The 126663-nt window shown below is 38.2% G+C and overlaps 1 protein-coding gene across 1 annotated transcript; it reads left to right on the top strand.

The window, feature by feature from the left end:
* The first annotated feature begins 6018 nt into the window (after nucleotides 1-6018).
* AKR1D1 (aldo-keto reductase family 1 member D1) lies at nucleotides 6019-69795 on the top strand. Its single transcript, XM_036761757.1, has 9 exons — nucleotides 6019-6196; nucleotides 11424-11591; nucleotides 18808-18924; nucleotides 33714-33791; nucleotides 39226-39348; nucleotides 39740-39849; nucleotides 51196-51361; nucleotides 53028-53110; nucleotides 68359-69795. The coding sequence occupies exons 1-9, from the start codon at nucleotides 6110-6112 to the stop codon at nucleotides 68399-68401; spliced, it is 975 nt and encodes a 324-aa protein (XP_036617652.1). The 5' UTR covers nucleotides 6019-6109; the 3' UTR covers nucleotides 68402-69795.
* Nucleotides 69796-126663: the final 56868 nt, after the last annotated feature.

The raw sequence follows: 126663 nt of genomic DNA, 5'->3' as shown, positions 1-126663 counted from the left end.
GTCATGGTATTTCTGAGAATAGTTAAATCATTTTCAGCTGATCATTGCACAATATCGCTACGACTGTGTACACTGTTCTCCTGATTAGCAAAGCACTTTAAAAACACTATTTCATTTTATCCTCACAACCCTGGGAGGTGGGTGCTATTGCTATCCGCATTTTACAGATGAGGAAACTGAGGCAGATGGGGCAAAGTGTCTTGCTCAAGGTCACACAGCTACCATGTGCCTGAAACTGGATTTTAATTTATGTCTTCCTGACTCCAAGTCCAGCTTTCTATCTACTGCACTATCTAGCTGCCATTTAGATAGTGATGATAATGATGATGGTGGTGAGCCCTTATGTTTGAAAGAAGATCTAGATTCTAGTTCCACTTTTACTGCTAATTTGCTGTGTGTGAACTTGGGTCTCAGTAAGGCTTCTCTTTCCTATGTGATAATGCCATAAGCAGCCTTAATGAATTTAGGCTTGTCTAAATATGACACAAGTTTTCAATAACACTTCAGTGTCACTGGAATATTCAATAACATTCTTTCCAAGGTTTGAGGGAGTGTCTCACAATATACACAGCCAGCCAGTTGAATGTATCCCCTCAAATAGATCAAATTAGCTTCATTTTTATAGCAATTGATTTTCAAAGCATACATTACTTCATTTGCTCCTCAGAAAAAAGGGCTATGATGGAGGTACAATAATTATGTCTATTTTGTAGATGAGTGAACTGAGTCTCAAAGAGGTTAAGTGTTTTACCCTCCTGTGTGGGATGAGTGAAGACCTCTCATAAAAGGGAACAAATTAAATAAATAGAAATAAGTAGGATAGTGAGTCCCATTTCTCTACTTAGATATTTTCCTTTCTGTAAAGCCATTTCTCTACTTAGATGTTTTCCCCTCCACAAGCTTAGCTAGTGACCGTAAGGCACCCGAGGTTGAGAACAGGACACAGGATGCTCACATCCTGTGTATTTACCTAATGGCGAGAAGCCTGAAAGAAAGAAGGGTTGAGGTGAATAAGTCAGCAACCATAAAATCCTCTGAAAGTAAGGATAGGACACAGGATGCCCACCCCCTGTGCACTGACCCCAGGATAAGGGACCCTCAGCTCAGCAGAAAAATGAATGAAAAGCCGGAAAGCCAGGTGCAATGTAGACGTGCAAGACCAGTCAGGTATGAGTGATGGGAGACAAAGTGTAAGGGTGCTGGGGATATCTGTCACAGATGTAAGGGTGATGGGAAAGGCTAGTTTGCCACAGATGTGAAGATGAGGTAACCAACAACTGGCTTCTGCCTGTCACAGATAACCAAACTATTTGTTCATTGTTATTGTCATTAAGATAGATTTATCACTTCAGATTGATTGGAAAATGGGATAAGAATAGTGGGAAGGTTATGTCCGTCACCTGCTTGTCAAAAATAACCATACTGTTTGTTCCTTGCCATTGTCCCTGGGTAGATTTATTGTGTCCAGATTGTACCCTCAAAGCTTACGTCTGCAAGCTGAGAGGAAGGAGGTTGGGAGGGGGAATTGCGGTTAGGGACCTATATAAACACCCCAATTTTCTGTGTCCAGTGCGCTCTGACACTGAGAGGACCCCCAGTCCTTTCCATGTCCAGGTGGCCCTTTCCCGCGGGATCGTAATAAATTTTCCTTTCTACTTTCACCTTGAGATGCCTCTGTTTTTAATTCTTGGATTCGTAAAATCCATCCCACACACTCCTATATTTTGACTCCTCATGAATCAATTCAACTCTATATTGTCCTTATCTTCGATTCTCTTGTCCCTTTGTCCTGTCACCAACTATGCCTTACCAAACTCCAACCTTGTATCATTTCCACCATCGACCACATTCGTTCCTATTCACATGCTAGAGAAAATTTCTCCCAACAGGGCCCACCACAAATTTATGTTTACAAAATCTCAGTTGGCTTCACAAGGCAATCCTTTTATACAACCCTAACTGGTTCTCTATACCATTTACCACAGCAGCTATTCCAAACCTTTTTACCTTTTCTCAAGCCTTTCGTGACATTCCCTTTCCCCACTCTTTCAGCTGAGGACATTGACTCATAATTCACTCATAATTCATTTCACATCACCCAGATGCCTTCTGCCACTGTCTCCTCCTTCATCCCTGTCACATGAAGAGACGGATCTTCTCTTTGCTAAGGAATACCTCTCTCCAGGTACCCTTGATTCTATCTGATCTATCTTCTTCCACAGGTTGCCCCTAGGGGATCCCCATTGTCTTGCTAATCTTCATTCTCTCCCTATGTACTATAATGGCACCTTCTCTACTGCCTACAGGCACACACCTCTCTCTCCCCATTCTTAAAAAATTCTCACTTAATTTAACTCTCTGCACTAGCATATCGCCAATGCCATACCCACAGCCCCACAGCGAGGGCTATGAATACGCAGGCGAGTTCCCAGGTTTGAATCGCAAGATATAACAGACTCTCTTCATGGGAGACAAAACCAAAACATTTATTCCCACACCAGAAAGCCAAATCCACCATAGTAACAAAGAAGTCTATACACATTATCAATGCAGGGAGGACCCCATCCCCAAGCCTTCCCCTATCTTCCTACAAGCAGACTCCCTTAAGCAAAATCACTCCCTCTCTCACTCACTCTAGCTGCTCTGCCTCTCTCTCCCAGCTTTGACTCACTCTAACTTTCTGCTCTGCCCATTCAGCAAGCTCCTCCCACCACAGGCTCACATGACTCACACTCATGACCCAGGCAGGCCACATAGGCTTATTAATGCATGGAAAAGATCTTATATCCCATTCCATTAACAAGACAACTAGCTATCTCTCTTCTTTATGGATCCCTGAGAACCTACCATCTAGACTATCTACAATTGGTGCCTACATTTTCTCTGCCCTCCCTCTCTTCAAAATTCTCTGAAATCTGGCATCTGACCTCATCATTCAAACTGCTTTCTCCAAAGTTACTCATGATTTCTTAATTGTCAAATGTAATGGCCTTTCTGGGATAGCTAGGTGGCCCAGTGGATAGAGCATCAGGCCTGGAGTCAGAAAGACTTGAGTTTAGATCTGGTCTCAGATTCTTTCTAGCTGTGCAACCCTGGGCAAGTCCCTTAACTCTTAGTTTGTTTGCTTCAGTTTGCTCATCTGTAAAATGAGCTGGAAAAGGAAATGGCAAACCACTCCAGTATCTTTGCCAAGAAAACCTCAAACGGGGTCATGAAGTGTTGGACAGGACTGAACAACAGTAACAATGCCCTTTCTCAATTCTGATCTTCCTTGACTTCTCTGTAGTATTTGACAGCGTTAATCTCCTGCTTCTCCTGGATACTCTCTCCTCTCTAGGTTTTCATGACACTGCTCTATCCTGGTTCACTCCCCTAGGTTTCCTTTGCTGGACCTTCATCTAGGTCACATATATCAGCCATGATTGTCCCCTAAGGTTCAGTCCTGAACCTTCTTTTCTTCTCCCTCTATTCTGTCTCACTTGGTGATCTCATCAGCTCCCATGGTTTTAATAATCCTTAGGAACACGATTCTCAGATCCACATATCTAAACCTAACTTTTCTCCTATATTCCAGTTTTGTATTTCCAACTACCTCTTCAATCTTCAATTTAATGTCCTATCATATCTCAAAATCAACAAGTTCCAAAATTGAAATCATTATCTTTCCCCTAGAAGCTCTCCCCTTCTTCCCAACTTTACTGTCAGGTACCCCACCATCGTTCCCACCACTCAGGCTAGAAACCTCCATGTCCTCCTTCACTCCTCACTTGCCCTCATCCAACATAAACATTCTGTTGCCAAATCTTGGTTTGGATAGTGTATTTTTTTAACCTCCAAATATCTCTTGCATATGTCCTGTCTCTCCGTTCCTCCAGTTGCTGACCTGATACACCAAAGTCCTATTTTCTTCAAGGCTGGGCTTTTGCAATAGCTTTCCCATTGGTCTCCCTGCTTCCCTCCCTGTCTCCCCACTTCAAAACATCCTCCTATATTCACTTAGCTACCAATGTGATCTTCCTTCCATGCCATCTCCCTACTCACTAAACTGCAGTGGTTTCCTATGACTTCTAGGATCAAATATAAAATCCTCTATTGGACTTTTAAAGGCTTTCACAACCTGACCCCCTTCTTATTTTACAGTGTCCTTATACCTTACTCCTTCCATGTAACTCTCTAGTCTATGAACTCTGTCCTTCTTATTCTTCCTCACACACGACACTCATCTCCTGACTCAGTGCCTTTTTCCTGGTTGTCCCCCATTCCTGTAATACCCTCCTACCTCACCTTCACCTCTTGGCTTCCCTCCTTTCCCTCCAGACTCAGTTCCAATACCACTTTCTGCAGGAGACATCACCCCCCATCCCTGCCTTAAGGGACTAGATCCTTCCCTCTGAAATTGCTTTCCTGGTACACAGTGAATAATGTTTGTAAATAAACTCTTGCACTGTTGTTAGGCTTGGCAATTCCATCTCACTACTACCCTTAGCCTCTCAAATTGGAGGGTAGAACCATGAAACTCCAAACCTCTGTTTAAGGAGGAGGCTCAGCTTAGACATTGTTGGAAAATGTCCATAAATAAAATTTTTACACAGGAATGAGTGAAGGAAGAATTTAATGTGATTCTTGAGAAGTGAGCCCCCTAGGCTGGAATGCACCAGGGGGCCAGGATACAGAAGCAGAGCCAGCTTTTATAAGGTTAATTGTTCCTGGTCCATCCCAGCTCTTCTGGGTTACAATCTCTCATATATTGCCATTAAGTATTGTGCCTTGACATGATCTCCCTCCGGGTCATGACGCACGTACAGATAATGAGGCTCCAATTTTATGTGTGGGTGTGTCAGCTACCATGCATGAAGTTATTAAACATGCATGCTATAGATCTAGCTTACTCTTTACCCTACTTTTCAGTACAGTTCTACTTCTGAGAATTGTTTCTTCTTTTTTCAGCACTCCTTTATAATCACGTGACTCCCAGACATTTCTTTCTGTGGAGGACAACCTTTATATCTTTCTAACATCTCCAAATTTCTCACCTAGCTGCTGAACTTTGGGACTTCTCTGACTGACTTCTCCAGCATATCCCCAGGTTCCATTCTCACTGCCCCTGTTTTTCATTTCCTTTTGCATGATATAGAGTAGATTGTGAGTTCCTTGAGGGCAAAGACTTTCTCTCCCCGCCTCCCCCCCCCCAATTTGTATCCCCAGATTCGGCACAGTGCTTAGCACATAAGTGCTTAATAATACTGATTGACTATATTTATTGACTATTGGAATGTGAAATCCTTCAACGCCGGGAGCGTGTTTTGCCTTTCTTTTTATCCTGATGGCGCTGGCACAGAGTAAATACTTAATAAATGTTTCTTGTAGATGACTTCATTTTTTTTTAAAAGCAAGTGACTTAAAATGGAGATTCAGTTTCATACCCAATCCTCTTTTTGTGTTCTTTTATGCCTATGGAAATGTTTTTTGTTGTTTTTTTTTTTTGGAGGGGGGAAGGCAGGGCAATTGGGGTTAAGTGACTTGCCCAAGGTCACACAGCTAGTAATTGTGTCAAGTGTTTGAGGCCACATTGGAACTCAGGTCTTTCCGACTCCAGGGCCTGTGCTCTACATGCTGCTGCACCACCTAGCTGCCCCTGGAAATGCTTTTTTATGTATAAGTTCAGAATTTTAAAAACTGACTTAAAAATACACTAAATTTTAAGTAGCATTTCTTACCTGTTTTCTGTGGTCTATTTTGCTGACCACCACAACCTCCGTTCGTCAGCCCTTTTGGTGGGGGGTAAGAGGGGTTTTGTAGCCTGAGGAATAATAGGAAGGAAATATGACTGATCCAAGTTAACCATGGGGTTCTTTTATTGTGGCAGTCATTTTTTTAAGGATAAAATGTTTTACTAATTTTTTTTTTATATTTACCTTGGAAAAACTAGCAGGTTAAGTTTAAGGACAACAATAGTTTCTGTTTCCCTAGAAACTGATATTTAACTTTCCACCTCCCTCTAGTTGTCCCTCCCCACTAGTACTGCCCCTATTCCCAGATGATTTTTAGAACTGTCAGAGGTGCTGGCAACAACTTGGAAATCAGAGCCTTGACTCTCCCCTTCTGAACCATGAACCTGACTACGAATGATCACCGAATACCTTTGAATGATGGAAATAGCATTCCTATCATTGGGCTTGGTACCTATTCAGAGAAAGTAAGATGATTTCTCTTTTTCCCTTCTGTGTCATTATTATAGTAACTTTGTTTTGAAACATACTTATTTAAACTTTATTTTGAGTAGATTAGATGGAGTAATAGCTTACTCTGCATAAGCCTAATTTCAAAGGACTGTTATTCTTTTCTTTGGGTACTCAGGATTGAGTATTTACCCTAAAGAATTTCACTGATATTCCTTTAAATGCTAATGAATATTTTACATAAAGACTTGTTTCTTTCTATTGACCTCCTTTTGTTGAGAAATCCTCAGAGTGGAGAGATCCCCAAAACCCTTTCAGGAGGTTTCATTAGGTCAAAACTATTTTACAATAACACTGACATTATTTGTCTGTTAAGATGCTCCTTCCTTTTCCAACTACTTATCTGTGTGAAATCAGATTTCCTTCCTATATACTTCAACCAAAATAACTTATTGCAACAAATTGAATGCAAAAACAAATATGAGAATCCAAATGTCTTCTATTAAGCCAGACATTAAAGAGATTTGCCAAAATAATAATAACATAATAAAACCATGCTATTCCTACTAATTTTTTGTATTGGAAAATATAGGTATTTTTCATTTTAAAATGTTATTTATAAGAACATTTAATGGGTTTATCATTTTAAATGTATAAATAAATAAATATTTAGAGATTTATCAGTTTTACTTTCTGATATGATAAGCATTGACAGATATAACCCACTTAAACAAAAGCTCTTTAGTCTCTTCCATAATTTTTAAGAGGTCCTGAGGTCAAAATATTTGAGAAGCACTGTGGTAGGTCAATATAGAAATGTTCTTTGGATTTATGAGCCATGTCAAAGATTTAGAGCTGAAGGAAACTTAGATCATCTAGTCCAACCCCTTCATTTTACAAATGAGTAAACTAAGTCCCAGAGAGGTTAATTGACTTCTCAACCACACTTGGATAATAAGTGGAAGAGCTGAACTTTGAACTCAAGGTCTTTGATTCCAAATTCAGTGCTCTTCCCCCTGGAACACAAATTGAGGTCACTGTTCTCTTATGTGACTTATTTTTAAACTTAGAATGAGTAATATGTTGAAGGATAGTTATCTGCACAGGCTCCCACTTTTATTTGTTATTCATTGCTCTGGGATGTGGTTAGGACATACGTAGTAGGTCACTGTTGGTTTCTATGTGTTTGAATTTTAGAGAATAATGAATCTGAGGAGAGTATGTGTAACAGACTGTGCGTGCGTGCATGTGTGTGTGCACGCGCGCGCGCGTGTGTGTGTGTGTGTGTGTGTGTGTGTGTGTGTGTGTGTATGGGGGAGAGGAAGAGAGAGAGAACGAGAGAGAGAGAAATCATCTCTAGCTGGCTGTGTATATGAGAATGATTGAGTGTGTAACTACTTCTTTGTTGAGCTAGCTGCTTAGTGGACAGCCAAGCCAGCCTAGCTTATCAACAAGGAACCACAAAAGAGAGAAAAGTAACGTGTCAGGCAAGTCAGATTACTGTCATACTTCAACTACCACTTCTCCTCAGACCCCTACTGGAGGTAGCCTAGGACCATCAGCCCAAAAGCTCTGGGATGAAGTCATTCAATAAGCATTTATTGAACACTTGCTATGTGCACGGCATGTGCTAAATAATGAGGATACAAAGAAAAGTACAAACAGTCCTTGTTCTCAAGGAGCTTACAATATAGTGGAAGAGACAATATGCAAACAACTTTGTACGAACAGTCTATAGAGAAGACAAAGAGACAACAAAGAAATGATTAGAATAGACTTCCTGGAAAATTTCGCATCTGCTGGTACAATGTACTGTGTACAAAGTAACAGCAATATTGTAAGATGATCAGCTGTGAATAACTTAGCTATTCTTAGCAATGCAATGATCTAAGACAACTCTGAAGGACTTATGAAAAATGCTGTCCATTCCCCAAGAAAGAACTGATGGTGTCTGAATACAGTAGTTGGAAAGCCCATAATACCCTAACAAAATAGAAAAGTTAATAAAAGGGGTGTTTCAGGCTTAATAATATGTTTTGTTTGGGAATGTGTTGATCTTAAGATGATTGGGAATCATCTGTGTAGAAAGGATAGTTGAATCCATAGGAGTTGACATCACCATATTCCACAAATATCTCTTATATTGAATTTAACTTAGTTAGTATTGCCTCTCTTGGGGTTTAATTTTCTCTTAGCCACCCTAGTTCTTCCTAAGCAAGCAGTTGGTTGGAGCTCAGGGGAGAGCTGAGAACTGGATATATGGACTTGGGAGTCATTTGCATAGAAGGGTTGATTGTACCCATGGAACAATTTTCTTTATTACTGTAAGCCTAGAATTAAAAAATAATAAATCAAGCTCTGATTTGTAGCATTTGCCAATTTCTGAACTGTATTGAAAATTTAACAATTGGCTCTTTTAAGCCCTTTAAAGCTGGCTCCAGCACACCCCTAACTATAGCTAAAATATTCATACAAAGCAAACACAGGAGTCAATGATAATATTCATGAATCATAATGATAAGTAAAATGCATAATATTTGCTGTATTTTGGCTTTTTACTTTGTTTATATATTTCTGCTACATAAAACTATTTCTTCTATCTTTACTGGTACTAGTTTTAGCAGTTCCAGTATACTTTTTTTTTTCTTCAAACTGGTTATATATATATATATATATATATATATATATACATATATATATATGTGTGTGTGTGTGTGTGTGTGTGTGTGTGTATACATCCATTACAAGGGACATCATTTCATTTTTTTAAAATAAGATACAATAAATTTAGGCAATTTAAGTGGAATTGTTGAAAATTTCAAGCAATTATCTATAATCATTCTGATTGTTTCAGTTTTTAATGTAGCAATAAAATAGCTTCTTGTATTATATTTACCAAAATTAATAATATTGAGAAATATGGTGAATAGTATGCTTTCAATTTCCATGCAAAGATTATTTTTTTTATCCATTTCAAATTCAAATACAGCAACCAGCACAGCACCACAATTTATGTGTATCATGAGTCTATGTTAACTGATGATAACTGACAGATTCTACTCCTGTCAATTTTGAAGGGATAGTTCAAATTTGACCCTTTTTCTTCATACTGTATTAAACAATCAGACTTACTGATGGTTGGAATGAATTCACCATGGTTATCTCATTTTTGTTGACTTTTATTTCACCTTTGTTTCATTGAAAAAGATGAGCATATCTGCACAGGAGTTGTAGTTGAAAATAGCCAATGATTTTGGCTGTTGATTCACACATCTCTCTCTCTCTCTCTCTCTCTAGAGAGAGAGAGAGAGAGAGAGAGAGAGAGAGAGAGAGTTATGTGTCCCACCTTCAGTAGAAAGTTTGGAAAATTCTAGAGTGTGTTTTGCTACATGCACCAAGGAAAATGTGGATATTAGAGATCAAATAAGACTTAGAATCAACTTTCAGTATTGTTCAGCTCTAACATTTCAGCTTTTCTTCTCTTTTTTCTTTCTGCCTGCACTGTAATCCATTCTTTCATTTCCCAGCTTCCTGACATTGGTTTAATTTCTTTCCACTTCCTTAGAAGTTTTTTTCTTGATTGCTTCTAGATCACCTTTTATATACTGTCAAAAAGATCTTCATCTTAACAGTATGCTGAAGGGGGACAGATCAAGGGCATAAGAAAGTGATTGAGAGGATATTACCATCTTTCTTGGGTAGAAGCTGCTTGTCAATATCAAATAAATGCCTCGTTTGCAAAATCTGTGGCCATTAAGGTAGTCCACTGACTCTTTTCTGTCACCCACAGATACAGAGATTAGTATGCCTTGACCTGGGGATCCCTATCTTCATAGGAACCCAAGGTCAATTAGTTTCATAGGAACCCAAGACAATTGTCCCTTGTACTAGGACCCAAGACTCTAATCCAAAGAGAGATATACAACCTCATATGAAGGGCAAATTGAAGAAGGATCCTCAAACATTATCAAGTGAAACTCTGAGAGGCACAAAGTCCTGTACAATTATACTAGCAGTAAAATAGTGAGGCCCCTATTCTGTAATAATCATTCCCAGAAGACCAGGAAAGTGAGATGATCAGATGATCAGCATTGGATAACTCCTCAACACTAGAGGTTATAGCTCCAAGTCGACTACTTCTGACTGGCATGATAGTGGAGAAGTTTCCTGTTTTTAAGACTGACATCTTGAGACCATTGATTATTATTATCCATTATTAAATAATGTTAATACTAATAATTATTAAAATATTGGGCTTTTGCTTGCATGAACTGATGCTGAGTGAAGTGAGCAGAACCAGGGAAACACTGTACACAGTAACAGCAACAGCAACAGCAACATTGTGCAATGACCAACTTTGATAAATTTAGCTCTTCTCAGCCACGCAAGGATCTCAGACAATTCCAAAAGACTCGTGATGGAAAATGTTATCCACATCCAGATAAAGAACTATGGAGTCTGAATGCAGATCAAAGCATACTATTTTTCCTTTTTTTTTCTTTCTTGTGGTTTTCCGCTATGGTTCTAATTCTTCTTTATAACATAACTAATGTGGAAATATGTTTAATATGATTTTACATGTATGGCCTTTATCAGATTGCATGCCATCTTGGGGAGGGGGGAGGGGAAGGAAAGGAAGAAAATTTAAAACTCAAAATCATATAAAAGTGAATGTTGAAAACAATAAATAAACAAACAAATAAATAAAAGATTTCATATGACTTTTAAAAGTTTGTAAATCACTTTAGATGTTACTTCTTTTGATTCTTATAACTCCTCTGTGAAGTAGACAAGACAGGTATTATTATCCCGATACAGATGCGGAAACCAAAACTTGGAGAGATTCAGTGATCAGCCGGTAGTCTCACAGCTCCACCTGCCACCATTCATACTGTACTTTAATTTATTGGTGGACATGAACCCATTTGAACCCATTGCAGAATTAATTGATTATATTTCTTCCATGATTCTGTTTTTCTGGAGCCCTAAAACATCTTCTTGGCAGTGTGAACAGTCTACCACATTCTGCTGGTAGTTGTTATTAAATGAAGCTTCCTAAATGAGAGAGTATGGAGCAACTTTTGAAAACAATAATGGATGTAAATTGGCAGAAAAGAGCAGGGAGGAAATGGAGTTATCAATTAGCAATTTTGGCTGATATAAGGAAAGAAATGTTTTTTAGAAATAAATAACCAATCTAGAGTCAAGTCCAGTTCACCTTTCTTTTTTCTCTTTTTATCCCAGGACACTAGAGACCTATGCGGACAATCTGTGAAGATTGCCATTGATGTTGGGTACCGCCATTTTGATTGTGCCCTCATTTACCATAATGAACATGAAGTGGGAAATGCAATCAAAGAGAAAATTGCTGAAGGAAAAGTGAAACGAGAAGACATCTTCTACTGTAGCAAAGTGAGAACCTATTCTGTCACTCTTCCTTTGTTTTTGTTTTTTTCTGAACCAATGGTTCGTGGACAACTCTAATGAAGTGGACCCCAGACTTTCTCATGATCTGAGATGCTCCCTTTTTCTAGGACCTTGTTTTTATAAGATTTGATACACAAATACGCAAATAGGCATTGATTGATAGACTTTGCTCTTGAAGGCCAAAAATGACATATCAGCAGGGGGAGGTCACAGGTTGGGTGAAACAAGAGACATCTTCATTAAGTGATCATAAGATGGTCACCTGCTCATGTTGGATGAGAGAATGGTCTGAAGGTACAAAAATAAGGTGAGGGACTTTACAAAGCATCAAGGCTTCCCACCTATGCTGAGTTTTGGCATTGAATTTGTGCAAAACAGTGTGGAAATAGCTTTGTCAGAATTCTTGCGGTGGCACAAGTGAGCATCCAATTTTGGTAAACAAGTAGTGAACATTACATTAAAGTTTGAGGCACACTACAAGAACTTATCTATCCCCATATGATTCATGTAAAATATCAAACTGATTAATACTCATCAGAGTAGGGGTCCACTCTTCCTTTTATAATAATAGGACAGGGCAGGGCTAAGAAAATTTAGGAAATAGTTGCTATCAATAATTACATGTTATTGAAAACAATATGTGTAAGGTACTATGCTAAACCATTGCAAGAAATCTAGACCATTATTTAGGCTTTCACAGACCTTAAAGAAGGAATCCCAGGAGAGAGATTGGTGCCAGCTCCGTTGAGAGGGAAAAAAGAGTCATAATTTTCCCACATCACTTTTCTTTTATGTGGGAGTTTGGGCCTAAATGAGAGGGGATAGTTTATCCTTTCTCTTAATTTCCCCTTTCCTTACAAGGTATTGCCGGAATGGGGAACATCCATCCCTCTGAATATAAGGGAGACTTTAGGTCTTCCTTGGTGACTTTACTTTTAAAAAATGTAATTTGAAAGTCAAACTTATAAACTAGGTAAGTTGGAGACTAGAAGATGGGGCAGGAAATAGAAGGTGGGTGGATGGGAGAAATTATGCAGGGAAGAATGGGATATTTTTCACCTTGCCCAGAAGTATCATTAAGGTTTGCTTTTAAATAAAAACATTTTTAGTGACTTATTGATGCTTTTCCCCCCACATTATTGTTATTCCCCAATGACCCACCACATACACACACACACACACACACACACACACACACACACACACACTGTGGGGCCTCATAACAAAGAAGTAAAGTTAAGTAAACCAAATCAATGCTTTGGCTTTGTCTGACAATATAGAGCCCATTCTGCACCCAAAGCCCGCCACCTCTCTCATCAAAGGAAGGAAACATGCTGTACTGTCAGTCTTGTGAAGTAAAGATTAGCCATTGAATTGATCATTTCTGATGTAGTATGTCTATATCTCTCTGAAATGTATTAAAGTGGTAAGGGCTCTGTCTTTGGACTAACAAGACTGGGATTTGAATCCTGGTTTGATACTTACTCAGTATGCTATCCTGGCTAACTCATTTAGCTTTCCTGGGACTACAGTTTTCTCACCTGAAAAATGAACAGGTTAGACTGGATAACTTCTAAGTTCCAGTTCTTGATCCTATGAAATGAATAGGGTTTGGAATATTCCCCAATCTTGGAAGTTAGTGTTAAACCTTTACCTGTTGGTTCATTTCCCCCTACCTCTTGCTTCAAAGATCCAGTCTGCTATTCAGAAAACTCTCTGCCTTTACCTTGCATCAAACAGAACTGAAAAAGTTTTTGTTCCAGTATGTTTGTGAGATGTCAGTCTGTCATTTTCAGACTTGGCACTTTCTAGAATTGACTTAATGTTATAACTCTAAGTCCTACTCTCTTCTGCATAGTAAACTCATCTATTGCAGGTAAAGACAACTAATGCTTTATGATGAATCTAATTGTCACTATCTACTCCTGAATGTGGTTATGGAGCAAGAGGTTGAAGGGGAAGCCATTTTTGTAAGAACTAGGCATTTCCCCAAACTGAGGTGTGTACAAATGGTTAAGTAATTCTTTGTGCTACCGTAATTTTGTGAAGTATAGGCAAAAAAGACCACAGTGGTCTTTGATAAATGAACTGACTTGTAGGATCCTTGGAGTCTTCGACTCTTTCCTAGCATCTAGAGATGGCCTCAGATCCTGGCCTTCCCCATGCAGTCAATGATGCCCACTTTGACATTACACAAAGATTACAAGACACTTTAATCCTCTTAACAGAAATAAGAAAGACTGAAGTAATTATGGGTTTATGGGAAAATGTAATGAGTTCCATTTTGGACATGTTGAACTTGACCAGGCAGAGATGGTCAGGTAATAGATACAGGGGAATAATGAGGTTTTCTCATATAGATTTGGGAGTCATCTGCATGGAGATAGCTGAATACACGAAACTCATCAGATCAAGAGTAAGAGTGTAAAGAGGGAAGATAAGAGGGACCTAGAGCAGAGCGTTGGGGGCTGTCCACAGCAAAGGAGAAAGCAGGTAGAAGAGACCTGGGAGAAAACAGAATATTATGGGAGCCATGTGATAGTCAACAGTAAAAAAGCTACAGTAGAGAGGGGTCAATGAGAATAAGGACTAATACGAGACCATTGAATTTAGTAGTTAAAAGGTTACAGTAACCTTGGAAGGGGTAGCTTCAGTCAAATGGTCATGTCAGAAGTCAGGATATAAGGAATTGAGACATGAAAGCAATCAATGTAGATCAAGAGTTCTTAACCTGGCTTCCACAGAGGCCCATAAACTTGAATAGAAAAAAAATTACATATTTATTTTTACTAACCTCTAATTGCTTAGCACTTCTTTTCATTGTGAATTTTTAAAAAATATTCTGAGAAAGGGTCCATAGCCAATATTAGCTAGTATTTGTATAGCATCTACTATGTGGCAAACACTATGCTAAATACAAATATTACTTCATTTGATCCTCACAACAACCTTGGGAGTTAAGTGCTATTATTATCCCATTTTATGGGTGATTAAACTAAGACAAATAATGGTTAGATAATTTGCCCAAGGTAAAACAGCTAGTAAATGTCAGAGGCAGATTTAAAATCAAAGGTTTCACCAGATGGCCAATGAGGTCCATGAATCCCTGCTGTAGATTGGCATAAAGTTATGAGAGGGTCAAGCAAAGGGTTTTTGTTTGTTTTGTTTTTAATGTTTGCGCGTGATTGTAGAGAAGAGGTCACTGGATAAGAAGAGACTAAAGACGAGAGAGAATGATCAAGGGAGCAAGCTCTAGGAGGGGATATGAAGGGATGAGACCAAGGATATGATGAAGAAGATGATCTTGGTGTGATAGGTGAAAGATGAAATAACTGAGGAAACAACAGATTGAGCTTCCCAAGCATAACAATTTATTAAGCAATGCATGCCAATTGCCCAATAAATTGGGACCAGTCCCCTTTCTCAGCTTTGGCACTAGACCCTGAATATAGAGGGGGACAGATTTTATACATTAAAAACAATCAATCAAACAAGACCAATTAATTAAAAGGAAACAATTAATCAGGATACAACATTAGGTAACCTGATTTCTAATTGGAGGAAAGATTAGGAACTTCCTAAGTTGGGAGAGCAAAGATGTGCAATCGCCTGAAATCAGAAAAAGAGGTTTCCCATTCCTCCCAAGTGTCTGTAAAAAAAATCAAAGGAACATGGAAACAATAACTGATTGATCAATATGGGGTCAGTTTTCAGTTAAGACATATGGGATGCTTGAGATGTATAATTGTGAGAAAATCCCTTTCATCAGTCTTCAGACCTGACTCATTTCTAGTCAGCATAATGTAGGTCCTTAGTTAAGGGTCTCTAAGCAGCAGGTAGAGGTGGTCCAGCTTACTGACTGCGCAGGGCTAGGTTCAATCAATGCCATAAAGTTTTCTCACAAGATAGAAATTGGACCAGACCCATAATTGAATAGAAAGGGAACTGAACTAGCTCCAGAACTGAGTCATAAGAAAGAGTCAATGTGGCTCACTCAATTGCCACCACCACTTGGTGTTCTAATCCCCTCAATTCTCTCAGTTCCTTCATTGGCAGGAACTTATGCGATCTTCTCCTTAGAGACTAGAACAAAGGAAGAGAAAATGAAGGATAATGAAGCAAGGCTTCAAAGGACCAAATAGATAAGAGGGATGAGAAAAATAGGTGGCCTCTATTTTCTCAGTCAAGTAGGCTCAGTTTTCTGCTTGTATGGTAGGGAAAAAGTGGTTTAGGAGATTTGAGGGAAGAGGAGAGGTTTAGAACAGTGGTGTCAAACTCAAATAGAAACAGATTCCATAGAAAACCACAAATTAACATTATCTATGTTGTATTGTATTTTTATTTAGTTCATCAAACATTTCCCAATTACATTTTAATTTGCTTCAAGCCCACTGGCCTACGTGTCTCAAGTCTGACACTTGAGTGTCAGAGTCAATCAGGGAAAAGTAAAAGGATTTCTATGTAGTAGTCTGTGGCCATTCATAAGATTTAGTTAATATTTCCGCAGTGAAACCAGTTCAAGATGTGAACAAATCATCTCTCTTCTATTCTGTACTTGTGCATCTGACTTTTGGACTTAGAGTAGAAATAGAGTGTTTTACATTTATTTCCTGTTAAATTTTATCTTTGGTGTTAGAGCTGCAGCCTATCAAGATCATTCTGAATAGGAGTCCTCTCATCCACTATATTAGTTATCCTTCCTTGCTTTGTGATTTTTGCATAATGATAAACAAATCTTGCATCACTTACCAAAACATGGCCTTCAACTGGAATGCATGAAAACACCACCTGGGCTCCAAAGTCTTTCTATTTTCAGCTCCTGATAGCGAAATCACTAGATACATGTCAGGAATATGGCTTCTTCCGATTTATAGCTTTTGTTTCCAAAAGAATCCATAAATGTGAGCAGAGATCAATAAGTTTAATGCATTTTGACAGGTTCTCCAAAATATTTTTGATGCAGCTTCCATAAAGATAACCCACCTACCAATCCACAATTTTAGATCTACATGTGGCAGATAGCCACTTGTACCAGTTGTCTCTGATGATGACCTCCTCTTTCTAGATACTAGGTGACCCAGGAGATGAAGCACAGGACCTGGCATCAGGAAGACCTGAGTTCAAATCTGCTTTCACACACTTACTAGCTGTCATTCTTGGGCAACCCACTTAACCTCTGTCTACCTCAGTTCCATGGGGATAATAACACCACCTAGTTCCCAGGGTTGTTGGGAGGATCAAATGTGACAATATTTGTAAAGGGTTTAGCACAGTGCCTGGCACAGACTAAGCACTAAATAAATATTTGTTCCCTTCTCTTCTCCACATATCTTTGCCTCCAGACTTCTTAACATGATGGTATCTTCCTCTGTATTTTGCAATAAATCTCCAAGAGCATATCAATGTTTTGGTCTTCCTCATTTTTTCATCTACCATGGGATTTTTTTCTTCAGAAAATACAAATTCTCCTTCTATGGGGAAAAACTTTGAACATACATTTTAGCTCCAGTCATGCAGAACTTCTCACAGAAATTTTCCATGTCATTATCTTTACTTTCATAGCTTCGTAGTGGTTTGGATTCCTTTACATATCTTTGAGATCTTTTTATTCCTGATTTCTTTCCTAGATTATTTACTTTATCTTTGCAAGGGTTATTTATTTTCTCTAATAAATTAGCATTATGAGTACATGTCATAGGAGACTGTATGATATTCTATTAATATACTTACCATTTATGAAACCTTTATAAAGGCTAAAAATCTCTTACTTGGACTGACAAGTTGAATTTCCCAGAGCAAGGCTCCATCTCTCCCTCAGGGGCCTAGCAGGGGGAGGTCTCGAGGTGGGGGGTCTTTCTCTAATGCTATAACACCTCCATTCCATTGTGGTCTGACCAATGTCAGTCACTAGTGATTAGTGTCCAAATATCATTTAGCCAATTAACATCATTTAGATTTTACAAAGAAATGTTTACTGAAAAGATAAAATAAGTACAAACATTTCCCTCTAACATCCAGAGACACACTCTTCCATTTACCACTTTTATCCAGAGAAGAGGAGGCTTACATATAAAACAGTTTCTACATAGCATTTACCCCAGGGATTTCGCTTCCGAATGTAGCCAGTGGAAGAGTCATCATCATTCTTTTGGCTGCTTTTGATCCAATTCTCTACTGAATTAATCAGGTCTTTTAGGACTTTGCTTCTTACTGGGTTAAGTTGTCTGAAAATTTTGGCATGGACTCGAGCTCACAGACCTCTGATGATTTCATCTCTCAGCCCTTCAAACCTCACAAGGTGGCAGCCTAGTTGGATACATAAGAGCAAGATTCAAGGAAGCAAAGAACAGAGAACTATAGTCACAGTTAAAAGTGGGCCCTTTCCCACATTTAAATTTAGATTAAAACCCCAGGTCTCTCCCTCTTCTTCACTGGCCAAAGGCTTACAGCATATCTTCTCTCAGTAGCCAGGGAGAGAGAGAGAAGTTTGCTATGGTCAGCTAGTACTTTTCAAATGCTCACCTTTTTCTGGGTCAGCAGTCAATCAAAAATTCATTTCTTCACAAGGTTAGCCAACTTTAACTGTGCACGCTCTGAGGCCAATGTGAGGATTTTATCAGCCAAGTCTCTACTCATGTTCGTAAAGCTTGGGTTTGTTTAGTCCTTTGCTATTCCTGTACCTGACATCCCATCTCCTACCTCTATGTCACCCATGTCCAAAATATTCTCCCTCATCATTTACACTCCTTGGAAACCACAACTTTTTTCAATGCATAGCTCAGGTGCCATTTACTACACAAGGACCTTCCTGATCCCTCTAGTTGTTAATGCTTTCCCCATCTATATTACTTTGCATATATTTTACTGTGTATCTATACCCTACTTAATCTGCGGAAGACTATAAGCCTCTTGAGGACAGGAACTGTTTTGTTTTAATCTTTGAAACCTCAATATCTAGCCAGCAACACCATGAAAAGTAAAATGTTTGCCAGCGCAATAAGGACATTGACACCACCCAGGATAGGGCAAGGACAAATTTGCTCAGACTACTCTTCAGTGACCCATGTGCATTCTTTAAATCTATTTGCTCTCTGATAAATGGAAAATATTTTATTTTATCTTTACCCCGTCAGGTACTATGAAACATAGAATTTTTATGCCAGATGACTTTTTTTCATAATTTTCCTTTGTTCTATTTCAGTTGTGGGGTACTTTCTTTAGCCCAGAGATGGTACGACCAGCTCTGGAGAAGACACTCAAGGGTCTTCAGCTAGATTACATTGATCTTTACATCATCGAGACACCAATGGCTTTCAAGGTAAGTGGAAATCCCCAAAGGCCACCTGGTCTGCCCAAAACTTTTGTATAGAAACTCTAAAATATATAGGATGAGTTCAATATTTTTAAGGAACCCTAACCTTCTATCATACCGTTCCTCCTTATACCTCCCCCTTCCTAAATCTGCTCTTCATCCTCATTGTGACCTCCAATTTCTCCATCCCTCGGTACTTTTCTCAGGCCATTATTCCTGCTCTCACTTAACTTTATTCCTTTCCCAATCATGTTAACCAATCCTCTATTGTTGAATTCCTTACTCCATCCCACCTCCACCCTCTCACCACTTATCCCTTGCTAAAACCCAGTCCTACATCACTCCCATGATCTGTCTTTTCCTCTCTTACTAATGGGTTTCTGAAAGTAGTTGGAGGAAGTCACACCCCTGGGATAACTAGAGACTCTCTAAATTTATGGGATCTAACCTCAGCTGGGCTCTTTTATTCCTCTTATTCTTTTCTAATTGATTTCCTATCTCATTTCCCACAGAAGCTATTCCAACACTTTTCTCCTGAAAGTTACCAAACCTGTCCTCTTGCTCTCTCAAAAGAGTATCCTCTTATCTTACTAAGAAAATTGAAGTCATTTAGTCTCTCCTCTTGTCTTTTCTTCATCTCAAAACCCTATCACCATCATCTTCTAATCTCTGTTCTCTTCCTCCAGTCTCTGATGAGGCAGCTTTTCTCTCGGAAAAAAGCCAACCCTTCTATAAATGCCCTTGATCCCATCCCTTTCCATCTTCTCTAATTGTTGGACTCCTCAATCTTCAGAATCTCCTTATATACTTTTTCTTTCATTACTGCTTTCAAATATGCCCAAGTCTCCCACATCATTTAAAAAAAAACTTTCACTAGACCCTAATATCACCTCAAGTTATCATGTTCTTTTTCTCTCTCAGCCTTCAAAAAAAGCTATTGCTCTACACAGCCTTTACTTATTTTTCCCTAGTTCACTTCTGAACCCTTTGCAACCTGGCTTCCAACCACATCATTCAGTTGAAACTGCTTTCATCAAAGTGATCGATTTTCTCTTCATTGAAAGATCTAATTCTCAGACCTTATCTTTCTTGAGCTTTTTTCCTTACTTGACACTGTTAATCAAGGATATTCTCCTCTCAAGTTTTCATGACAATGTGCTCTTCTATTGTGCTGTTCCTACCTGTCTCACCACTTTTTCTCTGTCTGCTTGGCTGACTTATTATATATATCATGCCCCCAAACTGTGGGTGTTCTCCAAGGTTCGGTCCTGACCCTCTTCTCTTCCTTTTCTATAGTCTTTCTCAGTGCTCATCAGCAATCATGGGTTTAATTGTCATAATTATGCACATGATTCACATATGTGTATTTGTAGTTATATTCATATATACACATATATGTGCATGTATGGATAGATAGATAGATAGATAGATAGATAGATAGATAGATAATCAGACCCCAGTCTCTCTCCTGAGCTTTGGTACTATCATCTTGTCAACTGGATGCTAGAGAGAGACATCTCAAAATCAACACGTTCAAAACAAAATTCATTATCTTTTCCCCAAAACCTAACCCTCTTTCAAATTTCCCTATAGGATAGGCACTACGATTCCTCTAGTCTCCCAGGTTTCAGTGCTATCTTCCCTCACTCCACATATCCAATCAGTTGCCAAACCTTGACATTTCAACCTCCACAACTTTTCTTGCACCTGATCCATTTTCTCATGGCCACTAACTTAGTTTAGGTCTTTACCACCTCTCCCCTAGATTATGGCAATGACCTCCTAATTGGGCTCTCTGCTTCCCTCTTCCTCACTCCAATCCATCCTATATATAGCTGCCAAAGTAATTTTCCTGAAGCACAAATCTCACCATGAGAATCCAGTGGAATCTTATTTCCTCTAGGATAAAACATAAATTCCTCAGTTGGTTTTTCAGTCTTTTATGACATGGCCCCTCTTCACCTTTCTCACCTCATTATATATTCGTCTCCTCTCTGAGTTCTACAGGCTGGACTCTAGTCAAATTGAACCTGCCTTTCTTCTTCAGACATGGCACTCCATCTGCCACTTCTGTGCCTTTGCATTAGGCATATCTCATGCCTAGACTGCCATCCTTCCCCACCTCCACCTCAGGGAATCTCTCCCTCTCTTCTTTCAGGATGCATCCTAGGCACCACCTTTTACATGAAGCATTTCCTAAACACCCCAACTGCTAGTGTTCCTCTTCCCAACTATGCCTTGCACTTATTCTGAATATACTTATACCTGTTGTTTCTCCCACAGAATGTAGCTAGCTTAAGAGTAGGGATTGTTTTATTGTTTCATCTCTGTGTCCCCAATGCTGCACATTCCTAGATTGTAGTAGGTACTTAATAAGCACTTGTTTGTTGATTGATTGACCCTAAAGTGAAACCCATAGTAAGAGTCACATTTTGTATGTTAATAATATCCTTTATAAGTTTTCATTTCATTGGGAATTTGTTTTTCATACTTAATTTAACTTAAAGTTGGAATCTTCTATATGATCAGAGTTAAAGGGGGGAAATTTTGACATTGCTATTCCCTAGAGTGAAGAAGTGAGTAATTTTAGTTCTATTTGACTTTTTATTTTTGGCATAGAATTTAGAATTATGGATCCTAAATGAGGGCTGTAATTATTTAAAAAGAATTTGATCTATATGCCCAGGAAAAAACCGAATGAATGAAGAATACCTATTGTCCTGATTAAGATACATACTTGTATGGACAATTGAAAGAGTGGATCCAAAAGTACATACTTCTTAGACTAAGCAAGTGGACAGTGGACTGGGTGCAGGATAGAACAGGAAGAAAAGGACAGACTTGGTTGCATTTCATTGATTGCATCATGTTTTGATTGACCTCCACACAATCCTATTCTGAAGTCTCATTGTGACATATAGGTGACCATGGATTCCCAAAGGTCTGCAAAGCACAAGTTCTGACATATTCTAATTTGTTGGAATGGTTTTGACTGCAATCAAAGTAATAACCTACATCAACTGTCTGAGGCCCAGCCTTGTTAACTATTAATACCAAGATTCTTGTAGAGAACCATTGTATGGCTCCAAGTTATAGAACACTACAATCTTGAAAAATTTTAATTTGGAGATCATGTAAAAGGCAATGGAGAGGTGCATGGTGGGTGTGAGCAAGCTATAACACATTATAAACAAAAATTATATGAGAGAAATAATAAAGGTCATCAAAGAAATGTATAACCAAAAAAAGATAATGGGAAGATTTAACAAGAACAAGGGATAATCAATGTATAGTAGAAATGCTCCACTGGAATCATTGTGATGTCAAAAGAATAAGAGGAAGGCCCTCAACATATTAAGTGGACCCCCTAGGGGGAACTCGTAAGAGGATATGATGAGAGTTTCGCAGGGAGGATAGACAGGGATAGGTTTCTATCTTTATTGTAGTTATGAATAACTACATTTAAGAGCCCATAAATCTATTGAAGAGTTGGACAGATCAATTCTCAATGTATCTTAAGATATCTCCCCTTTGAAAGAGAGGAGGATATCAAAGACCTGGGGGGAAATCTCATATCTTAATATTACTAGTATAGTAAACATCATATCTATGAGCCCAACTGATGAGCCTTAGTTCTGTGCCTTGAATCAGCATACCCATAAAACTTCAGAGAAAGTTAAAGCTGTATATGTGCACCAAGCTTTGGCTACTAAGAGAAAATATAAAGATCCAAATAGAGGGGAGCAGGGGCCTTTTCTTGGTAAAGACCAGAGCTCAGACCTAGAGAGCAGTGAACATAGCTGTCTCCAAATCACACCACCTTAGAAACAGTGAAAATTTACAGGACTCTCCCTCTCCCAAACTAGCTCTGAAAACATGAAAAAACTTGAAGTTTGGGACAGTGCCCCTCTACTCCCAGGTGAACAGAGACCAACTTTAACATAAAGTTTGAAGTCAAGAAATAGCCTGGAAAAATCATGCAAACAACAACAAAAGAACTTGATCATAAAAGCTATTATGGTGACAGTAAAGTGCAAGACACAAACTTAGAGGAATAGTACAACATGAAAACATCTAAAAGCTGAGCCTCAAAGAACCTAAGCCTAACAAGAATTCCTCAAAAAGCAAAAGAAAGAGATAAAATTAGTAGAGGAAAAATTGGGAAGAGAAATGAGGGTGATACAAGAAAATTATGAAAAGAGAATTAACGTTTAGTAAAGTACTGAGGAAAACAATACCTTAAAAAACCAAAATTGTCCAAATGTTAAAAGAGGCACAAAAATCCACTAAAAAAAAGAACTTCTTAAAGATCAGAATTGGCCAGATGGAAAAAGAAATACAAAAGCTCACTGAAGAAAATAATTCCTAAAAAAGCAGAATTGGGTGAGTAGAAGCTAATGACACCATGAGACATCAAGAAACAATCAAAGTCAAAAGAACGGGAAAAAAGTAGAAGAAAATGGGAAATATCTATTTGGAAAAACAACTTACCTGGAAAGTATATCAAGAAGAGAGAATTTAAGAATTATTGGACTACCTGAAAGCCATGATTGGAAAAAAAAAGGCTAAACATCTTATTTCAAGAAACTATCAAGGAAAATAGCCCTGATATCAAATCCAGAAAATAAAATAGTAATTGAAAGAATCTACTGATCATTTCCTGAAAGGCATACAAAAATGAAAATTCCCAGGAATATTATAGCTGATTTCTGAAGCTCCCAGGTCCCAGACAAAATATTGCAAGCAGCCAGAAAGAAACCATTCAAATTTCATGGAGACATAATCAGCATCACACAAAATTTAGCGGCTTCCATCTTAGAGGAGTGCAGGGCTTAGAATACAATAGTCCAGAAGGCAAAGGAGCTGGGATGATAACCAAGAATAACCTGCCCAGTAAAACTAAGCATAATCCTTCAGAAGAAAAAAGTAGACATTTAATGAAATAGAGGACTTTCAAGTATTCCTAATGAAAAAAACCAAAGATTAATAGAAAATTTGACATTCAAACACAAGATGCAAGAGGAACATAAAAATGTAAACATGAAAGAGAAATCATAAAGGACTTAATAAGGTTAAAATGTTTACATTCCCATATAGGAAAATGGCACATGTAACTCCTAAGAACTTTATCATTATTAGGACACTTTGAAGAAATCTACATAGAGAGAAGGCATGGGTATGAGTTGATTTTGTTGGGATGATCTAAAAAAAATGAAGGGGTGAGAAAGAGTGGTGCAGTAGGAGAAGGGGGAAGGGAGAGGAAGAATGGGGGCAATTATCTTTTTCTTTTGAGGGGGAAAGGCAAGGCAGTTTGAGTTAAGTGACTTGCCCAAGGTCACACAGCTAGTAAGTGTCAAGTGTCTGAAGCCGTATTTGAACTCAGGTCCTCCTGACTCCAGGGCCAGTGTTCTATTACTGTGCCACCTAGCTGCCCCTGGGGGTGATTATCTTAACATAAAAGTGGCATACAAAGAAGAGTTTTTGCAGAAGAGGAGAAAATGGGGGAGATGGATGTCAATTCTTAAACTTCATCCTCATCAGAATTTGTTCAAACAGTGAGGAGTGTGTGTGTGTGTGTGTGTGTGTGTGTGTGCACTCAAATGGGCATAATAATCTACTCAACAAGGAAGTAGGAAAGGAAAAGGATAAGAGAAAGGGGAAGGTATAATAAAAGAGAGGGCAAATTAAAGGAGGCAATGGTCAGAAGCAATACATATTTTTGAGGGCAGACAGGGTAAAAAGTGAAAAAAAAGCCCAAATAGTCAGGACTAACCCAAGGCAGAAATGATGTAGGACATGGCCAATACTCAAACTTTGGAGGAAAAAGAAAAAGGATACGTATAGTAATGGTGCCAGGATGCCTGTGAACATTTTCCTAAACTACTGAACAAGATCAAGAGACTGGGGATGATCATGTTTTGTGAGCTGTTTCATTTGCTGGATTAGAGAACTCTGCATGGAAAAACATTAAGTGAGGAATTTATAGCCAGTTAGGACCTACCTAGATCATTTTGAGACCCAGACCCAGAATTGATGCAAAGGAGAATAGGAAAAACACTCTGAGCTGGAAAACACCCAGATAGCCTAAATAGCCAGAACCTGTGATGGCTAGTACTTATCTGTCCTTGGAACAACAGGAAGAAGACTTCTGAAGCTAGACACCTGAATTGTGTTCTTGGAACTCCTGGGTTGGGGACATCCCTCCCCAATGATTTAGGGATGCTTGCGTCCAGGAAAAGCCATGAGTTTCTAACCCACACAGTAATTATTTTAATGTGTATTCCTTTCATTTCTATGGTTATGAGTAAAGATATATAGATATTGATTCTATATATATAACATATATACACAAATAATATATATATGTGCATATATAGAATTAATCACCCCTTGTGTGCAACTGTTAAACCATGCTAATCTGAGTAACAACTAAAATGCATCAAAGAAGAGAGGAAATAAGAATTTTCTTCATGCATTGGGGCATCAGAAGCCATAAGAATCTAATTATATAAATACATACACACACGCATGTACACAAGTGTACCACATCCCTATATTAATATATAAGTGCTGTCATGTACAAAAGGGTTGGGGAATAGAGGTAGTCAAGTGTAACAACAATGTTACTAGCAGCTGTTGTGGAAGTGTAAAACCAATAACATCAGCACACAGGAGGTCTGCTAGCACAGGTTCTTTGATCTGCTTTTCTAAAGAAAGCAACTTTAAGGGGTTAACAATCTAACTTTAATTAAACATGCATATATCATTCACTTAGTTCAGGGGAAAAAGTCAGCACCCTGAACTTCAGAGCAAATACAAACAGAAATTACAAACAGAGAAAATAACACAAATCAATAGAGAGGCTTCTGTCTGACCATAGCAATACATACATAGGTACTAGAGAGAGAAGCACCAACATCTGGGTTTTCAAAACTGGGGGGCTCCTTAACGGCTACCCAGAGTCTCGTCTGGCCAAATCGCATGAACGCTCTTCCAATGAGTAAGCCCCAAAGCAAAATGCTAACCTCAGAGTATATATACACTTCTTTAGGATCAGAGGGCATCACAACCATGTGACTCAAACTCATGTGACTTAGGCTTTCTTGTGACTTAAGGAGGTCATCAAAGACTCTTGATTCAATCAAACTCTTGATGGAAACAAAGGCAAGACTCAATCAAAGGCACTCAAATGCCTTAGTGCTGAGAAGCATTCCAAAAGAAAAAAGTGAAAAGTCCCACTTTGCTTGCCATTACATCAAGTCTCTGAGGATCATAAAGAATTTGGTATTCCAAAGGACATATTTTTGCAAACAACTTAGGAAATACTGGAATTAATGTTATTTGAATGTTTGATAGAATTCACTTGTCAATTCACCTGATTCTAAGGGGTTTTTATTTGGGATTCATTTATGGATTATTCGATTTCTTTTCTGAGACTGGGTTGTTAAATGATCTATTTCTTGCTCTGTTGATCTGGATATCTCATATTTCTGTAAATGCTCTTATTTAAGTTGTCAGGTTTTTTCATATGATTGGGCAACATAGTTTTTAATAATTTTTATTTCTTAAGAATGTTCTATTTTAATTTTTGGTACTGGGACAAATCATTAGCTAATCTGATTAAAAAGAAAAAGCTTTTTTAATCAGATTAGCTAATGATTTCTATCCTCTCCCCCGCCTACCCATAGCTCCTACTGTTATTTATGAATCCAGTAGGCTTTCTTTTCTTTTGTTCATTTCTTGTTTAATTTTTAGGATTCCTATTTTGGTGTTTTAAAAATTTGTTGGTTTCTATATTTTTAATTGCCTTCTCAATTCATTAGTTTGTTCTTCTTCCATTTCTTATTAAACATGTTTGGAGATATAAATTTTCCATGAAAGACTGATTTGGGTACATCATCCAAATTTTAGCATATTGTCTCATGTCAATACTGTCTTTAATGAGGTCATCTATCATTTCTCTAATTTTTAGAATCTATCTATTCTTCGGAATTTAGTCTCCAGTTGACTTTTAATACATGTTTCACAGTCCTTTAATTGATATTGCACTGTAATTGCTGTGTAATCAGTGAAAGTTGTCTATATTTCTGCTTTTACTTTGTGAGGTTTTGGTATAAAACTTGATCAATCTTTTAAAGGTGCCAAACATAGCTGAGGAATCTGTATGCTCCTTTTGATTTCCATCCAATAATCACCAGAGGGCTATCATATCTAATTTTTCTAAAATTAGCTCCTGGTTATCAATATTTTTGTTTCTTTTATATTTATCTAGAACTGATAGAGAAAATTGAGGTATTTCACTATGATAGTTTTTTTGTCTCTTTCTCCTTGTAATTCATTTAGTTTTTCTTGAGTATTTAGAAGCTATGACAGTCAGTGCATATATGTTAAGTATGAAAAAAATCAATTCATTGTCCATATTACTTTTCAGTAAAATGTAGTTTCTCTCTTTTAATTGAATCTATTTTTGTTGTTACCATGTCTAAAATCATAATTTCAACCTCTGCTTTTTTGGGGCATAATAGATTTTGTTCTAACCCCTTCATTTAATCCTGAGTGAGATTTTTATTTTTCAAGTGTGCTTCATATTGTTTGATTTTGCTTTCTAATCCATTCTGCTAACCCTTTTGCTTTTATGGGTATGTTCATTTCATTCACAGTTATGAATTAATTGTTTATTTCCCTCCATTTTATTCTTTTATACTTTTTCCCCTTTATATTCTTTAATCCCTATTTTTTCAAGTTACTATCCTTTATTTTTTCCTTTTTAACTTTTTCCCCCCACTATCTTCTGTCTAAACTTGGGGTTTGTTTTGCTTATGACAAATTCTTCCCTGAATCTACTCTCCTTGTATTTCCCTTCACCCTTCCTGTTCTGATATGTATCTCTGTTGAATTAAATATATTACCAAACTTTGTGTGTATATTCTGCCCTTTTGACCTCTTTAGATAAGAAAAGCTGAAATGTTGCCTACTCCTCTCCTCCTTCCATGTTTCTATATAGTTCTACTTGTACAACCTGATTAAATGTTAACAATTGATAACAGTTGGTAAATAGTCAAAGGGTATGAACAGGCAGTTTTCAGATGAAGAAATTAAAGCTATCTGTGGTCATATGAAAAAATGCTCTAAATCACTATTAATTAGAGAAATGCAAATTAGAAAAATGCAAAAACTCTGAGGTACCACTTTACATTTATCAGATTGGCTAACACGAAAAAAGAGGAAAATGATAAACGTTGGAGAACATGTGGGAAAATTGGAACACTAATGCGTTGTTGGTGGAGTTGTGAACTGATCCAACGATTCTGGGGAGCAATTTGGAACTATGCCCAAAGGACTATAAAACTGTGTATACCCTGTGATCCAGCAATATTACTACTAGGTCTGTATCCCAAAGAGATCATAAAAGAGGGAAAATGACCTACATGTACAAAAATATTTATAGCAGCTCTTTTTGCAGTGGCAAAGAATTGGAAATTGAGGGGATAGCCATCAATTGGGGAATGACTGAACAAGTTGTGGTATATGAATGTAAAGGAATACTATTGTTCCATAAGAAATGGTGAGCAGGTAGACTGCAGAAAAACCTGGAAAGACTTATATGAAATGATGCTGAGTGAAGGGAACAGAGCCAGCAGGACACTGTACACAGTAAAAGCAACATTATCCAATGACTGACTTTGTTAGACTTAGCTCTTCAGAGCAATGCAATTATCTAAGACAATTCCAAAAGACTCATGATGGAAAATGATATCTATGTCCGGAAAAAGAACTATGGAGTCAGAATGCAGATCAAAGCATACTATTTTCTCTTTTTAATTTTTTTTTAATTTCTCAGGGTTTTTCTCTTTTGTTCTAATTATTCTTTTACAATATGACTAATGTGGAAATGTGTTTAATATGATCATACATGTATAGCCTATGTCAGATTGCTGTCTTGGGGAGGGGGGAATGGAGGAAAGAAGGAAAAATTTAGAACTCAATCTTATAAAAGAGAATGTTGAAAACTAAAAATAAATAAATAAATGAATGGATTTTAAAAAAAAAAACAAGATATCTCATTGCTTCTCCTATTTTCCTCTAATATATGCTTTCCATTTTCTTTATTCTTGAACTTTTAATCATAGTAACACTACATATTGGTCTTCTGTCTCAGTTGACTACCTCTATGACCTCTTGTGACATTAGGATTCTAAATAAACCTTTTTAACATAGCCCCCTTCCATTATAATGTAAATAGTTCATCCTCATAAAGTCCCTTCATGGTATTCACTTTTTATTTTTCTCCTGGCTCCTATATTTTTATTTCAAAATTCCTTTTCAACTTTGATTTTTTAATAAGGAATATGTGAAAAATCTTCTGTTTCATTGAAGATCTATATTTTTTTCCTGGTAGGATTGTAATCATTTTTGCTGGGTAAGTTATTCCAATTGTAGACCTTTATCTTTTGCCTTTAGAAATATTTCATTCTATTTTTTCCAATTCCTTATAAAGATAGCTGCTAAATCCTGTATAGTCCGGGTGGTGTATCCTTGATTTTTGAATTCTTTCTTTGTCTGTTTATGGTAGTTTTTTTTTTTTGTCTGAAAGTTCTGGATTTTGGCAGTGACATTCCTGGGAGTTTTCTTATGGTGATTTTTTTCAGGAAGTGATTTTTTTACTTTCTCATTGCCCCTTTGTTCTAATATTTTGGGGCAATTTCTTTAATTATTAAAATATGATATCTAGGTTGTTGTTGTTGTTGTTGTTGTTATGGATTTCAGGAAATCTTATGACTTCTAATTTACCTCTTTTTTTTTTCTAGGTCAGTTGTATTCGATATGAAGTATCTTATATTTTCCTCTGTCTTCTCATTCTTTTAACTTTGTTTTAAGAGTTTTTGTTGTCTCCTTGAGTAATTACTTTCTATTTGGTCCATTCTGAGTTGGGAATTTGTTGCTGGGTAAGTTTTATACTTCTGTTAAGCTGTTAATCCTTTTCCCAAATCTCTCCTCCATAGCTCTCATTTCTTTTATAAAACTTTTTTTTAGAACTCTTGCATTATTTCTTCAAAAAATTCTAGTTGGTTCTGAAAATTTCTTCATATACTATCATATCATTTGCAAAAAGTTATACTTTTGTTCCATCTTAGTTTATACTTAATCTTTCAATTCCTTTTAAAAATTATTGCTATAGTTAGCATTTCTGAAACTATATTTAAAGTAGTGGTGACAATAGGCATCCTTGTTTTGCCCCCGATCTTATTGGAAAGGACTCTTTTTTATCCCCATTACATATAATGCCAACTCTTGATTTTAGATATACTATTTACCATGATAAGAAAGGTATGTTTATTCCTATGTTTTCTTGTGCTTTCAAAGGAATAGTTGTTGTATTTTGTCAAGAGCTTGTTCTGTATTTATTGATTTATTCGTATGATTTTGGTATTTTTGTTATTAATATGGTCAGTTCTATTTACAATGTTTCTAAATTCTACCAACCTTGCATTCCTGGTATAATAAATCCAACCTGTCCTTGTCATGGTGCCTCAATATGGTCTTGCAAAACTAAGGTAGGATCTGCTCCCTTTTCTTGCCAGCTTCTCCCTGGGAACTATAGTGTTTTGGGAATAGTGTGTTCCTGACTAACCCTGACCTAACCCTGACCCCAGTGTTTATAAACCTCCCTATGTGTCTCTGTATACCCAGCTGGGCTGATCAAATGGCTCACTATGACTTTTTCAGGATTTCCCCATCAGGATGTAGTCTGGTACATTTTCTTGATCTGTTTAGAGGAGTTTATGGAGGAAAATTCTAACATACTGGTTCCTACCACTCCACCATCTTAGCTCCATCTCTCTGGCCTTTTATTTAAGATAATTTCCTTGCATTGTGAAAAGCAAACTAGGTGTTGAATATTTCTGTATTTGTCTGAGAATTTTTTATGCCTTAACATGGTCATATTTTTTTGTAAAAGTGTTATGCGCAAGTGAGAATAAGAGTGCTTCTTTCTATTCCCATTCAATAATCCTTGGAGGCCTTTCTGTATCTAACTTTTCTAAAATTCTATTCAGTTCCTCAACTTTTTTCTTGTTTATTTTTGGTTAAATTTGTATAGCTCTGAAAGAAGTACATTGAGATCTCTCACTATTATAATTTTACTATTTCTTTCTTTAACTCATTTAGCTTTTCCTTTAAGTATTTAGACATTATGCCACTTGTGGTATATATGTTAAATAGTTCATTCATTGTTCATGTTTCAGCAAAATATGCTTTCTCTATTTTTTAGATTGTGTATGGTTTTGCCATTTTTTGAGGTCATAGTTGTGTCCCCTGCCCTTCTTTTAACTTCAGCTGAAGCATGATAGATTTTGCTACAGCTCCTTACTTTAGCTCTGCATGAATCTTTTATGTTTCAAGTGTGTTTCTCATAATCGACATATTGTTGGATTCTACAAGCCTCTTCCACTTTAAGGATGATTTCAATCCTTTTACATGCACAGTTGTGATTATTGATTGTGTATCTCCTTCCATCTTATTTTCTTATACTTTTTCTTCTCTTTGCCCCAACCCCTCTTTACATATAGAAAGAGGGCCATGGAACACCAATGCTCTACACTTAATACACACAGTTTCAGCTCTTCTTTTCCTCCTCTTTTCTTCCTCTTCATTGAGACCCCAATCAATTTTTACTCTTTCTTTTTTTCTTCTTTAAACCTCTCTTTATGATTCCCCTATCCATGCTTAGGAGTTGTTTGTTTTAATACTTAATCTCCCACTGAATATGTCCTCCTTGTTTACTTTTTCCCTTCTCCCTTTTATCTTCTTGTTGAGTTGAATTTACTTTTTTGGGTTTTTTTTGCAAGGCAATAGGGGTTAAGTGACATGCCCCAATGTCACACAGCTAGTAAGTGCCAAGTTCTGAGGCCAAACTTGAACTCAGGTCCTCCTGACTCCAAGGCTGGTGCTCTATCCACTGTGCCACCTAGCTGCCCTGAGTTGAATTTACTTCTGTAACAAGGTGTGTGTGTGTGTGTGTGTGTGTGTGTGTGTGTGTGTGTGTGCACAGTACCTTACTTGGGCTTAGTGAGGTTCAAGTGATACCTGCTTTCCCCATTGCTTCCACTTTTGTATGGATTTTTGCTTGCACCCTTGATTAATAAGTTCCCCCCATCCCTCTTCTTTTCTTCCCTAGTGTATCTTTTTTTGCCCTTCCTTCTTTTAAAATAATCAAAACATGACAAAAATCATTCCCAGGCCATGTATCTTATTTTCTTCCCACTACAATCCTCAATGACATTATAGTTCTTAGAGAATACTTATATCACACACATCCCCATTAAAATGCAAAGATTTCATTCTTATCAAGTGTTTTCCAATTGCTCACTTGTATTTCCTTTTTATATTTCTCTTTACTCCCATATTTGTATTTCAAAGTTAATATTCAGCTCTGGTCTTTTTATCAATAATACTTGTAAATTCTCTATTTCATTAGTGGTCCATTTTCCCCCACAAGGTTATACTTCATTTTTTCTAAGTAATTCTTGATTGTAAGTCTATGTATTTTGACTCTTAGAACATATTGCATTGTATGCTTCTCCATTCTTTTAGAGTAGGAGTTGTAAATCTTGTGTAATCCTGACTGTGATTCCTTGGTATTTTAATTCTTTCTTTTTGTCTGTTTTCAGTATTTTTTTTCACTCTGACCTAGAAGCTCTGGATTTTGTGGCATTCCTGTGGCATTCCTAGGAGTTTTCACTTTGATCTTTTTTTTCAGGAAATAATTGATGGATTTGTTTTGTTTTCATTTTGCCCTCCTGTCTGGACACTTACCATCATAATTTCATGAAATATGACACCCAATCTTTTTCCTCTCTCCTCTCCCTCCCTCCTCCTTGTTCTCTCCTCTCTTTCAATGAGAAAGGACTTTCAGGTAGTCCAATGATTCAAATTTGTGATCTTGGGCTAGAATAATGACCCACTGTAGTTTCTCTTTTGATTTCTCAATCTAGCATCTTTCTTAGATCATTGTTGGAGTAGATGTGGAAGTAGCTGGGTTGCAAATCTTCCTCTTACTCTATCATCTTGTATTGTCCAAAACTCTATCCTTATCTACCAAAAAGATAATGAAGGAGTGGAGTGCATTACAGCCATGGGAAACATCATGTACAATTGCACAGAAACAGGAGATGGCATGTTAAGTTAGAAGAACAATCAAACCATTGTGACTGGAACTTAGAGTATATAAAGGGGAGTAATATGAAATAAGGTTGAAAACATGTATTAGAGAGAGGCAGACTTGAAGAGTCAGGGAGACCTAGATTCAAATATCGCCTAAAATGGATACTGGTTGTATGAACCTACAGACAACTCTCTGAGACTATAAATTACAGAGCTGGTGCCAACTGCCATTGATTAGAAGGAGTTCTTCACTGGAATATCTTTGTAGTGAAGAAATCACAGGCCCAGTTAAAAAAAAAAAAGACAGATAGATTGGATCCAGATAACCAGGGCATGGGAAAAGAAGTAGAAGTCATGTAGTAAAGATAAATATTTTTTTCCTCAAGGCTTCAGGGAGCTACTTAAGTGTCTTGAGGGTGGGGAGGGGTGGAATGATAAGATCAGAGTTTAGAAGATCTGCTTTTGAAGATGATCTGATAGATTGGAGATCAGGTGACAGAACACTGATTTTGGTATGTTGTTTTTTCTAAGCCTAGTCTAAATCTAAATCTTATGATATATTAATTTAAATTGTCCAATTCCTACATCAAGAAATGAGTAACAAAGAGCTAAACTTCTCTCTCCCCCTCCAGCCTGGAAATGTCATCTTTCCTGTGGATGAAAATGGTAAATGGTTGTTCCATGAAACAAACTTATGTGATACCTGGGAGGTAAGAATGAACACTTCTCCTCATTACCTAAACCCCTCTCTTGCTTTTTTCTTTGGATTTGAGGGATTATTAGTAGAAAGCAAGATGTGTTAGATTTGCTCTGACTGATACTGACAGAGCAGTGTAGAGCAACTACTATGAGGGATTTTTAATACCTGTTTGCTCTGTGTAAACAGACTTTCATGTACTTTGCTTGTACTTTGATTTTTCACTTTGGCCTTCTTCCCAAAATTCATAGGATCTAAGAGGCATTAATTTGGATGAAACTAATTGACTTGCAGAGGTATTGACATAGGTGGCCCAGAACTGAAGGGAGAAAACACAAGTGAAATGTTTAAAGATGTTCAGGAAGCACAACCCATGGCAAACAGGCATCCTCCAGCAACCAGACATCCATATGCTTCAGTGTAGTCCTAGGGAAACACAGAAACACCCCACCAGGCCTCAGCAATGCCAGACACCACTAAGACCCAGATCAGCACCAGGTAAGCTCCAGACCCCTAAAGCCTTCAGCAGTGCCAGCCTCTGCCTCCCACCCCACCCCCTCAGCACAGTACCAGACACAAGGTTTCCCTGGGGGCACAATGTAAGTTAAACAGTCAGGGCCTGTATCCATTGGCACAAGAAGCCTGAGACAGTGCCCCTTCCAACCGGGGTGCAGAGCTCAAATCTAAAAGAAAGGAAAAAGGCCAAAAAAAAGAAATGAGCAAAAGAGAACAAAAAAAGAATCTGACCATAGAAAGTTATTCTGGTGATAGAGAAGACCAAGACACAAACTCAGAAGAGGACAACAATGTCAAAACACTCATGGGTAAAATCCCAAACAAAAATGGGAAGTGGTCTGAAGCCCAGAAAGAACTCATGGAAGAGCTCAAAAAGATGCTTAAAAATCATATAAGAGAGATAGAAGAAAAAAATGGGAAAAAATGAGAGTGATGCAAAAAAATTATGAAAAAAGAGTCAACAGCTTGGAAAACTGCTTAAAAAGTAGAATTGGCCAATGGAAAAAGAGATACAAAAATCCTTAAAGAGTACAACCTTTAAAAAAGAGTACAATTGCTCAAATGGAAAAGAAAGTACAAAAGCTAATTGAGGAAAACTCCATAAAAGTTAGAATTTGGCAAGTGGAAGTTAATGACTCTATGAGACATCAAGAATCAATCAAATTCAAAAGAATGAAAAATGGAAGAAAATGGGAAAAACAACTGACCTGGAAAAATAGGTCGAGGAGAGACAATATCAGAATCATTGGACTACCTGAAAGCTGTAAGCAAAAGGAGGATCTGGACAGCATCTTTCAAGAAATTATCGAGGAAAACTGCCCTGATGTCCTGGAACCAGAGGGCAAAATAGGCATTGAAAGAATCTACCAATAACCTCAAGAAAGAGATCCCCAAATAAAATCTCCAAAGAATATTGTAGCCAAATTTCAGAATTATCAGGTCAAGGAAAAAATACAAGTGGCCAAAAGAAACAATTCAACTATTGAGGAGTCACAATCAGGATGTCACAATCAGGATGACACAAGACTCAGCAGCTGTGACATTAAAGGACGGGAAGTCATGGAACATGATTTTCCAAAAAACAAAGGAATTAGGACTACAACCAAGAATAACTTACCCAACAAAATTAAGCATAATACATCAAGGGGAAAAAATGTCATTCAATGAATTAGAAGAATTTCAAGCTTTTATAAGGAGAAGACCAGACCTAAACCAAAGATTTGACCTCCAATATCAAGACCCAAGAGAAGCACAAACAGGTAAAAAAAAGAAAAAAGAAAACATAAGAGATTCAGTAAAACTAAATTATTTACATCCCTACACAGAAAGATGATATTTATAATTCTTAAAAATTGTGTCACTAATAGTACAGCTAGAAGAAATACACACAGACAGACAGTACAGGTAGGAGGTCAATTTGAGGGAATGCCATAAAAAAAAATTAAGGGATGATAAAGAGGAGTACATTGGGTTCAGAAGGAAGGGAGAGGTAGAATGAGGTAACTTATTTCACATGAAGAGGCACGAAAGACCTATTACAGGGGAAGTGAAGATGGAAGTGTGGGTGACGAGCATCACTTGAACCTTTACTCTCATCAGTATTGGCTCAAAGAGGGAATCTTGTACACAATCATTTGAATATAAACATCTATCTTACCTGACCGGGAAATAGGAGGGGAGGAGATCAAGTAAAGGGGGGGGGGGAGGGCGGAGGGTTGGGACTGACAGAAGGGAGGGAAGATCAGGGGAGGTAGTAGACAGAAGCAAAGCACTGGTGAGGAGGGAGAGGGTGAAAGAAGAGGACAGACAGGTGGAAGAATGGGATGGAGGGAAATACACAGGTAGTAATCATAACTGTAAAGTGAAGGGGATGAACTCTCCCATAAAACAGAAGCAGATAGCAGAATGGATCAAAAACCAGAATCCTACAAAATGTTATTTATGAGAAACACACTTGAAGCAGAGAGACACACACAGAGTAAAGGCAAGGGGCTAGAGCAAAATCTATTGTGCTTCAACTGAAGTAAAAAAAAAGGCAGGGGTAGCAATCCTGATCTCAGACAAAGTAAAAGCAAAAATAGACCTAATTAAAAGTGATAAGGAAGAAAACTACATTTTACTAAAAGGCACTATAGACAATGAAGCAATAACAATACTAAACATATATGCACAAAGTAGTATAGTGTCCTGTAACACAAATGTTACTTGTGGCTGTGTAAGGTCAATAACATCAGCACACAGGAGGGCTACTAACACAGATTCTTTGATCTGCTTTTCTAAGGAAAGCAACTTGAAGGGGTTTACGGTCTCACTTTAATCAAACATTCATATATCATTCACTTAGTTCAGGGGAAAAAGTCAGCACCCTGAACTCCAGAGCAAATACAAACAGAAATTACAAACAGAGAAAATATAAACAGATCAACAGATAGATTTCTGACCATAGGAATACATACATAGTTACCAGAGAGAGAAACTCCAACATCTGGGTTTTCAAAGCTGGGGGAATGGGGGCCTCCACTGACTACCCAGAGTCTCATCTGGCCAAATCATCAACACTTGTCCAATGAGTGTACCCCCAAAGCAAAACCTCTTCTCCCACAGTTCTGAGAGTTCTAGCTTAAGGGCTGCCCTCAAAGTATATATACCCTTTTTCAGAGACTGAGGGCTTCATACCTCTCATGATCTGATTAGCAAAAGGATGTGGGCCTTCCTACAAACAAAGGCAAGACTCAATCAAAGGCACTTGATTGCCTTAGTGCTGAGAAGCACTCTAAAAGAAAAAAACAGTAAAAAGTCCCACTTTTCTTGACCTTACACATACAAATTTATAAGGGAGAAGTTAGGTGAGTTACAGTAAGAAATAGACAGGAAAACTATACTAGTGGGGGACCTTGACTGTCCCCTCTCAGAACTTGATAAATTCAACTAAAAAATAAACAAGAAAGAAACTAAGGAGGTAAATAGAATATTAGAAAAAGTTAGTTATGACAGACCTTTGGCATGATTTAGACATAAAGGGTGACACCATAAGCAAATTAGAAGAGCAAAGAATAGTCTACCTGTCATATCTATGGAGAGGGGAAAATTCATGCCCAAACAAAAGATAGAGAGTATTACATAGTACAAAATAGTTAATTTTGATTATATTAAAATAAAAGGCTTTTGTATAAACAAAACCAATGCCACCAAGATTAGAAGGAAAGCAGAAAGATAGGAAACAATCTTTACAGCAAGTATCTCTGATAAAGGCCTCATTTCTCAAATATGTAGAGAAATGAGTCAAATTTACAAGAATACAAGCCATTCCCCAATTGATAAATGGTCAAAGGATATGAACAGGCAGTTTTCAGATGAAGAAATCAAAACTTTCTATAAGCACATGAAGAAGTGCTCTAAATCACTTTTGATTAAAAAAATGCAAACTAAAAAAGCTCTGAGATACCACTTCATACCTATCAGATTGGCTAATATGCCAAAAAATGAAAATGATGAATTCTGGAGAAGATGTGGGAAAATTGGGACACTAATGCATTGTTGATAGAACTGTGAACTGATCCAACCTTTCTGGAGAGCAATTTGGAACTGTGCCCAAAGGACTATAAAGCTGTGCATACCCTTTGATCCAGCAATACCACTTCTAGGTCTGCATCCCAAAGAGATCATAAAAAAGGGAAAAGGAGCTACATGTGCAAAAAATATTTATAGCAGCCTTTTTTGTGGTGGTAAAATATTGGAAATTGAGGAGATGCTCATCAATTGAGGAATGGCTGAACGAGCTGAGGTGTATGAATGTAAAGGAATACTATTGTGCAATATGAAATGATGAATAGACAGATTTCAGAAAAACCTGGAAAGACTTGTAGAAACTGATGCAAAGTGAAATGAGCAGACTCATACACTGTGTGATGATCAGCTATGAATGACTCAGCTCTTCTCAGCAACACAATCATCCAAGACAAATATGAAGGACTCAAGAAGGAAAATGCTATAAATATCCAGATAAAGAACTGATGAATTCTGAATGCAGATCAAAGTATATTTGTTTTCACTTGCTTTATTCTTTCTTGTGTTTTTTTCCCCTTTTGATCTGTTTCTTCTCTCACAACTGTAACTAATATGGAAATATTTTTACTTGATAATTCATATATAAACTATATCAAACTGCTTTCATTTACTGAAAAGGGGAGTGGTAGGAGGGTGGGAAAAAACATAGAACTCAAATCCTTGTAAAAATGAATGCTAAAAATTTTCTTGACATATAACTGGGGAAAAATAAAATAATATTAAATATATTCAAGGAAATAGATTCTTTAAAAAATAAATTCTAGAAAGAACTCAGACTTGTAGTTGGGAGGCTACAAAGTGGTAAAGTGCAAGCACACACAGAAACACACACATACATACAAACATACAAACATTTACACACACAAACACACATACATACATACATACATACATACATACATACATACATACCACTTAGGCAAAGTAGTCTCACTTGTTTGCCCTCCTCAGTGAATATCTATCTCAACCACTCTAGAGGCTGCATAGTAGAACAAAACTGCTAAATACTTATTTTCCTTTTTTTTTTTGCAAGTGAGAGAGAGAGAAGAGGAGGAACAGTTATAGTATCTTTTCTTATTTAGCTCAGATTAGGAAAAGTGAAGATGAAGCAGTGATTCATTGAATGTCCATGGACAAAAGGGAGGAGGAGGAATGGAATTTCTGCTTCAAGACCTTTGCTAAGAGTTGCTCTGATTTCTGTCACAAGGCCTTTTCTCTGTCAACAATTATGCCGCAAGTTAAGAAATCACTGGTTATAGCTATGTCTTTGGGCATCAGGCTCCCCTAAACAAAAGGTTTGGACCAAATGATACATAAGGCCCCTTCCAATCTAAATCTATGTTGCTCTGATGTTTTTGGCACAGGCTCTGGAAGCATGCAAAGATGCTGGCTTGGTGAAGTCCCTTGGAGTGTCTAATTTCAATCGCAGACAGCTGGAGCTCATCCTGAATAAACCAGGACTCAAATATAAACCAGTCTGCAACCAGGTACAGCTTCCTACTATGCATTACAACAACAAAAAAAAATGTTTTGATGGGAAGAAACTAGTACCTATGAATCTAGTAGAAAGAGATGTGAACTGCTATCTATGAGAATCCACTATGGCCAGGGAGGGAGGAGGTAGGAAGGTTCTCAAGGCCAAGGCTTCTCTAAGCCTAGTATCACAGCTTCCTTTCCCTAGCAACTTTGCAGAATTGTAAGGAATCTCATACGCTGGAGACAGGTAAAGAGAAGACGACCAACAATTGCCTCAAGAGCCATTTAGACTATCAATATGATCAACAGTATCTTCTCGTCTTTTCTGCCAATGTAGAATATCAATTACTTCAATATTCTAGGTTTTAATTGTTTATTCAACTTTATACTTCATCCACACAGGTTGAGTGTCATCCATATTTCACCCAGACAAAGCTCTTGAAATTTTGTCAAAGCCATGACATTGTCATTGTGGCGTATAGCCCTTTAGGGACCAATAGAGACCCAACATGGTAAGTAACATTTTTCATATCAGGTATGGGGTTAGAATTTAAGGTTAGTATTAGAATCGGAGGGTTAGAGTTAGGGTTAAATAAACACTAATGTATTGGAAATACAATCTGCTGTGGTTGGCAGCATTTTTTTTTGAAGCAACAAATCACATTACCAGTGCAGGAGAAAATTGAACTGTGCCTTTTAAAAAAACTGGCTCAGAAAAATCCTGAAAATTTAGCAGTCAGTTCTGGTTAGCCATTACAAGATGGTCCAATATGCCACTGATTGTAACAGTAATTTCTCTTGCTTTTTAAAGTGATATAAATGATTACTGTTGCTTCTTTAAGTTTTCCCGTCACGGTGTATGTGAGTTTTTCTGTTTAGTATTTCCTTTGGCAAAAGAAATAAATACCTGTTCCACATCTTGTTCATGTCATCCCTGGAGTATCTTTCTTTTCTCTGCTTCGTATAGACTCCAGACTTGAGTTCAGACCTAAGCTTCAAGTAATTTTCCTCTTGGTTCATAACATGAGAAAATGAACCTAACCTATCTCATTAGAAGCCAGGCTCCCTCAGGACTGAACCTGGTCAATGTGTCCATGTGGGATCCCTTAGTGGAGAGGGAGGAGGGTGCAGAGTCACAGCCCCTAGGGCCCAGTCATGGCTATAATTGTTAGATGTATTTTGCCAGGTTTTCAAGTAGAGGCTAGGGCTAGTCCTCTATTAGTAAAAAAGAAAAAAATACTGACCTAGGAATACAAATACAAAATGAATAAATAAGGTCCTATTTCAATGCACCTGCCTTTTATACATCTCCATGTTAAGATAAAGAAAAAACCTTCAATTCTTTTAAAAGGCTTTGCCCATATAGAATGTTTAATATAAAAGCTGCTGGGAATTTTCATGCTAGTTAAAGGATATTCCTTATTTCATATTATAAATTTCACTGTTAGATCACATAATCTATTTGTGTATTATAAATGTAACTATCAACAAAAACACATTATTCAATAAACATAAAAAGTAAAATCATACGTAAAACAAAAAAAATTATAGCATACATAGAATCCAAAAATTAACAAACAAAAAATAAGTTTTCTGGGTCCCTTTCTGAATCCATCTGATTAGCTTTGTTTTCATATACATATATACACACATACATATATGTATATGTGTAATATGGTATAAAGATATAACAATCTACATTATATATTAATATATTATTAATATTTCTAACATAAATGTATCAATATTATATGTTGATACTGACATAATAAATATTTGCATTTATTATATTTATTACAATGATATCTATAAAATCAAATCCTCACATTTATTATGATATATTTATAACAATATCAATATGTAATGTTAACAATACATACATATGTATATAAATACTATATATATAGCATATATACAACTGTAAAGTGCTTAAAAAAGTGCCTGGCACATAGTAAATCTTACATAAATGTAAGCTATTGTTATTATTATCAATATAGTGAATGTATACACAGTTTTTAGTCTTCATATTTATCATTTTGGTTCTGCTAACTTCACTTTGGATCACTTCATATAAGTTTGTATGCTTATCGTTTTCACCTACTATAATATTCCATTATAAAATAAATTGTTTTAGCCATTATCAATCATTAGACATGTGGACTGCACCATTTGAGGTGGGGGGGGTAGGTATTACAAATAAAGTAGCTATACATTGTTGTTGTTGTTATTCAGCCGTTTCAGCCATATCTTACTCTTTGTGACTCCATTTGGGATTTTCTTGGCAAAGATACTGGAGTAGTTTTCCATTTCCTCCTCCAGCTTTTTTCACAAATGAGGAAACTGAGGCAAGCAGGGTTAAGTGACTTGCTCAGGTTCACAGAGCTAGTAAGTGTCTGAGGTTAGATTTGAATTCAGGAAGATGAGTCTTCCTGATTCCAGGCCTGGCACTCTATCCACTGTACCACCTATCTATGCATATTTTTGTACAAATAGGTCCTTTTTAAACATTTCATGATCTTTTTAGGATCCATTCAAATCAACAAATAAAACCATCCCCTTTAAAAAAAATTATATATTGTTTGCTGATGTTTAAGTGCATAATAAAAGAGACAGACAGACAGACAGACATGTTATTTGTTCTTTGAATGATTGTCTGAATTTGTTTGTGAATCCATTTAGACCTGATAATTTTTTTGTGAGGAGCCCTTCAATATTCTATTTGGTATCACCTGAGATTTATCAATTTTGGTTATCTACTTGTTGATTTTGGATTAAATTTTTTTTATAAATAATCATCAATTTATTTCATGTTCTCAAATTTTTAATAAAGTTATTATCAGCCCTTATCATTGATAATTTTCTTATTTTTTTGACCCCTGTTTTGAACCAGAATCTCAGCATTTCAGAGTTTGAAGGAAATAAAGAAGACAATTAGGAGCAAGATGGCTTGTACTTGAACTAGAATTTTCTCTACAACATAGATAACAAATGGTCAGTCAGAATATTTCATTGTGTTAATTTGTGATGATTTGCACAGCCATTTCCCAAATAGCAATGGAGTTAGAAGACTTCTGAGTCACATGAGCAATGAGATAGCCAAATAGGCATTTTCTCTGATACCCATGACCCCCTCCCTAACAGAAATTATATGCCAAATTTCTTCAACTGTCTCCATAGTCTAGTAATCCAGAATCCAAACAAAGGTTTAAAAAATCCATTTCTGACCACCTAAAAGTCAGATGGGCAGAGACATAGGCTGGTGAACTGTGAATTGTCCAGTGTGGGAGGAGGTTGAGACTCTCTGAGATCTAGCCCCTCAAAAAACTAAAATCAGAGGGGAAGGAGTCAGGAAGTGAGTGATAAGGAAGATAAGAGAAAGGAAATGACTATAAGTACCAAAGATTTCAGGAAGAAGAAATCTCAAAGCCCTTGAAAACAAACAGATAAATCAACAAGAAAACTAACAGAAGGAAATATAGCCTCCAGATCTAGCAAATGAGTTCAAGCATCCACTAATAAATAGTTCAAAGTAAAAGAAAATGATCCAACACTTGATGAGACAGAGAATCCTGTGAAATTTGAGAACATAGAAACTCAACATGATGTTCCTGAGTAGTTTAAAAGAGAAATGAGAATTATGAGGGCAGAATTTATGTCTTGAGCAGCAAAAATAATGAACAGAATAGAAAAATTGGAAACTTGCAATGGCAAACCTCACCAAAGAACAAAAGATAGAATATTAGATTGGGAATGCAAGAACACAAAAGTGAAGGACAACTTGGAAAAAGAGAAGCAAAATATGTTCATTATGCAAGCAAAAGGGCAACTAGGTGGCACAGTAGATAAAGGACCAGGCATGGAGTCAAGAAGATTCATCTTCCCAAGTTCAAACCTGGCCTCAGACACTTACTAGCTATGTGGCCCTGAGTAAGTCACTTAACCCTGTTTGCCTCAGTTTCCTCATCTGTAAAATGAGCTGGAGAAGGAAAGGACAAACCACTCCAGTATCTTTGCCAAGAGAACCCCAAATAGGGTCATGAAGAGTCATATTTGATTAAAACAACTAAACTACAACAATGCCAGCAAAACAGATCGATCTTGAAGACAAGATGCATAGAGTATTAATGGAGTTATTACTGAGATTTTTTGTTTTCTCCACTTGGTCTATGTTATCTTACAATTCTGGTTTCTACTGTTTTGTTGATGATTTCTATTGATTTTCTAAAAAAAAACCACAAACATTATTTATTCTGAATTTAGTCCCCCTCCCCCCCAAATATACACTTTTAGAATTTCCATATACACAGGAGAACATGAGGATTGCATGTGAGGCTCATACAGCTTACTTTTTTTTAAAGAATATAGTAAATTACACATTCTTTTCAAAACCATCTGATTATGCTTCCTTACTAACTTATTTCCATTTTATTCTAAGCATTTTTAATTTTTTCTTTATTTCTCCCCTTTAAAATATTTTTTATTTTTCAATCATCAAGCATTTTTCCTCCCTTCTATTTCATGCCCAATTTGGGAGACGGGGGAGAACACAAAACCCTCGTAACAAACAAGCATATTTGAGTAAAACAAGTTCCCTCATTAGCCACATACAAAAATGTGTCTCATTCTGCATATTAGTCTATCAACTCTCTTGTCAAGCCATGGGCAGCTTCCTTTATCATCAGTCCTCTGAAACCCTGGCTGATCTCTGCATTGATCAGAATTCTAAAGTCTTTCAAAATTGTTCATTATTATAATAGTGGAATTACAGTGTAAATTATTCTGATTCTTTTCACTTCATTTGCATCAGTTCATACAAGTCTTCCCCTGTTTTCTCTGAAACCATCCCTTTCTTGATTTCTTTTAGCACAGTGGTATCATGAACATAATTGTTTCAACCATTCCTCAATTGATGGGTACTTTCTTTCATTTCTGGGTCTTTGCCACTACAAAGAATTGGAAACTTATTTTCCTTTCAATATTGTTAATCTCTTCTTTTATTTTTCAGAATTTGTATTTCAGTGTTTTATTATGTTTTTAGTTGATCGGGTTTCTAGTTTTTGGTTTTTTTTAGTTGCTGCCCAATTCATTGATGTGTTCTTTCTCTCTTTTGCTGATGAAATGGCTTAAAGATATAAATTTTCCCCTTAAAATGCTTTTACCAAATTTTGGTATTCTTGTCTGCGTCTATGTATCATTTTTATAATTTGTTCTTTGAACCACCAATTCTGCAGGATTAAGTTACTTAGTTGCCCATTGATTTTTAGTCTTTTCTTCAATGGCCCTTTATTTAAAATAATTTTTGTTGAATTGTGGTAATTAATGTGCTTAATAGCATTGCTTTATGCATGTTTGCAATGTTTTATGCTTTAACCCTAAAGGTTTCTATGCTTTTTCTTTAAATATTTTGGTGGTATGACATTTGATTGATATTGATATATGTGTGTGTATATATGCGTGTGTGTATATGTATATGTATACACACACACAGTATTGAATTTAATTTACTATAAAAGGTACATTTTAGCAAAATGCAGTTTCCCTTTTTATCTCCTTTAATTAAAGTCTGTTTTTCCTATTACCTTGACTGAAATCATAATTGCTACCCCTGCTTTTCTGTGTTCAGCTAAGGCATAATAGATTTTGCTACATCTCCTTATTTTAACTCTTTATGTTTCAAGTGTGTTTCTTTTAAATAACGTATTATTAGATTCTGCTTTCTAATCCATTCCGCTCTCTTCCATTTTGCCAGTGAGTACATCTCATTCCCATTCACAATTATAATCATTAACTGTGTCTTCCTCTCTATACTATTCCTTTATTTTTTTTTCCTCTCTTTGCTTCCTACCCCCTCTTTATCACAGATTCTTACCTCTTCCTTTAATTTTAATTTTAAATCCTTCTTTATGAATGTCCCCTCCAAGCTAAGGATTTGTTTTCCTAATGACTAATCCCTTCCTCAGCTTAAGCAAAAGAGACCTAGATCAAACCCCAGTTTCTAAGGAAGCAACTTGGAATTCAGGGACCTGTCAAGGAATCGACTTTACCATACATGTCTTCCTTCTAAAATCTGTTCTCTCTCTTCCAGAATCTCTCTCCAAAGGGATTCTGGAAGTATATGTGTCTGTGTCTTGAAGCAAGAATTAAGAAAGATATCTCTCCTCTCCAATGCTCGTTTGCTAGTTCTGTTCCTCTCACAGACATGCAGCATCAAGGCATCATTCTCTCTATCAATGAGGAGAATCTTATGAAAGTGACCCTGACCCCAGGCTAGAGATGGGCATAGAAAGAAGACAAGCACAGGGGCAAGGCACAGGTATTAGCCTTGAACTGGAGTAGTCTGTGACCTCTCAGTGTCCTTATGGAGAATGAGGAAAGAAGAGAGCTAAGCGGAGACTGAGAGCTAGCCTGTTGCAACAGGCTGCTGGTTGGTTTTCCTGCCTGAAGTCTCTCCCCACTACAATTCATCCTCCTCTTAGCTGCCAAAGTGATCTTTTTAAAGCTTAGTAAAAATATAACTTTGAGCATGAGTTAACAGACTCCCTTTGTTATAGTGTACTTAAAGATCCTTTAATACTAACATGCTCCAATATTATCTACGAAATGTTCTTCAGGGATATGGTAACCTTTATATGTGGAAACCCATAAGAATTCCACTTAAGTGGTCTAATCCCAGAATCATTGTTATAATTCCCCTCCCTGGTATTGAAGCTTTACCTGCCATGTTTGCTCTGAGAGGTATTAATGAAAAATACCAGCAAGAAGACCATGGAGATATTTTCATCCATACTGAAGACTAGAGATAGCCATTAAATGTTTTCTATTAGACCAAAAATTCATTTGTGGTCATTGCCTTACCATGCTATCCGTGAAGGGCATCCATAGATGTCCTTTAGAGTGCAAATCTGAAAAAAGATATTCCTCAAAAAACTTCTTGAGCGGTTTCCTGACAAACATTGGTCAGATGTGTGATCATTGAAAAAATAGGGGAACAGAAATCTCATTTTGAGCAAATTATGCGAAGTGATAAGGAAATTGTCCTCCATTATTTTAAGAAGCTTAATGATATACTGGATTACAAAAAAAATTGTTTTCTACATGCCTTACGTGATGGTGGAGCTACTACTGATGAGGAATATCTTCCACAAATTGAAAGGATAAAAGAAATAAGAAAAAGCAGCTTGAATTGATGCCATTGGCTATAACTTTAGAAGAGGAGGAATCTTCACTTAAATTTCTTGAAAAAGCCTGTAATACTTTTCAGCGTATTCAGAGTTTGAAACAAAGACAACTTCCTGACATCACACCTCTTGAAATTTATCCATGAGTTGGCCAGCTATCGAAGGAAATGTGGTCAAGAACTGAAATAGGTTGGGGCAGCTACGTGGCGCAGTGAGTAGAGCATCGGCCCTGCAGTCAGGAGTACCTGAGTTCAAATCTGGCCTCAGACATTTGACACACTTACTAGCTTAGTGACCTTGGGCAAGTCACTTAATCCCAATTGCCCTGCCTTCCCCCTGGGGAAAAAAAGAAGGAACTGAAATAGGTCAAATTAAAAAAGAAAACTTGTGGTTTTAGAAATAATGTGCTCCTCCAAAAGGAAATTGTGTATCAAGGCCAAAAATGAGGAGAAGAAAATTGATTTAAGTTTTTAAGTGTTTTTATATTGACAATGATTCCAGGAATATTGATGTTGTTCATTTTTCTTTAACAAACATATGTTGCTCATTTTAAATGATGTAAACTCGGAATGTTTCTTAGAAGTTTCTCAATCTCTGTATCCTACTTTGTTTAACAATGTCTATACAGTAAAGGAAATGGTATGCCATAATTATATAATGAAGGGACTAATATGTAATGTCATATCCTGTTATTTTTGAGGATTCAAATCTGAATTATGTTTGCCTCTCTTTTGTCGATTCTTGGAAGCAGCTTGGTGACACAGTGAATAGAGTGCTGGGCCTGGAGTCAGAAAAGACATCTTCCTGAGTTCAAACCTAGCCTCAGAGACTTATTAACTGTGTGACTCTGGGCAAGTCACTTAACCCTCTTTACCTCAGTTTCCTCATCTGTAACATGAGCTGGAGAAGGAAATGGCAAACCACTCCAGTATCTCTGCCAAGAAAATCTCAAATGGGGTCTCAAAGAGTCAGACAGAACTGGAACAACTGAACAAAAACAGCAGTCAATTCTTAATTAGCTATTTTAAGTGGGAACATGATATGATAAACAGAAGCTAAATTTTAAATAGCAAGCTTTCACCTTTCTTTCATAAGGGCCAATTTTGATAGAGGTAATGAGCCAAAAGGCAAGGAAAGAGGAAAAGCAGACTGCTTGGACAGTCAGCTCCCAAACAGTTTTCTAATAATTATTTTAGGAATTCTTTATTTTAATAATTCTTTATTTAATAATTATTTTAAATCAAGATTACTCAAAATATACTTTTGCTATTTTGGTCAAAAAGTTGTTGACTATTTTACATTTAAAAAAAAAAGAAACTGTTCCAAGCTTGAAGCCAATGTTATACTTCCTACAGCCTCTCTCCCTACTCCAATCTATCTTATACATTACTGTCAAAGAAATCCTAACACAGAAATTTGATCAAATCATTTCCTTGCTAAAACAACAGCAGCAGTCTTCAATTATTCCCTGTTGCCAACAGAATAAGTTCCAGAGACAGTTTGGTATTCAAGGTGTCAAACCATTCACCAGAAGATAAAGTTAGCCACCAGCAAGAACACTATGCAATGACATTCTTGAAGGAAATATTATTACAGGCGCTGTGTAGATCAATGTATGATGACAAGGGCTTCCAATCCATCATCTCCTTTTGAAAGGAACGGAAGAATCTCGCCTTCTAGCTTTGTGCCTTAAAGGAGACACCATTGTAGGATTCAGGAACTATACATAAGAATTCTCTACAAACTGGCCCCAACATACCTTTCTAGTCTTACTTCATGCTATGACCATTCCTGTTTTCATCAGAATGGGAAACCTGCAGTGAAGCATTACCACCAATCACCTATAACTCAGTAGATAAATCATCAATTCCTGAGGCTCAGGAGTTCAGTGATTTGCTCAGAGTCAATACAACTAGGAACTGCCAAAGACAGGATTTGAATCGGGGTCTTCCTTGCTCCAAGTATAGCACTCCCTCCATTCTGCCACATTTCCTCTTCCTTTCCCCTATAATCCAGCTAAATTAGATGACTTGGCATTTAAAAAAATTTCCTCCTAAATTTCTGTGGTATAATCTTTTTTCCCACTTAATAGTATTTTTTCCAGTTCCATGTAAAGATACTTTTCAACATTTTAAATTCCAAATTCTTTTCTCCCTCCCTTTTCTTCCCTTTCCCTCCCCAAGAAAGCAAGCAATCTCATATAGGCTATACATGTACAATTGTATTAAACATATTTCCACGTTAGTTATGTTGTGAAAGAATGAGAACAATAGGAGAAAAACCTTGAAGAAGAAAAAAAGAAGAGAAAATAGTATGCTTCAATCTGCATTCATTCTCCATAGTTTTTCTCTGGATGTGGATAGTATTTTCCATCATGAATGACTTGGCATTATTCAAAGATACTAGTATACACTTTCTTCTATCTGTAGCCTTGCTCATAACATTCATTATGCCTGAAATGCCCTTCATCCCATCCTGGCTTATTAAAATCTGACTCATCCTTTGGTGCCTAATTCATAAGACACCTCTTCTAAGAAGTCTTTTTCAGCTCACCCAACCAAATGTAATCCCACTCCAAATTTCTGTAGCATTTTATTAATACTTTAAAACCTCTCACTACACTTTACCTTGTATTATAGCTGTGCTATTTCAACTATTCTTTGAGACCTGGGATCATTTCTTATTCATCTCTAGCTTTTGGAATGCCTAGCCTTGAACTTCTTGTAGATCCCAAGCTGATTACATCCCCAAAGACAGGCAAAACACAGAGACAGAGAAAGACAGAGAGAAACATAGACACTATGACCATCAGCTAGGACCAGAGAACAACCACCTTATCATTTGCAAGATGAACAGTTAGAAACCAGCAACTGTTGTATGCAGTTTGGAGCAAGGATTAGCTCTTGCATGAAGTTAATGATGCTGAAAAGGTTGTTGCACAGCAAGAAGTACCTATCTGTAGTTTCCTATAACTATACATGAATAGTATGCTCTCAATGCCCCTTGGGCTATGCACAAATATTGCTGTTACACATCTTTGAGGGAAGTTAGGCGGTACAGTGGGTAGAGTCAGAATGACCTGAGTTCACATCTAGCCTCAGACACATGATAGATGCATGACCCTGGGCAAGTCACTTCACCACCTCTGTTTTAATCTCCCTATCTATAAAGTAGAGATAATGATAGCACCTATGCCTCAGGGTTATTGTGAGAATAAAATGAGATAATATTTTTAAAGCTCTTTGCAAACTTTAGAGCATTATATAAATGCCGTCACCATACTAATGGCTTCTCAATACCAGATGGGTAATACCTTTTGTCCTTTACTGAAAGTCTATTATACATTCTTGATCAGAAAATCTGTGATAGACGTTCAGAATCACAGCATCACAGATCTCAAAACCATGAGGGACTTTGTTGTTGTTCAGTCACATGACTCCATTTGGGGTTTCCTTGGAGAAGATACTGGAGCAGTTTGCCATTTCCTTCTCCACCTCATTTTATAGATGATGAAACTGAGGCAAAGAGGGTTAAGTGACTTGCTCAGGGTCACATGGCTAGTAAGTGTCTAAATGCAGATTTGAACTTAGATCTTCCTAACTCTAGGCCCAGCACTCTATCCACTACAACCATCTGGCTATCCCCTAAGGGACTTTAGAGGCCATCTAATCCAACCTCTTCATTTAACACGAGAGAAAACTGAGGCCTTGGGAGGGTTAAATGACTTGTCCAAGGTAACGCTGGCAGTTCAGTGTCAAAGGTGGGATTACAACCCAGGTCCTTTCACTATATTACTCATTCTATCTTACCACACTATAGATGAATAGATCAATAGAGACATATACTCAATTTGAGCATATGTATACATATATATATGTATGTGTATGTGTTTGTATATATGTGCTTATGTCTATGTATATATTCCCTTCTATATGTACATGCATACATACATACATACAATAAAGATCTGAGATCTCAGGGTAGAGCTGTAGGAAATCCCTTTACTGATACAGATGACGACCCATCTGTGACTTAGTAGCTCGGTCTTAAATTGTGGCCTGAGGCACATAAAAGTTAAGTAATTTGAGGAAGATCACATATCTAGCAAGTATCAGACCAAGGATTTGAGTATAGCTCTTCTCAACTAGAAACTCATTATCGTACCTACTATACCATACTGGAAAGAAGGAAGAACAGAAACATTTTTAAGTGTTCACTATGTGCCAAACACTGTGCTAAGCACTTAACAAATGTTATCTTTTGATTTGTTGCCTCATAAATGCTTTGGAAACTTGTCCATTAATTTTAATAACAGAAATCTAAATAAAAGTTAATGAACTGAGACAAATAACTAGGAATTTCGGCACCGTGTCAAAAAATTTAAAAATCTGTGCACCTCCTACCTCATCTGTCAAGATTACAGAAGAAAGCTATGTAAGAATCACCTCCCCACAAGATGGAAGACAAAGCTAGAGGAGACCCAGATAACTTTGTGAACTTGGCCTCCTTCACAAAGAAGCAATCAGCTGACCAATAAGCATTTATGGAGGTCCTACCGTATATTCAGGAAAATCTGACAAGTTAATGTGGATTATCTTTGCAGATGATCAAATAGGAGAGGGGGAAGCTTGATTTTATGGCCTCATCCAAATATCATACATGTTCTGTTCTTGTTTAAAGGGTGAACTTAGAGTGTCCTCCCTTGCTAGAAGACCCTTTGCTGGTCTCCTTAGGTCAAAAATACCATAAGTCACCAGCACAAATCTGTCTACGTTTCAATGCCCAACGAGGCGTGGTTGTCATTCCCAGAAGTTTTAATGCGGAAAGGATAAAAGAAAACTTCCAGGTAAGAGACTAGTTTGTGGAACTGCATAAAAAGGTATCAATATAATGGGCACTACCTCTTATCTAGACACTGCAAACAACAGTGGCAAGGAGGTGAATCCCCAATACTCAACCAGCAGTAGCCTCTTTGTTTTCTTACCTAGAATCACTTCCCTGTGTCTAGATTTAATCTGACTGAATTATAGCCAATGATCAGTTATTCAGGGGCTGAATTTCTAATTTGTGAGTTATCCAGTTCCATTATGTTTCCTGTTTTCTTCCTCTGTCATCGCTTGCCACTGCTTCTTATATGAGAAGGGGAAAATTCTCCCTTGTTAAGTGAGAATGGGAAAAAATTGGAAACTTTTACCATTCAACTTTTTTAGTTGTTAGCATATCTGGATATGAAAAAAATTTAGGCCGGGCAGAGACAGATATTAGTGAAACTTGGAGATCATCTAGATTTCTACCACCTGAGTCTGTTTCAGTACAAGCAACTGATAACCAACCCTATAAGGCCAGCTTTGTGTGTGTGTGTGTGTGTGTGGTAAAAACAAAAATTAAAGAATTAGCCAGATTAAATGACTATGCTATGACTTCAGAATGAGAAAATTGAACCAATCATCCTTGTTATGTTAATAGCTCAGCTACAGATCAAACATTAGGTAATGTCTATGATCAAAATTAAAAATCAATTAAGTTCATAATTAATCATTTAGGTCACAATTCTGTTTCAAAGTTAAATTTTTAGGTTGTTTAGTTGAGGGCATTTGCATTTGAAATGTTTTTGCTTAGCTTGATTTCATCATATGAAATTCAAAGATATTAAAAGGCTCTGATCTAAATAGAACATCTTAGCCAATGGACAACTAGCTTTTTTAATTGAAAGGAATCCAGAAGGATAATTTATAACTTTGCCTGTTGTTCTTCCCTCCTGTAAATATTAGACAACAATTTGCCTTTAAATATTAAATTAAAATTAATTTATTTATTATTAATTTATTTATTATTAAAAATTAAATTTAAATATTGAAGCTACAAAATACAAACCATGTTCCTGAAAAATTGCTGATTCTGTGTTTTCACCAATCTTGAAGACCGAGCCAATCAATTGCTCGATCGAGATGTACATAGATTCCAGAGGTGTGCTAAAGCCATCTCATATTGGTTTTCAAGAGTTAATTGTTACATTTTCAATGGGAAATAAACAAATACTACAAATCAGGACTGAATTTATCTTTTTTATTGTGTAGACTTAAGAAAGTGATGGAGAAAATTTTAATAATGCAAATAAACTTAAAAGTTTGTCATTGGGGTAGAAGGGAGAGCTGATTGTTAAATATTTGCCAACACAACAACATATAGAAGTATGACTTCCCATAATGCTCAGCCTCCAAAAGAATAGGGAAGAGCACTAAGGCTGGAAGGGGATCAGAGAAAAGGCAAGAAGACCACCATGGACTAGAATTTCCATAAACTTTCCCATTGGAGCCTCAAAACATTGATTTCTTGGGGAGTGACTTATAGCAGATTATACTTGGCTCTCCAGGGGACCTTTGAATCTATAGGAATTTATGGTATTAGCCAATCATTGTTTTGTATTGTTAACCATCATCCTACTTAAAAGCTTCAGTATTATTGTGATGCTCCTGGAATTATCTCAATCTTTCCTGTTTTCCTTGTATTAGATCTTTGACTTCTCACTCACTGATGAAGAAATGAAGAACATTGAAGACTTGGATAAAAATGTTCGCTTTGTGAAATTGCTCATGTAAGTTCTGGGGCTCCTCTACCAGGTGCCATTGGATTTAGGAGACTCAGCCCTTGAGACTAGGTCCTCTTTCGTAAACCACACAGATACTGCCTGCATGAGAGAACTAACCAGGCAGGCAGCAATGATGTGATAGAGCATTAGTTTGGGACTTAGAACATGTAACTTCTAATCTTGGTTCTGCCATAAATCAGCTATTTGACCTTGAAGAAGTCACCTAAACTCTGGGCCTCAGTTTCCTCATCTGTAAAATGAAATACATAATCTCTACAATCTCTTTTTAAAATAACTTTTTATTTTTAACGTAAACAAACTTCAGTAAACACAAATCAAAATATAGTCTACGAGCACTTATTAGGTACCTACTAAATTCCAGGTTGTGCTAAGAGTTGAGGATACAAAGAAAGGCAAGAAACAATCCCTGAGATCAAGCAGCTCACAATCTGAAAGAGATAATATGCAAATAACTGTACAACAATATAAATACAGAATAAATTAGAAATAGTCAATAGAGGGAAGGCACTAACATTGAGAGATCTGGAAAGGCTTCTTGCAGAAGATAATATTTTTTAAACTTTTTTTTCAATCATCAAGCATTCTTTTTTTTTTCTTTTTTCCTTCTTCTTTCTTACTACCCCTCACTCACAGGAAGGAAGAAAGGGAGAAATGGGGAAAGGAAGAAAGGGAAAGAAGGAAGAAAGGAAGGAAGGAAGGAAGGAAGAGAGGAAAGAAGGAAGGGAGGAAGGAAGGGAGGAAGGAAGGAAGGAAGGAAGGGAGGAAGGAAGGGAGGAAGGGAGGAAGGAAGGAAGGAAGGAAGGAAGGAAGGAAGGAAGGAAGGAAGGAAGGAAGGAAGGAAGGAAGGAAGGAAGGAAGGAAGGAATTTTCTTTTTCTTTGGGGGTGTAGGCCTAATAGCCATGTAGTTGGATCAAAGGGCATGCATTGTTTAATACCTGCTATGCATAATTCCAAATTGCTTTCCAGAATGGTTGGTTCCCATTCTTAGCTCCAGCAACAGCTCATAAATGTACCTTTTATCTTGAAGCTTCTCCAAAATTTGTGAATTTCTGGGTCATCTTTGCCAATCTGATGGTTGTGAGATAGGACCCCATAGTTCCTTTATTAATTATTAGTGATTTGGAGCATTTTTTTCATATGGCTATATATAGATAGCTTAGGTTTCTTCCCTTGAGGACTACTTGCTCATATCCTTAGACCATTTATCAATTCATGAATGGCCCTTAATTTTATGAATTTGAATCAGTTTCTTGTATATGTTGTAAATAAGAACTTTAACAGAACTTGCTGCAAAGATATTTTCCCCAGTTAACTGATTCCATTCTAACCTTAATTATATTAAATTTATTTGTACAAAACTTTTTAATTTTATGAAGCCAAAATTTTCCATTTTATTATTTGTACTCCTCTCTGTCCCTTGTTTAGTCTTGAACTCTTCCTCAATTCATATCTCATCAGCAACTTTTTTTCCTTTTCTCTCTAGTTTGTTTATATGTGACCTTTTATATCTAGGTGACATGTCCATTCGAACTTATCATGGCATATAGTGTGAAATATTGTTCTAAGTTTAATTTTTCCCATACTGCTGTCCCATTTTCCCAGAATATTTTATCAAAAACTAAATCCTTTTCCTAGTAGCTGGGATCTTTGTGTTCAAACACTGGGCTCCTAAGTGTATCTGTTTCTGTGTATAGTATATATAATCTGATCCAGTGATCAATATTTTATATATCTATATATGTTTTGCAAGGGGGAAGGCAGGACAATTGGGGTTAAGTGACTTCCCCAAGGTCACACAGCTAGTAAGTGTGTTAAGTGTCTGAGGCCAGATTTGAACCCAGGTCCTCCTGACTCCAAGGCTGGTGCTCTATTCACTGCACCACCTAGCTGCCCCTATCAATATATTTTTTAACCAGTTCTATATTATTCTGAGAATTGCTGGTTTGTAGTAGAGATTTAGATGTGATACTGCTAGCCTCCCATTATTCACACTTTCTTCATTATTTCCCTTGAGATTCTTAACTCTTTGTGTCTTCTTATGAATTTCATTATTATTGTTCTTGCTCTATAAAGTAATCTTTTGGTAGTCTAATGGCTGTGGCATTTAATAAATAAGTCAACTTAGGTGGTGTTACTTTTTTACGTAGGTAGAATCCCTTTACATATTCTGTAATAATTTAAAATGAAATTTCTCTTTCTGATTCTTCGTGCTGGCTTTTATTGGCATTCGAGAGAAATGCTGGCAGTTTGTGTGGGTTTATTTTATATCCTAAAACTTTACTGAAGTTATTATTTCAATTAATTTCTGGTTTGACTCTCGAGTTCTTTAACTACACCATCATATCTTCTGCAAAAAGTGATCGTTTTGTTTCTTCTTTACTTTTGCTTATTCCATCTATTTCTTTGTGTTGTCTAGTACTATGTCAAATAGAAGTGGTGACAATGGATATTCTTTTCACCCCTTACTTTATTGAAAAAGATTCTAGTTTACCTTCATTATATATAATGATAGCTCTTGGTTTTAGATGTATATTAAGAAAAAATCCATTTATTCCTATGTTTTCTGATGTATTTGATGGAAATGGGAGTGGTATTATATCAAAAGTTTTCTTTTTTTTTATGCTGATACTCTTATTTATTTATTTATTTATTTTATTGTATTTAGTTTTCAGCTTTGATTTTCACAAGAGTTTGAATTACGAATTTTCTCTCCATTTCTACCCTCCCACCCACTCCAAGATGGTGTATATTCTGGTTGCGCTGTTCCCCAGTCAGCCCTCCCTTCTGTCACCCCACTCCCCTCCCACCCCCTTTTCTCTTCCTTTCTTGTAGGGCAAGATAAATTTCTACACCCCATTGCCTGTGTATCTTATTTCCTAATTGCATGCAAAAACTTTTTTTTTATATTTGAACATCTGTTTTTAAAACTTTGAGTTCCAAATTCTCTCCCCTCTTCCCTTCCCACCCATCCTCCCTAAGAAGGCAAGCAATTCAACATAGGCCACATGCGTATCATTATGTAAAACCCTTCCACAATACTCATGTTGTGAAAGACTGACTATATTTTGCTCCTTCCTAAGCTATCCCCCTTTATTGAATTTTCTCCCTTGACCCTGTCCCTTTTCAAAAGTGTTTGTTTTTGGTTACCTCCTCCCCGTGTCTGCCCTCCCTTCTATCATGCCTCCTTTTTTATCTTCTTCCTCCTTCTTTCCTATGGGGTAAGATACCCAATTGAGTGTGTATGGTATTCCCTCCTCAGGTCAACTCCTATGAGAGCAAGATTCATTCATTCCCCCCCCCCCACCTGCCCCCTCTTCCCTTCCTGCAGAACTGCTTTTTCTTGCCACTTTTATGTGAGATAATTTACCCCATTCTATCTCTCCCTTTCTCCCTCTCTCAGTATATTCCTCTCTCATCCCTTAATTTGATATTGTATTTTTTTAGATATCATCCCTTCACATTCAACTCAACCCGTGCCCTCTGTCTATATATACATATATGTATATATATATATATATATATATGTGTGTGTGTGTGTGTGCGTGTGTGTATATATATGTGTATATATATATATATATATATATGTGCATATATATATATATATGCATATTCCCTTCAGGTACCCTAATACTGAGGTCTCATGAATTATATACATCATCTTTCCAAGTAGGAATGTAAATAAAACAGTTCAACTTTAGTAACTCCCTTATGATTTCTCTTTCTTGTTTACCTTTTCATGCTTCTCTTGATTCTTGTGTTTGAAAGTCAAATTTTCTATTCAGCTCTGGTCTTTTCAATGAGAAAGCTTGAAAGTCCTCTATTTTATTGAAAATCCATATTTTGCCTTGGAGCATGATACTCAGTTTTGCTGGGTAGGTGATTCTTGGTTTTAATCCTAGCTCCTTTGACCTCCAGAATATCAAATTCCAAGTCCTTCAATCCCTTAATGTAGAAGCTGCTAGATCTTGTGTTATTCTGATTATGTTTCCACAATACTCAAATTGTTTCTTTCTGGCTGCTTGCAGTATTTTCTCCTTGATCTGGGAGCTCTGGAATTTGGCAACAATATTCCTAGGAGTTTTCTTTTGGGGATCTTTTTGAGGAGGCAACCTGTGGATTATTTCAATTTCTATTTTACCCTCTGGCTCTGGAATATCAGGGCAGTTCTCCTTGATAATTTCTTGAAAGATGATATCTAGGCTCTTTTTTTGATCATGGCTTTCATGTAGTCCAATAATTTTTAAATTATCTCTCCTGGATCTATTTTCCAGGTCAGTGGTTTTTCCATTGAGATATTTCACATTGTCTTCCACTTTTTCATTCCTTTGGTTCTGTTTTATAATATCTTGATTTCTTATGAAGTCACTAGCTTACACTTGCTCCAATCTAATTTTTAAGGTAGTATTTTCTTCAGTGGTTTTTTGGACCTCCTTTTCAATTTGACTAATTCTGTCTTTCAAGGCATTCTTCTCCTCATTGGCTTTTTGGAGCTCTTTTGCCATTTGAGTTAGTCTATTTTTTAAGATGTTGTTTTCTTCAGTATATTTTTCAGTATTTTTTTGGGTCTCCTTTAGCAAGTCATTGACTTGTTTTTCATAGTTTTCTTGCATCATTCTCATTTCTCTTCCCAATTTTTCCTCTACTTCTCTAACTTGCTTTTCCAAATCCTTTTTGAGCTCTTCCATGGCCTGAGACCAGTTCATGTTTTTCTTGGAGGTTTTTGATGTAGGCTCTTTGACTTTGTTGACTTCTTCTGGCTGTATGTTTTAGTCTTCTTTGTCAGGAAAGAAAGATTCCAAAATCTGAGACTGAATCCGAGTCCGTTTTTGCTGCCTGGCCATGGTCCCAGTCAACTTACTTGACCTTTGAGTTTTTCGTCGGGGTATGACTACTTGTAGAATAAAAAGTACTTTGTCCCAAGCTTGAGGGGATGCACTGTTGTTTTCAGGGCTATTTCTATACAGCCAGCTCTGCCACACCAGCACTCCTCCTCCCCTAAGAACCACCAACCTTGACCTGACTCAGATCTTCGGCAGGCTCTGCACTCCTGCTCTGATCCACCACTTCATTCCTCCCACCAGGTGGGCCTGGGGCCTGAAGCAACTGCAGCTGTAGTCCTGTAGCTCCACCACCTCTGCTGCACCTGGGGTGGTGGCCAAATCATGAACTCCTTTCACTCTGTCCCCTGCAGCTTTTCCTACTAACCTTCTCTGTTGTCTTTGGTGTTTGTGGGTTGAAAAGTCTGGTAACTGCCACAGCTCAGGGCGCTAGGGCCTGTTCCACCCAGCTCCCAGTCTGGTTGGTCTGGGTGCAGTCCATGCTAGGCTCTGCTCCACTCCACTCCCAGCTCCGTGCATGATAGACCTCACCCAGCGACCATCCAGGCTGTCCTGGACTGAAGCCCTGCTTCCCTCTGCTATTTTGTGGGTTCTGCAGTTCTAGAATTTGTTCAGAGCCATTTTTATAGGTGTTTGGAGGGACCTGGGTGGGAGCTAATGCAAGTCCCTGCTTTCCAGTTGCCATCTTGGCTCCGTCCCCCTATATCAAAAGTTTTCTATTTCTGTAGATATAATCATGTGATTTTTGTTTTTGTTATGAATATAGTTAAGATTATAATTTTACTTATATTAAAACAACTCCTCATTACTAGTATAAACCCTACCTGTTCATACTGTTTAATCTTTGGGATATGTTGTTTTTACCCTTTTAACTCTGATTTTATATAAAATTTTTGTATCAGTGTTCATTAAGGGTATTGGTCAATTTTTCTTCATTTTTTCACTCTTCCTATTGTAGGTATTAACACAATATTTGTATCATAGAAGTAATTTGATAGGATCTTTTCTTTTGCTATCTTGCAAATCATTTAGATAATATTGTATTTAATTCTTCTTTGAATATTTGATAGAATTCACTTGAATCTAGCTGGTCCTGGGTTTCCCCCTACCCTCACCCCACTCAGGGGTTCATTTATGGCTTGATCAGTTTCTTCCTTCAAGATAAGGTTATATTTTTATTTCTTGATAATCTTGATATTTTATAATTTTGTAAATATTCATTTTTTGATTTAGGTTGTGAATTTTACTGGCATATAGTTGAGCAAAATAGTTTTCTAATATCTTTTCTTCTTCAATTGTTGTCAATTCTCTTTTTAAAATTTTAATACTGGCAATTTGGTTATCTTCATTCTTCTTTTAGATCAAATTGACTTATTGTTTTTCTATTTTATTGCCCCAAAAATCAATTCCTAGTTTTATTTATTAATTCAATGAGGTTTTTGCTTTCCGTTTTGTTACTCTCTTCCTTAATTTTCATGATTTCTATTTTGCAGTTTGGTTTTTTTCCATTTGTTGGTCTCCTAAGTTTGTGTTTTAGTTGCATTCCCAATTTTTTGATGTTTTTTCTCTTTTTGTTAATTAAATTGTTTAGAGTTAAACATTTTATCCTCTGCTTTGTTACATTCCAAAAATGTTGGTATATTATCTCATTATTGTCATAATCTTTAATGAAAACAGCTATTCTTTCTATGATTTGTCCTTTGCCCCACTGATTCTTTAGGATTAATTTTCAACAGTTAGTTCAACAGTTCAACAATTCAGCAGTTGATTTTAATAATTTTAATGGCCTTTTATTTAATATGATTTTATTATATTTTAATATCTTAAAATATATTTAATATTTTTGCTATTCAGCCTTTGTTTATGAGGTTTTTATGCCTGAATACTTCTTCAACTTTTATAACTGTTATGCACAGCTGAGAAACAAATATACTCCTTTCTATTTCCATTCAGTAATCATCAGAGGTCTATCATATCTAACTTTTTAAAAATCCTATTCAGGTTGCTTAATGTCTTATTTATTTTTGGCTAATTTGTTCAGCTCTGAAAAGGATACATGCAGTCTCCCATCCCAATATAGTTTTGCTGTCTATTTTTCCTTGTAATTCATTTAAATTTTTCTTTAAATATTTATATAGTATGCTAGTTGGTACATTATGTGTTAAGTATTAAAATTTATTCACTGTATATGGTATTTTTCAGCATAATATGGTTTCCCTGGTTCTTTTAGTCAAATCTATTTTTCCTATTGCCTTATCTGAAATCGTAGTTGCTCTCTCTGCTTTTTTTGTGTTAGGCTGAGGCATAATAGATTTTACTCAAATCTGATAGTTTAACTTTGTGTCTTAAGTGTGTTTTTTTGTAAAGAATATATCACTGAATTTTGCTTTCTAATCCCTTGTATACCCTTCTGTTTTATGAGTGAGTTCATCCCATTCACATGTACAATTAAGATAGTTAATTGTTTGTTTACCACCATTTTTTCCTTATACTTTTTCTTTTCTTTACCCCTCCCTTTATTATAGGTTCCTACCTTGTTGTTCTTTCCTTTTAATTCCCTCTTCACTCTCTTCTTTAAAGGTCAGTGATGAATCCCTCCCTGAATCTACCTTCCCTCTTATATTACCTTTTCTCCTCTTCTTCTTTTTTCTATGCCTGTTGAATTGAATGTATTCCAACACTAAATTCTTTATGTGTATGTATGTGGATGTATATGTTCTGCCCTCTTTTGACCAGCTTAGAGGAAAGTGAAGTTCAAGTGATTCCAGCCCCTCTATGAGTTCCATGTTTATATATCCTTCTTCTTGTACCTCCAATTATATGAGATGTTCCCCCATCTTTCCTCCAAGTTTCCCCCTAATGTATCCTTTCCCCTTTCCCTTTTCTTTCTTCTTTTGGCATCATGAAAACTTAACACAACCTCTTCAAGGTCTTCTCTCTTCTTTGATTTATCTCTGTGACCTTTTGTATTAGATTTCTGAAAAGGACTCTTTTATCATTCCCTTCCTTTCTTAGAATATAAACAGTTCATCCTCGTAAAGTCCCTTCCACTTGTTTGTTGACTTGAATTTACCTTTTTAATTTTTTTCTTTATTTTCATATTTGCATTTCAAAGTTCCTTTTCAGCTCCAATTTTTTTCATTAAGAATGTTTGAAAGTCCTCTATTTAATTGAAGATCCATTTTTCCCTTATACAATTATTCTGTTTTACTGATTAATTTAGTCTTGTTTTCAGTCCCTTATCTTTTGCCTTTTGAAATATCCCATTTCATGTTCTCTTTTCCTTCAGAAGGGTAGCCCCTAAATCTTATGTGATCTTGACTGTGGCTCAGTGATACTTGAATTCTTACTTTCTGGCTGCTTGCAGTATTTTTTTTCTTTTCTCTAGAAGTTCTGGATTTTTAGCATTTTCATTTTGGGGAGAACTGAGCTGTACCATTTCCTTCTGCTCTGCCAACTTGGTCAGATCCACAGAAGGTGGGATTTTAGCTGCTGGAACTTGAAGGAAGCCAAGAGATGGAGATGAGGAGGAAAGAATTCTAGGCTAGTCAGCAAAAATGCATGGAATCAGGAGATGGAGTGCTATGTGAGAAAAGTGACAAGAAGTTAGTGTCACTAGATTGCAAAATACTTAGAGGGGAGTAAGATAAGAAGACTGGAAAGGTAGGAGGGGCTCAGGTTATCAAGGACTTTAAGAACCAGAGGATTTTTATTTGATCCTAGAGGTGATAGGGAGCCTTTGAAATTCTATGATTATATTATGATTTGAATGAATAAACAAGGAGCCAGGTCTTTTCAAGATAATGAGGCTAAAAGTTAAGGAACTTCAATACTAACTTTGTTAAAACATCACTTGGTGAGTAGACACATCATAGCAATAATAAAATTGCAAATCTTGAAGTTAGAATGGAACTCTGTGATCTTCTAGCCCACCGCTAATCCATGCAGTAATCTTTCCCATAATATCCCTGAACAATACTCATTCAACCTCTGTTTATACGCTTTCATGGATTGGCAACTCAGCAATTCACATCACATCTTATTCTATCCCTTATATTGAGCCAAAATCTGTTTCCCTGTATCTTCTACCTATTTATTCTACTTCTGTCCTTGGCAGCTACATGGAAGTTGAGTTCTTCTCCCTTGAAAGCCCTTCAAGTATGTGAGGACAAACAATTATGACAAAGTAGAAAGACCACTGGGTTGGGATCCAGAAGACCTGGATTCTTATCCCATATCTGTTACTTCCAATCCCTATCAATATGTCAAATATTCACTAAACACTTACTAAATACTGCAATATTCACTAGGGATACAAATACATAAAGAAAAAAGTCCTTGCCTTTAAGGTGCTTACATTCTACTAAGGGAGGGGAAGGTACGATGTGTGTAAATATATGAACATATACCTTATAATTCAAGGAAAGAAAGAGGGATCAGAAACTGCTTCCTATAGGAAGTAAACTGAACAACACTAGGGATATTAACTGCGTGACCTTGGGCAAATCACTTCAGTTATCAGAGACTGTTTCTCCATCTTTAAATGAGGATAACAGAATTGGTACACTACTGAAATTACAGTGGTTACTGTGAGAAGCAGTAAGATAATGTAGGTCAAGTGCTTTGTAAACCATGAAGTACTATGTAAATGTCAGATATCAGTGTTATTAATTATGTCTCCTAACTTTCATCTTCTCTGCTAAACTTCCACAGTTCCTTCAGCCACTCCTTATAGGACATGGTTTTAAGTTCAATCACCATTCTGATCACCCTTCTCTGAACACATTTGAATTCAGACTCTCAAAGTCTGTTGCCCAGAACTGAAAAAAATATCTCAGTTGTCATTTGACCAAGGAATAGTGCAATGGACCTATTATTTCCTTTGTTCTGAATGCTGTACCTCTACTAATGTGGACTCAGAATGCATTAGCTTTTCTGGAAGATACATTATGCTGTTGACTCCTACTGAGTTTGTCCCTAACTGAAGTCCTTAGGGCTTTTCATTAAAAACTATTATTAAATCAGATCTCCTACCATGTCATATTTATGTGGTTAATTTTTTTGAATCTCTCTATAACACCATAGCAATGTCAGCTATCATTATTATTATTGAGCCTTTTAAATTTCATCTTATTAAGTTTTCCCTATAAACTATCAAGACATTGGGGGAGCTTGATTTATTATCTAAAACATCTAATTTATCATCTCCCAGCTATATGTCACCCAAAAATATAAACAGGATTCTTATCATCCAAGTTGCTGACAAAACTGCCAAACAAGACCTTCTTAAAGGGTACTTGGAGACTATCTCCTAGGGGCAGCTAGGTGGCAAAGTGGACAGAATGCTGGACCTGGAGTTAAGACCTGAGTTCAAATCTAACCTCATACATTTACCATCTGATAACTGGGCAAGTCACTTGACCTATCTCATACCAGGATTGGTATGAGGATCAAATGAGAAAAATTTTGTGAAGTGCTTTTTAAACTTTAAAGCACTTTATAAATGCTAGCCATAATCATTGTGTCTACCCAAGGTGAATGTTAGTTCATGTTTCTCCATTAAAAGATAATTTATGGTATTTGTGATATTTCTATCACTGAAACAGGTTATAATATGCAAGACAAGTTCTCTAGGCCAAAGGTGAAGAATCTGTGGCCCCAAGGTCACATGTGGCCCTCTAGGTCCTCAAGTGCAGCCATTTGACTAAATTCAAACTTCACAGAACAAATCCTCTTAATAAAAGGATTTGTTCTGTAAAACTTGGACTTAGTCAAAAGGCTGCACCCCAGAACCTAAAAGGCCACATGTGGCCTCAAGGCTGCAGCTTCCCCACCCCTGCTCCAGGATAATTTAATTCCCACTTAGTTTAGTAACCATCAAGTGTATGGTGGTGTCTTTGGGAAGTAGACTAAACCAAAAACCTAGGACCTCTTTCAGGTATAGATAACTAATAATAACAAGGATGACTATGTAACTATTTTTTATGTGCTTTCAAAAATTATCTATATTATTTTATTATAATTGAATATGTATTGAACAATCACTAATCTCTAAAAAGTAAGATACATGTTCAAACAAAGTACAAACAGAAACAGATGTCTAGGTATGGTTCAAGTATCCTTATTGCTAAACTCAACTGTTTATGTGATCTTTGCTCACCTAAGCCTTTGGCTATCTCCTGTTGTCTCATCTCCCTTATGGGCTGTCTCAGAGCTTATCACAGCTGTAGCACATTTGTTCCAGACCATTCTCAACTGACTGCCCTCAAATGTTAATAGTATTCCCTAACACCACCACCACTACCACCACCCCCCCCATCCTCCTACCCCCCCACCCCCCTGCCCCCCACCAATACTACTGTGACAATTAATTGATCAGATGAGTTCTCCATAATTTGGAAAACTGGTTCAGATATTTTTAGGCAAAGAACAACTGGGATTATCATGTTTAAAGCACTTGTCTCAATCTGTTAACTATCATCTTATCCACAGAAGATTCCAGGCAACAATAGAAAGACATTCTTTTGGAGACCCTCAAACTAGAAGAGACCTTTAGGAAGAGTTCTTCTCCCTCTGTGACTATATTGTCCCCAAGCCTCACCCTTTTCTGCTAGCCAAAGCAAGAAATTTTTTTTCTTTTTCTGAACTTTAAAAACAAAACAAAGTAAGGTTGAAATGAACAGTTGCATAGGTTTCTTCATCACACCATATCTTCGTGAACAAACCAACTGCCTTTAATATTTCCATTTCCTAAAATCATCTGATAAATAATTGTGTTTGACTATCTTCAGCTCTTCTTTTCAAATGATATAAATAATAATTATTAATTTTTTAAAATTTTATTTATTTTTTGTTACATATTAAGTTCTAAACGATCTCCTTCCATCCATCCCCACTCTGCACTAGAGAAGACCACCATTTGACACAGATATATATGTAGACATAGATAGATAAATAGACAGAGACATACATATATAATATATATATACATATAGATGTAAAATCATACTATGCATACTTCTGTTTATCATTTCTTTCTCTGGTTGCAGATATCATCTTCCTTCATAGGTCCTTTGCAGTTGATTTGAACATTTATAAAACTCAGAATAACTTAGTGGGTCACAGTTGTTCTCCAGACAATATTGCTGTTACTGTATATGCTCTCTTGGTTCTGCTCACATCATTTTTCGTTATTTCATGCAAGTCTTTCCATGTTTTTTTCGAAAGTCAACTAACTCATTATTTTTTACATAACAGTAGTATTCTGTCACAACCATATACCACAACTTGTTCAGCCATTCCCCAGTTGAGGGGAATCCCCTCAATTTCCAGTTCTTTGCCACCACGAAGGGAGCTGCTATAAATATTTGAGAATGTGTAGGTTCTTTTCCTTTTTCCCTGATCACCTTGGGAAACATACCTAAGAGTGGTATTGCTGGGTCAATGGGCATACACAGTGTTATAAATCTTTGGGCATGGTTCCACATTGCTCTCCAGAATGGTTGGATCAGTTCACAGTTTCACCAGCAGTGTATTAGAGTCCCAATTTTTCCACATGCCTTCCAGCATTTGTCATTTTCCCCTTCTCTCATTTTAGCCAATCTGATAGGTGTGAGATGATATCTCAACGTTGCTTTAATTTGCATTTCTCTGTACAATGGGCATGATAACAGCATTGCCTCTCAGGGTTGTTGTGAGGATCCAATGAGAACATACTTGTAAAGCTCTTAGAACAGTGTCTGGCACGTGGTAAGCACTATATAAATGTTTACTAGAGCCAGTGGCAGTAGTATTAACTGGAAGAGATCTCTGAGGCTGCTAGACCATTAAGATTGTTTCTGGTTTCTCTCCAGTCTATCCCAACCTCAAAATAATGTTTTAATTAAAAGACCGAACTGATTAAAAAGAGACCTACTTCTTCCACAGAATCATTGTCTAAAATATCCACTCACCTTTGTCATCCAAAGTTGCTGTATCCTTTGGGGGAAAAGACAGTTTTGTAAATACCAAGGAACTGCCAGGTGGCTCTTCATACTTAATTGTTCATTCCGTTCACAAATATCCAACTCTCAGCTCCCTAAAGAGCAGTTCTTCCCCTGTGCTGCCATTTATTGATGTCTTTCTTTTGTTACTATAGAATATTAGCATTTCAAAACTAGAATGGACCTGAGAGATCATTCAGAATGAAGGAGTTAGATCCTTCATTCTACTGAGGAGGAAACTAAGACCAAAAGAGGTTAAATGGCTTATTAAAGGTCACTTAGCTAATTAGCTCTAATTCTTCAACTAATCTCCCAGGTCAGTGTTCCAACTACACCGTGCTGCTAAAGCAGATAGAAAACATTTCCTTTTTAACATTTTCTGTTTATATAGTTTGTTTTTAAATCACCTTCATTTCCAAACTTATGCTTCTCTTCTGCTGTATCTAAAAAAATGCTATCACTTGTAATAAATTAAAAAAACAACACAAAACAAATGGGAGGGGTGGAGTGGTAAAGCAGATCAGCAAAATTAACCAAAATATCACTTTAATGGTGCATGCCATTTGGTACACCCATAGCCCTACCTCCTCAGAGAAGAGGGTGAGTTTTCTCACCTCTTCTCTGGGAATGTGCTCGGTCATACTCCCACAGTTACATACCTTTCAGGTTCAGAAAACACCATTTAGAGACATTTTTGGATAGATCGAATAAGGGAACTAGGGACATTTTCCCATAACTAAAAATTAGTAAATTATCATGAATCAACTGGGGAATGGCTGAATAAGTTATGATCGTATATGATTGTGTTGGAAATACCACTGTGCTATAAGAAATTATGAGCTCTATGGTCTAAGAAAAACATGGAAAGGCTTGCAGGAAATAATGAAGGGTGAAATAAGCAGAACAACATTGTATACAGTAATAGCAATATTGTTTTAAGATTTACTTTGAGTGAATAAGTCATTTTGAATATTATAAATACCCAAATTAACTATAAAGGACACATGAAGAAAGATGCTATGTGCATTCAGAGAAACAACTGATAGATAGAAATATGTATAGAATAATTTTACATATATGTATATATATGTATAGACATATATGTGTGTAGGTGTATATATGTGTGTGTATGTATACGCACATACATATTTGTGTCTAATGGTAGCCATCTCTAGGGTGAAGGGGAGAGGGAAGAAAAAAAAGAAACTTACATGATACCTAGACTGCCTAGTGTTGCAGAAGAAAGTTGCCAAATCATACTCACTGGGTCCAAGATAAATTTACTTTAGTCAAACTCAACTGAGCCCTTATTGCCATTAGGATTTATTCATTCTTGTTGGTGCAGTCAAGTTGCCCACAGAAGTTGATCTAGATCTTTCTCATTCTCTCTAAGATTTCAATTCCACACCTGCACAGCTTTCCACAAATGGTTCGTATCCTACTTTACCTAAGAAAATTAAGATCTGAAATAGCCATTGTGAGAACAATGAGGAAGCAAGAAAAGATTAATAAAAAAGATTTCAGAATTCATTTGTAATTAAATAACTTAAACAAAGTGACTGAGTCTCCCCAGTGCTGTGTCTTTCCCCAGGAATTTTCTTTGACTCTGTAGGAATAGAGAGAGCAAAGGATGGGGTGATCTGGGTTTTGGGACTGACACACTGGAAATACTTAACCCTCAAGGGAATTCATCAAAGAAAGCTAAAGGGAGAAGGAGTGGGATGGGGGAGGTGGCCATAATCGATTGGAATGGGAGTACAGGAGGTTGTAGGAAGAAAAAGTTTGCTCAGAGTTGTAGATGTGCAAAACAAGACTGAAGGAGGATAATAATTAAGAAAAATACTGGGCCAGGAGGAAAATTAAACACTGGTCATGGTCAGGTAATACCTTACTATTTGAGAACCTTATAGTAGATGGGAGAAGGAAAATAGGCAGAAAGACAGACACATACATTTAAGTGGTTATTACCTACTACCACTATTATATGGGTTTTTTTTTATTGTGGTGGTGGTGGTTTTTTGGGAGCAATCAGAGTTAAGTGATTCACCCAGGGTCACATAACTAGTAAATGCCTGAGATCAAATTTGAACTCAAGTCCCATGACTCCAGGGCCTGTGCTCTATCCACTGTGCCACATAGCTGCTCCTACCACTATTGGATATTGATACCTCCCTCTTGAGCTGCTGGCCAAGACCCTGTAGGTAGAATTCAAGGCTAAGAGGGTACATGAGCTGGTGGGTGGCCATGAGTAGGTAAGTGGAGAGGGGAATGGCTCAGGAGGAGAGTAAGTAGGTAGCAAAGAGAGAATAATATGTGTAGGAGAAAGGGTGATTGTTAATAGTTATCATGGGATGCTACATCAGTATAATTTTCATTGTAAAAGTATTTTCTTTGGGGAAATTATTTTGGCAGGTGGAGTGATCATCCTGAATATCCTTTTCACGAGGAATACTGACATCTGAAAACAGCCACACTGATTTTTACTTCCATATGTGCCAAAAACACAAACCAGAGGATTCCATCCAGTCTGAATGGAAAAGGAAAATAGAGCTATACTTCTCTTTCACATATTCTAACTAATTATTTACTGTTCATTCAGGACTGTTTTTGAATCTGTCAGAATCATAAGGCAAAGTGATTAATACACTAATAGAACCATGCCTCTTGGTGGGTTTGACTGTCCCCTGAAGGACACCTCTGGGATGCTATGTACAGGTTGGGAGTCATGACTCCTGATTGGAGAGAGACAGAGACAGAGAGATGAGGTGGAGAGGGAGACAGAGAGAAGGGAGAATAAGAGAAAGCAAGGCGCAGACTTTGAATGGAGAATGGGAGAGCTCCTAAAGTGGGTAGAAAAGCCAGCACCTCCACATGTGTCTTAGGATTCTCTGCTCTCATATCCCCAAAGAGTAGAGAAGACTCATTGGATAAGATCGTTTTTCTCCCCAGTTGAGATGAAAAATCACCTTACCTCCAGATCTCCCTAACTCTTGAGTATTCTATCAACTCAACAAATCCGTATGGCTTCCCTGATTACTGTCTTACTAGCTTACTTTGATAAATATGTTTGCTTAGTATCCATGATTATCTTTTCTGTAATAAGTATATGCTGGAGAGAGAAAGCTAAATCAGCCAAGCTTAAGCTGTTACCCTCCAGTTAGGGTAACTTCCCAGGTAGGGCAGAGCTACTCCCTCTTTAGAATAGCTAGGGAAAGTAATTTCATCCAGAACTCCCTATTCCCCCTTCCAAAAAAAAGTCACAACCTTAGGTTTCAAATATCTGATGTGTAAAAGAGAGATATAATTCTAAGCCCCAAACCCCTGTTGAAGATAGGTGAGCCAAGGGATAATTGCCCAGCAATAGCTGTCCTACCCATAACAAAGATGGAAATCCAGCCTTCCTGGGAAGTGTCATTCCCATCTCATTAGAATTTAGGTACTGACAGAACTGACCTAAGGATCGACCTTCAAAAGAGGATAGCTACTAACAAAAGGCACTCTCAGCAAGATACTACCATAACAGAGATATGTGAGGCCCTTCCCCTCCCCCATTATTATGAAATTGCTAATATCCAAAACAAATATGTAGATCTTCAGCACAATTACATAATTAAGGGCAGGTTTTATATTGAAGAGGGAAGTAAGAAAATTAGAAAAGGAATTTTGGGTTCATATTGAAAGGCAAAGATAGATTCAAAGCATTGTATATAGTGTATTCACAGAAAAAGAGTATGCAGAAGAGGGATGGGCTATAATACTGTGTAATGTGAAATCTCTCCAAGAAGGAAAAAATGAATCCAAAACTATGAAAATCTAATGAAATAAAACTGTAGCTGCACCTAGCCTGGATCAGTGTCTGTCATTAATTCACTTGCAGCCTGTTTGAGTGGGGCGGGGATCAATGGGGAAAGTAATAGGAAGAGCTATATAGGGAAAATGCTGCACCACTGCCAACTGATCAGCAATAATGCTTGGTTATGGAACCAGGTACATTCTTGAGATGTTTGCTATAAAGAAAATTTCATTACCTTGATCCTTTTGTTCTCTTTATTTCAATTATGAATTTGGAAATATCTTAGAATAGTTGATAGAGGGTCAACTATAAAGTCAGAAAAACCTAGATTCAAGGGGTTGCTAGATGGGGCAGTGAGTAGAGCACTGGCCCTGGAGTCAGGAGGACCTGAGTTCAAATCCAGCCTTGGACACTTGACACACTAGCTGTGTGACCTTGGGCAAGTCACTTAACCCCAATTGCCCTGCCTTGTCCCCTGCAAAAACAAACAAACAAACAAACAAACAAAAAACCTAGATTTAAGACCTGCTTCTGACTTGTCCTGGCTGTTTGACTCTGGAAAGTCACAGACTCTCAGGCAATGAGACATCCCTTAATTGCAAAGCAAATATAAGCAAAACTTAAAGGCTATCAGTTTCAGAGAAGGTGTTAACCTGAACTAGGAATAGGTGATTTCTCACTCCAGAGTTCCATTGACCGATGAAATCATGGACCCAGTTGCTCTCCCTTGGTGGCATTCTGAAAAACCCAGGAACAAGGAGCAAGGAACCTAGCTATTCTTGGGGGCAAGGCTGCTTCTCTTCTAAACAGACTGCTTCTCCCTCCTGCTGTCCTCACGCTTCCCCTTCTCTTGACCCTGCTGCCTATATCTAGAATCATCCTTCCTGGAAATTTCTACTTTCCTAACTATATGACATTCTCTGTTCCATGAATGTGATATGAAACTAGGGGTGTGCTGGTGAAGCCAGCTCAGACCAGCTCCTGAGAACCAATGATTAAATTTTCAGTGTGAGCATTTACACCTGGGAAATCAGCAAACACTACAAATCAGCACTTGTTTGATTGTTTTGTTGGAGGTGTAGATTGAAGAATGTGATGGACAAAATGTTAATAAAGCATATTAAACTTAAAAGTGGGGGTATATACATTTTGGGGGGAAAGCTGATAGTTAAACATTTGCCAGCACACACCACTGTTGTTCTATAAACATTGTTAGAGCTCAGTACAAGTGCAGGAGAAGGCAAAGGTAATGAAGTCATCAGCAGATTGGAGATCTGGTGACTATAGGATAACAAAATGATAACAATAAGAATAAAACAACTGCCCTTTACATAGTGTATTAAGGCTTACAAAGTGCAAACCTCTATCCATTATCTCATTTGAGCCTTATAGTACCACCCCTACTGGCAGAGCCTTTCCATCAGAGTCTGCCTCTCACATGCTCACTGACACCCTTTCTCCTCCCACTGTGGTCTCATGATTATCTCACTCAAGGCTTGGACTCCCACACTACCAACATTCCAGATATATTCTACACTTCCACATATCTGCTTGTGTCCCCATCTCCCAGATGGCTGTGATCCTGATATATCATTGTCTCCTCTTTCTCTGATTCCACAGGCTCCACCTTGTCTTATATGAGGGTAAAATGTACCTAAAACAAGGCCCATTACTCTTAGCATTTGGGGCTGACTTGATTCTTCTGTGAAAATGTTTAAGTCCCCAAAGAGCAACTACAACAGACTGAGACAACCTTCCTCTTCGCAATCTTTTGGAACTCAGACAATCAAATTAGATGATTTAGTTCACCCTGTAAAAAAACAATATTAAATTACTCAGAGCCCCACCCATCTCTAGCCATATTTTTTATCAGAAATCTGGAGGCAAACCATCATTGCTTCCTCTGTATTGATTTGTGTTACATAAGGCTGGCACTAACAACCAGGCTGTAATTCCTAGCCTGTGCACACAATTGGGTGCCAGTAAAAAAAAAAAGTATCTCTACCACACCATCTCTGTGGAGTCACTACCCTTAATTAATCTCACTCTTAGCTGTCAGTCCCTCCCAAGACCCAACTACCAGAGAGCTCATGCCTTCATCTTCCACATTTGCCCATGCTGAGTTTCTATCAGGTTATGGTAGGAATAGTATCCTAACCCCTCTTCCCATGCAGGTAAAGCTGATCTGTCCTTAAAAGGTACTGAGACTTTCCTAAAGACATGGTTGGTTCAGGGAAGTAAAGATTCAAATTGTTGATATCATTGCCTTATTAGCTACAAAGAGCTCCAGGACTTTCTGATGGTTGGCCGGTAGGTGACCTCCATATCTATCCTTGTTAAATATTCTTTTTTATAAATTTTATTATTTAATGTTTTAGTTTTCAACATTGATTTCCACAAAATGTTCAGTTACAAATTTTCTCCCCATTTCTACCCTCCCCACCATTCCAAGATGGCATATATTCTGATTGTCCTGTTCCCCAGTCAGCCCTCCCTTCTGTCACCCCACTTCCCCCCCCATCTCTTTTCCCCTTACTTTCTTGTAGGGCAGGATAGATTTCTATGCCCCATTCCCTATATATCTTATTTCCCAGTTGCATGCAAAAACAACTTTTTTTAGCATCTGGTTTTAAAACTTTGAGTTCCAAATTCTCTCCCCTCTTTCCTTTCCCACCCACCCTCCCTAAGAAGGCAAGCAATTCAACATAGGCCACACATGTATCATTATTCAAAACACTTGCACAATAATCATGTTGTGAAAGACTATTTTTCCCTCCATCCTATCCTGTCCCCCTTTATTCAGTTTTCTCCCTTGACCCTGTCCATTTTCAAAAGTGTTTGCTTTTGATTACCTCCTCCTCCTATCTGCCCTCCCTTCTATCATCCCCCCTTTTTTATCCCCTTCCCCTTACTTTCCTGTGGAATAAGATACCCAATTGAGTGTGTATGTTATTCCCTCCTCAAGTCAAATCTGATGAGAGCAAGATTTACTCATTCCCCTTCCCCTGCCCCCTCTTCCCTTCCTACAGAACTGCTTTTTCTTGCCACTTTTATATGCCCTATTCTATCTCTCCATTTCTCCTTCTCTCAATATATTCCTCTCTCACCCCTTAATTTAATTTATTTTTTTTAGATATCATTCCTTCATATTCAACTCACTCTGTGCCCTCAGTATATATATATTCCCTTCAGCTACTCTAATACTGAGAAAGGTCTCATGAATTACACACATCATCTTTCCATGTAGGAATATAAACAAAACAGTTCAACTTTAATAAGTCCCTTATGATTTCTCTTTCTTGTTTACCTTTTCATGCTTCTCTTAATTCTTGAATTTGAAAGTCAAATTTTTAGATGGCGGCTGGAAAGCAGGCACCAGTGTGAGCTCCCAGCTGAGGCCCTCCAAAAACCAATAAAAAAATGGCTCTGAACGAATTCTAGAACTGCAGAACCCACAAAAGAGCAGAGGGAAGCGGGGCTCCAGCCCAGGACAGCCTGGATGGTCTCTGGGTGAGGTCTATCCCACAAGGAGCTGGGAGCTGGGATCTGGGAGCTGGGAGCGGAGCAGAGCAGAGCCCAGCCTGAGTGGCGTGGACCAACCAGAACAGGAGTTGGGCGGAGGGGACCCTGGCACCCTGAATCAGTGAGCTGCGGCATTTACCAGACTTCTCAACCCACAAACACCAAAGACAGCGGAGAAGGTTAGTGGGAAAAGCTGGGGGAGTGGAAGGAGTTCGGGGTTCAGCTACCAGCCCCAGGGGCAGTGGAGGTGGGGCAGCTACAGTTGTTGTTGCTTCCGGCCCCAGGTCCACCTGGTGGGAGGAATTAAGTGGTGGATCAGAGCAGGAGTGGACAGCCTGCTGAAGATCTAAGCCAAGTCCAGGTTGGAGGTTCTTGGGGAAGGAACTCTGTAGTCTACAAGTAGTCATACCCCACTGAAAAACTCAAGGGTCAAGTTAGTTAGTTGGGATTATGGCCAGGCAGCGAAAATGCACCCAGATTCAGTCTCAGACTTTGCATTCTTTCTTTGGTGACAAAGAAGACCAAAACATATAGACAGAAATTAACAAAGTCAAAGAGCCTACAACAGAAACCTCCAAGAAAAACATGAACTGGCCCCAGGCCATGGAAGAGCTCAAAAAGGATTTGGAAAAGCAAGTTAGAGCAGTAGAGGAAAAATTGGGAAGAGAAATGAGAAGGATGCGAGAAAACCATGAAAAAACAAGTCAATGACTTGCTAAAGGAGATAGAAAAAAATACTGAAAAATACACTGAAGAAAACAACACCTTAAAAAATAGACTAACTCAAATGGCAAAAGAGCTCCAAAAAGCCAATGAGGAGAAGAATGCCTTGAAAGTCAGAATTAGTCAAATGGAAAAGGAGATCCAAAAGACCACTGAAGAAAATACTACTTTAAAAATTAGATTGGAGCAAGTGGAAGCTAGTGACTTTATGAGAAATCAAGATATTATAAAACAGAACCAAAGGAATGAAAAAATGGAAGACAATGTCAAATATCTCATTGGAAAAACCACTGACCTGGAGAATAGATCCAGGAGAGATAGTTTAAAAATTATTGGACTACCTGAAAGCCATGATCAAAAAAAGAGCCTAGATATCATCTTTCAAGAAATTATCAAGGAGAACTGCCCTGATATTCTAGAGCCACAGGGCAAAATAGAAATTGAAAGAATCCATCGATCGCCTCCTCAAATAGATCCCAAAAAGAAATCTCCTAGGAATATTGTCGCCAAATTCCAGAGCTCCCAGATCAAGGAGAAAATACTGCAAGCAGCCAGAAAGAAACAATTTGAGTATTGTGGAAACCCAATCAGAATAACCCAGGATCTGGCAGCTTCTACATTAAGGGATCGAAGGGCTTGGAATATGATATTCCAGAGGTCAATGGAGCTAGGATTAAAACCTAGAATCACCTACCCAGCAAAACTGAGTATCATGCTCCAAGGCAAAATATGGATTTTCAATAAAATAGAGGACTTTCAAGCTTTCTCAGTGAAAAGACCAGAACTGAATAGAAAATTTGACTTTCAAACACAAGAATCAAGAGAAGCATGAAAAGGTAATCAAGAAACAGAAATTGCAAGGGACTTACTAAAGTTGAACTGTTGTGTTTACATTCCTACATGGAAAGATGACATGTATGATTCATGAGACCTCAGTATTAGGGTAGCTAAAGGGAATATGCGTATACACACACACACACACACACACACACACACACATATATATATGTTTATGTATATATATATATAAGTGAATGTGTATGTATGTATATATCTATGTGTGTGTATATATATATGTGTATATATATGAAAGAGAGAGAGAGAGAGAGTGACACAGGGTGAGTTGAAGATGAAGGGAAGATATCTAAAAGAAATAAAATCAAATTAAGGGATGAGAGAGGAACATACTGGGAGAGGGAGATAGGGAGAGATAGAATGGGGTGGATTATCTCGCATAAAGGTGGCAAGAGGAAGCAGTTCTGTGGGAGGAGGGGAGAGGGCAGGTGAGGGGGGAATTAGTGAACCTTGTTCTCATCAGATTTGGCCTGAGGAGGGAATACCATACATACCCAATTGGGTATCTTACCCCACAGGAAAGAAGAGGGAGGAAGATAAAAAAAGGGGGGGATGATGGAGGGGAGGGCAGATGGGGGTGGAGGTAATAAAAAAAAACACTTTCAAAAGGGGACAGGGTCAAGGGAGAAAATTCAATAAAGTGGGATGGGTTGGGAAGGAGCAAAATATAGTTAGTCTTTCATAACATGAGTATTGTGGAAGGGTTTTACATAATGATACACATGTGGCCTATGTTGAATTGCTTGCCTTCTTAGGGAGGGTGGGTGGGAAGGGAAGAGGGGAGAGAATTTGGAACTCAAAGTTTTAAAAACAGATGTTCAAAAACAAAAAAAAAATTTTTGCATGCAACTAGAAAATCAGATACGTAGGCAATGGGGCATAGAAATTTATCTTGCCCTACAAGAACGGAAGGGAAAAGGGGATGGGAGGGGAGTGGGGTGATAGAGGGGAGGGCTGCCTGGGGAACAGGGCAACCAGAATATATGCCATCTTGGAGTGGGGGGAGGGTAGAAATGGGGAGAAAATTTGTAATTCAAACTGTTGTGAAAATCAATGCTGAAAACTAAATATGTTAAATAAATAAATTTAAATTTAAAAAAAAGAAAGTCAAATTTTCTATTCAGCTCTGGTCTTTTCATTGAAAAAGCTTGAAAGTCCTCTATTTTGTTGAAAATCCATATTTTGCCTTGGAGCATGATACTCAGTTTTGCTGGGTAGGTGATTTTTGGTTTTAATCCTAGCTCCACTGACCTCCAGAATATCATATTCCAAGCCCTTTGATCCCTTAATGTAGAAGATGCTAGCTCTTGTATTATTCTGATTGTGTTTCCACAATACTCAAATTGTTTCTTTCTGGCTGCTTGCAGTATTTTCTCCTTGATCTGGGAGCTCTGGAATTTGGCAACAACATTCCTAGGAGTTTTCTTTTGGGGATCTTTTTGAGGAGGCAATCAGTGGATTCTTTCAATTTCTATTTTACCCTCTGGCTCTAGAGTATCAGGGCAGTTCTTCTTGATAATTTCTTGAAAGATGATGTCTAGGCTCTTTTTTTTTTTTGATCATGGCTTTCAGGTAGTCCAATAATTTTTAAACTATCTCTCCTGGATCTATTCTCCAGGTCAGTGGTTTTTCCAATGAGATATTTGACATTGTCTTCCATTTTTTCAGTCCTTTGGTTCTGTTTTATAATTTCTTGATTTCTCATAAAGTCACTAGCTTCCACTTGCTCCAATCTAATTTTTAAGGTGGTATTTTCTTCAGTGGTCTTTTGGACTTCCTTTTCCATTTGGCTAATTCTGCCTTTCAAGGCATTCTTCTCCTCATTGGCTTTTTGGAGATCTTTTGATATTTGGATTAGTCTGTTCTTTAAGGTGTTATTTTCTTCAGTATTTTTTTGGGTCTCCTTTAGTAAGTCGTTGACTTGTTTTTCATGGTTTTCTCGCATCCTTCTCATTTCTCTTCCCAATTTTTCCTCTACTTCTCTTGATTGCTTTTCCAAATCCTTTTAGAGCTCTTCCATGACCTGAGCCCAATTCATATTTTTCTTGGAGGTTTTTGATGTAGGCTCTTTGACTTTGTTGACTTCTTCTGGCTGTGTATGTTTTGATCTTCTTTGTCACAAAAAAAAGATTCTAAAGTCTGAGTCTGAGTCCATTTTTGCTGCTTGTTTATGTTCCCAGACAACTACTTGACTCTTGAGCTTTTTGTCAGGGTATGACTGCTTGTAGAGTAGAGAGTATTTTATCCCAAGCTTTAGGGGCTGCACTGCTGTTTTCAGAGCTACTTTTTCTCTACTGTAACCACAAGTTCTGCCACAGCAGTGCTCCTTTTCCCCTAAAAATCACCAACCAGGACCATGACCCAGATCCAAGCAGGGCACAGCAAGAGAACCTGCTTCTGTGCCAGCAAAATACTCCTTGCACTCCCGCTCTGATCCATCACTTGATTCCTCCCACTGTGTGAGCCAAGGACTCCAGAAGCAGCTGACATTGGAGCTCTGGAAGCAGCCACAGGAGCTTCCTTCTACTGACCACCATGCTACCTCCAACCAACCCCAGGGCTGGAGCCAGACCACTCTCTAACCAGATCCAGCAGTTTTCCCACTAACCTGCTCCATGGTCTTTGGCGTTTGTGGGTTGAAAAGTCTGGTAACTGCCACAGCTCAATGATTCATGGCCCTCAGGCCTGCTCTGCCTGACTCCCGGTCTTGTTGGTCCTGGTGCAGCCCACGCTGGGCTGTACTCTGCTCCCAGCACCATGCGATAAACCCTTCCCCATGACCATCCAGGCTGTCCTGGGCTGGAGACCTGCTTCCCTCTGCTATTTTATGGGTTCTGCAGCTCTAGAATTTGTTCAGAGCCATTTTTACAGGTGTTTGGATGGATTTGGGGGAGACCTTAAGCAAGTCCCTGCTTTCCAGCTGCCATCTTGGCTCTTCCCCACCCCCCCGCCCTTGTTGAATATTCTTTTCCTGCAATGGTTGAGTAAATCTCCTTTTGTTAATGCCGTGTTTCATTTTGTTCAACTATCAAACCTAAACTACCAGGGCACTGGTCTGTCAGGCCCAGCCTAGAGCATTCTCAACGTATGTCAACTCAGCCTCTACTTCTGCACTTAACACATGCACCATGAATACTACCTCTCATTCCATACTGCCATGCATAACCAATTCCATGCACACCAGCACTATGCCTACTTCCTGAACAACGAATCAGCAAACTTTTTTTAAAAAGATGACTCATATGTACCAGATCTCTAAATGTCCAGCTGGGGAATACCCTCCTCTAACTACCCTAATTCACACAGGGGCAACATCTGATGTCTGTGTTCTCTTCTCAAATCACATGGGTCTTAAAATCTACCCCAGGTTCAAGGTATTCTGTATTAAGTTTTAGATCTTTTAGAACAGTAAGGCCCAAAAGAAATGCAAACTAAGGAATTACCTTTCAACTGGGGAATGGCTAAATAAATCATTATGTGCAATGTAAGGGAATGTTATTTTACCATGAGAAATGACAAAAGGGATGGATTCAGAGAAACCTGGAAAGACTCACATGAACTGATGCAAAGTCAATTGAACAGAACCAAGAGGACAATTTATACATTGAGTACAACATTGTAAAAGACAACAATTTTGAAAGACTTCTAAACTCTGATAAATACCATGACCAATCATGACTCAAGAAGACTGATATGAAGCATGCTCCCCACCTATTGGCAGAGAAGTGGTAGACTAGAGATGTAGAATAAGATGTAAATTTTTAGCTACATAAATCTGTTTACTACACCTAGTTCTTTAAAAGTAGGACTTTTATTTGGAAGAGTGTAATGAGGGAGGGGAAATGGAGGTAGTTGTAGTGATTAAAAAAATAATAAGAAGAAATGAAACAGCAGTGTCAGTGAAACACTTTTTAAAAATTCACAGAAGGGAGCAGAGGGAAGTTCATAAGGGAACAGAAGCAAACAGAGCATTATTGGTACTACCAAGTTAGTTGATTAATATTTTAAAAACAAGCTGTACATGAAACGTTCACAATTTCATATACAATCCTCTTTTTCTGTCCTTTGAATCCTTTTCTATCCTTTCTGCTCTTCTATCCCTTTTCTATCCTTCATATTTGTTGATGACTGTCAAGGTCATAATAAAGAAAAATTATATTTTTAAGAAGATGGGCTAGTGTCACATGTCAAAGGATGAAAAGGTTTCATCCCAAGAGCTCCACTAATATTCTTGTGATATCAGGGGAAATGAAGAAAGCTTCCAGCACATTGGGTAAGCCTCTTGTCAACTTGTGGAAGGACTTGGACAAGAGTCAGACAAAATTGATAAGGAGAGAGGGAGAGATGGATGGATGGCTGTCTGCATCAATTGGTGTCCAAATTGTTGAGATTACAAATCCATTTGATTATTTGATTGAAAGAACAGAAAAGCAGATCAATAGAAGAGATTTGATTACTTTGAACTAGAATCAAATGTTCCATAAATTTCAGTTCACAAAACTTCAGGGAAGGAATTATTTATTCATTCAAAATTAGTTGGAAGAATTAGACAGTGGTATGTTGAAAAAATGAAATCAGTCAAATTTCAGAGCATATACCACAATAAATTCCAACTAAAGTAAATAATTTTTTAAAATCTCAAACAGATGATGGGATAATAGCTCTTACAGCTTTAAAGAAGTTAAAAATTCTTGGAACAAATAGAAGAAATTATTAAATAATTTGATCAAATAAAAATGAATATATTTTGTTCAACAAAAGAGAAATGCATCCAGAATAAAAAGCAAAGATTCAGCTTGTGGGCTGTCTCTCTCTTTTTTCAATTTATTATTTATTTATTTAATCAGTTAATTTACTTATTTATTCCCAATTATAGCTAACAACAATTAACATTTTTTTTTTAAATTTGAGTTCTAAATCTCTCCCTCCCTTCCTTCCACATTGAGAAGGGAAGCAATTTGATATCAGTTATACATATGAAGTCACGTAAAACATATTTCCATATTAGTCATGTTGTAAAAGAAAATACACACACACACACACACACACACATACACACACACACAGAAAAAAGTATGCTTTAATCTGTGTTCAGACTCCATCAGTTCTTTCTCTGGAGGTGGACAGCATTTTTCATCATAAGTCTTTCAGAATTATCTTGAATCATTGTATCGCTGAGAATAGCTAAGTCATTCACAGTTGACCAAAATACAATATTGCTGTTCCTGTGTACAGTGTTTTCCTTGTTCTACTCATTTCACTTTGCATCAGTTCATGTAAGTCTTTTGAGGTTTTTCCAAAATCATCCTCCCTATCATTTCTTCTATCACAATAGTATCCCATCACAATCGTACACCACAACTTGTTCAGCCATTCCCCAATTGATGTGCATCCCTTCAATTTCCAATCATTTACCATCACAAAAAGAGCTGCTAAAAATATTTTTGTACATACAGGTCCTTTTCCTTGTTGTTTTTTATCTCCTTGGGATACAGACCTAGTAGTAATATTGCTGAGTCAAAGGGTATACACAGTTTTATAGCCCTTTGGGCCTAGTTCCAAATTGCTCTCCAGAATGGTTGAATATGTTCACAACTCTCCTAACAATGCATTAGTGTCTGAGTTTTCCCACATCCCCTCCAACATTTGTCATTTTCCTTTCTGTCATATTAGCCAATCTGAAAGGTGTGATGTAGAGGGCCAGCTCTGAGAAAGTCCATTCTGGGATAAGATACAGGCCAGAGACCTGTTCTTGCTCTTGGGCTGGTAACTCAGCACGTGGGCTCTCCATCCCTCCCTCAGCATACATGTGCTGCTCAGGATGAAGACTCTTCAAGCCTCCTCAGTATACACCTGCTCTCTCCAAAATCCCCACAGCACACACGTGCTAAATACCACCTATGGGCTATTAACACAATATTGTTTATGGCAAAAGGGGAACAAAAGCACGAGGAAGTCATGCATTATGCAAATGCCTTGCACTTGGATTTGTTGATTCTGCTTGCCTAAAAGGTATATAAGCCCCATCCCTCAGTTAAATAAATGGAGCTGTTCTTTACTCTTCCACCTGGCCTGTGTTTTGTGTTTTTCTTTTCACTGTCCACGGCATTAGGCCATCTCCAGCCATTTCGGCACCACAGTTGCTGGTGGCAGTGTGAGGTAGTGCCTCAGAGTTGTTTTAACTTGCATTTCTCTAATCAATAGTGATTTAGAGCATTTTTATGTGACTATAGATAGCTTTGATTACTTTGTTTGAAAACTGCCTGATCCTTGACCATTTATCAGTTGGGAAATGACTTGTATGCTTATAAGTTTGACTCAGTTCCCTCTATATATTTGAGAACTGAGGTCTTTATCAGAGAAACTTGCTGTAAAAAATTTTTCATAGTTACTGTGTATTTCCCTCCATCCTATTGTTCCCATTTAGCCTTCTCCCTCTTTCCATTCATCTTGTCCATCCTCAAAAGTGTTTTGCTTCTGACTACCATCTCCCCCAATTTGCCCTCAATTCTATCAGTACCTCCCACCCTTCTCTTCTCCTCTTCTCCTCTTCCTTTTATGTAGGATAAGTTAGATTTCTATACCCAACTGAGTATGTGTGTTATTCCCTCTTTGAACCAGTTCCTTTTTTGGGGGAGGGGAGGGGGGAAGACAGGGCAATTGGAGTTAAGTGACTTGCCCAGGGTCACACAGCTAGTAAGCATGTCAAGTGTCTGAGACTAGATTTAAACTCAGTTCCTCCTGACTCCAGGGCCACTGCTCTATTCACTGAGACACCTAGCCAGCCTGAGCCAATTCCAATGACAGTGAGGTTCAAGTACTCACACTCAACTCCCCATCTTCCCCTCTATTGTAAAATCTCTTTCATGCTTCTTTTATGTGAGATAATTTACCCTATTCTACCTCTTCCTTTCCCTTCTCCAGAAGCATTCCTCTTTCTCCTTAATTTTATTTTTTTTGGATATCATCCCATCATTTTCAACTCATTGAGTCTATTTATATAAGCTCCTTTTTAACTGCTCTAATTATGAGAAAGCTCTTAGAAGTTATAAGTATCATCTTCCCATGTAGGAATATGAATAGTTTAATCTTATGGTTTCTTTTTCCTGTTTACCTTTTCATGGTTCTCTTGAGTCTTGTATTTGAAAGTCAAATTTTCTATTGGAACTCTGGTCTTTTCATCAGGAATGTTTGAAAGTCCTCTATTTCATTGAATATCCCTTATTTTCCCATAAAAATTATATTTAATTTTGCTGGATAGGTAGGTGATTCTTGTTGGAAATCCCAGTTCCTTTGCCCTCCTGAATATCATATTCCAAGTCCTCTGCTCTTTTAACGTTGAAGCTGCTAAATCTTGAGTTATACTGACTTCATTATATTTGAATGGTTTCTTTCTGGCTGTTTGCAGTATCTTCTCCTTGACTTGGGAGCTCTGGAATTCAGTTATAATATTCCTGGATGTTTTCATTTTGGGATCTCTTTAAGGAGGTGATTAATGGATTCTTTCAATGTCTGTTTTACCCTCTGTTTCAGGGCAGTTTTCCTTGATTCTTTTCTTTCTTTCTTTTTTTTACAAATTAATTAATTTATTTTTAGTTTTCAACATTCACTTTCATAAGTTTTAAATTTTCTCCACCCCTCTCCTTTCCCCTCTCCCCAAGACAAAGTGTAATTTCATATAGCCTATACATATACATTCTTATTAAACATATATTCACAAGTCATGTTGTATAGAAGAATTAGAATGGATGGGAGGAACCATGAGAAAGAAAAAAAAACAAAACCAAAAAAGAGAACAAATAATATGCTTTGATCTGCATTCAGACTCCATATTTCTTTCTGCGGATGGGGATGGCATTTTCCATCATGAGTCTTTTGGAGTTGTTTTAGGTCCTTGCATTTCTGAGAAGAGCTAAGTATATCAAAGTCAGTCATTGCACAATGTGGCTGTTACAGTGTACAATGTTCTCCTGGTTCTGCTCACTTCACTCAGCATCAGTTCATATCAATCTTTCTAGGTTTCTCTGAAGTCAGCCTGCTCATCATTTCTTATAGCACAATAGGATTCCATTACATTCATGTAACACAACTTGTTCAGCCATTCCCCAATTAATGGGCATTCCCTCAATTTCCAGCTCTTGGCCACCACAAAAAGATAATTTCTTGAAAGATGATGCTTACTGTCTACTTTTGATCATGGCTTTCAAGTAATCCAATAATTCTTCAATGATCTCTCCTCAATCTATTTTTCAAGTCAGTTGTTTTGCTACTTAAATATTTCACATTTTCTCCTGTTTTTTTCTTCATTCTTTTGGTTTTGTTTGATTGTTTCTGGATGTGTCATGCAGTCATTAGCTTCTATTTGCCCAATTCTAATTTTTAAGGAATTATTTTCTTCAGTGAGCTTTTGTTTCTCCATTTCCATTTAGCCAATTCTTCTTTTTAAGGCATTCTTTTCTTTGGTGGATTTTTATACCTCTTTTACTATTTGGCCTATTTTTTTTTAAGATTTTTTTTCCTCAGGATTTTTTGTTCCTCTTTTGCCAAACAGTTGACTCTTTTTTCATGATTTTCTTGCACCACATTCATTTCTTTTCCCAATTTCCCTCTACCTCTCTAATTTGATTTTTAAAATGCTTTTTGAGCTCTTCAAGAAATTCTTCTTTTTCCCTTTGGCCTGAGACCAATACATATTTTTCTTTAAGACTTCTCATATGGCAGTTTTAACTTTGTTGTCTTCTGAGTTTGTGTTTTGATTTTCCCTGTCACCAGAGTAACTTTCTATGGTCAGGATCGTTGTTGTTCTTTGCTCATTTTTCCAGTCTACTTCTTGACTTCTAACTTGCTGTTAAAGTTGGGATCTGAGGGGCGGAGCCAAGATGGTGGCTGGAAAGCAGGGACTTGCTTAAGCTCTCCCCCAAATCCCTCCAAACACCTGTAAAAATGGCTCTGAACAAATTCTAGAGGTAAGGAACCCAGGAAATAGCAGAGGGAAACAGGTCTCCACACCAGAAGAGCCTGGATGGTCACTGGGAAAGGGTCTATCGCACAGTGCTGGGAGCAGAGCACAGCCCAGCATGGGCCACACCAGGACAGACCAGACCCAGAGTCAGCCAGCTAGAACAGGCCTTGGGGCCATGAATCAGTGAGCTGTGGCCATTACCAGACTTCTCAAGCCACAAACGCCAAAGAGCAAGTTAAAGGGAAACTGCGGAATCTAGTTCAGAGCAGGCCAGCCACCAGCCCTGGGGGTGGTGGAGGTGGTGCAGTGGTGGTGGTAGCAGCGGCAGGAAACTCCTGAGGCTGCTTCCAGAGCTAGAGCATCAGCTGCTTCCCAAGTCCCTGGATTACACGGTGGGAGAAACCTAACAGTGGATCAGAGCAGGACTGCAAGGAGCGCTTTGTGAGCACAAAGGCAGATTCTCTTGCTGTGCCCTGCTTGGATCTGTATTGCGGTCCTGGTTGGTGGTTCTTGGGGGAGGACGAGCACAGGTGTGACAGAGCCTGGGGTGATGGTGGAGTAAAAGTAGCTCTGAAAACAGCAATGCTTGGACCCTAAGGCTTGGGACAAAGTACTTTCTACTCTACAAGCAGTCATACACTGACAAAAAGCTCAAGGGTCTGGGAACTTAAACAAGCAGTGAAAACAAACTCTGACTCAAACGGAGACTCAAACTCAAACTCTAGATTACTTTTTTGGTGACAAAGAAGATCAAAACATACAACCAGAAGAAGTCAACAAAGTCAAAGAGCCTACATCAAAAACCTCCAAGAAAAATATGAATTGGGCTCAGGTCATGGAAGAGCTCAAAAAGGATTTGGAAAAGCAATCAAGAGAAGTAGAGGAAAAATTGGGAAGAGAAATGAGAAGGATGTGAGAAAACCATGCAAACAAGTTAACAACTTGCTAAAGGAGACCTAAAGAAATACTGAAGAAAACAGCACCTTAAAGAACAGACTAACTCAAATGGCAAAAGAGCTCCATAATTCCAATGAGGAGAAGAATGCCTTGAAAGGCAGAATTAGCCAAATGGAAAAGGAAGTCCAAAAGACCACTGAAGAAAATACCACCTTAAAAATTAGATTGGAGCAAGTGGAAGCTAGTGACTTTATGAGAAATCAAGATATTATCAAACAGAACCAAAGGACTGAAAAAATGGAAGACAATGTCAAATATCTCATTGGAAAAACCACTGACCTGGAGAATAGATCCAGGAGAGATAATTTAAAAATTATTGGACTACCTGAAAGCCATGATCAAAAAAAAAAGAGCCTAGACATCATCTTTCAAGAAATTATCAAGAAGAACTGCCCTGATACTCTAGAGCCAGAGGGTAAAATAGAAATTGAAAGAATCCACTGATTGCCTCCTCAAAAAGATCCCCAAAAGAAAACTCCTAGGAATGTTGTTGCCAAATTCCAGAGCTCCCAGATCAAGGAGAAAATACTGCAAGCAGCCAGAAAGAAACAATTTGAGTATTGTGGAAACACAATCAGAATAACACAAAAGCTAGCATCTTCTATATTAAGGGATCAAAGGGCTTGGAATATGATATTCTGGAGGTCAGTGGAGCTAGGATTAAAACCAAAAATCACCTACCCAGCAAAACTGAGTATCATGCTCCAAGGCAAAATATGGATTTTCATCAAAATAGAGGACTTTCAAGCTTTTTCAATGAAAAGACCAGAGCTGAACAGAAAATTTGACTTTCAAATACAAGAATCAAGAGAAGCATGAAAAGGTAAACAAGAAAGAGAAATCACAAGGGACTTACTAAAGTTGAACTGATTTGTTTACATTCCTACACAGAAAGATGATATGTATAATTCATGAGACCTCAGTATTAGGGTAGCTGAAGGGAAAACACACACACATACACACACACACACACACACACACACACACACACACACACACATATATATGGTGTGTGTGTGTGTAGACAGAGGGCACAGGGTGAGTTGAATATGAAGGGATGATATCTAAAAAAAAATCAAATTAAGGGATGAGAGAGGAATATATTGAGAGAGGGGGAAAGGGAGAGATAGAATGGGGTAAATTATCTCACATAAAAGTGGCAAGAAAAGCAGTTCTGTAGGAAGGGAAGAGGGAGAAGGTGAGGGGGAATGAGTGAATCTTGCTCTCATCAGATTTGACCTGAGGAGGGAATAACATACACACTCAATTGGGTACCTTACACCACAGGAAAGAAGGAGGAAGGAGATAAAAAAGGGTGGATGATAGAAGGGAGGGCAGATAGGGGGAGGAGGTAATCAAAAGCAAACACTTTTGAAAAGGGACAGGGTCAAGGGAGAAAATTGAACAAAGGGGGATAAGATAGGAAGGAGCAAAATATAGTTAGTCTCTCACAACATGAATATTGTGGAAGGGTTTTACATAATGATACGCATGTGGCCTATGTTGAATTGCTTGCCTTCTTAGGGAGGGTGGGTGGGGAGGGAAGAGGGGAGAGAATTTTGAACTTAAAGTTTTAAAAGCAGATGCTTTCTAAAAAGTTTTTTTTTTTTGCATACTGCTGGGAAACAAGATATATAGGGAATAGGGCATAGAAATCTATCCTGTCCTACAAGAAAGAAAGGGGAAAAGGGATGGGGGTGGGAAGTGGGGTGAAAGAAGGGGGGACTGACTGGGGAAACAAGGCAATCAGAATATATGCCATCTTGGAGTGGGGGGAGAGGGTAGAAATGGGGAGAAAATTTGTAACTCAAAATCTTGTGGAAATCAGTGTTGAAAACTAAAATATTAAATAAAAACGATAAAAGAGAAAAAAAGTTGGGATCTGCTCCCAGGGTGGAGGAGACATTGCTTCAGGTTATTTGTGCAGACCTAATTCTAGAGGGGTCTGTAAGTTTTCAGTTCTTCTAAGGTGGTATGATCTAAGGAGAGGTGTGTTTACTACTCTCCTGACCTGTGCTCTGGTCTGTGAATGACCACAAGCACTCTTTTTTGCCCTGGAACTGTGACCCGGGTGCAACCACAAGCTCTGGTGTGCTAATGCTCCTCCTCACCCTGACATTTCAACCCAGGACTAGGACCTGGATTCAAATATGGGCAATGCAACAGAGTCCTGCACCAGGTGCCAGCAAAGGGACTCCTGTAGTTTTCTGACTAGTTTTCCAGCTCCCTTACTGTCTCTGAGCTGAGAGCTCCAGAAACCACTGCTGATTTAGTTGTCCCCAAAACCTGCTACTGGTTTGCTGGGGCATGGCCTGTGCTGGAACAGCCTGTGCTGCACCCTCAGTGAGACAGACCTTTCTTTCTGATCTTGTAAGTTGTCTTGGGCTAGAAAATTGTTTTATCCTGTCCTTTTGTGAGTTCTACCACTCCAGAATTCATTTTGAGGTATTTTTAAAAGTTGTTTAAGGGAGAATTTGGGAGAGCTCAGGCAAGTCCCTGACTTTTCTCCACTATTTTGGCTCCGCCCTGGCCTCCCACATCCCCCATTTTGCTTTTTAAGGACTTCTTTTCTTCACTGATTTTTTGTACATTTTTTTTTCCATTTAGCCGATTCTGCTTTCTAAGGAGTTCTCTTCAGTAGATTTTTGTGCCTCTTTTACCATTTGGACTATTCTATGTTTTAAGGTATTGTTTTCTTCAGTGTGTGTGTGTGTGTGTGTGTGTGTGTGTGTGTGTGTGTGTGTGATTCCTTTGCCTCACTATTGACTTTTTTCTTGATTTTCTTGCATTGCTCTAATTTTTTTTCCCCAATTTTTCCCCTGCTTCTCTTATCTGATTTTTAAAATTCTTTCTGAGCTCTTTCAGGAATTTGTTTTTGGGTCTGAGACCAATTTACATTTTCCTTTGCATCTTTGCATATTACAGTGTTGACTATGTTCTGATCTGTGAGCAATCATAGCATTCTTTTCGTCCCTGGAACCTGCACCAGGGTCTTTGCTCCACTGTGTTCCCAAGATCTAGTGCTAATGCTCCTCCCTACCCTGGGACTGTGGCCTGGATTCTCCTATGGGCAATACAACAGAGTCCTGCACCCAGTACCACCAAAGGGACCCCTGCAATCTCCTTATGACCACTTGTCCAACACCTTTACCTTCTGTGGGTTGAGAGCTCCAGAAGCCACTGCTGCAGATACAGTTGCCCCCAAGGCCTGTTGCTGGCTTGCCTGCACTGGACTGCACTCTATTCTCACCCCTTGTGACAGACTTCTTCTAAGTTATGTTTGGCAGGAAAATTGTTTCACCTTGTCCTTTTATGGGTTGTGCCACTCCAGAATTCATTTTGAGACATTATTTAAAGTAGTTTGGAGAATAATTTGGGAGAACTCAGGCAAATCCCTGCCTTTTTCCCCCCCATCTTGGCTCTGCCACTAAACTATTCTGGGGACTCTCTGTTGCCTCAGTCATTCCCCTGGCTCTATTCACTTCTCCCTATCAAGGCCACATGGCCCTACTATTTACTTGGCCTTTGCCATTGAACTTTCCAATTTGTTCTAGGTGATGTCTCCAGTCTTGTGTGTTTTAGGAGGTCAAGGGAGAGCATGACAGGGATCTATGAGTCAAAGTCCAGCCTTGATTATACAACCACCCCCAAGACCAAACACTTCTGGCAGTCATGTCCAGTCTGAACGTGAATTTAGTGGGATCAACACCATGTAGGAATTGAGCTAAATTATACCTAGTCTCCCGATCCCCATCCACACAAAGACCTTGATGATATAGTACACCCCTGAGGTGTCTTGTTTCTTCTATGTCTTTGAAGTAATTATCCTTTGGTAAAAACTAATTGATGTTAAATGTTTAAAAGAAACCGGGACACTAGTAACTGGTCCCTTACAATGTGGGTTGGGGAAATGGGCAGGAAACACAACCAATGACAATTCCAGCCAGTGGCAGCAGAGAAGATATACCACAAAACCCCTCAAGGTATCCTAGCACCCTAAGAGGAAGATTTAGACAGCCTGTGTGAATCAGAACATAATCATTACATTTGTATACACTTATATGTACTACCTGTTATCTCTCTTGGTAGAATCTGAATTCTTTAAAGGCAGTGACTGTTTTGCTTTGGAGTTTTACCTGACATATAGCAGATACTTAATAAATGCTTGTTGCTTCTATGATTCTTTCTGTGCTGTGCTCTATACCCACTCACTATTTAAAATGTCATTTAATGATGAGCAGGTAGATTTCAGAAAGACTTACCTTGAACTGATGCTGAATGAAGTGAGCAGAACCAGGAGAACATTGTACACGGTAACAGCAGCATTGTACAATTACCAGCTTTGCGAGATTTAGTTCTTCTCAGCAATGTAATGATCTAAGACAATTCCAAAAGATTCATGATAGAAAATGCAATGGAGTCTGAATGCAGATCGAAGCATACTCTTTTCTTTCTTGTGATTTTTCCCTGTTCTGATTCTTCTTTCACAACATGACTAATGTGGAAATATGTGTAATATAATTGTACATGTATAGCCTATATCAGATTGCAGGCCATCTTGGGGAGGTGGGAGGGGACAGAGGGGGAAAAAACTTAGAATTCAAAATCTTTATAAAAGTGAATGTTGAAAACTAAAAATAAATAACTTTTTTTAATTTTAAAAAATCAAATATTATTTGATAGTGTGATAAGAGGATTTTTCTGCTTTGACTTTGTTCCCATTTGCATAAGACCGCAAGGCATGTGACTGTCTAGAGTATGCAGAATTTAGGTGACATCAAACTTTAGCTCCAGTGGTTAACCAGCTAGTGAGAAGAGAATTTCTGGCTCAGCTTCATTGCCTCAATTTACCTAAGATGAGCATAATAAGTAACTAAGTATAGCCCCAATGTTAATGGTTAGTCTACAAATTCCAATTAAATCTCCAGTGTTTACTGACAAGTTTATAATTTTACTTGATGTAGATCTTCCCCTTTTGCTATCTGTTCTTTGATGTATAAATATTTATCTTTCCCTTTTTTCCTCTATAAAATTTCATTGAATCGATCCTGTTAACAATCCATGTATAGATTATTTGTGCCTGACCTGTGGTGGAGCCTTCCAAGCATGTATTGGTCTGATCAACCACAACTAAACACACTGTACATTGACCCAACAACATGATGTCATTTTTTTGTCCTTGTCAAGTATGAAGGACAATAATAAATGAACAATGGAAGGGTGCTAAGACAGAAGGGTGCTAAAAATGGATACTTGGGACACACTGGGTTTTGTATACCATGGATCTATACTCTGAACATATAACAAACTGATTATGAAAATGTTTCTGCATGTTGATAAGTATGATTGGCAGCAGTACCTATCAACAAATGCTTGGATTTTTTTTGTTTGTTTGTTTTTGGGTTGGTTTTTTTTGGAGGGGGGAAGGCAGGGCAATTGGGGTTAAGTGACTTGCCCAAGGTCACACAGCTAGTACATGTGTCAAGTGTCCAAGGCCAGATGTGAACTCAGGTCCTTCTGACTCCAGGGCCGGTGCTCTACTCACTACGCCACCTAGCGGCCCCTTGGACATTTTTTAAGTCAATAGTCTTCATTGATGTCTAGCTCTAGCTCTTTTGCAGATGTTTCCTTTGTTGTTATTTAGTCATATTTTAGTCATCTCTGACTCTTCATGATGCCTTTTAGCATTTTCTTGGTGAGAATACTGGAGTAGTTTGCCATTTCCTTCTCTAGATCATTTTAAAGATGAGGAAACCAAGGCAAACAGGGTTAAGGAGCTTACCCAGGTTCACACAGCTAGTAAGTATGTGAGGCCAGATTCGAACTAAGATCTTCCTTTCTCCAGCCCGGCACTCTATACACTGTACCACCTAGCACAGTTTCCTTTATTGATCACTGTATCCATTGTCTACAAGGAATATGAGTACTATTTCTATCTTTTCATATATTTATGATTTCCTTATGTCCTAACACGGGATTAATTTTTGCAAATAGAATTTTTTTTTTTGTAAAACTAGAATGTTTCTATTATTTACTTCAGAAATCAACACATCTTTCAAATCTGTTTTTCCAACATTTTGGTAGAACTCTATATTTTCCTTCTTGTTAGAATTATACAGATCTGAAATATGAATATTAATATCTATATAACAATCATTACTAATAATGTCCTTTCATGATCCTGTTAACTTTTTCTTTAAGAATTTAGATGCTATGCCATTTGATCTATGTATACATTTCCTGATATTGCTTCATCCTCTATTGTATCTTTAAACAAAATATAGTTTTTCTGTTTTTCTCTCTTGACTCTCAATTTTTATTTTGCTTACCTAAAAATTCTGGTACTTTGTAATCACCTGAAATATAATAAATTTTGTTTTAGCTCTTTAAAAAAGATAACCAGGATGAAAGAAAAAAGCATTGTGGTAAGCAATTCTGATATGTCTGACATCCAAAAATCCATAAACAATTGACGAAAATTTTAAATAGTGAGTAGATAAGTGGTAAGTGGTCAAAGGACATGAACAAGCAGTTTCTATTAGAAGAAACATAAATTATCAATATCGGGAGAAAAAAGAGTTTGTTAATAATCAGAGAAATTCACACTAAAAAAAATTCTGAGATATCACCTTGCACCCATCAAAGAAACCAAAAAAAAATGTTTAAAATGTAAATTCAATATTGCCTTGCAGTGGAAAAACAGGCATGCTGTTAGAATTCTAGGACAGCTCTGAATTGGTGCAATCTTTTTCAAAAGCAATTTGAAATTATGCAATAAGAGCTACAACATTGTGGCTGCTCTCAGCTGAACAATTTTATAGCTCTTATTAACCCAGTGAACCCACTTTTAGGACTATTCCCTAAAGATATTATTGGCAGGAAAAGAAGATTTATCTCTACAAAAATATTCCTAGCAGCAATATTTATGAAGGGATGACAGTAATTGCATTGCTGTCAAGAATGCAGAGCCAAAGAGAAATAGGACAAAGATCACATGCCCCTTCCAGTCCTTTCTACACAATTCCTGTGATTTATATGATTGGCATCATGGGAGTGGAAAAGAGAAATAATCTTCTTATTCTAAGTTAATTAAGAATCCAGACTGAAAGAATCCAAGCAATAACAGGTGAAAAGGTATACATTCAAGAGGCAGGCTTAAAATGGCCAAGTGCTTCCTTACCTAGCTGAGTGGATACAGTTGTCTGGGGTATGCATCACAAAAGAGTTTAATAGAGCTCCTGGTACTCTAAGCCAGAATATACCTCCTCCTAAAGGAAAGAAGCTGTATCACAGTTGAAGATCTGCAAATGGCAGCAGGGTAGGAGCAGCATGATGACATCTCAGACTACTTCAATGGTTCCATAGCCCTGGAAGTATGAATTTCCCCCCAGATACTTGTGTTCCCTGCTCATACCTGTTTCCTCAATATATATCCTTTGCAACTCTTCCCCTTCAGGAAGAAACCCATATGTATTACTTAATTGAGTATTCAGTGTTCTTTTATCTTTCCTTCACCTTTCCCTATGTCTCCAATGGCTTGACAGAGATCAACATTCTTTTCTACCTTTTTAGATTCTCTTTTCTTCTCTGTCTTTAATTCAAAGTGCTGCTTCCATTTTTTAAAGCAAAGAATCATTTTCCCTGATAACTTTTTGAATTGAGTCATTCTTCTAAGTCAATCCCTTTCTCTTTCAGTAAAGAAGCTAACTTGTTCTTTATGCAAACATAGGAGTTAATTGGCAATGGCAAAAGGACAAATATCACAAATGACCGCATAATTCCCTTTGCCCTCCAAAACTTGTTGGAAGCAAGATCATCAATCCACATTTTTATGATTCTTAGCTCTTGTAGCCAATTCCTGTGGCATATTGCTTGGGCACACCTGTTAGCCTCACTACTCACTCAGTGGCCTCCAAAGAGAGGATTTATTTGTTGATTGAAGTCTTCTCACCTTTTCTTGAGAGATGAAGCCCATTCAATCTGCTTTTGATTAGAAATTAGCAGGTTCCTGCCAAAAGCCTGATACTGACAGAAGTTAAGCACAGCTGGTTATGATTAAGGGGGCTTACAGCTGAATTCAATTACCTGCCATTTTGCACCTCCTTCCTTCAATTCTCTTTCAACACATTTTAGTTTCCACTTCTACATAGTTCCTTGTCTGTGAGATTGAGTGTGAAAGTGTTTCAAAAACTGTAATCCATACAAACATGACATTTTTTGTTTGCTATTGCGTCATGTTTTTCCATTTGATTATGTTTTTTAATTTATAAAGATTCTATTAAACCAGTAAAGAATAAATAATTATTAATCATTATTCTGTGTTAGAGTAAGATTTTTAAAAATGCAAGCACTTAGATGTAATTAGATACTTTTCTTCTCCCTAACTTTCAACTAGCATCAATTCTGGTGCAACTGTAAGAACCTAAGACAAACGTTATCAGTTATGGAGTCCAAAATTGTCCAATCTGCAAGAAAAACCACTGAGGCAGAACATCAAGCCAATAGCACTTTATTAAAGGGTCTATGTCCTCCTCTAATGAAGCAGACCTCAGATCTTCCTCACAATCTGAGATGCCTCCTTTCCCCAGGGCCTTACTCATTTAGGGTTTGGTATGCAAACATGTGAAAGAGGCATGGTAAAATGCAGACTCTCATTGGTTGATAGCCCTTGATTTTAATCCTCCAGGAGGGCTAGAAATGATGCATTTGCATGGTTGGTCCCAAGATGGGCAAGGCAACAGTCATCTCCAGTGACAAAGTGGTCATAAGATGGGCACCTGCTCATGTGGGACAAGAGAGGGGGTCTGGAGGTACAAAACAAATTGAGGGACTTTCCAGATCATACCACCTATGCTGGGCTTAGACATGGAATTTGAGCAAAACAGGATGAAGATATCTTTGTCAGCATTCTTGTGGTTGTGCAAGTAAGTTTTGTAACTGGTAAACAAAGGATGGATGTTGGATTAAAGTTTGAGGCCTACAGTAAGAATCTATCTTATCTGATCATCCCTATATGATTTATGTAAAACATGTATAAATACATTTTTATTCTTGTGCTATTGTTCGATAACTGACCAAATGCACATTTCTAGATGAGTATGTCACTAATGATTGCTAATAATCATTACCCCTTATGGAATCACACTGAACTGAATAATACTGATTGGAATGGAGTAGGGACTCAAATCATTTCTCACACAGTTCTACCAAGCCCCTCCAGTCTTTCCAATATGAAGCTTCAGAACAGGATATATAGCCAATACTGGCTGCAAAGGACATGATAGCAGTTAAAAGGAATTTTCTTACTGTAACCCAAATAGCACAAAGACCTGGAATAGTGAGTGAATGAATGCATAAAGCATTTTTAAGCACTTACTGTGTGCAAAGCATTTGTGCTAAGGGCTGGAGATACCAACTGAAAATAGAATAATCCCTACTCTCAAGGACTTCATATTTTAAGGAGGGAGATAACACACGGAAGGTTTCAGTCACAAGGCAAGGTCCTTAGGGTAGAGCAGCAAAACAGATGGTAAGGCCTCTTCTTTAATGCCATTTTCACTGATAAAATATCCATTCCTAATGTTGAACCACTTGACAGTGCCAAGGACTTTGGTGGCAAGAACTTCCTTTTCTAGTTCTTCTCTAGTTGGGGCCATAGTACCCGCAGGAGCAGTTGCCAGACAGCATCTCCACAGGGATTGCTTCTCAGGATGTTTTCTGAAGGCACTGGGATGGAAGTAATGATATTCCCAAGGCTCTTGGTCTCAGGGTCCTGGGTTGTCTCCATCATGGTCTGAGAGGCTATGGTAGTCAAGGTTGTTGTGGTGACGACTCATCTGGCACATGCCGTCTCTTTTCTATCCCTCCAAGTGTATTGCTACTTCCAATAGACTGTCTTGCCAGCCCTATATGTGGCAGTTGATTGGCAGTTGTTGAGGGTGGTTGATCCATTCCAGTTGATCCAGTTGTTTTTCTGTATGACGGTGTACGGTTAATGGGGTATAAGACCTCCCCTCCCATTAATAGACCTCACATGGAGCCCATTAAGGGAAGCTTGATTAGGGGAGTTTTGCTTGTAGGAAGGCTTTCACACCTTTTGCTAATTTCTAATTAGGCACTGAGACACAAGGGTTGCAATGCCTTCTGGCTCTGAGAAGTGTATATATACTCTGAGTTGCTATTTTGCTTTGGGTGCTCGCTTATGAGAAGGACTTTGTGATTCCCTGATTGAGACTTTGAGTAGCCATATGTTCAGAGCTCCCCAACCGCTCAGGTGTAAAGGCTCTCTCCATCCAGTGGTATATGTAAAGCGTGTAGCAACGTTGCTTTGATTCAGGCAGTCAGAGCCCCGTCTGTTGGTCTTTCTAATTTCTCTACTTGTGTTTTCTCTGACATTCAGGGGGCTGCCTTTTCCCCTGAACAAGTGAATGTGATTAAAGAAGATTGTTGACCCCTTAAAAAACTATCTTTCCTAGTAAAGCAGATCTAGGAACCTGTGCTAGCAGGCCATCCTGGGTATTCTAGGATACTTGCTGTTACAGACAGTTATAAAGGCTGGGCTAGAAGCAGGTTTGGTAATCTGGGGGTTGCTGCCCCTCCCGGGGCTTCTGTGCTGACCTGCCTGTTAGTGGCATGTGGTCAGCAGTTGTTGCTGGGAGTGATGAGGAAGATGGGCTCCCTCTGCCCTCTACGATGGCTGTGGCAGCTGGACTGGAAGCAGATCTAGGGGTTTGGTGGGCACTCGTACAAAAGCAAAGAGTTTCAAAAGAGACTTGATCTAAAGATACTTCTATAGGTCTTACTCACAAAAGAGCTGAGATAGTCCAAGGCTATGAACGATTTCCACAAAAGATCTGTGACCCCTCTCTAGGAGGAAAGAGACTACCTAGCAGCTGCGATTCAGCAGGAAGCTAGCAAGTCAAAACCTAGCAAAGAAGTCAAACCGGGAAATATCACCAGCACTTGCAATTCCAGGCAGTCCTGTAGATGGCAGTAGAACAGAGGAGTGAGCCCAGTAGCTTACAATTTACAGCTGGGCAGAGAAAGCAGCCCAACAGATGATGTCACCAGGTTGGGCAGATAAAGGCAGCAGCTCTTCAAAGAAGCAGCAAGTGGCTGCTTTAAAGGCAGAGAACTGTTGCATCTGGGATGGAACCCTAGGAGGGCAAACTGTCCAAGATACATGCGTTTCCCTATCCTATTCATGTTCATGAGTTCCTTTTCCTATTGATGGCATGGGAGATTGTGCAAAAGTGTGTTCCTACAGGTATGAGAAGAATTTTTCTTATGATTTAATTTGTCATTATTTTAATGAAGTGCATTTTGAACATTCCAGAGCTCCCAGAACATTACTGGGCTTGGAGTCAAGAAGACTCATCTTTCTGACTTCAAATCTGGCCTCAGACACTTGCTAGCTGTGTGACCTTAGGAAAGTCACTTACCCCTGTTTGCCTCAGTATCCTCATCTGTAAAATGAACTGGAGAAGGAAATGGCAAATCCCTCCGGTATCTTTGCCAAGTAAACCCCAAATGGGATCACAGAGAATTAAAGCAACTAAACAACAAAAAAAAAAAACAACAGGCCAGGGCAGGTAGGTGGCACAGTGGACTGAGTACCAGCCCTGGAGTCAGGAGGACCAGAGTTCAAATCTGGCCTCAGACACTTGACATTTAATAGTTGTGTGACCCTGCATGAATCACTTAACCCCATGGCCTCCCGAAAACAACAATAACAACACTAGGCCAAAGCTGCATCCTCTCCAGGCCTGGATTCTTCTGTTCCATGATAATAGCTAGGATATTATTAAGACTACTATAGATAGAGACCCTGAGGCTGAGTCACACAGCTAGTAATTGTATCTGACAGGATTTGAACTGTCTTCCAAAGTATAACAACAATGTTTGATCTGCTTTTCTAAGGAAAGCAACTTTAAGGGGTTAACAATCTTACTTTAATTAAACATACATATATCATCCACTTAGTTCAGGGGAAAAAGTCAGTACCCTGAACTTCAGAGCAAATACAAATAGAAATTACGAGCAGAAATTGTAAACAGAGCAAAATAACACAAATCAACAGATAGGCTTCTATCTGTCTGCCTATAGCAGTACATACACGAGTTACCAGAGAGAGAAGCACCAACATCTGAGTTTTTCAAAGGGGGCGGGGGTGCCTCCAACGGCTACTCAGAGTCTCGTATGGACAAATCACCAACACTCTTCCAGGGAGTGAGCCCCCAAAGCAAAACCTCTCCTCCCACAGTTCCAAGTGTTCTAGCTTCAGGGCTACCCTCAGAGTGTATAAACCCTTTTTCAGGGCCTAAGGGCTTCACACCTCTTTAGGGTTTCACACCTCTCATGACCTAATTAGCAAAAGGATATGGGCCTTCCTACAAACAAAGGCAAGACTCAATCAAAGGCACTTGATTGCCTTAGTGCTAAGAAGCTCTCCAAAAGGAAAAACAGTAAAAAAAAGTCCCATTTTGCTTGTCCTTACACTAAGTCCAAATACTCTCCAATGTACTGCATAGGTATAGTCATACATGATGGACTCACTGGGTAAAATGAGTCAAGAAGACCTGAGTTTAAGTCCCACTTCTGATGTGACAAGTGAATGCCCCAGAGAAGTCATTTAATCTCGCTTTAGTTTCCTCATTTGCAAAATGGGGGATCATAACATTTGCAGTATCTGACTAACAAGGTTGTTGTAAGGCATTTGTTAAAATCAAAGTTGTTGAACTCATTTATAGAGGTATTCCTAACCTGGGGCCCGTGGAAGGGTTCATGGATAGATTTCAGGTGATTCATAAGCACAGATGGGAAAAAAAAATTCTATCTTTATTTCACTACAATCAATTTCCTTCATAATTCTCTATATTTTCTTCTATGTATTTAAAAAATGTTATTCTGATTAGGGGTCTACAGGCATCACTAGATCATCCAGAGGATGGGTCAGTGAATCAATTAGCATTTATTAAGCACATATAATGTGCCAGGCGCTGTGCTAAGTGCTGGTGATAGAAAGAAAGAAAAGCAAAAACCAGTCCTTGTTCTAAAGGAACTCAGTGTAATAGGGAAGCATGTGCAAACAACTATGTACAAACAAGATATATACAGGATAAATTAAGGGTAGCCTCAGAAAGAAGGTAGTAAGATTAAGGGGTAGGGAAGGCCTCTTGCTTTCGGTGGGACTTTAGTTAAATCTTAAAGAAAGCCAGGGAAGCTGGAAGGCAGAGAAGAGGAGGGAGATTATTCCAGGACCATAGGACAGCCGTTGAAAATGTTCAGCTGTGAGATAGAGTATCTAGTGGGAGGAAAAGCAAGGAGGCCAATGTCGGGGAGGAGGGGGAAGGGGGTGGAGTGAGGGCAGAGTAAAGTATAAGAAAACGAGAAAGGTGGGAAGGGGCCCGGGCTAAGAAGGGCTTTAAAAGCCAAACAAAGAATTTTATATTTGATCCTGGAGGTAATAAAGAAACATAAGACCTCTTTGAATAGGTGGTAATATAGTCAGATCTGCATTTCTGGAAGATCAGTTTTATAGTAAGTGGAGGATGGGTTGGAGTGGGGAGAGACAAGGCAGGGAGACCAACCAGCAGAGTACTGCAATAGTCCAGGCATGAGGTGGTGAGAGGCACCACCAGGGTGGTGGCATTGAAAGTGGCAGGAAAGAAGGGAGCCTATAATAGAGCTGTTAGAAAGGGGAAAAGGCTAACTAGACACCTAAGTGGATATGGCAGGGTAAGAGAGAATGAGAAGCTGAAGATGACAAGTAGATTGTGATCTTGGGTGCCTGGTTTGCCCTCCGCCCCCCCCCCAAAGAGTCATCTATATAAAGTTTTTTGCAAAACTTAAATAATTATATGAATGTTAAGTATTATTATTCCTTTCTGGAGGAAAGTGGTTGGGGCCACTTGACTCTCAAGAACCATAGAGGGACATTTTCATGGGTGAGAGGAGGAGAGAACAGTTGAAGGAGAATGTTCCCTTTACATTTTGATCTCTCCTTCGACGCATGTGGTTTATATGTTTTTATGAGACCACTCACCGACTCAAACCCCATATTTTGACTGATAAAATGTTTAGACTAAGGGGGGCGGGGTGGAATACTTAAAATGTATTAGCACCATGACCACAAAATTCAGGGTCCAAACTATGGCTAAGAAGAGTTATAAGCTGCTCCCAGCTTAGCATGCCGCCCTTACATGAGGGGATGATGAGGTAGCACAGTGGACAGAGTACCAGGCCTGGAATCAGGAAGACTCATCTTCCTGAGTTCAAATCTGGTCTCAGATACTTATTAGCTATGTGACCCTGGGCAAATCACTTAATCCTCTTTGCCTCAGCTTCCTCATCTATAAAATGAGCTGGAGAAGAAAAGGACAAACCACGCCAGTATCTTTGCCAAGAAAACCCTAAATGGGGTCACAAAGAGTCAGACGTGACCGAACAACAGCAATGTAATTATGGAGGGGGGTGGGGTTTGCTATGTAGATGAGAGGTCTAAGGAGGAGGAAGAATGGAACCTACCACTAGTAATTAAAAGACTGACTCCTACTGTGGAGATTTGTGGAAGACCTAGTTCCTTAGAGAGAGTGACTCGGACTCATGAAAGCCTAGGAGGGTGTGGCTACTTTATCTGGGATTCCCTGGAAACCTTCCCTGATGTGGGTATTTCTCTGTAAGTGGCATCAGAACTACCACCAGTATCTGTTTCTCTTTCTCCTGGATGTCATGTGCTAGGGCTAAACACGGTACCTCCTAATTTGCTGAGCATTAACCTTCCAGTATAGGTAAATCTATGATAATAAAACCTTCCTGAGACAGCACAAGCCATATGTCTGATACAGCAGCAGTCTCAAATTCTGCCCCATCAGCCTGGAGGTATGTCTGAATACACAGACAACTCAGAGCAGCCTCATTGCTTGATAGGTAAGGAAACCGGGCCCCAGGAATGTCAAGCTTAATCTCTAAAGCTCTTCTACCTATAAATCTTATGATCCCTAAATTTGTAAGTGATCTCCAATAGTCACAAAGCAATTATTGGCAGAATCAGGAGTAATAATGAGTTCTTCTGAGGCAGTTAGGTAGTGCAGTGAGTAGAGCACTGGCCCTGGAGTCAGGAGGACCTGAGTTCAAATCTGACCTAAGGGGGGCGGAGCCAAGATGGCGGCTGGTAAGCACGGACTAGAGTGAGCTCCGTACCCGAGTCCCTCCAAAAACCTATAAAAATGGCTCTGAACCAATTCTAGAATGGCAGAACCCACAGAACAGCAGAGGGAAGCAGGGCTCCAGCCCAGGACAGCCTGGATGGTCTCTGGGTGAGGTCTATTCCACACGGAGCTGGGAGCTGGGAGCTGGGAGCTGGGAGCTGGGAGCTGGGAACGGAGTAGAGCAGAGCCCAGCCTGAGCGGCGTGGACGATCCAGACCAGAAGCCGGGCGGAGGGGGCCCTAGCGCCCTGAATATGTGAGCTGCGGCAGTTACCAGACCCCTCGACCCACAAACACCAAAGACTGCGGAGAAGGTTAGTGGGAAAAGCTGCGGGAGTGGAAGGAGTTCGCGGTTCGGCTTCCAGCCCCGGGGGCAGCGGAGGTGGGGCAGCTACAGCTGTTATTACTTCCGGCTCCAGGCCCACCTGGTGGGAGGAATTAAGTGGCAGATCAGAGCAGGATTGCAACAGCCTGCTGAAGATTTAAGCCCAGTCTGGACTGGGGGTCCTTGGGGAAGGAGGAGTGCGGCTCTAACAGAGCTGGCACCTCCCCCCCAAACGTAGAACATAGAACTCGATAGTCTACAAGCAGTCATACCCCACTGAAAAACTCAAGGGTCAAGTCAGTTGGTTGGGAATATGGCCAGGCAGCGAAAACGCACCCAGATTCAGTCTCAGACTTTGGATTCTTTCTTTGGTGACAAAGAAGACCAAAACATACAGCCTAAAGAAGACAACAAAGTCATAGAGCCTACAACCAAAGCCTCCAAGAAAAACATGAACTGGCCCCAGGCCATAGACTAACTCAAAAAGGATTTGGAAAAGCAAGTTAGAGAAGTAGAGGAAAAATTGGGAAGAGAAATGAGAAGGATGCGAGAAAACCATGAAAAACAAGTCAATGACTTGCTAAAGGAGACCCAAAAAAATACTGAAAAATACACTGAAGAAAACAACACCTTAAAAAATAGACTAACTCAAATGGCAAAAGAGTTCCAAAAAGCCAATGAGGAGAAGAATGCCTTGAAAGGCAGAATTAGCCAAATGGAAAAGGAGGTCCAAAAGACCACTGAAGAAAATACTACTTTAAAAATTAGATTGGAGCAAGTGGAAGCTAGTGACTTTATGAGAAATCAGGATATTATAAAACAGAATCAGAGGAATGAAAAAATGGAAGACAATGTGAAATATCTCCTTGGAAAAACCGCAAATCTGACCTAAGGCGCTTGACACACTTACTAGCCGTGTGATCTTGGGCAAGTCACTTAACCCCAATTGCCCTGCCCTCCCCATTCCCTCCACCCAAAATGAGCTCTCCTAATTTCTGTTTCAGTCTTCTTTATATCTGACCACATTCTTTCCTTCTTAATAATAGTTAAGATTTGATAAGAAAGACAACCAATGTTTATTTTCTTTAAAAGCTTGCTTCATGGATTATCACCTTTCAAATATGAACCTTATTAATTCTAAGTTCAGCTTTTTAATAAAATTACTTTTCTCCTTAAAAAAATAGCTAATGACTGGAAAACTTGTGCTATAGGTGCACACAGCACATTTTATTAAGATGTATATCAGAGGAACTTTATTTTTTAAAGGAAAACATTAATAACTCATCATAAAGGACATTATTTTAATCATAAAACTAAAGAAATTTTAAATTAATTTAAATTTTAAAATAACAGATAAATTTTTCTTTACAAAAAAAATTGAGACACAAAATACCAAGTTTTTGCTGTTGTAATAAACAGGCTTACTTAAGGATACATTCAATTTTTGCAACCTTCATCTTTAACCAAATGAGCTGTCAAACAGATGGATATTTCCTCATTTTCCTGTCCTAGATAGAAAGAGATGTTGTTTACCACATTTTAAATTCCTCAAGTACATCATTGTAACTAACATCTTTGGGCTTCCATTTTCTGAGCTGAAAAATGAGGGAATTGAACTAGACAGTCTCGAAGGGCTCTTCCAACTTTAAATCTATGATCCTGTCATGAGACCACTTTTTGCTCCATATACAAAATCATGAAGGTCAAGGCTCTGTTATTTAAAACTAAAAGATCATGTAATGATTTTTTCAACTATTTTTTTTTTTGCTGGGGATGGGGTTTAGACATAATAGTATGTCATCCAGTACACCTTACAGACACACCCTTGTCTGATAAGCAATATGATGCCCATGAATGGGCATTAGCCTTGGAATTAAGGAGACCCGATTCCCAAATCTGCTGCTGACTAGGGAGCTGACCTTGGCAAAGTCACTTCAGTTCTCTAGGCCTCAGTTTTCTCATCTGTGAAATGAAGCAGTTGGACTAAATTAGCTCAGAACTTCCTTCTGACGCTGAAATGTTATGATTCTAAGCCTGTTCGCTTATGAAGGCTCCTACTGCATTATAGCAACATAGTCCTTAGTTCGAATCTGGCCTCAGACACTTCCTAGCTGTGTGACCCTGGGCAAGTCACTTAACCCTGTTTATCTCAGTTTCCTCCTCTGTGAAATGAGCTGGAGAAGGAAATGGAAATGGAAAACCATCTCTGCCAAGAAAACTCCAAATGAGGTCACAGAGTCAGATACAACTGAAATGACTGACCAACAATAACAACAATGGCCAGATTACAGGACTGTTCTGAGGGGTACACAAAACTCTTGAAAGCTGAATATGCAAACCTCAAAGTGATGATAGGCTTACCTCCTAAACAGAACTCATCGTGCCCAATATGGAGCTCATTAATTTTCTCCCTAAACCTCTTCCTAATTTCCCTGTTTCTGTAATATACCACCATCTTTCCAGTCACCCAAGTTCACCAACTCTCCCTCAACTCCCACATTCAATTAGTTGCCAAATCTTGTCACTTCTATTTCCCCAACACCTCTTGCAAAAAATCCAGCTGTCAACTCAGAGGCTACTGTAGAGCCTCAACACCTCTCACCTGGGCCACTGCAATGGCCTCCTCTCCCTGCCTCTGGTCTCTTCCTTATAGAGTCCATCCTCTGCACGGTTGCCAAATTGATAAAGCACAGATCTGACCATGCTGATCTCCATCTCAAGAAGCTTTTATGGCTCCCTATGATATCTAGGATAATATGCCAATTCCTTTGTTTGACATTTAAAGTCCTTCATAATCTGGCTCCAGTCTGTCTTTCCAGAGTGATTTCACATTACTCCTCCTTCATGCAATCTCTGCTCCAGCCAAATTGGCCTTCTCTGAGTACTTCTATCCATCTGTTCCTTTGCACTGGCTTTCCCCCAAGCCTGGAATTCTCTCCTTCCTCACCTCCACCGGCTATACCAGGTCTTTTCTGACCAAATCCCTTTCCCCATATGTGAGCTATCTTCTCACCATCATCACCCCACCCCTACCCCCAGATTACTATGTATTTATGTACAGTATTTTTATTTTCCTTTTACTCTCCTCCAAATTACTCCATATTCATATATTTTGCCCTCCTTGAAGGTAGGTTCTGGGTTGTTGCTATTTTTTTTTTCTGTTCCTAGCACATAGCATGCAATAGGTGGTTAATAAATGCTTGCTCCATTGACAATAGAATTTCATTGAATTAGCAAAAAATCTAGTAGAGATTAGAAGAAACTGAGGGAAAGAAGTAATTTCGTGCTTTAATATATCATTCTCAATTCAGGTTATAGTTCAAGGCATCTACATTTATCTTAAGAGCCTGAATGAAATGTTCAATATTTCTTTCAAAACAAGACTATTTTGACTCATTTTCATTTAAAAATAAATAATTGCTAGAAGGTACTTTTAGGCTAGATGACAGTGTTAGCCTCATCCAGGCTGGATGTTCCTTTAAGAGCATGGACCTAATGAATCATAGTCATTTTCTAGCTGGCGATCTGTGTCTCTTGCTATTATATGGTTTTCTAGATTATCGAAGTTCCTGGTTAGGATGCTAAATCCACCTTGACTAGATGATAGAGATTTGCCCTGGGCACAGATGCCAGCTTCCATAATACCATGTTCCCCAGAATTGGAAGTTACTTGCAAGGGAAGAAGGGAAGCCATCTTGCCCTCCATCACTGCCTGATTTGGTTTCCAGGCTTTGTTTCTCTGCCAGGGAATCTTTCATCCTCCTCCACGTACCGGGTTTCAACTCTAAAGGAGAACTGAAACCACTGTAAATGCTCTGGACATTAACCCCATCCCCCCAGGACTCAGAGGGGCTGCCTGTTCAGCCTGACAACCGCCAGGTGGCATGTGGTGTCTGAATCCAAGACAGGGTAACCATGGCAACCGGTTACCATTCCAGCTCTGCAGCTGCCATCTTTTATCCCAAACAAGGGTTTTGTGCACGCTAGGGGCTTTCTCTTTGAAATGGCTGTTCTGTGTGCTTTTCATCCCTCTCTTGGATAGACTTCCCACTTCTGGGAGGGGAATTCCTGTGGCTGTCAGAAGATAAAACACTGGCCATTGATTCCATTTTCTGTGCCTTATTGATTTCGTATCTGCTTAAAACAAGCTCCATAAATGAGGTCCTGTGAGAAGGCCACACCTTCCTTCCACAGCTGGCTTTCTCTGGGAGCCCCAGGGTTGCTCCCTATGGGGGAGGGGGCAGTGGGAAGCGAGAAGGGAAGAGGGAGAGAGAGATGATGGATTGGGTGGGCTCCTCCCAGAAACCTGGGGAGGAATGTGATCGCCCATCTCAGACCTTGGGGAAAGAAGCCCTGCTTTCAGGTTGTAGGGACAATGGCTGGGAGCACTGCTCTCACACAAATGATGCCTAGAGGAAATGCTGCCCAGCTACTGAAGCCAGAGACATCTGTTTGCCAGCACCTGGGAGTACACACTGAATATGAATGCTGGATTCCTCTTTGGATTCTACTTTGTCTCTGCCATGCGGTAATAACCTAAAGGACAGGTGCCCAGGAAACAAGCTAAAGCTGTCGAATTTTCTCAGCTAGTGTTTTCAGCAGGGTCGGTGGTAATAGATAGTATTGCCTCAAACCAACTCCCTACAGACCTTCCTTTTTCCAATATAAATGGCCACATTGGGGAGACAGCATGGGTAGAGTATTGGATCTGGATTCAGATTGTTCTGGGTTGAAATTTCTGCCTTTTACACTTGTGTTACCATGGTCAAGTCACTTAGCTTCTGAGAGGTTTGGTTCCCTAATTTGTGAAAACGAAGATAATAAAATTCGGAGTGCCTACCTCACCAGGCTGTTGAGGTGGTAATGAGCTACATACAAAGTGCTAGTCACACTTTAAAACATTATATAACTGGCAGGTGTTTTTTAAACAGTTGTCACACAGCGGCCCTCAATTCCAAAAGGCCTCTAGCTAGGCTGAGTATATAGTCTCACTGAGATACTTCAGCTTAATAAATATTGCTCTTTCTGACGGCTGGATAGAGATCAAACTAGCTACTTATTAATTTGCTCTCAGTGGGAGAGAAGGCCTTCTGAATGAGTGAAAAGTCAGAATTACAGAACATTTATGTTCGACTTTGAATTGGTACTTAAATAAAAGAAATTTATACCTTTGGGGTTTTTGAATTGTTATAGTGGCTACTCTGAATTCCTCTGCTTAAGGACCAGATGTTATAATAGCTGGAAAGCATAGGATTCTCTCATCTCTGCCATTGGCTCAATTAACCTACTGATTGTGTTCCCCTAATTTTAGGGGTACAAGCACCCTAGATCATTTAACTACTTAACAATCAGATTAATTTTTACAAAGGAATACTTATTTCTAAGGTATAATAAGTGCAGATATAGAAACATTTCCCCTAACACCCAGGGGTAATAATTCTCCCTTTGGTGTCTTTGGGAGGCAGAGGGGTATTAGGTTTGCAGCTATATTCAATCCCTATATAGCATTGACCCCACCAAGTTCCAAGTCCAAAACTCCCCCCTCTCTCTTTGTGTCCCTTGGCTTATCAAGACTTTCAGCCTGTGCCAGTTAGAACGTCTGGCCTGGAATCCTGGGCTCCAAGGTCCCCATGGCTCAAACTCTTCTAAGTTAGGGAATCTATACCCTGAACCTAGAATTACAAAGGTCAAATGAAACAGAAATAAAACTCCAGGACTATCTCTTTCAGGGTCACAGCACCTAATGAGGGGGAAGGTGATCCTTCACCCTACCCACTTTACTCCTGTGAGTGAATGAGACCTTCACCCCTGGACACCACCAGAAAGATTAAATAACAGTGCCTCAGTTACACAGGTTTAAACAAGAAGGCAATTCTGGCAATGGTTAGAAAATCCTTGGTAAAAAAGGCTGCTTTCAGCCTCTTGATAAGCAAATATAGAATGTCTTTTCCCAGAACATTTCCGCGTGTATGCCTCCATCTTAGGTGATCTGATCATTCACCAAAGCCCCGTTACACAATTATTTTTCATTCCTGATTGTGTATTTGAATATTAGTTGAGGTTATAATAAAAAGCATTAGAAATAATGAATTATTTTAAAGTTCTCATATATTTTGCACTTATATAAAGGCATTATTCTGAAGCTCCTTAGAAAATCAGTTTTGAAAATCTCTTGCTACATATCTTTATTATTATATGTGCCTGAAAATCATTGCTGGGACAAGATCAGCTGAAGAAAAATTGTGCTTAAATTCAAATAATATGATTACCTACAGCAATACTGGTTTAGAGGAGGCACATTTCTCTTTTCATTAAGAAACGGTGAAAAGTTCCCTCCTAATTGGTGGGGTTTCTACACCCTTAGTAGCATTCTGAAGCCATAGCATTATCTTTTTTCCATCCCCTTTTGAGTGGAATAAATAAAAGAGGACTCTGAGGGAATTGAAACCGATGAGAAATGATGGCAGGAATAGATTGTGAAAGAGAGTGGTAATAAGCTTTCCTTCACCTTCAATAGGTGAAGTACCCAGAGTCAACAGCTCTCCTTAGGGAAGCAAAAACAATGAGGTGAACAATCCCTCTGTCTTCCTGGAGCAATAAAAAACAACTTACAATCATAGTAAATGAAATAAGAATATTGGGAGAAATTAACCATAACAAACTGTCAATGAAAGGAACAGTGGGCACAGTCAGCCATTTACCTTATTCTTTAGCAGATTTCAATATGTTCAGAAGAATGATAGGCATGAGATCATTGCCAGAAACTCCAAAAGTGAATAAAGCTTTAGGGAACTAGGAGGCATTCAAAAACAAAATTCTGAAAATAGAAATCAGAATTATATGGAAGAGGAAAAGGGAAGGGAAAATTTTTAAATGCATATTTGGATTTTTTAATGACATTTTATTTTTTCCCAATTACATATGAAGATGATCTTAGCATTCATTTTTTAAAATTTTGAGTTCCAAATTCTCTCCCTCCTTCCCCTCTCTCCCTTCCCTGAGATAGTGAGCAATTTCATATAGGTTATAAATGTGTGATCATGCAAAACACATTTTCCATATTAGTCATGTTGTGAAAGAAGATACATGTTAGAAAAGAAAAAATATAAATTTTTTTTAAAAAAATGAAAACTAGTATGCTTTGATCTACAATAAGATTCCATCAGTTCTTTCTGTGGAAGTGGATAGTATTTTTTATCATGAGTCCTTTGGAATTGTCTAGGATCATTGTATTTCTGAGAACAGCTAAGTCATTCACAGTTGATCAACATACAGTATTGCTGTTTTACTGTGTGCAATGCTCTCCTGGTTCTGCTCACTTCACTCTGTGTCAGTTTATGTAAGTCTTTCCAGGTTTTTCTGAAATCATCCTGCTCATCATTTCTTATAGCAGAACACTATTCTATTGCAATCATATACCACAACTAGTTCAGCCATTCCCCAATTGATGGCCATCCCCTCAATTTTTAATTTTTTGCAATTACAAAAAGAACTGCTATATTTCTGTACAAATAGGTCCCTCTTTTTTCTTTTTTTAATATCTTTGGGATACAGACCTGTAGTAGTGTTGCTGCATCAAAGGGTATGCACAGTTTTATAGCCATTTGGGCATAGTTCCAAATTGTTCTCCAGAATGATTAGATCAGTTCACAACTCCACCAACAATGCATTAGGGTCTGAATTTTCCCACATCCCCTCTAACATTTGTCATTTTCCTTTTCTGTCATATTAGCCAATCTAATAAGTGTAAGTAGTACTTCAGAGTTGTTTTGATTTGCATTTCTCTAATCAGTAGAGATTTAGAGCATTTTTATATGACTCTTGATTTTCATGTGAAAAATGACTATTCATATTCTTTGACTATCAATTTGGGAATGTCTTCTTTTCCTAGAAATTTGACTCAGTTCTCTATATATTTGAGGAATGAGACTTTTATCGGAGATATTTGCTATGAAAATTGTTTCCCAGCTTTCTTCCTTCCTTTTATTCTTGTTTGCTTTGCTTTTGTTTATGCAAAAATTTTTAAATTGAATATAATCAAAGTTATCCATTTCATATCTTGTAATGTTCTCTCCTTCTCTCTCTCTTATTTGGTCATAAATTCTTCCCTTATCCATAGATCCAAAAGGTAAACTATTCCTTGTTTTACTAATTTGTTAATGGTATCACCCTTTATGTCTAGATCAAGTGTGCATTTTGGCCTTATCTTGGCATATGCTATAAGATGTCTGTCTGTATCTACCTTCTACCATACTGCTTTCCAGTTTTCCCAACAGTTTTTGTCAAATAGTGAGTTCTGGCCTCAAAAGTATGGGTCTTTGGATTTATCAAATACTAGATTACTATGGTCATTTACTACTATGTCTTCTATACCTAATCTATTCCACTGATCCACCACTCTGTTTCTTAGCCAGTACCAGATTATTTTGATGATGACTGCTTTAAAATGCAGATTGAGATCTGGTATGACCAGGCTACCTTGCTTCATATTTCTTTTCATTAATTCCCTTGATATTCTTGACCTTTTGTTCTTTGCTATTATTTTTCTAGCTCTATAAAATAATTGTTTGGTAATTTGATTAGTATGGCACTGAATAAGTAAATTAATTTAGGTATAATTATAATTTTTTGATCCAGCAATACAGGGTGTTCCTAAAGTCTGGACACATAGGCAAAAATGCATATTTTCAAGAAATGAAATGAATGAAATTTTCAACAACATTTTATTCAAATGGAATATTAACAAATAACATCTTCAATATGATTTCCATCATTTGTGATGCAAAGGTTGATGCGCTTTGCAAGAGTCTTGTGAACTCGATGCAATAACTCCACATTGCCATCAATTTTAGCACATTTACTCTTTATGCCTTTATGCATTCAATCAAGTGTGTTGCACTTGATTTTCATTGAATACGCCTTCTCCTTTAGCATGCCCCCAGAAAAAGAAGTCACTGAACAACACAGACTCTTCTGTGAAACAGTTAATGAAATGTTAATGAGATTTCCTATGTGTCCAGACTTTAGGGACACCCTGTAGTTCAAAGAGATCATAAAGGGAAAAGGATCCACAGGTACAAAAATATTTATAGCAGCTCTTTTGTGGTGGCAAAGAATTGGAAATTGAGAAGATGCCCATCAATTGGGGAATGGCTGAACAATTGTGGTATATGAATGTAATGAAATACTATTATGCTATAAGAAATAATGAGCAGGTGAATGTCAGAAAAACCTAGACAGACTTATGTGAACTGATGCTGAGTGAAGTGAGCAGAACCAGGAGAACACTGTACACAGTAACAGTCACATTGTGCAATGACTGACTTTGATAGACTTAGCTCTTCTCATCAATGCAAGGCTCTAAGACAACTCCAAAAGATTCATGATGGAAAATGCTATCCATATCCACAGAAAGAACTTTGGAGTCTGAATGCAGATGGAAACATGCTATTTGCTCTCTTTTTCTTTTGTTGTTTTGTTTTGTTTCTTCTTTCTTGTGGTTCTTCCCATTGGTTCTAATTCTTTTTTACATCATAACTAATGTGAAAATAAGTTTAATATGAATATATTAAATATGTATATTTAGACTCTAAATATGTGTATTTAGAGTCTATATCAGATTGCATGCTATCTTGGAGAGGGAGAAGGAGAAGGCAGAGGAGAAAATTTAAAACTCAAAATTTTATGGAAGTGAATGTTGAAAACTAAAAATAAATTAATTTTGGAAACACACACACACACACACACACAAAGTCCTTCCAAATCTGGAAAAAAAATATTCATAGCAGCTCTTTTTGTGGTGGTAAAGAATTAGAAATTGAGAGGATGCCCATCAATTGGAAAATGGCTAAACAAGTTACAGTATATGAATGCAATGGAATACTATTGTTCCATAAGAAATAGTGAACAGGCAGATTTCAGAAAAACCTGGAAAGACATACATGAACTGATGCTAAGTGAAGTGAGCAGAACCAGGAGAACATTGTACACAGTAACAGCAACATTGTGCAATGACCAACTTTGGGTCTTCTCAGCAATGCGATGACTTAAGACAGTTCCAAAAGACTCATGGAAAATGCTATCCACCTCCAGAAAAAGAACTATGGAGCCTGATTCAGATTGAAGTACATTATTTTCTCTTTTAAAAAAATATAATTTTTATTCATATTGGCTTGACCTACCCATGAGCAATTGATATTTTTACAATTGTTTAGATCTGATTTTATCTGTGTCAAAAGTGTTTTATAATTGTGTTTATATAGTTCCTGGGTTTGTCTTAGCAGGTAGATTCCCAAGTATTTTATATTGTCTATAGTTATTTTAAATGAAATTTCTCTTTCTGCCTCTTGCTGCTGGGCTTTGTTGGTAATATATAGAAATGCTGATGATTTATGTGGGTTTGTTTTATGTCCTACAACTTTGCTTGTTAATTATTTCAACTAGTTTTTCAGTTGATTCTCTAGGATTCTCTAAGTATGACATAATATCATCCATCTGCAAAGTGATAGTTTTGTTTCCTCATTGTCTATTCTAATTCCTTCAATTTCTTTTTCTTCTCTTATTGCAATAGCTAACATTTCTAGTAAAATATTGAATAATAGTGGTGATAATGGGCATCCTTGCTTAACCCCTGATCTTATTGGAGAGGCTTCTAGTTTATCCTCATTATGGATTTACATATGTACTACTTATCATTTTAAGTAAAGCTCCATGTATTCCTATCCTCTCTAGTGTTTTTAATAGGAATGGGTGCTGTTATCTTGTCAAAAGCTTTTTCAGCATCTAATGAGATAATCATATGATTTCTGTTGGTTTTGTTATTGGTATGGTCAATTATGCTGATAGTTTTCCTAATATTGAACCAGCCCTACATTCCTGGTATGAATCCCACCTGGTCATAATGAATGATCCTTGTGATATATTACTATAATCTCTTCGCTAGTGTTTTATTTAGAATTTTTGCATCAATATTCATTAGGGAAATTGGTCCATAATTTTCTTTCTCTTTTTACTCTTCTTGGTTTAGGTATCAACACCATGTTTGTGCCATAAAAAGAATTTGGTAGGACTCCTTCACATATTTTTCCAAATACTTTATTATAGTTCAAATTAATTGTTCTTTAAAATTTGATAGAATTTGCCTGTGAATCCTTCTGGCACTGGGGATTTTTTCTTAGGGAGTTCATTGATGGCTTGTTCAATTTCTTTTTCTAAGATAAGATTACTTAAGTATTTTATTTCCTCTTCTGTTAATCTGGGCAAATTATTTTTTGTAAATATTCATTCATTTTGCTTAGATTGTCAGATATATTGGCATATAATTGGGCAAAATAGCCCTAATAATTGCTTTTGTTTCTTTTTCATTGGTGGTGAATTTACCCTTTTCATTTTTGATATAGCAATTGGGTTTTCATCTTTCTTTTTTTTTTTAAATCAAATTAACCAATGTTTTATCTATTTTGTTGTTGTCATTTTTCCCATAAAACCAGCTCATAATTTCATTTATTAGTTCAATGGTTTTCTTACTTTCAATTTTAGTAGTCTCTCCTTTGATTTTTAGGATTTCCAATTTGGTGTTTAATTGGGGATTTTTAATTTGTTCTTTTTCTAGTTTTTTTTAGTTGCATGCCCAATTCATTGATCAGTTTTTTTCTCTATTTTATCGATGTTAGTGTTTAGAGACATGTTTTCCCCCAAGTATTGTTTTGGTTGCATCCCATAATTTTTGCTATGTTGTTTCATTGTAGTCATTAAATGCACATTTGAAAACAAAGTTAGTACAAATACAATTTCAAAAGAGCTAGAGAGCTCAGAGGAGTTTTGATTTAAGACAGAAATGTGCAAATTGTGAAAGGACAGCATATAGACTCCTGGTGGTATTATCTCTGTTCCTATGAGAAGTGTTGCAGTTATAGGAATTACCTCTCAGAAGTACCCAGTGCCTAGAAATTTGAGACCTAGCCTTAGCATTGTACCTGTCATGTAAAAGGTGCTTAATAGATGCCTATTTTTTAAATAAATAAAGTGAATAAGTAAGTAAATAAATAAGTAAAACAAAACAAAACAAAACAGAATATAGCCAGAAATAGCCAGGAATTTGAAACTCATAAGATTGGAGTCTCTAATCCCTTTATTGAGGATGAAAAAGAATAAATACAGAGACCAAGGGCCATGTGCCTTCGACAGGCCTTATACCATTGTCTTTCACAGGACATCATCAACAAAGGAGTCAAACCACTCAAGCAAACCAAACAGGAATGAGGCAAAGAGATTAGGCCAACTAATCTCATGGTACTCAGACTTTTTTCAAGACACTTCAGGTTTTGAAAATATAGCTAATAAAAAAAGGCTTCTATTATGTGATTAGCAAAGTGGAACCAGTTATCGAATATCTACAGGTGCTCCACAGTCTCTCAAAAGTACTTATCTCAATGTTCCTGGAAGCAGCCTCTCCAGCCTCTCCTCCCCTCTTGTAAGAGGACATTGCATTCACCAAGCATGCTGATGAACTTTGTACAAATGGTGACTGTCAAACAGGCAATCCCTGCTACAAGTGTAGCAGGTGTCTTGCACATGCACACAGTACTCCTGATGCTACTTGACACATGTAAAAGTAAACGAAGCCTGCTTCAGAACCAGTTACAGAATGTCTATGCAGGCTCAAGTGTCTGCAAGGCATATCATCAAACTCTACTGGAAGCAGGCTCCCCAGCCTCTTCCAAATGGTGAGTTGCATCCAAGGTGCTCTGTACATATGCCAGACCCCATTATATAAACATAGTCAAGTAACCAAGTAAGTACTTATTAAATGAAATTGAATCAAACCGCAAAAGACAGAAAGATGGTAATGACAGCTAATCCATTAGGTGGTGAAATTAGTACCCAGAAAGACTACAATAAGATGGGATCAAACTTAATAAGATGATATAATAAGAACAAAGGTAAAGTCCTATTGGATTTGGTACCTACATAATGAAAGTAAATTTTGGGGGTTCCTCACCCTGCTGTACTCTTCCATGGCATCCCAAAAGACACAAACCATGAAAAGCCCTATTCAAATATATATTATCTCTATTCCTGGACTGTTTACCCTGAGTTCCTTTCTCTCCTATATCATGGTCTTCAGTTTCTCACCCAAGGCTTTATTATCTAGAGCAATGCTTTCTAGATTCCGTCAAGCAAATTCATTTCTGATCAAGTGTATCACTGGACATAAGTCATCTAGTCTGACAAATCTTGAATGGATTTCAGTCACAGCCTGGATCCTTACCCGTTTCTGATGTTGCTATCAAGTCAACAAATAATGGACTGCCTTAGTACCCCTCAGAAAGAAGTCATCAGCCACCACTACTCAACCATTCTTCCTCTGACCTTTTCTGAATTCCTTCCTCACTTGATAGTATCTATGAAGGCAACAGCTTCCTATTCATGGTGTCTACCTCCTGCCTCTGGGGAGAACCTCACCTTTGTTTCTTAAATGAAAATGTCCAGTAGTCCTTTCTTTCTTGTCTGTGTGATATTCATCTATCCTCTAATCTCCTAACATGGATCAAGACTCTCTTTTACTTTTTCAAAACCTTTTTCTGATTTGTTTTCACATTTAAGCCCTTCTTTCACTTAAAAAAAATAACATTTCATTCTTTATGATAACTTTCAAAGTGAAGAAGCATTCCTCAAGCTTGTTTACCTTCTCTTCTCTTTTAAAAATTCAATTATATTTTTATTTTCCCTTCCAAATTATCTCCTTCCTCCTTCCCCTTCCTGAACCTATTGAGAAGAAAAACAAAATCCATTACAAAGAAAGATATGCTGTCAAGCAAAAGAAATTTCCACATTACTCATGTCAAGAAAAAAAAGAGAAGAAAGTATGCTTCAATCTGCAATCTGAGTCTATAAATTCTCCATCTGGAGATGAAGAACAGTCCTTTGGAATTGTGGTGGGTTATTGTGTTCTATTGCATGGAGCAGCTAGGTGGTGCAATGGGTAGAGTGCTGAGCCTAGAATCAGGAAGACTGATCTTCTTGAGTTCAAATCTGGCCTCATACACATACTAGTTGTACAACCCTGGGCAAGTCACTTAACCTTGTTTGCCTTAGTTTTCTCATCTGTAAAATGAGCTGGAGAAGAAAATGGCAAACTGTTTCCAGTATCTTTGCCAAGAAAACCCCAAATGAGGTCACAAAGGGTCAGACACAACTGAAAGGACTGAACAACAACAAGAATGTAGTAGTATTCATCACAGTTACTAAATCTTTCAAAGTTGGTTGTAATATTTCTCCTGTTGTGCAAGTTATTCTCCTGGTTCTTTTCACTCCACTTTGTATCAGTTCATGTCTTCTCAGGTTTTTCTAAAACCATCCCCTTTATCATTTTTTATACCACAATGGTATTTCAGCTAGTACATATACCATAACTTGTTCAGCCATTCCCCAAATGATGGGCATCCCCTCAGTTTCCAATTCTTTGTGACTACAAAAAGCTGCTATAAATATTTTTGTACATCCAGGTCCCATCCCTCTTTCTTTGACCTCTTTGAGATATAGACCTAGTAGCAGAATTGCTAGATCACAGTTTGGAGCATAGTAATAAATTACTTTCCAGAATGACTGGACTAGTTCATAGCACCACCAACAGTACATTAGTTCACCTGTTTTCCCACAGCTCTTTCAGCATTTGTCATTTTTCTTTTTTGTCATCTTAATCAATCTGAGAGGTATGAGGTGTTTACTTTCTCTTCTACACCTCTGGGAGGAAGATAGCAGGAACTTTTAGCAAAAAGTAGTCATTTAGCCATGGCTGAAATGGAAACATTGCTTATTCTATGCAGTTCACTGTGAAATTCCCCTTTCTCTCCATACTTGCTGGAAGCAATACCCTCAGTTCTTTATCATTCTTGCTAGTAGCTTCCCAGGTCATCTACTGTAACAAACTACTTGTGAGTTCAAGAAACCACTTAAGAGTTCTCATTTTTTTAAATAAATGTATTTATTTATTTTTATTTTTCAACATTTACTTCCATAAGATTTTGAAGTCCAAATATTCTCCCAATCTCTCCCCTCCCCTCACCTCAAGATGGTGTGTAATTTGATATAGGCCCTACATATATACTCATATTGAATCTATTTTCACATTAGTCATGTTGTAAAGAAGAATTAGAACCAATGAGAGAAACCATGAGAAAGAAGAAACAAAAAAGAGAGAGAGAGAGCAAATAATATGCTTCCATCTGCATTCAGACTCATGGTTCTTTTTCTGGATTGGAATTCTCACTTTCCTTACTAGAACCTTTGTAGGGACACCCGACCTCCTTTCCCTTCTCTCACTAACTTCCTCCTATGTCTTGCCAACTTGTCCTACTGACCTTGTCTTACCAACTACCAATTCACAGGACGATAGAGCTCGAGTTAAGAAACAACCTCATAAACCAGCTTTTCCTTCAGTGTTTCCCTTCTCCTCCTCCTCAGGTATTTCTGCTTGAGTTCTTTTCCTCTGCATCAGATGCTTTACTTTCTCTAGTCATTCTACTGCATCTCTTCTTTCAACTTGAGTCTTTCTTCTTTTCTTCTCAAGTCCTTTAAAATTTTCCATCCCTAAATTCAATCTTTTCCCTTCACAATCCCAAAGCCCTCCAATTCCTTTCACTCCTTCCACATGACATTTTCCTACTGGACCAGGGGGTATTAATATGCATCCCTTCAGGACTTCAAACACAAAATGAATAAAACCAAACTATTGCCTCCACTAAACCTGCCTTTCCTCAACTTCCCTATTTCTATTGATAGCACTATTCTTTTAATCACCCAAGATTGTGATTATAATTAGCAACCAAATATTGGTGAAATTATTTTCATGGTAGCCTTTTTTTTGCAAATATTTATCATTAATATTGCAAAATATGATGCACAGACCACAGTTACACACACGGGAAATTATCATGGCCATAATGTTAAGAATGGATTAGAAGAGGGAGTCGGTGGAGGCAGAAAGACCTGTTGGAAGGCCAGACAGGTAGTTATGAGGGCCTGTACTGATGAGGTTAAAGAAAATGATGAGACGTGGAGCCAAGATGGTGGCTGGAAAGCAGGGACTTGCTTAAGCTCTCCCCCAGATCCCTCCAAACACGAGTAAAAAATGGCTCTGAACAAATTCTAGAGTTGCAGAACCCAGGAAATAGCAGAGGAAAACAGGTCTCCAGCCCAGGAGAGCCTGGATGGTCACTCGGAAGGGTCTATCACATGGTGCTGGGAGCAGAGCACAGCCCAGGGTGGGCTGTGCCAGGACAGACCAGTCCCGGAATCAGCCAGCTAGAACAGGCCTTGGGGCCATGAATCAGTGAGCTGTGGCAGTTACTAGACTTCCCAATCCACAAACACCAAAGAGCAGGTTAGAGGAAAACTGCTGGATTGAGTTCAGAGCAGTCCAGCCACCAGCCCCAGAAGTGGCGGAGGTGGTGCAGCAGTGGAGGTGGCAGCAGCAGGAAGCTCCTGAGGCTGCTTCCTAAATCCCTGGCTCACATGGTGGGAGGCATCTAGCAGTGGATCAGAGCGGGAGTGTAAGGGGTGCTTTGTGGGCACAAAGGCAGATTCTCTTGCTGTGCCCTGCTTGGATCTGTATTGCAGTCCTGGTTGGTGGTTCTTGGGGGAGGAGGAACACAGCTGTGACAGAGCCTGGGGTTACAGTGGAGTAGAAGTAGCTCTGAAGGGACAGCTAGGTGGCACAGTGAGTAGAGCACTGGCCCTGGAATCAGGAGGACCTGAGTTCAAATCCAGCCTCAAACACTTGACACATGTACTAGCTGTGTGACCTGGGGCAATTCACTTAACCCCAATTGCCCCGCCAAAAAACAAAACAAAACAAAAAAAAGAAGTAGCTCTGAAAACAGCAGTGCTTGGACCCTAAAGCTTGGGACAAAGTACTCGCTACTCTACAAGCAGTCACATACTGACAAAAAGCTCAAGGGTCAAGTAGTTGGCTGGAAACATGAACAGGCAGTGAAAACAAACTCAAACTCAAATACAGACTTAAACTCAAACTCTAGATTACTTTTTTGGTGACAAAGAAGATCAAAACATATAGCCAGAGGAAGTCAACAAAGTCAAAGAGCCTACATCAAAGGCCTCCAAGAAAAATATAAATTGGTTTCAGGCCATGGAAGAACTCAAAAAGGATTTGGAAAACCAAGTAAGAGAAGTAGAGGAAAAATTGGGAAGAGAAATGAGAGTGATGCAAGAAAAACAAGTCAACAACTTGCTAAAGGAGACCCAAAAAAATACTGAAGAAAACAGCGCCTTAAAGAATAGACTAACTCAAATGTCAAAAGAGCTCCAAAAAGCCAATGAGGAAAAGAATGCCTTGAAAGGCAGAATTAGCCAAATGGAAAAGGAAGCCCAAAAGACCACTGAAGAAAATACCACCTTAAAAGTTAGATTGGAGCAAGTGGAAGCTAGTGACTTTATGAGAAATCAAGATATTATAAAACAGAACCAAAGGACTGAAAAAATGGAAGACAATATGAAATATCTCATTGGAAAAACCACTGACCTGGAGAATAGATCCAGGAGAGATAATTTAAAAATTATTGGACTACCTGAAAGCCCTAATCAAAAAAAGAGCCTAGATATCATCTTTCAAGAAATTATCAAGGAAAACTGTCCTGATATTCTAGAACCAGAGAGTAAAATAGAAATTGAAAGAATCCACCAATCACCTCTTGAAAAAGATCGCAAAAAGAAAACTCCTGGGAATATTGTAGCCAAATTCCAGAGTTTCCAGGTCAAGGAGAAAATACTGCAAGCAGCTAGAAAGAAACAATTTGAGTATTGTGGAAACACAATCAGAATAACACAAGAGCTAGCAGCTTCTACATTAAAGGATCAAAGGACTTGGAATATGATATTCTGGAGGTCAAAGGAGCTAGGATTAAAACCAAGAATCACCTACCCAGCAAAACTGAGTATAATGCTCCAAGACAAAATATGGATGTTCAATAAAGTAGAGGACTTTCAAGCTTTTTCAATGAAAAGACCTGAGCGGAATAGAAAATTTGGCTTTCAAATAGAAGAATCAAGAGAAGTATGAAAAGGTAAATAAGAAAGATAATTCATAAGGGACTTACTAAAATTGGACTGTTACGTTTACATTCCTACATGGAAAGATGAGGTGTGTAATTCATGAGACCTTTCTCAGTGTTAGGGGAGTTGAAGGGAATATAGACTGAGGGCACAGGATGAGGTGAATATGAAGGGATGATATCTAAAAAAAAAAATGAAATAAATTTAAGAGGTGGGAGAGGAATATATTGAGAGAGGGAGAAAGGGAGAGATAGAATGGGGTAAGTTATCACACATAAAAGTGGCAAGAAAAAGCAGTTCTGTTGGAAGGGAAGAGGGGGCAGGTGAGGGGGAATGAGTGAATCTTACTCTCATTGGATTCAACTTGAGGAGGGAATAACATACACACTCAATTGGGTATCTTACTCCACAGGAAAGTAAGGGGAAAGGGATTAAAAGGGGGGGGGGATGATAGAAGGGAGGGCAGATGGGGGAGGAGGTAATCAAAAGCAAACACTTGAAAAGGGACAGGGTCAAGGGAGAAAATTGAATAAAGGTTGCCAGGATAGGATGGAAAGAAATATAGTTAGCCTTTCACAACATGAGCATTGTGGAAGTGTTTTACATAATGATATGCATGTGTGATCTGTGTTGAATTGTTTGCCTTCCTAGGGAGGGTGGGTGGAAAGGGAAGAGGGGAGAGAATTTGGAACTCAAAGTTTTAAAAGTAGATGCTTAAAAAAAAAATGTTGTTTTTTGCATACAGCTGGGAAACAAGATATATAGGGAATGGGGCATAGAACTCTATCCTGCCCCACAAGAAAGTAAAGGGAAAGGGGATGCGGGGGGAGGGAAGTGGGGTGAAAGAAGGGAGAGCTGACTGGGGAAACAAAGCAATCAGAATATATACCATCTTGGAATGGGGGGGAGTATAGAAATGGGGAGAAAATTTGTAACTCAAAATCTTGTGGAAATCAATGCTGAAAACTAAAATATTAAATAAAAATTATAAATTTCAAAAAATTATAAAAAAAAGATGATGAAGTAAGGGAACCATAGATGTTTAGGGGTGCTTGAGACCCCAAAATATAGATATGCCAGGTCCTGCCGTATGAATTCAACTCAAGCCTTCTCCGCCAAGGAAAACAAAGTTTATTAAAGATTCACCATAATGGGTAGTCTTAAGAAATTTCACCATTCCTTACGCTTGTTTTCACAAGCAGGCCAGATTCAATCTACTGAGCTAAATTGAATCTGAGCACCTTCATGGAGGCAAGATATAACTTATATACAGAAAGATTGTGGGAGGGATCTAGGGGTGGTCAAGTAGTCTGGATTGACTAGAGGAGGGGTTTAAGCAGGGTCTTAAGGAGGAGTCTAAGGAGGATCTTGATGGGACTGGGGTGACTAGAGGTCAAGACTCCAAGAAACAAGAGAATGGGATTTTGATGGGATCATGGGTGGAAAGCAGCTGGACAACAGAGGGCTAGGCTAAGTAGAGATTTGGGCCTAGATAATGAAAGGCTTATGGCCTCAGGGGAAGGCCAGATCAAGTGGGAAGATTCCATGAGAGTTCAAGGGGGTTCCCAGAGACTGTACCCTATCAGGTTCAAGTGGGTTCTCAGAGACTGTACTCCTATCAGTACTATGGTGGTAGCAGAGGGAATGGTCTGAAGAGGGTGGCTATGAAAGATGTTGCCAAACAGATTCAACAGTAATTGGTGACAACTTTTATATATAAGAAAGAGACAAGAATTAAAGATAATTACAGGGTTGGAAACATGGGCCAAACAGGGGAACTGGTTTAAGTAAAAAGGCAACACTTGCTGTTTTATACATAATTGGAGATGCTGATGGGATGTTAAGTAGAGATATCCTGAAAGCAGCTGGAGATACTGTTCTCTAGCTCAGAAGAGTTTCATGCCTGGAGATAGAGATATTAGTTGAAGCCTCTAAGGGAATTAATGAGAATGTCAAGTAAGTGAATGTATGGGAAAAGAGAATGTGGCCCAAGGACCCAACATTGGGAGACCCTCACATTAAAAGATCAGAAGATAAAGAGATAATGAAGGAAAGAGAGTAGAAGCATTTAGGGAGTAGGAGGAGCACCAGTGGTGTGGTGTCTTTGAGACCAAGGGAGGAGAACATATAGTAGAAATCAAATGTATCATATATATGTGTGTGTGTGTGTGTGTGTGTGTGTGTGTATATGTATACATGTGTATATATATATATATATATATACATATAGTAGAAGTCAAATATATGAAATACATATAGTAGAAGAAGTCAAATATATCAAAAACAACAGAAAGTTCGAGGAGGATGAGGACCAAAAAAAAAAAGACAATGATCTGGGAATTTAGTTGTTCCAGGTTCAAATCCCTCCAGAGCAAACCTAGTTAATTACTCGGGGGGTTCAGCCTACACTACACTCTAAGCCCTTGGCCTCCTCACCCTCGTTATGTCTTATAGGATAATAGTCCTAGGGCCACAAATCTAGAACTGGAGGGGGCCTTTAAGGACATCAAATACAACCTCCTCTTTTTATGGATGAGGAAAGTGAAGCATAGAGACATTAAGTGACTTGCCCAGGGTCACCCAGCTAATAAAAGGTGAAATTCTAACCCAGATCTTCCTGACTCCAAGTCTAATGCCATATTCACTACCACACAGTGCCTCAAGGTGTATGTGGGGTGGCAGGGAAGGACACAGGGCCGGTGACTCCTCACATGCCAATTCAAGAGGGATTGGAAACGTCTGAACTGGACAGTCAATTCATTGGTTTTCCTAGAGAGCATGTCTAACAGGGAAAAAAAAAACCCTTAACTCTGGGTTATTAAATTAGGTGAGGGAGAGAGTGTTCCCTGGTTTGGAGAGGTCTTCTTTCCATATGTTGAAATTCTATGGAGGGCCTCCCAGCAGCCAAGCCTTTCTCCTCAGGTGATTGCTTTTGATGCTTATCAAAACAGAGAGTTTCTCTGTTCTCAGTTTTTCAACACAAAAGACTCTTTGTTTTTTGCTAGTTTTCAAAGATGCTTGGGAGTAGTTATTCATATGCAGTTGTCCTCATTTCCTGAAGCTGACTCCAAGTGATTTCCTGTGTTGGGGATGGGGAGGAGGCAGGAGAAAAAAAGGAGGAATTTTTTCCTGGTTATTCAAATTGGGGAAGGGAGGAAGTGCTTCTAGTCTTTCTTTAGGTTGCTTTAATTTTGAGGGGAGACGAGTCCCCAGGATAACCCTTACATAGAAAACAGTCCATCAACAAATATTTAATCTATAGGCTGAGCACTGGGGATACCAGGAAAGGCAAAAACAAATAAACTAGCCCTTGCCTTCAGGGAGCTCACAATCTGATTGAGGAGATAAGGAGGCAAACTTTGGCCTATGTACATTTGCTATGTACAAACAAAAAATCTAATGGGATCAATTAGAGATAATCTCAGAGGGGAGGGGCTAAAATTAAGAAGGACTAGGAAAATTTTCTTGCAGAAAGTGGAACTTTAGCTGAGATTTGAAGGAAGGGAAAAATAATGTTCCAGGCTACAGATTCTCACCCTGAGGCCTTCTGAAAGGAGGGTTGAGAAAGCCATTTATCTTCACCTGTGTATTGAAAGGAAGGCATTGATTTCAAAATACAATGTATGGTCTTATTGGCAGGCTGCATTCTTTAGTAGGTAACCACAGTGTCTCTCATAAAGCCAATGGAAGAGCAGCACACCAGCACCCCTGACATAGTTTTCTCCTAATGGTTCCAAAAGGTTTTGACAAGTTGAGTCATCTTCTCTAGAAAGGCAATATATCCTGGGTACAGGGCCCTGTACTAACACAGATGTTATTGATGAGGGCACAATCTCTGGGAACCCCCTGAACCTGGAATACAATCTCTGGGAGCCCCCTTGAACTCTCCTTGAGTCTTCCTACAGGATCTGGCCTTCCCCTAAGGCCATGGGCTTTGCATTATCATTGGGCCCAAGTCTCTGCCTAGCCTAGCCCTCTATCGTCCAGCTGTTTCCCCACACTTAATCCCGATGGATCGATTGAAATATCTCTACCCTAGCTCTGTTACCCCAGCCCTCTATTGTCTGTATGTCTCCATGTAGCCTTCAGCTATTTCCCACCCTGGAGTCTGACCTCATCTCAGTCCCATCAAGCTCCTCCTTAGCCTCCTCCTCAAGCCCCTCCCTAAACCCCTCCTCTAGTCACCCCAGATCACCCCTCAATCCCTCCCACAATCTTTGTGCATATAATCTCCATCTTGCCTCCATGAAGGGGGTCAGATCCAATCTAGCTCAGATTGATCTGGCCCGCTTGTTACAAGCATCACAAGGGGTGGGATCTCTTGGGGCAGGCCTATTTGGCTAACTCTTAAACTTTGTCTTTTCCCTTGGCTGAGAATTTTTGAGTCGAATTCTTTCGGCAGGACTCAGTGTGTCGGTACTTTGGGGTGTCGAGCACCCCTCACCCCAAACCTCTTCACTATTGGTGTCCAGCTCCCCAGTTAGTGATGGGCAGAGAAACAAAATGATACGTTTGCAACCCCAATGCAGTCCCTGAGACAAGGATGACAGGACCAGTAGTCTATCTTGCCTCATCTCCTTTACCTTATCTGCTATATATCTGCCCTAAAGAGCTGTCATCATAAGTGGAACTCACATAGAGCCAAATACAGTATCTATAAAGTTGCCTTTTCATTGTGTTATTTAAGATGTCGTCAGTAGTATAAAGCATTAGAGTGAAAGTCTACAAGTTGAGTTTTGTTGCTCCCTGGATAGGTGAAGTTGGGCATATCATCTCAGTGGGCCTCAGTATTCTCATCTGTAAAATGAAAAAGTTGGGCTAGACTACCTCAAAAATAGGGGTTCTTAAAGTAAGGTCTTAAACCGATAGTTGTCAGCATGTCTGTGAACTTGGAAAATTCTTATATTATTGTGCAATGAGAAATGAATAACAGACGGACTTCATCATAACCTGGAAAAACTTATATGAACTGATGCTGAGTGAGGGGAGCCGAACCAGGAGATCATTATGCATTCCAGACACATGGTATCTGTAAGGACTAATTTTGATAGACTTGACTTTTCTCATCAATACAAGGTTCAAAGACAGCTCCAAAAGACTCATGATAGAAAGAACTATGCACATGTAGAGAAACAATTATGGCGTGTGAATGCAGACTGAGGCAAACTACAGGGTATTCCTAAAGTCTGGACACATAGGCAAAAATGCATATTTTCAAGAAATGAAATGAATGAAATTTTCAACAACATTTTATTTAATTGGAATATTAACAAATAACATCTTCAATATGATTTCCACCATTTGTGATGCAAAGGTTGATGCACTTTGCAAGATTCATGTGAACTCGATGCAGTAACTCCACACTGCCATCAATTTTAGCGCATTCACTCTTTATGTGTTCAATCAAGTGTGTTGCATCTGTGATTTTCATTGAGTACACCTTCTCCTTTAGCATACCCCAGAAAAGGAGTCAAGGGGGCTAAGGTCTGCTAATATTCCAAATATTTCAAATTATCCATTTTTGCCTACGCGTCCAGACTTTAGGGACACTCTGTATTTGCTCTTTTCTTTCCTTCTTTTTTGGTTTCATTTCTCCTTTCTCATGATTCATTCTATTGGTCATAATTCTTCTTTACAACTGGACTATTATGTAAATAAGTTCAATGTGAATAAGTTAAATGTAGAACCTATGCTGGATTACATGCCATCTTAGGGGGGAGGGGCGGAGTGGAGAAGAGGGAGGAAAGAAAATTTGGAACCCAAAAACCTATGGAACTGAATGTTGTAAACAAAAAACAAAAAAAATAAATTTATTAAAAAAATTTTATTTTTATTTTCCCTAACTTTAGATTTCCTTTGTTATCTTATTCATTTTAAAATATTCCCCTGAAAAGGGACCATAGATTTCCCCAAACCAACAAAAAGATCCAGGACACACAAAGTAAGTTAAGAACCCCCACCTCTAAGAAGAGGGAAAAAAAATGTTCTCCAAGGTCACCTCTATCTCTAGGATTCTATAATTCAAGATAAGCAGAAAATCCACTTGCCTCCAGCTCTCTCATGATGAATGAAGAGGATCACATTGAAAATGACTAGCCCAGTCTTCATGTTACTGCTGAGTGAGTCACACAAGGCTTGTAGTGAATTTCCCAGGCTTTTCAGTTTAAAATAGGAGGCTACTCCAAGGCATTCATTTCAGTCTGGAATGTTCCCCCCATCTTCATAAAAAGAATTCATTGTGTTATGATTAACCCACGCTTGACCAACCTCAGGAATGTTTTCAGGGTGACAGAATATTTATTTCTCACAGACCACTCTAAGGATCCGGGGGGTCTGATAAGCCCAGACACAAAGCACCCAAGATTCTGAAAGAGTGCCAGCCAAATCCTCCTCCCTCTTCTCCTCCCATTCAGCATTCTTGTTATTGTTACTGCAGCCTCACTCTTTTAATGACACCCACCTTTGCCTCGGCATAGACTGCGAGAGTAATTAGTACAGCCTAATTACTGGGAACACAAAGACATTGAACTTTTTATCTTGCTCCCAAATAACTGCTCTTCCCAAGCCTTTCCAACTAAACTTTAATCTTAGAGAATTTTAGGCTCAACAATGATTAAAGTAAGCTTTCTTCTACTTGATTATAATTGTTTTAGGAATAATATTAGCATGCATGCAACACTTTAAGGTTTGCAAAGTGAATTTTGCGAGTATTTTCATATTTGATACAGCTACCTTGGGAGGCAGATACTATTATGATCTCAATTTTACCGATGAGGAAATTGAGGGAGGCAGAGTCTAATAATAGGAATTATAGCTAGCATTTATATAGTGCTTTAAGATTTGCAGAGTCCTTTGCATATAGTATTTTATTTTATTCTTATAACAACCTTGAGAGGTAGAAGCTGTTATTGTCATTATTATAGAGATGAGGAAAGCGAAGTGGGCAGAAGTTAAATGACTTCCCCAGGGTCACAGCTGGTAAATGTCTAAGGTCAAATTTGAACTCAGGTCTTCCCAAGGCCCGGTCTTAGCCCTACCTAGCTGCCTCACAACTTTAGGTTTTAATTTCAAAACTGTCTCCTGGTCCGAGAGAGGCAGGATGACATAAAGGATCAAGAGCTGGTCTCACAGTCCAAAAGACTTGGTTCAAATATTGCCTCTGATACATACTGGCTCTGTAACCTTGGGCAAATTGCCAACCTCTCAGTGGTCTAGGCCAGTGGTGTTCAACTCAGGTAGAAATGGGGGATCCTGGCATGCCTCATATTCACTTAGAAAACCACACATTTATCTATTTCTTTTTTTTAATTAATACATCAACACATTAAAATCAGATAGGAACTAAATCTTAATCTGGTTGGGCTGAACTTGCCTTTCCCATGGCCTATTTGACACCTCTGCTCTAGGCAATTCTCTAATACTAGAAATTACAAGGGAAGTACCAATATGTACAGGTTGCTATTTTGGGCACGTGGGATGAATTACTTCATTTGGTAGCTTCACAGCTGCCCTGTTAGGTAGTAGCTTTTATCCTCTCCACTTTAGGCATAAGGAAACTGAGGCTGAAAAGAGGTTAAGAGTGATTTGCCCAGGGTCATTCAGCTAGTAAGAATTTCTTATACCAGTGAAAAAAATTCAGTTTCCTATCCCTTCTGATCTAGAAAGGATTTTGCTGTGTACTAGAATCCCACATAGCTCATCTCACAGAAGGAGCTCCAAACTCTGTCCTCTAAGTAGGGAAGTAAACTCAGTGGAATTCTTAAGAATTCATAGATTCTGCAATCAAGGAAAGAAAAGCAAATGCATAAGCCTTGGGGTTTAGGAACTGGTAACATGTGGTATATTTTATAGGTCTGGATTTTGCAAGACAAACCTTACAGAACTTGTTTATTTACTCCTGGGTGCTTTATAATTAGGATAGGAGGCCACCAAGTGGTTGATGGTACCTTCATTACAGCTTCATGGTCTGAACAACCAACCACATTCTCCATGGGCCAGGCTCACTGAAACAAAGAAAGTCACAGACTTTTCTCTTCTTCCCCCCAACCCATAACACGATTATCAACAGCAACAACAATAAAGAGGAAATAAAGAAAAAGCAGCAAGAGTATATTCAGGGCTATTTACAATAGTGGTATGCTTTTCTACTCAATGGCTTTTATTTCCCCAAAACAGAATTCTGTGTTAAAAAGACTCAGTTTAAACATTAATGGGAATTAACATGCATATTATTTAAAGGGAAAGGTGCTAAAGATTTGAAGAATCAACTACAATTATGTAACACTTGTGCCAAAGATTCT

Source organism: Trichosurus vulpecula, chromosome 5 (assembly GCF_011100635.1).
Source record: "Trichosurus vulpecula isolate mTriVul1 chromosome 5, mTriVul1.pri, whole genome shotgun sequence".
Classification (NCBI taxonomy): domain Eukaryota; kingdom Metazoa; phylum Chordata; class Mammalia; order Diprotodontia; family Phalangeridae; genus Trichosurus; species Trichosurus vulpecula.
This window is presented reverse-complemented; position numbering and strand designations above follow the sequence as displayed.

Coding starts and splice junctions, on each gene's coding strand:
- AKR1D1 (XM_036761757.1), top strand. CDS start 6,110: ATGAACCTGACTACGAATGATCACCGAATACCTTTGAATGATGGAAAT. Junction 18,925..33,713: donor AGACACCAATGGCTTTCAAG/GTAAGTGGAAAT, acceptor CTCCCCCTCCAG/CCTGGAAATGTCATCTTTCC. Junction 51,362..53,027: donor GGATAAAAGAAAACTTCCAG/GTAAGAGACTAG, acceptor TCCTTGTATTAG/ATCTTTGACTTCTCACTCAC.